Here is a 144,179-nt window from a genome sequence, read left to right as displayed (position 1 = left end):
GACTGGTAATGGTAGAAAATTTCATTTCAGGGATGACAAAAATCTTCTGGACGTAGAGAGTAGATGTGGTTGCATAACCTTGTGATTATACTAAAAATCACTGAATGATACCTGTTAAAAGGATCAATATTAGGCTACGTGTACTAGATCTTATGAAAGCTAACTTCATTCACACCTGACACACAAAATTATAGTCAATACATGCCTCAACTATTTTAAAAACAATGAAAAAATATTTTACTATAGCCATATTTTTATGAGTACTTCATGTGCACTTCGTGATTAATTTACAAAACACTTTCTAATCAAGTCTAAAATCACCTCTATCTTTGCCACCATTATCAGTACCACAACAAGTCTGTGTCCCTGGACCATGGCAGGTTGGTTATTCAGTTTTAAGATACTTGTGTGAGGGGCGACTGGGTGGCTCAGTGGGTTAAGCCTCTGCCTTTGGCTCAGGTCCTGATCCCAGGGTCCTGGGATCCAGCCCCACATCAGGCTCTCTGCTCAGCGGGGAGCCTGCTGCCTCCTCTCTCTGACTGCCTATCTGCCTACATGTAATCTCTGTCTGTCAAATAAACAATTAAAATCTTTAAAAAAAAAAAGATACCTGTATGAAACAAAAAGAAAACATAGCAAAAACTAATTCCTTGTTATGATAAGGAATTAACTAGACAAATGAATCAGAAACTAAAGTGCTAATTGGTATTCTGAAGAAGACAGATTAACATTTCTGGTAGAAATTCCAAACCTTTTGCACCCAAGTGGAGCCATGACTACTGTTTGCCATTAAAAAGGAGGCAACAGGCCGCCTGGGTGACTCAGTGGGATAAAGCTTCTACCTTAGGATCGGGCCATGATCTCTGAGTCCTGGGATCCAACTTCCCCTAACACCACCTGCTTCTCTGCCTACAAGTGATTTCTGTCTGTCAAATAAATAAATAAAATCTTAAAAAAAAAAAAAAAAAAGTACACTAAAATGATATATAACACGCTGAAGTCCTGGCTGTTAAACTGTTCTCTATGACCCTCCAAGTTCTTTAACTTGGTTCACGGATACTCCAGCTGAGTACACTAAGGCTGTAGGAATACTGATCTACTGGATGCCTCCCCAAAGCCACCTGCTGAAGTCTTACACCATAATGTATTCGGATTTTGAGACAGTTCCTTTAGAAGGTGCTAGCTCTGAGTATGGAGCACTTATGAATGGGATTAACGACCTTATAAATAAGATCTATAGGTTCTCTTGCTACATGGGCCATGTGAGAATATGGTAGAATAGTCATCCTCAACCTGGGAAGAGTCTCACAAGAACCCTACGATGTGGTCACTCTGATCACCAATTTCCTGCCTCCAGAACTGTCAGAAAGAAACATATTTGTTAAAAAGTAAACGCAGCCCATGCAATTCTATTGTACCATTGCAAAGCAATGAAGGAACCAAGTTATCATTAATGGAGAGACACAGGTAAATTTCACGCAAACTAAAATTTCGACATTTGACTCCTCATGAGTAAGATAAAAAGTTTTGTTGTGTTCAAACACTTAAATTGCCTTGCTGAAAAACATGGTTTCCCTGAAATATTGTATAAGGAAACTATGGACGTTTCAAAATTCACCCAAACAACCAGCATGAAGCTTTTAAGTTCAAGAATAAGAAAAAAATGTACATTTAAACATATGAAACATTTCTGACCCTGTCAAACGTTCTGAAATAACTTCTGAAGATGTTTTCTACATAAACGAGGGAAGCCAAAGTTGGACTTAATGGTGACAAGAAGGGGAAAATGGTGAAATCTTATTGAAATAGAATATTTCTTTCTCAATATTTATTTCTATAAAAACAAAATAAGTAGGGACGCCTGGGTGTCTCAATTATTTGAGCACCTGCCGTTAAGGAAGGTCATGATAACCACAATAGGATCTCTGTTCCTGCTTCTCTCTCAAATAAATAAAATCTTTAAAAAATATATAAGAAACGGGGTGTCTGCTTGGCTCAATCAGTTGAGCATCAGGCTCTCAGTTTCAGATCAGGTGATGATCTCAGGGTTGACAATGGAGCCCCGCATCAGGCTTTGCTGTCTACCCCCACTGACTCTGTATCTGTCTCTGTATCTCTCTCCAATAAATAAATAAATTTGTAAAAAATATACTAAGTATGCTTAAAATCTTAAGAACCAATATTATTAAAAAATAAAAGTCAAATAGAAAACTACACCATCATTAATCCTAAATTATTCACACACAGAGAAAAAAAAAAAACAAAAAACCTAGGCAGGTAATATACAGAAAGGCATAACTAAGCATCACAATTTACCTTACAGATCTTCTTTGCTTTTGAGGTATGATTAGAAAGGAAGAAAAGCCTGGATTTGTAGACATAATAGTATGTAACAAAAAATGGGGTTTTGCTAGATTGGTGGAGGGACAGCACCCTAAGAAACCAAATACGAGCTTTGCATAACAATCAAGATATGTGGCTGATGCTCAATTGGAAAATTAGCAGGGAATACAGAAATATGAGGCCGAACTTAATCATGGACTAGAAGAGTATCACAGAAAAATAATCTAATTTATGTCCAGCAGATTCACATGGAGACTAGAGGAATGATAGACAAACAGCACTTGGAAATAAGAAAGGGAAGATCCAGTAGCGAGAGCCATAAAAATGAATTTGGAAACCATTTACATAGAAATGTCATTCAAAGTTATGAGCATAGGTGAGCTTTTTTAAAAAATCAAAATGCAGAGCTGAACATAGAACTACACGCAAGAAGCTAGACAGAAAAATGTCAGTCAGGAAGACAGACAAATACCAACAGGAAAAAAAGAAGATGAATCAAGAAAATAAGTCTCAAGGTAGCAAAGTACTAGGGAATTCATGTAAAAGGTAGTTTGAGTCTTAAGAGATACTAGTAGCATTTAAAAAAAAAAAAAAGAGGGAGAGAGAGATACTGCTAGCAATTAAATAGACATGCCTAGTCTTTCAATTTTCCTTTTAACAATAAAGTAGAAGAAAGGAGGGCCACCTGGGTGGCTCCGTGCATTAAAGCCTCTGCCTTTCGCTCAGGACATGGTCCCAGGGTCCTGGGATCAAGCCCCGTAACGGGCTCTCTGCTCCGAAAGCAGCCTGTTTCCTCCTCTCTCTGCCTGCCTCTCTACCTACTTGTCATCTCTGTCTGTCAAATAAATAAATAAAATCTTTAAAAAAAATTCTCCAGCATCGGGGCACCTGGGTGGCTCAGTCATTGGGCGTCTACCTTTGGCTCAAATAGTGGTCCCAGAGTCCTGGAATGGAGCCCCAAATGGGGCTCTCTGCTCAGAAGGGAGCCTGCTTCCTATTCCTTTCTCTGCCTGCATCTCTGCCTACTTGTGATCTCTGTCAAATAAATAAAAAAATTAAAAAAAAAAAAAGGAGAGGATAGGAGATTAAATACTATCAGTGTTCTAAGAATGAGAAAGTGCCAATACCAATCTGTCTTAAATAGAAGCTAAATTGTGGTTACATTTAGAGTTATGAAAAAAGGATAAACATTAATTCACAATATTTCAATAGCAAGTAGAAAGTCTGAAAGTGCATAAAGTCAGCCTGGGGGAATCACTTAAAATTTGAATTAATTTCGTAATATTAAATAGCATAAAGTAGGCATGCTCTTGTGATCTGGTACTATATACTACGTCATGCTTCTAACAAATGGTAACTTAACTAATAATAGATTTGAAAATGGCATCCTATCACACTACTTCAAGTTGGTTGCAAAATGTATATTCATAAAACAGAGAAAGCAGAGCCAAGTCATGTTTCTCAGGAAAGGATAAGTAGTTAATAACATTTTATCACTACTATATACTATTTATTACAGCATAGTATTAATAATAACAACAGCAGTCATTATAAGTGAAAAGTATGAAGAAGAGCAATGTATCTGGAAAAGCCAGTTAAAGCTGCTTATTAAGGAAAAAAAACATTCACATTAAATGAATGAAATTAGCTTTATGTATTTATTGTATTAAAATATTGTTTTCAAATGAAACTTAATAGAACGACTTCTCGTGTCTAATTTCTATCTTTCAGATTCTGTGACATTCCCGAACTTACGGGGACTGGTAGAGAAAGTATAAGGGACGTCCAATTCTAAGGAAGGTGAATTTACATTTAGTAAATGACCCTCTTTTTAACAGAGTACATTAATGAACCTTTGGACATACAAAGATATCCAAGAGCCAACAGGAAACAAAACTATATATTGTTCTGCCTAATAGAATAAGGAGAATGGGGTTAGTTGTATTCTTCTTAGATGTAGGTCCATGTTAAGATGAAATAAAGAAGCTTGGTACAACATGACCATAGACAAGTCAATATATTGAGGGAGGAAGCAAGAAGACAGAAGGATTCTACCTGAGAAGAATATAGAAGTTGAGATGATGATTGGCAGAGAATGGTACGGACATCTAGAAAGAAGGAAGCTTGATATTCAAATCTGAGTTATCATTGCAACAAAAAAAACTTACTGTTCATGACATGAAAACGTTCAGTTTGCAACTCATAAAATACATGTGTGTTTGTGTGTGTGTGTGTGAACACGCGTTAGGTTTCACATTTAAGTAAGCACAGCACTGAGAATACAGGACGTCCATGATAGGTAAAATGTGATCAAGATTGAAATGTCAGAAAAGCAAGGAAAAGTGTCAGAAGTGACCATGGACATGGAATTCTAAGTAATATTATGAAAGATATATTTCCTTTAAAGATTTGAAATTTACCTCCCAAAGAAAAAGAATTCTTGAAATATGAAAATACAACATGAGCGAATTGAAATGAGGGAACACCCAAATTCAAAGTTATTTGGTTTTGGGTGGTTTTTTTGAAAGTTTTTTTAAAAGATTTTATTTATGTATTTGTCAGAGTGAAAGAGAGCAAGCAAAAGCAGGGGGAGCAACCGGCAGAGGGAGAAGCCGGTTTCCCCAAGACCAAGGAGCCAGATGTAGGGCTCGATCCCACGACCATGGGATCATAACCTGAGTCAAAGGCAGATGCTTAACTGACTGAATTGCCCAAAAATCCCCTAGTGTTAGTTTCTGACCTGGATTTAGTCATAAAAAACAAAACGACTTTAACACATCTAAAGCTGTATACTAATAATTTGAACTATATAAACCCACACATACATACATGTATAAATATAGGTATATATCTAATTATATTAAAAAGAGCATGTTTTAAATCTTTGTTTACTCAATAGCATTGCATAGGCATGTTATAATTTAAAACTTAATTCTAAAGTATCATTATTAATAACTGTCTATTGTCCTCTATTATCAATTCACAGAATGTTCTAAGATGGACTCTAGTAATACACCATCACTACGCTGTTAATTCCATCGGTCAAAAGCATTTGTCCAATGCCAGCAAGATGCCAGATAATGCTAGACTTATGAGAGAAAGATTATCTCATTAACTTTACAAATCATAACAATGATTATCGACAAGATCATAAGTAAATCAATTCCAACTTTCACACCTATTAAAGACACTGTCTTAATCTTAAGTTCATCTTTGATTATTCTTCAGAAAATAAAACCACATACATAAGCTCCAAAATCCATGTTAAAGAAAAATGAACTAATAGGTTTTCTTCAAATATTTATTTGTTTGTTTGTTTATTTTTGCAAGAGAGTGAGAGAAAAGAAAAAGAGAAAGTACTTGCAATTGGGGGTGGGGAAGGGAAAGGGGAGGCAGGGCAGAAAGACGGGAAAAAAAGCCCAAGACGATTTCATTCTCAGCGCTGACTCCAAAGGAGGGCTCAAACTCAGGATACTGAGACCGAGATCAGAGCCAACATCACGAGTCGGGCACTTAAACAACTGAACTACACAGGTGCCTAATAAAAATCAAGTAACATTTAAAATTCAAACCCAACATATTGTGAAACAATGAACCACGAGAAAACAAAAATACTTACCACAAAAAAATTACCCAAAAGTGTCAACTTCTGAAAAATCTTGAATGAACTCAACATTCAGTCATTTCCCTGCAATGTTACAACACTACAGGATGCCTCAGTCAAAAGTACAAAGAACGAATGTGGGAAAATGTTGCCTTAGTAATAAATAGAAATAATTGATTTTGAGTGAAATGATAGAATGAAAATGGTTTGAGAGTTACTAGCTTTTACAGTAAAATTGAACGCTCATATATTAAAAAAGAACTGAAATCTTTATTACATAGAAACGTAAGTAATACCAACAAGCTAATGGATTCTCAGCAACAATAACCAAAATCTGCCACAGACTTAGATATGTGTGAGATAACTACAGAGTTTCTAAGTGACTGTTTCACTGAGGTCAGTATCTTATAAACAATACAGTATACTCTATTTAATTAGTAACAAAATAAATAATTTCTATAGAAATTTAAAGATAATACAAAATTTAAATATAGGGAGAGTTGTTAATCTCATTCCCAATCATATTATCTATAACTTAGGGCATTTCTAAATATAAAATTTTTTCTAACATTTCATAGTCATGTTATATATTTGGGAAAACTTCTGCTAAAACTTCAAATATTTACAAGTTTTTTATCATATACAAAAAAATGTAGTTCCTGCCTTCAACCCATTTGGAAACAACATACATACATTGTACATAATTTTAAGCAATATAATAATGAAGTATATAATTAATTTCTAAATTGTATAATAAAGATGTAAATGCACCACCTGTTCAGAAAACTCAAAGAACAACAACAAAAAAAAGATTCATAGAAAAGGTGAAACACACCTCCTGAAAGTGGTTTTCACATAGGCAGAATTTTGGCTCTAAACCTTGGAGCCCACACAAAAAAATGTAAGATACCTAAAATTACTATTGATTTCCCTGTGATATAAAGAGATAGTTGACCAGGATTTTGATCCAGAAAATGCCCTTGGTTGATTATACTCTATTGTTCTGCTTTTGTTGGACTCATGCTCTTCAAACTGTCTATCTCCTAGAACTGACTGCACTTGTTCCTTCCCCATTTATATCCACAGCTCAAGGCTCAATTTCTAAAATGAAAAACCTCATGAACCTTTTCGGGCTCCTATTGTCTGTTCCCACTAATACCAAATGGAAGATATAAACATGCATTCTGTGCCACAATGAACGTTATCATTTTATTGAAAGCAAGAAGATGTGTAGATAAAGCAACAATGTTTTGCAATTTTCTTTTTACGATTTTATTTCTTTATTTGACAGAGAGAGAGAGAGAGAGAGAGAGATCACAAGTAGGCAGAAAGGCAGGCAAAGAGAGGTGGGGGTTGGGAAAGCAGGCACCCCACTGAGCAGTGAGCCAGATGTGGCACTCAATCCCAGAATGCTGAGATCATGACCTGAACCGAAGGCAGAGGCTTATCCAACTAAGCCTCACAGGTAGCTCCGCAATTAAAAAAAAAAAAAAAAAGATTTTATTTATTTATTTGACAGAGAGCAAAAGCAGGGGGAATTGCAGAGGGAGAGGGAGAAGGCGGCTCCCCACTGAGCAGGGGGCTCAATGCAGGACTCAATCCCAGGACCCTGAATCGTGACCTGAGCCAGAAGGCAGACACATAACCCACTGAGCTGCCAAGGCACCCCAGTCTGTCACATTTTAAGAATTTAGTGGCGCCTGGGTGGCTGAGTGGGTTAAGCCTCGGTAAACAGCTCAGGTGACGATCTCAGGGTCCTGGGATATATCCCCACATCTGGCTCTCTGCTTAGTGGGGAGCCACCTTCCCCTGCTTTCTCTGCCTACTTGTGATCTATCAAATAAATAAATAAAAATATAAAGAAAAAAATATCAAAGAACTTAAACCATGGTACATATACCCTTAGGGGAATATAAAAACTTTTGAAACAATCTGTACTAAAGTAGAGATATTTAAGATAATTTCAGGTCTTCAATTTTTGTATAAATTCTTTCGCATAGTTATTTGAGCACATTTGAAATCTGCAGATTTTTTTCCCCTGCTCTCTACTCACAGCCCTATTAGTCTATTTCATCAAAGGGGAAAAAAAAAAAAAAAGGCAACAAAACTTTTTAGGCATCAGTAATTTACAATAGATTGCCACAAGATTGAAATATCTGTGGTGTAGCAAAGACAATTTCACATTATGTTAATGAATTGATAAAATGAATGACTAATGTTTGAGTAATAACTTTGTGTAATTTAGATAATTTCTAACACTTTGCTTTTAACAAAATTGAAGGAAAACTAATTGAATTGTCAGCTGACAAATTAAAAATAATTTTCATTGAAAAATTAGTCTGTGATTTTGGCATGTAACTCAAAACAAGTGGAAAGCATTAACAGACATCACTATAACAAAATTCTCTCGAGTTATAGCTAATTGAATGAAAACAAGTTTCTTCATGCTAATATATTCTAAGAATGAAACAAAAAATTTTAAAACGTGATAAGTAAATCCTGTGTATGAAAGCAAAGCGTAGGAAAATAGGTCAATAATATTATAATATTGTATAGTGAAAGATTTTAACTACACTTATCATGGTGAGTGTTCAGTAATGTACAGAATTCTCAAATCCCTATGATAGGTGCCTGAAAATAAAACAATACTGTATGGCACTTACACACTTCATTTTTTAAAATGGTAAAACCTGTCTCCTTTCTGTGGAAGACACATTTCACCTTCAAATCTTGAAAACAAGTTGCAAAAACAGATCCTTTCATTTTGACTTTTTAATGAGCGGATAAAATATTGATTGACTTCAGTTGTTTTGGTCAGCTGTGTACTAAAATATAAAGAGAGCACATTCCAATAGAAAAAAACTCAAAACCCTGCACGTTATAAACATACAGAAAAAATTAAATTTATATATCTTACCAGAGAAAATGTAAGAGGTGACCAACATATTTTTTAAAGCACTAAGTCATATAAACTAAGATAAAATATTGTAGGAAGTAATAAAATAAAAAATACTGACTTGAAAGAGAATAAGGAAAGATGCAAATATTCCATACAGAACAAGTAGAGGCACTCTATCTAAGAAAGGTCTCTTTGGCATACTGATTATTTTAAGTTGTTTATTTTTAAGAGACTACATGCACAAGAATGAGAAGTTATCTTTGTAAGAGATACTTACATAGACGAGGAAAATCTTCATTTTTAAGAGCGCCTAACTCACTGTCCCTGAGGACGGATGAGTTCATTTTAGGAAACTCATTCCAGTGGTAAGGCAAAACATAAATCTGCATAACGAGCTTACCCTTTCTTTCTTTTTTTTTTTTTTTTAAAGATTTTTTTATATATTTGACAGAGAGAGAGAGAGAAATCACAGGAAGAGAGGCAGGCAGAGAGAGGGGGGAGCAGGCTCCCCGCTGAGCAGAGAGCCTGATGTGGGGCTCGATCCCAGGAACCTGGGATCATGACCTGAGCAGGAAGCAGAGGCATTAACCCACTTAGCCACCGAGGTGCTCAGAACTTACCATTTTTCATTGTGTTTTTCCTATTAAAATCCCATAAGTGGCTACCAATCCAAAAAATCCTTTGCCGTGAGCTAAAAATATTTAATGAAATATCTTTGACAACTGAGGAGTTATTTGTATTTCCTTGTCTCACCATATATCTAGAAGTAAATATATTATTAATCTTTTCTTTCATTTACTCCTTTTAATCTATCTCATATAACTTTAATACTTAGATTAATCAAGAGAAATTCAAAGAATGGATTAGATAATTTACTCCCCAAAACTTCCAAGTGTTAATAATGTATTTTTAAATTCTTCATATACTTTTTAAATAGATGATGGTAGGAATACAATCACTTTGACTAGATTCAATTGGAAACTTATAAAAGTGGAACACAACTGTTTTTTAAATATCAATATTTACACTATATCAAATCACTTCCTGTGCAACTATTTAATATTATGATGAATACTTCCTAGATTACACTATGTAAACTCCCATTGCCCACTCAGATCCATTTCCTACTCTCTTCCGCCCCCTTCTACATAGACACATCTTACCAAATAAACACTACATTCACGACAAAGCCCTTCATTTGCACGGCATAAAAAAGTAATCCACATACACACACGCATGTACACACACGCATGTCCCCCCCTAATATACTGATGCTGACTTAAGAGCAAAAAAAAAAACACTGAAATACTATTTCGTGACCTTAAATTGGTCATCACCTCATTTTTTTAAACGTAATATCGAGCTATGATAAATACATAGAAAAACTGCAGATCAGACACTACCAGCGGGGTTGTAATTTACTAACTATACCAAAAAGATAATCTGAAAAAAATGAATCAACAGCTTAAAAATATCCATTCAAGGGGTGCCTGGGTGATTCAGTAGGTTAAGAATCTAACTTTGGCTCAGGTCCTAGTCTCAGGGTCCTAGAAAGGAGCCCATGTATCAGGTATTGTGCGCAGTGTGGAGTCTGCCTCTGCTTCTGCCTCTCCCTCTGCCCCTGTGGACTCTCAAATAAATACATAAAATCTTTAAAAATATATATCTATTCAAGTTGAACCATAAATTGTACATCTGAGTTTTAGCCTAAGGAAATCATCATGAAAAATAAAGTGTTTCACTATACGTATTTTTATCAAAATTAGATATAAAATATAAGAAATGATCTAAATATTAATAATCAGAAATTAAGATAGTACCTCCAAATAGGGAAGTACTATGTAGTTACACAGTAGACCAAACAACATGTAGAGACGATGCCAGTTGCGTAGAATGTGTTCACATGTAACCCACATAGGTATCTACATAAAAAATAACCTAGAATGAAAATCATCAAGACATTAATAATATGTAATTCGAACTTAATTTCTACTTGATTCCTTTTGTTTAAATACATTATGTTTCTTCTGCTTTTAGTATACAATACTTATTGATTAAGAAATTTTAAAATTATACAGGTGCCTCAGTGGCTCCTTCAGTTGAGTGAGCAACGCTTGATTTGGACTCAAGTCTCGATCTCAGGGTCCGATGATCAAGGCTGCTATGTGACTCCGGAGTCTGATTGTCTCTCTACCTCCTTACCCCTCAAACAAATAAATAAAAATATTTTTTAAAAAGAGATATTTTAAAGGCACGTACTTTAAACTTCCATCCAAATAAATTAATAAAAACACTTACATGAGAAAATGCTACAGCAAGTTACTTTAAAATGTAAATATTTTTAGTCACTAGGCTGTTAATATTATGCATCATTTCTTATGATTTTATTGTCATGTATTTGTATTTTGTAAAATTACCATGTGTTATTTAGCAATTTAAAATATTACAAAGTAGGGGTGTTTGAGTGGCTCCGTCATTAAATGCCTGCCTTGGGCTCAGGTCATGATTCCAGGGTCCTGGGATGAAGCAGGCATCAATCACGCTCCCTGCTCTACAGGAATCGTGCTTCTCCCTCTCCCACTTCCCATGCTTGTGTTCCCTCACAAGCTGTCACTCTCGCTGTCCAATAAATAAAATAAAATCTTAAAAAAAAAAACTTTCTTCATCCAAATCCTACTCACGTTTATTAGCTACATAATCATGGGTAAGTTATTTAACTTCTTTTCCACTCAGATTACCTATTTGTCAAATGGAGATAAAAATAGTAGCAACCTCTTAATAAAGTCAAAAGAATTAGAATCAATAATTTCTCAGTAAATATTAGCTAATAATAATGGCTTTTGTAGCAAAGAAATACAGAATAATATTTCCAAGCACAGATTTGAATTTTCATGATCTGTTTGTTCCAGGATAAATAAAATCATTATATTTCTCATCAGTAAAGTGGGTTGAAGAAAATTTTCCCTCATTTGGTTATTATAAAAATTAAATAATGTACATATACAGGGTCTTACAAACCATATACTTTAAATAAATATATTTATAGGTCTAAATTCAGAATCTATTCTCTAAGTGGCTTTCACCAATTGGAATGAATAGTATAAGAACACAGAAAAAGAGCAGAATAAAGTCAGGTTAGTTATTACCCTGGTTCCCCTAACATGAGCTTTTAATCTATGCTAGCTGTATCTCTCAGAAGAAAATCATGGTTTTTCATGCAGGAAGCTTTATATGCATTCTCAGAATTAGGGATGATAACCATGTCAACTTCTCATGATAACCATGTCAAATTCTCGCATGATCTCTAGCGATTCTCATATACTCCGACCTCACAATGGTAAACCACCCCTTTATATGTAAATGCTGCTCAAATTATTATAATATGAATTTTCCATCAGTTTCCTTTGAGGTCCCGAATGACCCAGAGATCATCCTGTGGCATATCATGAATGCATATATTGTTATTAGCTGATAATTTGAAGATTTCATATTAATAGTCACATTTAAGCATTTAAGAGGACTTGAAAATCATTTTGTTAGTACTTGCCCTAAATGAGAAAAACTAACAAGAGATGCACATGCATCCCCAAACAGAATCAGTTGAGGTTGGTGAAGTGATGGAGGGTGTGGACAGCTTGAAGTCCACAGGACAATGATCCCATGGCGTTGAGGATTTCACAAGACTCTTGGTGAGACCTTCCATAGGAAAACATCCCCACCACAAGGATGACTGCTCATACCAGGACTAGACCTTATGAGAGCCCCGGCTTTCTGAGGAATAAGACATTTCAAGATGCTCCATTATGGAAATGAGGAAAAGCAGTTTGATTTTATATATCCTAGTTTCCTACAATTTTACTCACCTTTTGTGGGAACTCTTTTTTAGTTATTTTCATCCCTGTTGAAATAACATCAGAGTATGGAGTTTAAGTGGCTTCCTTAACATGTGATCCAAAAGTTCAAGTATAGGGGCACCTCAATGGCTCAGTGGTTTAAAAACCTCTGCCTTCAGCTCGGTCAGGATCCCAGGGTACTGGGATTGAGGCCCGCATGGGGCTCTCTGCTCAGCGGGGAGACTGCTTACCCGCCTCCCCCTGCCACCTGAATCTATGCCTATTTGTGATCTCTCTCTCTCTGTCAAATAAATAAATTTAAAAATAAATAAATAAATAAATAAATAAAAGTTCACTTATACTCAGAGCTATTTTCAAGGAAAACCTCTCGCCTTGTGGTATACAAAGAGAGCTTCCTTCACAATCAGGATTTTTAGACCCTGATGAGTTCATTAGAGACTTAATAAAATACAGTATATAAAATGTTTGGGTGGCAAACTTCTGCATATAGTGTTTAAGCTCCCCAAATACATTTAATTGATTTCTCATTCTGTATAACATTCCGAGAATTTAATAATTGCAATATTCTGTGCTGGCAAGTAGCCTTAATGCTGGATAAAATACCTCATATCCACTAAGACTCCTAATGGAGGTAAAAGCCATGATCAACCAGCTTTTGTGCTTTTTTGTGTGTGATTTTCCCTGATTGATGCATTTCTGGACTTGACTAAAACCCAGGAATTGATGTAAGTAGATGTCTAACTAAGGAAAATTCGACAGAAAAGTGTTCATGCCAGGAAACATGAATGAGAAAAAGTATGTGAGGAGACCATTTAAAAGGCAGAATTAAAGGAAAGGAAAAAGTTAAAGTCCTTTGAATTTTGAGCACATGGAATTAATATTCATGAGATATACTTTCGGCAAATTCCCTCTTATAACAACTGCCAACTGGAATCATAAATGCGATCCTAAGCCTAAACAAAGAACAGTACAGTGTATGATTCAGAGCATTGAACCCACAGTTCATGCTATTCTCTTTAATGAATGATTCGTGAGGACCATATTAAAAATGATTATAATAAGGTACAGTTAAAAGTACTTTTACAGAAAATTCTACTTCTGCATAACTTTTTTTTTTTCCTTTTAAGATAACTGGATACCTCCAAAGTCATTAAACAAGCACAAAAGTACCAACTACTATGACTTAGAATTCTTAAGCACACAAATGATGCCTTTACTTGATATTTAGTAGACAAATTTTTTACTAACTTTCAAGGGGAAAACTATATATTTCTATAAATATATGTTGGATTTCATTATCTGAATGCTTCACTGGTTCCATGACACTTCTTAACTGTAATTAAACTGTGTCCCAAATCATACTACACCTGGAAATTGAACTATTCATGCTGTAAATTGAAATCCTCAAAGTGAATCCTTTATAAATAATACACATTAACATAAAAAACTATCTAAATTAAATGAGGTCATTTCTATTTCTCAAAGGAAGTTTGAATTGCAACTCCATCAACTCCAATAAGACAGATCAGAATATGCAAATGGCAAGATAAACTTCAATCTTATGGAAATTATAATCCAACTCCATAAAGTGAAATAGTCCTGCACAATTACTGCTTACCAAGTGTTAAAGGGATAAAGGACTATAAAAGATATACAGATGGTATCCTCCCTCCCTTTGCATATCAAAACTCTGAGGACAGACTAAATCAGGGAATATACAATTCTATAACAGCTCCTGCCCAATACCGACAAACACATATGCAAAGAAACAAAGGCTAACAATACTAACAAAAGATAAAGTTGAGAAAGTATACTACATCATATCAAAAACAGAATGAAAAAATCTAAGATATGGACCTACGAGGAAAGGAAACTGAAAAGGATTACAAAAATCCCACATTCACAATCACACCACCAACCTGGGCACCCATACAGCTGGGCCAGCCCTGAAAAAACATTAATTGCAATAAAATAAGAAAGGAGAGAGAGAGGGGGTTGCACCAACATGAAATATTGAGCTAACATGGAAACCCTACCCAAAGGAAGAAACATATAACAGTGGGGGAAAATACTTATATTGAAAAATTAGCACCTGAGTATGAAAAAGAAAGGACAATTCTAGGTAAGGAAAATAGGTAGAAGGGAGAAAAGCAGCAATTAAATCCTAAACAGAAGCTTTCATAGCCAGAAAGTTGACAACCAGTTCAAAGTTCCAAGGATCTAGGGCTGTAATAAGTACTGGGTGAGGGATAAAACACCACCAAAGGATGGTGGCCTGAAGATGAGAACATTGTGTCACCATGCTCTGAGTCAAGTCAAACTACAAAAGCTCCAGTCATTGCTATGAGGAGAAAAACTCAAATTTTGACTGATTGGGATTCAGGGTGGGGACAAAGTATCCGATTAAAAAATCAAACTCCTCATGTATGTACTACCCAAGTGTTGAATCTAAATTTTAAATACACAAGTAATAGGGGTAACAAGGAGCAAGAAATTAACATAAATTGTGTTTAATTTTTAAATTTTTAAGTAATGTCTACACCCAGCGTGGGGCTTAAACTCATGACCCCAAGCTCAATACTTGCATGCTGTACCTAGTAAGCCAGCCAGGTGCCCTGACATGAATTGGTTTAAAAATAGAGAAACTAGGGATCCTATGTGGCTCAGTGGGTTAAACATCTGACTCTTGATCTCGGCTCAGATCTTGATCTCAGGGTCAATGAGCTCATATACCACACTGGGCCCCATGCTGAGCATGGAACCTACTTAAAAACTAAAAAATAATTTTTAATTTAAGAAATGGAGAACCTGTTAGGGCTCTGGGCTGAAACAAATGTAAAACTTCTCTAATAACAACAATGCTATGACTAAGGGCACAGGGAACCTCAATGCATCCCATTCCAAACAAAGAAAATGAAACATCAGCTCTGACTAAAACAATGAGAAACCAAGTGAAGAAAATATTAGGAAAGACGTTATCAGTAAAAGCACGGAAAAAAAGGATCGGTACCTCCAAGAATTTCAAATAAAACAATCTGAGATAAACCAAAAATGATCTATGTTTAAAGTAATTAAATAAAGAATGGAAACCAAAATATTAGCAATAAACCAATCAGTTTGAAAAATGACCATGGAGAATTCTACAAATCATAAAAAGCCACTGCAAATGAAAACGTCATGAACAGGTTGAACAACAAATGATACAGAGGTTGGGAAATAATCTATAATCTGAAAGGTTAATGACAGAAAATATCCAAAATAAAACAAACACATAGAAAAGAAAATGCGGTGAATTATTAGAAACAATGTAAAAGAAAAAATAGTTGAAAAGAAAATGGTTATGGATTTTCCCAAATTGAACAATATAGTCAAAGTGCACGGAGATGACCGAGCATGAGGAATGAATATAATTGGAGACCTAGACATTAAAGGAACGGAGAGACACTAATTTTGCTACTTGTGGACCCTTCTTGGAAAAAGTACAAAAGAATACAATTCAGCAAGAAAACAAATATGAGGCAGAAAGGAGGAGTACACAACACAAGGCAACAGTAAACAAAGATGAGATTGCAAAAGAGGAGTGATGTAAATACAATCCACTACAAACAAGTAGTACACACATTAGTGACTAAATAGAGTTAAAAATAAAGTGAAGCAGGGTGGCTCAGTGGGTTAAGCCGCTGCCTTCTGCTCAGGTCATGATCTCACGGTCCTGGGATCGAGGCCCGCATCCGGCTCTCTGCTCGGCAGGGAGCCTGCTTCCTCCTCTCTCTCTGCCTGCCTCTCTGCCTGCTTGTGATCTCTCTCTCTCTCTCTGTCAAATAAATAAATAAAATCTTTAAAAAAATAAATAAATAAAAATAAAGTGAAGCTAAAATATCAAGTAGTTGATATATGGGCAATGGGAGGTGGGGATTAGAGTGGACATAATATAAACTCATTAATTTTTGTAAGATTTTATTTAATTACTTGAGACGGAGAATGAGGGAGAACAAGAACATGGGGAAGAGGGAGAGAGAAGCAGACTCCAGGCTGAGTAGGGAGCCTGAGGACTGGCTCCAACCCAGGACCCCGGAATCATAAACGGAGCCAAAGGCGGGATTTTAACCAGCGGAGCCACCCAGGTGCCCCAAATCATTCAACTTATTAGGAGGAGGTAGAGCACCTGAGTGGCTGAGTCAGTTTAGTATCTGCCTATATATATATTCATATACTTAGCAACTGGTTGGGACTAAAGAGAAAAAGTATGGGATACTCCTCCCAAGAATGGTGAAAAACATGTCATTTTCCTATGTAACATCTAAGAGAGATTTAGCAAATGCTATTATAAAAATTGTAAGCCATGGGACGCCGGAGTGGCTCAGTGGGTTAAAGACTCTACCTTCGGCTCAGGTCATGATCCCAGGGTCCTGGGATCAGGCCCCGTATCAGGCTCTCTGCTTAGCAGGGATCCTGCTTCCCCTTCTCTCTGCCAACTTGTGATCTCTGTCTGTCAAATAAATAAATAAAATCTTCTTTAAAAGAATTTAAAAAAAAAAGAAATAAGTAAAAATCATAAGCCAAAACATGGAGCTACAAAGGCCCAAACTGTATAGATATGTATATATAATCTCAGAATGGTCCCAAATATTAAGAATGACTTCTATAGTAGGCCTTGAATTAGCCAGATGGTTCAATTTGCATTAGTCCTTGTTGGGTTTATGTTTGATGATAAGGTCCATAATAAGTTTGTTTCTCCATCCACAGCAAAAAAAAAAAAAAACCTCATGTGTTCTATCCTCTTAGATGATATACCTCTTCATGATGACAATTACTATACGGAACTCAGGAACTGCTTGATTTAACCATATTATCTCATTTATGTATTCAATAAGCACTTCAGGTATCAACTACTATATTAAGAAATTCTTCTTGTTCATTTTTTGTTTCCATAATCCTTCTCAGTTCCATCATTGCTTACAGTTTCATTATATATTTCTCTTGCAGTCTATTCAAGGACAAAGAACCTGTCCTCATTTTATAGGGCTCCTGACATCACAGTATAGAGGACCAAAAGCAGCAGCATGACATCTTAGACAACAGTTACCATACTAGGAGAAATCTATCTCACTGACTGGAAATCACAAAATAAATATAAACTCATCAGAGAAGACAATATGACACATAATAATTGTATATTTTTTCAAATAATAATAATACTGTTTATTAATTCATCCCTTTTCCTTTTATCCCCAAATTCTCTACATGTTCACAACGTCGGCAACTTTTCCTCTGTCCCGTCATTCTGAACAAGATTAGAAAAGTCCAATATGTAAAATACCAATTTCACATCCAGAACATTTACATAATTGATACCTGGAACAGTTGGCTGAAAAAACATGGACTCCAAACTAAAATTTGATAAATAAACAAAACACTGCGTTATTCCTAGGGAAATCAGCAGAAATGTTATGACAGGCTCTTCCAAAGAGGCTAAGTGTTTAATTCAAATAAGAATGTGAAATTCCTGAGGTAATTAATTAGCAGAGCAAGCAATGAAATTTGCAAGGATTTCAAAGCAAGGTCATCTTTAATTTATATATCTCAATAAAGAGGGACCCAGCAAAAATCCCACTACCAACAGATCTCTGGCTAATACTTCTTGTCAGTGCATAGTTACAGCCACCGGTATAGCCTGATGCAGTTCGACAGCAGATACGGACATAATGGACATGTTTAACCCCTATAGATCTCAAGCCTACTAGGTATGATGATCAGGGTTAACTGCTGTAGAACACAATGACAATTACGCCAGAATATATTCTACACCAATATGCCAAGAGGTACTTGTCAAACTGGTCCTTACTATCCATTAGATTGAAGACTAAAGACAATCTGAGATGATGCTCATCCATCCTAATACGCCAAAGACCTCACATATGGGGTATAAGTGAGTAAATTACTACCCAAGCTTCGGGCCTGCCAAACAATGCATTTCCTTAACATTTTAAAGGCTCAAGATGAGGACAAACAAAACATGATTAACAATACTTTGCAAACTTCCCTAAGAGGTGAATCAATAATCTCAGTTATCCTTCTTCCAACTCTGAGACTAAGCACTCCACTGAGAGGGAGGTATTTTTAGGGCCTACCTTGGAATTTTGACAGCCCTGAGGATTTCATTTGGCACAAAACCACAGAGACCCTCCAGAAATGACAAAAATCCTCCTACATTATATCAAAAGGAAAAATATTATTTTAGAACAGTACTTTGAGCATAGGACGTTCATTCACCAAGAATAACCCAGGGCCAAATTTATGTCCTATTATTTGCCAGAGAGTTTTTAATATCCTTGTTATTCATAGACAAAAATTAGAAATGTAAATGAAGTTGTGGGTTCACTTCCTTGTCCCAAACACTAACAAAGGGGCAAGGCAGGCTCTAAAAAAAAATTAGGGGATGAAACACAGACTTTCACTTTCTCTGCTTCTATTTTCAGCTCACTGCTCTGTCAGCAAGGGGCAAAAAACGACCACCTCCAAAGACTAGTGCCCCAGGATTAAACCAGGTCCAAGAGAACTAGAGGCAAACTGAAGCATTAACAGGAAGGAAATGATCATAGAATAATGAGAGTCAAAAAGATACGAAAGGGGGCGGGGAGTGGGACGTTGGGGGAACGAGGTGGTGAGCATTGGGGAGGGCGCTTACTGAATGGAGCACTGAGTGTGGTGAAAAAAACAATGAATACTGTTACGCTGAAAAGAAATTTAATAAATAAATAAATAAGTTATGAAAGTCAGAAAAAGAACTCTCAAGGTTTATTTATCTTCCTCTGGAGGTCTTACCTTACCATATACCCTCCACGATAATGACACTGGTTAACACCTTATTATCAGTTGGTACATGTGGACTGACACAGAGAAACTAAAAAGAGTATACATTAAAAGAAAGAAAAATGCTATTTCTTGTGTGCATACCAAATATGATACCCGGTTAAACTTTAGCTTATTTTGAGGAATTTCTACAGACGCACTCATTTATTTAACACATATTGATTAGCTTCTAAGATCTAGGTGCTGTTATAGGCGTTGGCAATAATAGCATTAAAAAAAAAAAAAAAAAACCCAATCCATGCAAAGTGAAGATTTCACTGCGGTTGAGAGAGATAGACCATAAAAATAAACCTGAATACAGATAAATTATGCAGTATGTTACAAGGAGCTAATGATTACATGGAAAAACAAAATACATGTAAAGGGAATTAAGAGAGTGGAGAACATATTGCTTATGATTATAAATGGGTAAAAAAGGTAGTCCTTATTGAGATAGATTCCGTTAGACTGTGAACAGTATTTCTAAACCATGAATTCCCAAAAAAAAGAGCACAATGTTGACAACATAGTCAATGAACAATCAACAATCCTTGAATTGATAAAAATAATCATTCCTAATATTTGATTTATCTCATTTGATCCTAACCAGAACCTGAAAAGGTAGGTACAATTTTCCTTTCATAGGATATAAGTGACATGTAACAAAGCTGAGTAAGTATTCACCATTACGTTAATAAACCCTAATCCAGATGATGAAACTGAGATGCAGATGAGAAAAATCATTTGCCAAAAGCCACTGAGATAGTGAAGTGGCAGAACCAGGATTAAATCCTGGTAAAGTAGTTCCAATACCCAGCTAATAAACCACTGTACATATACTACATGTTTATAAACAAATTAGTGGTAAGAATGGAAAAACAGATTAAGATAGCTTCAGGGTTTGTCAACTTCAAAGTTAATGGATTTATAGTCAGAGAAAGGGCCACAGCCATTTTAATGGAATGATGAAAAATCCATTTCAGTTTGGCAAGGAGAAGAGTAGCAAAACATAGAGAGTGAAAGTTCGATAAGAGATTTACCACAACAGTATCAATTCAAATATAATTCTGCTGGAGAGGGTAGGAGGCTCAGAGGGTCAGGCCTCTGCACTCCCCTCAGGTCCTAATTCTCAGGGTCCTAATTCAAGTCCCACATCTGGCTCTCTGCTCAGCAGGGAGCCTGCTTCCTCCTCTCTCTCTCTCTTTCTCTCTCTCTTTGCCTGCCTCTCTGCCTACTTGCAATCTGTGTCAAATAAATTAATAAAATCTGGGGTGCCTGGGTGGCTCAGTGGGTTAAGCCGTTGCCTTCGGCTCAGGTCATGATCTCAGGGTCCTGGGATCGAGTCCCGCATCGGGCTCTCTGCTCGGCAGGGAGCCTGCTTCCCTCTCTATCTCTCTCTCTCTGCCTGCCTCTCCATCTACTTGTGATTTCTCTCTATCAAATAAATAAATAAAATCTTTTTAAAAAATTAATTAATTAATAAAATCTTTTTTTAAAGAGGTTTAAAAAAAAAAAAAAGAAATAGAATTCTGCAATCATTTTCAAAGCACCAAACAAAGAGTCAGATAGAAATGGATAATCAATTGCTGGATTTTAGCGACAATGAAATAGATACATGATATCACTGTACCTGCTGAATATTTGAAGCATGCACCCATGTCTGTCCATATACTTGGGCAGCAGCTGGCCCTTACCATGGATCGGGCAGACAATCATAAAAAAAGAATAAATTCAATGTCTTGGCTCTCCAGACATCCGTGGGCTTTGTGCTTGTAAATGAACAGCAGAGTTACCTTCATAAATACATAGTACCCAGCAATAAATGCACATGCATGTGACATATACACAGCGGGGTGACAATAATCACAGGTTGCATTTGCAGATTGCAGGCGTTCTTAAAAGAGTCCATCCGAGTTAAATATGTTACCTTAAAAAAACAAAAACCAAAACAACAACAAAACAAAACAAAAACCCAAATGTTGTCCAATATGGGGAATGGGGTGAGTGTGCAGAACATGAGCCTATCTACTTTCACATTAAGCAAATCATAACCACCTAAATTTTCATATGCATTCGGCGTCTCCATGGCATTTCAATTGACCACAACAATCCCTCAATGGTTAAAATAATTTTAAAATTCATTTGGCCTCAGTTACTAGGTACTTTCACATACTGCCCTAGAAATTGTTTTTGCTATCCCATTTTATAATCGAGAAAGGAGAAGACCAGAGAATTAAGGCATTTCGCCTAGGAACACAAAGGAGCCCACTGTCATACTAGGCCTTAAACACACGGTTTTTAATTCCCAGTCGAGTTCTCTTTCAATTACAACAATGATCGCCACCTGTGTACAAATATAAATATTTTACTTTAAGTATTTTTTCCACCTTCAGTGAGGTTTAGCTGACAAATAAAATTGTAATATATATAAAGTGTACAATGTGCTGATTTGACATATGTATACATTGTAAAAGAATGCGCACCACCACCAAGTTAATTCATCAAAAAGTTACCCTGTTTTTTTGTGCTTCAGAATGCTTAATACCTCTCTTAGCAAATATCAGGTATGCAATACAGTATTATAAATGATAACCACAATGCCATAGATTACATCTTTAAAAGTTCCTGATTTTATATGAAAATTTTTTACCCTTTTACCAACCTCTCCAATTTCCCAACCCAATCATCGTTCACAAATTCCAACCCACTTTGAGTTTGACCATTTTATTTTTTTACAAAACATGCAAGTGGAATAATATAGTGTGACTGTGATCAGGACATGTATGATCTACCCTCTCAGTAACTTTCAAGTATGGACTATATATATAACTATAGTCACCCTGCTGTATATTAGACACTGAGAACTTACTCATATTGTGATTGCAAGGCTGTAGACTTTAACCAAAATCTCTGCACACACACACACACACACACACACACACACACACACACACACCACTACCACCAGTCTGCACGCCAAGGACTATGCCATTCTACTCAATATTTCCATGGGTTTGCCGTTTTTTTATGTCACATATAAGTGGGCCGATACATCATTTGTCTTCCTTTCTCTGACATATTTCCCTAAGCATTATCTAAGCATTATACAATAAACGTCTACAGATGTGGAAAATAAGATGATTTTCTGTTTGTAAGTGAAAGTTATTTTGTTGTATCTGTGGGAGCGGGTAGAGTGCATGCGTGCGTGCGTGTCTGTGAGTGTGTATGTGTGTATCTCACATGTTCCTTACCTATTCTTTTATAGAAGGAAACATACAGTGATTCCATGTATTGGCTAATATGAATAATGGCACAATGAATATAGTGTGATTTTCTATTCAAGATAAATATTTCATATATTCAAATATATAACCATTAGTGGGATAACTGACTTTATTTTTGGAGGAACCTCTATACTGCTTTCCATAGTGACTGTAGAAATCAATAGTCCCAACTATAGTGGAAGAGAGTTCCCTTTTCTCCACACCTTTGCCAATAATTGTTATTGCTTGTCTTTTTGACATTAGCCATTCTAACAGGTATGAGTTGATATCTCACTGGGGTTTTGACGTGCATCTTCCAAATGATGACTGATGTTCTTTATTTACCTACTGAACATTTTACCATCATCTGTGGAAATAATCTCTATTTAATTTTTGTGTCCTTTATTTGATGGGATTACTTCTAGGGATTTTTTTTTTCTTGTTTAATTATAGAAGTTCCTTGCCTATAATGCATGTTAAGCACGTAACAAATGTATGGTTTGCAAATATATTTATATTCTATATTTTATTTATTATTATTTCTTTTTGTACTGAATTGTTTTACTTTGATGCATTCCGTATTATTTCGTGTCATATTTAAAAAACTGTTCCCAAGATCAAAGTCAAGAAATTTTCTCCCATTTCTTCTTCTAGGATTTTTACGGTTTCAAGATGAACACATGAATCTTTAATATATGTCAAATAAATTTTTGTAAGTAGTATAAGACAACAGTCTACTTTAATTATTTTGCAAGTGAATATTTCATTTTCCCAAAAGCAATTACTAGGGAAATTATCCTTTTCCCAATGAGTATTGTGTGTTCCCTTGTCAATTATTATTTAACTTTTTAATGTATGAGTTTATATTTTTTGCTCTCAATTCTCTTCAGCCATACTAAGTTTACATTCTTTTGCCATTACCACACTATATCGATAACTACAGATTCGAAAGATAGTTTGAATTCAGGAAGTGTGATGAATCCAGCTTTGTTCAAAATAAAAAGGAAACTTATCTATCAGGGCTTACTTGAAGAGCTCTGTAAAGGAGATAATGTTTGAACTGACGTTTCCATAACGATTTTTTTTTAAAAACTTTTATACATACTTTTTTTTTTAAAGATTTTATTTATTTATTTGACAGAGATCATAAGTAGGCAGAGAGGCAGGCAGAGAGAGGAGGAGGAAGCAGGCTCCCTGCTGAGCAGAGAGCCCAATGCAGGGCTCGATCCCAGGACCCTGGGATCATGACCAGAGCCAAAGGCAGAGGCTTTAACCCACTGAGCCACCCAGGTGCCCCTCTCCATAATGATTTGATGATATTTAAGAAAGGGCATTTCAAACAAAACAAAAATATGTACACAGGGAACAAAGATCATAGAAGTTAAGGTAGTTACAGAAAATTTTTACTATTACAGTAAAAGTAAGGAGTAGAGGGAAAGAGGGAAATGGGAAATTAGAGATATTATACAGCAATAGTTTGCCAAATTTCTAGTATCAGAAGGCCTTATTTTTTTTTTAAAGATTTATTTATTTGAGAGAGAAAGAGAAACAGAGAGAGTTCATGTTGGGGGAGGGAAGGTAGAGACAGTCTTAAGCAGACCCAGATGGAGGGCTCGATCTCAGGAACCGAGATCAGGACGAGAGCCGAAACCTTCAGTGAGCCCCTTAACTGACTGTGCCATCCAGGCACCCCATTTTTAAAATTCCAAAACCCTTTTCTTTATATGAGCTATAGTTATTGGCACATATTGTATTAAAATTATAACAAGAAACTTGACAGACTCTAAAATCCTGTAATACCTAAGCACATTTTCTGTTGGCTTGCAAAATGATGATGTAATCACATATTACATATATTCTATAAAACTTCACTGTAAGATTTTGAAATAATAAATATGGAAAAGATACTCCTCATTAAGAGAAAAGTTGACAGTTCAAGGAGATGCGGTGAATGGTAACAGCACAATAGCATAAAGGTTAGTTAACGGGCTATGTTAGGATTATAAAAACAATTTCAACATGGTGCCTTCAACTATAATCACATTGAATAATATCCAAGATTCCATGTGCCATGGAATAATATCCCAAGATTTAGCCCAATCCATCCCTACAAGACATTGCTCAGTGGATATATTATGACTAATCTGAATACTAGGACATGAAGGTCAGTTAGAATTCATGCACAAAACATTCCATGAGAACCTCTTACATGTCAGTCATTACATTAAGGGTTGAGTAACCACAAGTAAATTTCAAAAACAAAATTATGCGATCTCATGAAACGGGCATTGTACTGAGGATAAAAGATACTTACAATTAATCAAAATGCAGAAAATACCGGAATGTGATAACTGCACACAGTCCCATAAGCATGTAAATTAAACTTCATTTTTGCCTTTCCTTATAGAACAAATTCATTTTCACTATGAGAGCAAAAGGATACATAGAAGAATCTAGACCATTGAGAGTCTATGCTTAGTGTACCTGGTTACAGAACAGAGGAATTGAGTTCATATATATGAGCAAATCTTAGTTGAGCATATTACTACTGAATTTCTTACAGTCAAACAACATTTTAACTCCAGCATTCCATCTAAAAAATAAGTTTCTTTGATTACAAGGAATACATTGTAAGAGACTATGAAAATATATTGAAAAAAACAACCCATCCTAAAAACTGAAGTTACAATTATAAGGTCATACCTTACGGAAAACAGATCAAGAGTAGCATTTTCACTCAGTAACTACAGAGGAAACAAACCGATAATGTACGCATAAATGGAGTACATTGAAGACAGCACATATTCTATATAATAAACAATCCAAAGGGTAAAACAAACCAAACTTAGATCACACACATAAGAACAGCCACTTTCATTCCAAAGAGATGCTTTGAAGTAAAATGCTTAGGAATGATGACCAATGACACAGCAATATCAACACAGACATATTTGACTAGTTATTTGAACATTTACCGCAAGATCCCTAATGTGAAATACAGGACTAAGGACATATGCTGAATGTCCTGGTACCAGTCTATATGCAATTTGCTTTTCCTTAATAAGTATTTGCCAGAAATGCAATGAATGGAAAAATATATACAGTTATGCCTCTGAAACATAAGGACTTCCATAAAGAATTACTGAATTTAAAATTTTAACCTGCTTCCATGAATAAAGGAGGTTGGTCTATTTGAGATGGTTTAAATCACCAGAGGAATAAAAAACTACATTATTTTTATGTAACATTTTAAATTTAAAAACAATTAGCGATCAGGGCTTGATAATTGACTTACAGCCATTCTTCAAAATCCAGGTGAGGTTAAAATCACATAATACCAAGAATAATATATAAAGTACTGTAATTAGCAATTTTTAAAAGATTTTATTTATTTGGCAGAGAGACACAGAGAAAGAAGGAACACAAGGATTGGAAGAAGAGGGGGAGTAGCAGACGTTCCGCTGAGCAGGGAGCCAGAAGTGGGGCTCAATCCCAGGATGCTGGGATCATAAAATGAGACTAAGGCAGCCGCTTAAGGACTGAGCCATCCAGGATCCCGTGCACTTAGCATTTTAGATATCATACCATTTAATCTTTACAACATTAGGAAGGAAGCATGATGGTAATAGATTACAACCGATACTTTTTTTTTTTAAAGATTTTATTTATTTACTTGAGAGAGAGACAGTGAGAGAGAGCACATGAGCGAGGAGAAGGTCAGAGATTGAAGCAGACTCCCCATGGAGCTGGGAGCCAGATGCGGGACTCAATCCCGGGACTCCAGAATCATGACCTGAGCTGAAGGCAGTCGTCCAACCAACTGAGCCACCCAGGCGCCCACCGATACTTTTTAAAATATTCCTTAAAAACTGAGTTTCCAAAGATATACTGATTTACAAACTATCTGAGCACCTGCCACAAGTTCTGTGTTAAGAAATCTATTATAATTGGGGGTGCCTAGGTGGCTAAGTCAGTTGAGCATCTGCCTTCTGCCAGAGTCATGATCCCCGGGCAATGGGACCAAGTCCCACATCAGGCTCCCTTCAACTGTGGGAAGCCTATTTCTCCATCTCCCTCCGCCTATTAATCTACTTTCCTGTGCTCTATCTCTGTCCCATAAATAAATAAAATACTGAAAGAAAAAGAAAGAAAGAAAGAAAGAAGGAAAGAAAGAAAGAAAAGTAAAGTAAAGAGAAAAGAAAGAGAAATCTATTATAGTTGATATCTGCAGTTTCTGCCTAATCTGGACTTATCTTTTGACAACAGCACTTCTACTGACATATAGAGGACTACTATTTTTCACTCTCTGACCACGAAGCTCTGGGACTGACAGCACTCCAGCCTTAGTCCCAGGCACAAGCAAGTAACCGAGTCCTGGCTAACTGACACACTCCATTTATGTAGTCTCAGAGACGGGTTCAGGGGTAGACAGCTGGCCCAACGAGAGTCAATTACAGGAAATTATATGAAAATTTTGACAATCACAACTCTTTTTTGCAAAAACTGCTAACTCTGAAATTATAAGCAATGAGGGCTAGAACCAAAACCACAAGGAGAATGTCATCTGGAAAATGAAGTCATCCAAAAGTGGGACAGTCACTAAATTGGGGTGGGGAACTGGCAGAATAGAAGAGCAGAGATGCTAGACTTCCTCATTTGAAATTCTAGATCACACTATGCCTGAACCCAATAATGCCATTGGATTTCTCACATAAAAACAAGCAATAAATTCCCTTTTAACCTAGATATTTCTGAACTTGGTTTCTTTAGCTGAAGTGAAATGACTCCTAAAGGATTAAAGCTACTTCAGGTATAAAGCTATCAAATAACAGTGAGCAGAACAGACCCAAAATAACTGGCTTTAAAATGTTTCTTTTACCCATTTTGCAATAATGTCTCCCGAACGTACATACCAATAGGTATCGCTTTAATGACTAGTAAACTCCAAAAAATATCCTTGTATTATACCTCAAAAGACTTAAAATACTACTATTGTTGAGCTGAGTATATGTTACTGATGTTTAAAGAATTCATGAAGAGAAAAGTTTGAGAAAGCGAAAATATTTCCAAGAAACACAGGTAATATACAGAACAGGTGACAAACACAAGGACTAGAAGATACAGAATAATAGAGTAGTACAAATACTGAGCATGGAAATCCTTTAAACAGAATCGAATGGAAAAAGAGCCACCAGTGAGCACCCCAAAATTCAAACCCACAACTACACATATACTGATATTCACTATCATATGCCATGCAATGTGAAATTAATACCATCGTACAATGTCTAAGTCAAGTGATGCTATTTTCTGTAAAATTTTCCCTGAAATCAATGTGCTTCTGTTATTGCTCTGCCACAAGTCCCACTTGTCACCCATTTTCTTGGAAATGAAACTATTACCATCAATTCTCAAGAATAAGTTATAATTGTGCACTAGCTCTTATTAGCCTCTTTTTATAGTCCATTATACATCCTCCATTTTTCCGTTTTTTTTTTTTTTATTAAAAGAAATAATTTCCATCACTTGGGAGTTTATAAAGCAATAAACTGTTCGTGATTACTCAGCACTTTTACAGAAAACCATTTCCTGGTAATTACGTGGTATTCAAAAAGAAGTAAGTGAAACTATCGCCATTACACGAAATTTAACTTGAAACACTCATTTCCCTCTGTATTTTGTTAAAATCTGAATTATTATGGAAGTTCAGTAAGAAACACTTAGCTGACTGTTATCTCCATCAATTAATTAGTCCCTTAGTCTTAAAACTACACTTACTGGAAAGAAAAGCTATAGCTGAATTTAAGAAGGAAAAGCACCAGACATTTGCGAACAGCTAAAAGAAACAGATTTTAGTAATCCTTAAATCGCAGTGGAATTTTGCGTCTGTTTTCTCAGTGTGGCATCTTCTTTTCCAGACTGTCACATGCCTTACTCCTTTAATTCATTCAAGCCTCTGATAAAACAGTACTTCCTCATTAGGACCTTCATGGACTTCCTTGACTGAAATAGATTTCATCACTATTTATCTTCGAACTGGTCTTAGTTTCTTTCTTAACACTAATCATTAACAGATCTTCTATTATTATTTCATTAATTTGGCATGAGGGTGGCAGGGAATGTGTCATCCTCAACACCCACCACACCCTAACCTGACAAATAGGAACTACTAAATAAATATGTATTGAATAAAGACACAAATTCTGGTACCTCCTTTATGGATTATTGAGCTTCATAACTACTACTAATCCTTTCCTCTCTTCGCTTAGTATTAGAATCCCTATTTTGAGACTTACATAAAGGAACTAAAGAAAAATAAAGTAACCCTTTACCAGGACTGAACTAGGAATTTTTAAAAACACAAACGCAAAATGCCAAGAAAGATTTTCAAATACCTCATCTCAATAGACATCATGTGAGTGAACACTTTTATGACTTGTAATTTTTCATGTAGCATATAACTGAAGCTCTTTGGGGAGTGTTATTAAAATTCCTAGTGTCCTTGAATACAAGAGAAAATGGACAGTCATATGTACTAGTGTGAAGTACATAAACAAAGTGATCTTTCTTGAAGGCAGTTCGGCAATAGGTATCAAAACGTTAAGTGCAAACTCTCTGATATATTACCGGTATTATTTTAGAAGTTTTCCAGAGGAAATTTCTTTTTATTTGTTAAAAGATCACACGATATGGAGGTTGCTTCCAGTATTTATTTATAACAGTAAAAAATAAATAAATAAAGAGAGAGAGAGAGAGAGAAACTACCTGAATATCAGAAACCAAGGACTGCTTAGAAAAAGCTATGATATATTACTGAAAACATTTTATACAACCATAAAAGATTATATCTGTAAACAACATTAAAGGTCAGGAAAAGATGGTCACAGTATAAATTGTAAAATATGTTATTTGACAATATTTACAGGATGATTTAATCTTTAAATATTTCTTACGTTGTGCAATAATACAGTATAATATGAATTAATATAATAATATATATTCATGCAATAGAATACTCATTTCTCAGTTTTTACCAATGTATGTAACACATTAATTTGGTTTTTCTTGGGTTTTTTTTTTTGAACATTAATTTAAAAACTACCACTATGCTTGAACTATTATTTCTATTTTTTTCCAAGATGTTACTTATTTCAGTGAAAACAAGAAAACATGGAGGGTGGGGACAGACAGCAGAGGGAGAGGGAGAAGCAGAATGGTGATTCTGGAGTGAGCTAGGAGCCTAAAGCGGCGGATAATTCCCAAGACACTGAGAATTACACATTTGCCTGTATTTTAATTTATAAAAACTGCTATTTTATATCATTAAAAATCTTCTCTCTGAAAAACAACTATAAGTGTTGGTTACAAACACTTGTGTTTTCATGAATAGAAAAGAATAAAAAGGAATCCTCACAGGCCTTAGGAAAGAGGTATTAAGAGAGCACTGAAGTCCCAGAAACTGTGAAAGACCAAGATTCCTGTGGATCCTTACCCAGGTTTGAGGGCTATTCAAGGCAGCCATCAGGGAACACAATGCAAAGTGCTCAAAGGCAGTCTGGTAAGTGATTCCTGAACAAAGCCAAGACTGCAAAGTATTATATCTCCTGCAAAAAAGTTGAAGTAGAGGAAAAATCCCGTCCCAGAGAAACCCACAGTAAGGACACCTTGCTATCTCTATCTTGACGCAGGACAGCTAGAAAAGCATCTCCCCTGACAATCTAACAACAAAGATCTCTGAATGAGATACGCTCTGAATTTCGACTATCTCTTGCCTGAAAATCCATGAATTGAAAACTTCATGTAAACTGAGGAAGTCTCAGGTGGCCGTGAGGCTCAGCGGGGTAGCGTCCAGAGCCGATGGCCAAGGAAGAATTCTTGACACATATTTGGTCCAAAATGGTGGTTTATTAAAGAACGTGGACTGGGAGGACAGGCTGGAAGAGTCACTGCCCAGGGGGTTGTGAGGAGTGGACCATTATATACTTGTAAGTTGGGAGGAGGTCAGGGATGGTGTCTCTAAGTCTCTACGGAATTTTCCAAGCAAGGGTTCCAGGACCTTTTGAGGGGCAAGCTGTTGTTGTGAAAAAGGTTATTCATTTCCACTAACAAAACCTTCTCTGAGACCCTTTAGATGTGTATCAGTGGGCCATATGCTTGGAAATTATTGTCAGTATGTATTTTGGATGGTTTAGAAATAAAAGAAGTTTTCAAAGTAATTGGTAAAGTAGACATACAGGATCCTGCTTGGGGGTACGGGGTCCGACAGGCTAGAATTACCCTTAGCCCTTAGCAAAGCCTTAAGGTGGAGAGTCCCTAGAGGAGAGTCACTCTGCCTGTTTCAAGGGCTTGTCGGCAGGTAAGGAAATTTAATAATTTTACTTCTGCCTCTGTTTCCCACATCATTAACTGTACTAGATTAACAGAAAGCCCACATGTTTGATAAAAGCCAAACAAAGTCTTCTCTGGAGGAAAGCTCCTTGAACACAGGTGTCTGCAAATTCCCAACACACTTTCATTTAACATAACATAGACTCACAACCAAAAAATTATAAAAACACAAGAAAGCAATACACTAGGATCAAAAGCCAGGATGCATAGACAAACTGCACAAATCGCACAAACACTGAAAAATCAGAGTTCACAAACAGGCTTATCAGATACATAGAATAATGTTAACTTTTTAAATGGAGAGCAAGAGTATTAGGGAAAACAAAAGACTTTTTAAATGACAAGAAATAGGGGCCCATGGGTGATGTAGTCAGTTAAATAGCTGCCCTTGGCTCAGGTCATGATTTCAGGGTCCTTGGATCCCAGTGCTGAGTCAGTCACTGCTTGGGGTGGGGGGAAGGGAGACGTCTGCCTCTCTGTCACCCTATGCCCCTACCCTCTATCTATGCTCTCTGTCCCTCCTCAAATAAATAAATAAAGTCTTTAAAAAATAAAATAAAATCACCTGAAAGAATTAAATAGAATATATAAAGATGATAATAATTTATGTGTTTTTTTTTTTTAAGATTTTATTTATTTATTTGACAGAGAGAAATCACAAGTAGATGGAGAGGCAGGCAGAGAGAGAGAGGGAAGCAGGCTCCCTGCTGAGGAGAGAGCCCGATATGGGACTCGATCCCAGGACCCTGAGATCATGACCTGAGCCGAAGGCAGAGGCTTTAACCCACTGAGCCACCCAGGCGTCCCTAATTTATGTTTTTTAAATGAAATCTATCAAAAGTATAAAAACAAAAAAGAGACAGATGAAGAGAAAATCAGCAAACTAGAAAATAAGTGAATATGGAAGGTTAAAAAACATCAAAGAGAGAATAGAGATATTGGATTTATATCTATTGTATTCAAGAAAGGAAAAAGAATCAGGGAGAAGCAATATTCAGATACAATAGTTTGAACATTCTACAACTGCTAACTAAATATATCATCAGATATAGAAAGAAAAATTAATTCCAAACAGGAAGAAGAAACGTACATATATACCATAATTTATCAAAGTGAAACTGCAGAAGAACTAAGACAATTAAAAAAAAATAAAATAAACCTGAAAAGCAACAAGAAAGAACAGATAGGATGTACTTACAATTTCAAAATGAGATGGACCATAGACAATATAACAATAATAATAAAAGCTAGAAAATAGTATAGTAACTTAAAAGGGCTGAGCTGAGGTAAGCATTAGCCAAGACCCATGTATCCAGAAAACCAACTTCAAACAGACAAGTCAAACATTTCTAGACAAACCAACTTGAGAGGGCTCAAAATCAACACAGATGTACCAAAGAAAAGATTACAGAAGATAATCCAGTTTAAAAAAAAAAACAAAGATCCTAAAAGTGAGTCAAAAAATACTCATGTTTATACTGAACCAATGAATTATGGAAACAGACAAACATGGATTCATCCCAAACAAAAGTACGTGTACAAAGAGAAAGTAAGCATTGTAGATAATTAGAACCCAGGTAAATCAACCTAAAAGAGAAAATTCATTACAAAAGCAGGAAGAAATAAAAAATATCACAACAAGGGCATGACATTATAAAATGAACAGAGTGAAGTCATCCCGACCTATTAAGGATTATTCATCCAATGCTCAGCATTTTGTTAGACTGTGTTCTCTTTTTATAGATAATAACATCCAAGACTACCAATGTTCAAATGTGTTTGGTGAGTCATTTCACGGGGAAAGGAGATATTTTGGACTGAGAAAGCCTTACTTTTTTCCTGAGTGGACCCGTAACAAGTGACCCACATTTCTGAGGGATATGACCAGTGTGAATGAGAGCTTCAGTGTCCAGTTGGACAACAAATTTAAACTAACAGACCATTCTCTTAAAAGGAATGCTCTTTCACTCCGAAGGGACTGTAAATTGGTGTGGCCACTGTGAACAATAATGAGGTATCTCAAAAAAATGAAAAATAGAAATACCATATGATTCAGGAATTCTACTACTGGGAAAGGAAAACTCATCGGGAAGACATAGACACCTCTATGTTGAGTGCAGCACTGACTGATAGCCAAGATACAGAAACAGCCTAAGTATCCATCCTGGGAGGAAGAGATAGAGAAGCTGTGGTAAACATAAAGAGGGGAATGTTATTTCTACATAAAAGAAAAACTCTGATCTTGCCATTTGCGACAACCTGGATGGACCTACAGTGTATAATGCTAAGTGAAATAAATCAGAAAGAAAAAGACAAATATCATGTGATTAAACTTAAGGGGGATGGGGTAACTGGGTGATAGACATTAAGGAGGGCACATGATGTAAGGAGCGCAGGGTATTCTAGAAGACTGATGAAATAGGACCTCTACCTTTGAAACTAATAATACGTTATAAATTAATTACTTGAATATAAATTTTTAAAAATATATAAAAAATTGCATTATTTTAAAAAATAAATTACAGAAAAAAAAAATTCTATGGGGAGTCAAAGAGCAAAACAAGCAAAACCCAGAGTTGAACCCATAAATACAAAACTGAGGGTTGTACACGTGCAGGTGGCGGGTGTGAAACAGTGAAAAGAATGGATGAGTGGAAGTAGGATATAAAGTCCTCCGGTTATGAAATTAACAAATCATGGGGCTAAAGGTACACCATGGGGAATACAGTCAAAGGTATTATAATAGGATTGTATGGTAACAGGTGGCAGCAACCTTTACTGAATGCATAGCATGACACGGAGACTTACTGAATCACTATTTTACACATATGAAATTAAGGTATCATTGTGTGTCAAATATACAGTAAATTTTTAAAAGATAAACTACAAATAAACAACTGAGCATTCTGAGAATGAATGGATTAAATCGGTAAAATTCCAAGAGCTCTGCTATATTTTCAGATAGTGTTTAGCATAGAGAATGCATTCCACTCCAGCCTGCTAACTGAAAAGACCTGATACACATTGAACACTATTCCATCAGACAAATACTACCAACAAAAAAGCAAGCACGTATAAGAAATATTTTTCTGCATCCGCAGATAATGAGATGGCTCAATTAATTCAATCACTTCCAAAGGCCAAGCAACCCCGTATTGCAAGGAAACAGATCAGTAATTGTCAATAAGTGTAGACAACTTATGACCCAATTAACTGCATACAAGGAAAATGAGAAGCTTGGGACATATTAAAAATGGAGAGGTCAGAGGAAGCTACTCTTAAGGAAATCTCCAAGGAAACAGGGACATTGTTAGGTTCACAAAGCAGGGAGCACTCTAGTCGTATATCATGTACAGACTTCAATTGGCTGACTTAAACCCACATGGAAAGCTAAAGATTTCTTACCTAATCACTAAAGAATAGGATGGGAGGGGGTGGGGTAAGGTGAAAAAAAGTAAAACAAAAGAGTGATATTCAACATTCCCATTTCCTGAAGCACCTGTTCTTCCCTGTCTGAATGGAGAATACTACAAATGAGTACATGAGAATATTAAAGTGCCATATTTTGTAAATGATTTTCCAGGCATAATTTTATTCCCCATATTCTCCATTTTATTCCCCATATTTTAAAGATAGGGAAACGAAGGGAAAAAAAGAAAGCAATGGTCTGGAAGCAGATGATTCTTCTGAGTTATGCTCACAAGATCAAAGGCAGCCAAACTACGTATCAATGACTATGACATTCACCTCACTTCCCCTAAACAAGTAGGCATTTTATCTCTCACATCACAACAAGAAGGGTGAATACATTACAGTAACATATGCTGAAGAGGGAACACACTCACATAACTTTTATTACAGTATATTCTTATAATTATTGCATTATTATTAATTGTTCTTCATCTATTATACCTAATTTTTTTTAAGATTATTTATTTATTTGACAGAGAAAGAGCGCAAGTGAGCACAAAAGTAGGGAAAGAGAGAAGGAGAAGCAGACTCCCCACCGAGCAGGAAGCCCAACGGGAGCTCAACCCCAGAATCATGACCTGGGCCGAAGGCTGACGCCCAAATGACTGAGCCACCAGGCAACCCTTGACCTAATCTATAAATTAAACCTTTTTACAGTTATTTCTATATAGGGAAAAACAGTATATATAGGGTTTGGTACTATCACTAGTTTCAGACATCCACTGAGGGGTCCTGGTATATACCCCAAGGATCAAGAGGCACACAGAAAACCATATTAGCAACTGGGACTCAAAACTACAAACTATGCATTTCACCTTTGGGTAAAAATCAAGATGAGAAAATTCCCTCAGGATTCATTAAGTGATGAAGGAACCAGTTCAGTTAACCAACTTCCCCCTCCGACTATACTTTCTGTCTTTTATTGGGTCCAACATTTTTTATGACACTTTTTTAATGACTTTTTGGAGAGTACAGGCCCACTGTATTATAGAATATTCCACATTCTAGATTTCTCTGCTTCTTTGCAGTATTATTTGACATACAACTTCATTTCTGCCACATTAAGTCTTAGGCACTCGATTAGCTAAAGATGGAACATTTAGGGACAAAAATATTTCAGAAGTGGTTTTCTGTAACTCATTTTGGCTGCATCAAAGCATCAAGGCACAAAATCTCTATTTATACCACTATTAATGATAGGAAGTTTAATCATGTTATTACTTACTGATCACCAAATCTCTACTTTATAAGGTTATGCTTTTTGCTTTAAAATTCAGTTAATGGCGGTATAAAATTTTAAGTTATCTTTGGCATAAAACGTTGACACCATAAAAATTTTTCCCAAAAATCCTTTCCCCTTTGGTTTTAGCAGTCAGTGGCAATATTTACTTAAATGAATTATTACAATGGCGGTTACAAAGTACTGCTTTTAAACTCTATCCTTCCTTTATGAGTTGACATTCTTCCCTTCCCTTTGTTATTTCCCTGAGAATGCTTTTAAGACTGGGGAAAAAAAAAAAAAGTATCTTTACGTTGATGAGAAATATCCGACTGAGTTGAGAAAAGTGATCTAGGAGGAAGAGGAAACAATATTTGGAAAAATGTTCCTGAATAAGTAAGTCGGCATTTACTGCACAGTCCGGAAGATGGTCTGTAATAGAAGCAAGAACAATTTTTTCAATAGGAACAAAGGAAAAGATCGGTTAAGTTTGCATAAGTGGATGGACGCACTGTTAACAGATCATACTTAATTATGTACATTTTAGAAAACAAGGTTATCAGTGGAATGTTAGATTAGGGAAATAAGACTTTTGAGGTCACTTGAGATGAATAATCATGAAATTAAAATGAGACCAGCTGAAATGGTTGTGTTTTTCTCCAGCCATTTTCAGCAGCATAGGTATTCATATGGAGTTGGGTAAGAGTTGGATTTAATTAGGACTATACTTCTATCAAGTAAGTACAACAAAATGAGAAAGAACTGAACATACAGAGGCACCTGGGGGCTCAGTGGGTTAAAGCCTCTGCTTTCTGCTCAGGTTGTGATCCCAGGGTCCTGGGATGGAGACAAGCATTGGGCTCTCTGCTCCACAGGGATTCTGCTTACCCCCTCCCCTGACTGCTTGTCATCTCTGTCAAGTAAATAAATAAAATCTTTTAATAAAAAAATTTGAATTGAATTGGATTGCAGTTCAGGAATAAATAATAATTATCCACACAATTTAAACAGTGTCAATAGTAAAGGACAGATGGAGAGATGAACAGTAAAATGGTGGTAGGATTAATGAAGCACAGGTCCTGGTGAGTTAGAATACTGCTGGAGTTAGGCTTCTAGAGAACATGAGCCAGAAAGGGAGAAGTTAGTACTCCGAAAGTGGGATGTTAAAAGCAGGATTACTAATGCGTTGCTGTAGCTGTTAATAACAAGGTGTAGAGTATCACCGAGGAAGTGAGTGATGTAGGTTGGAAGTCAGATGTTTAGAAAAGAGCATATCAAAGAAATAAATGTTAATGGTATTAAAAGGAACATCTTTACTAATAATGAAAAAAACCCTCTGATACGAGGAGCATTGGAAGGTGTGATAGGGAGCCAGGAACTGAAATCGTCAAAGAGTGGGGAAATGGACAAAAAAGGAAGATATCAAGAAGGTAAGGTCGAATGACTGACGAGTCCATGCAGGGCAGTTTTGAGAGAGGGAAGAAAAGGACTGTGATGAGCACTGAGGAAAAAGCAGGACATCTACCCCACGTCTAGGCTTAGTCATATGAAGAATGTAAGAAAGTAAACAGCCAGGACATGAAATGAATGGAACAAAAGCACATCTCTGGAGAGAGATCAAGCTTTTAATAAGAGTGAAAAAAGAATAGGGCTCTCAGAGAAGAAACTGAAGGGGAAGTCGATTTTGCTGATGACTTAGCATGAAATCTAGACGACTCAGACAACATTAGCATGGGAGGGCCAGAATATAGGATCAAAATGACCATGTGGAAGGGTATGCAGACTAGAGTTGTAGGGACAAGGGGTAACTGGCCATCTAGGGATGGCTAAAAGACTGAACGAAAGCACATAATTAGATCAGTGTCAGTGTTCTCAACGTAGGTAATGGAGGAGCAGTGGCACAGAGACAAAGTAAGCTAGGAGTGTTTGCCTTGAAGGAGAAGAAAAACAGGTTTCTTAACAGAAATGTGCTGTATTTATGGCCGTACAACTGACTGTTGCTCAGGAAGGTATCAAGTTCCACAAAGCAAAAGACTTACACAGTAGGCATCTAGGCTCCCTATTGACTCCACAGAAAATAGAACTTTATAGAAGACAGGAAATGAATAGTCTTACCTCAATCATTAAAGGTTCCTTTTTAATTTTAACCCATATAGATTAAAGGAAGAGCTGACCAACTCCAAGTACACAGGGCTCATCTTGACTATAGCAAAGATTCTAGGCTCCAAGTGGTTTATTGAGCATGGAGGGTTTCTCTAAATTCCAAACTGCTGGTTAATGATTTCAAGTCCTACACATTTCTAAACTTCTAACAATCAAAGAAAACCGATGTTCAATACAAGATATAAAATTGTTTCCCTACTGGAACTTTCAATTTAAGCAATCCAATCATAATTTAGTACCATGTCTATAGAAGCAAAGAAAAGAGGTCCTTTTTTATTATCCAAGATACCACATCTTAGTTCAGAGCTACCTTTTTGAATATGTAAGCTGGTTCACATTAGATTACGAGGGGACCGATACTGACTTTGAAAACACTAGGTAATTCTGATGAATTTCCAACTCTCAAATTGAAAAGTCATATCATCCCTAGGACTGAAAGACCCAAGTGTTTTCTATTGGCTTATAATGAAAATTTGGCAAAAATATCCATTTCAACTTAGAAAAAGGAGCCTTTTTATATTATTGCAATTATCAAGAATTCAAATTATAATAAATAAAATTATGTCCAAAGAAGGACATACAAGTGACATACAAATTGATTCATTTGGAATATTTTTCATAAACAATTATAAAACTTACAATTTTATGACTAGACAAAGCAGAAGCATGATGACTTTACAATAAGATGAGGGGCATTCTGGACTGGACCTCAACATTAGCAAAGTGATTCTGTGCTTTTGCACCATTCCCTACTTAATCTCCTTGTCTACTAAATTATGTTTTTAAAAATCTTAAAAACACACTGAGTTAATAGTATTTTGAGAACTCAGAATGAACAGTTCCTTAGCTGGTTGTTATAAGGACCATACGCCCAACTATAACTGAGCTCTCTAAGACTGTTTTAGTAACTGATGTTGACAGTCAACCAAAAACCATTTACTGAGCATTTACTATAAAAGAAGTAACCTACTGAGGGAGGTGGAGTCAAAAGAGATTTAAGATAGCACCTACTGCTACAATTACAAGACATGTTAGAGGTGATGAGGACAAACACATACCAAGTCAAAAACTAGTAAGGCAATGAGTGTATACTACTTTTGAAATGACAGGCACAGACAGGAAGTTTGTTAGTTGGTAAGGAGAAGCCAAGATTAGTGAGGTATAGGGTACTCAGAGGAGACGTCCTGAAGGTGATGAAAACAGTGTAATCATCTTTTTTTTATTTTTTCTTAAAGATTTTTTTAATCTTTTTCAAAGATTATTTTAAAGATTTTTTTTCTTAAAGATTTTATTTTATTTCCTTGACAGAGAGAGCGAGCGAAAGCAAATACAAGCAGGGGGAGTGGGAGAGGGAGAAGTAGGCCTCCCACTAAGCAGGGCGCCAGATGCAGGGCCCTATCTCAGGACCCAGGGAGATCCCAGGACCCTAGGATAATGACCTGAGCGAAAGGGAGACACTTAAGGACTGAGCCACCCAGGCAATCTGATACCAGTGTAAACTTTAAGAGTTAAGTATGATTCATGGAAGCAAAAGGGAGGGTGTAATGATAGACTAAGAGGGGAAGAGCCAATAGAAAAATCACAGAGGCAAAATATGTTGGGCATTATTGAGGCACAAAAAATATCAATACAACTAACATTAGAAGAACTTTGGTAATTCATTTATAGGAAAAATCGTTAAGTGCAAATGATGCTTTCCTTTGTAAATTTCCAAGGTCTCAGTTAAAAGAGTGATTCTAGTTGAAAATCAGTAGCTTTCATGAACCAAAGCTCAATAGAAGAAGAGTACCATCTATAAGCTTTCCATGGAGGCCTATAATAAATTTAGGGATACTCCTAGGATATTTTGTTTATGACAGTTTATCACATGACATAGACTTACCATGAATTTCAATTTTTTCATTGAATTTTCTCATTCTGCTTATTAGCACCCAATTATATCAATCTCTAGCAATTACTATATTTAAATTATAATCATTAATTTAAAATTTCAATTAAGTCAAACGGGCATTTCATCAGGATTCTGAACTAGGGCAATTTGACTCTTCATCTATAAAGTAAAGGAATTATAATTTTACCATGTTTTTGTTTTAAACAAAGATTTTATTTATTTATTTGACATACAGAGATCACAAACAGGCAGAAAAGCAGACATAGAGATTGGGGAACAGAGAGCCAGATGTGAGGCTCAATCCCAGGACCCTGAGATCACAACCCGAGCTGAAGGCAGAGGCTTTAACCCACTGAGCCACCCAAGCACGACCTTCCATGGTTTTTAAATAATTTTTAAATCAATAGAATATCTGTTACAATAATAAATTATTCAAAAACATAACAAAAAGATAAAAGCACATCTGAATTACCTCAATCATGGGCAAGGGCTTTAGAACACTATTATATAAATTCCCATTACAATGGGTCCAAGACATTTTTTCAGAATAATGAGGTTTCAGGGAACACAACTGGAAACCACAGTCCTGGATGCTCTGTAAGGGCCCTTGCAGTTCTAAATTCCTCACATTCTAAGGAAATATCTTCAAAAGATTATCTCAGTGTACATCGATATGTGATATATATGTTGACAACAATCTTTGGACTAGAATCTAGCTCCTAACCTATAAAGAGTTGGGCAAAATGATTACACATAGACTGCCAGGCTTCCTCAGGAATTATACAAAGGGAGGGCTGCACAGGAGAAGAAGTCTTTGACAGTGATCACCTTCCTTTTAGGCATCTTTGAATCTAGCAGCCCGGAGCATGGGATCCTCCCCTCACTTCTCTTGTCATCCCAACAAAGATGGCTCTCTGGAGCCTACCTACCCTAAAAGAACAATCCATCTCCATATTTTTCTTGACGTGAAAATAACCATGTCCAAGACCATGTTTACTCTAAGAATTAATGCCAATTAGACAAAAGTTCGTGTTGCCTAATTAACACTTGCTTAATATGAAAATGGAGGTTACTGATGAGTGAATGCCTCACTCCCTTCAACAAATCTTTATACACTAAATACATACAATATTGAGATTGTGAGAATTTTGAGAACTATTATATTCAGTGGAGAAAATGGTTTTGGAGAGTTAGTTCATTGAACATCCCACAAAACACAGTAAGTAGGCAGCAATCTGCATTTCTTGTGCATTGAGGACCCTGTTTAATAACTAAAATGATCGTAAATTCTGGCAAAAATTGTAAAACATAGGGGCGCCTTGGTGGCTCAGTGGGTTAAGCCTCTGCCTTCGGCTCGGGTCATGATCTCAGGGTCCTATGATCGATCCCTGCATCAGGCTCTCTGCTCAGCGGGGAGCCTACTTCCCCCTCTCTCTCTGCCTGCCTCTCTGACTCCTTGTGATCTCTCTGTCATATAAATAAAATCATTTTTTAAAAATCATAAAAAATTTTTAAAAAATTTTGACACCTGCATTGGTCTTGGTTGTTTTTATTGTCCATATTTATCTTTGAAAATTCATGCACATGGAGGCATGTTATCACCCATAGACCTTTATAACCTACTGAGCCACCCAGGCGCCCCCACCCATAGACCTTTTTAATCAAGAAGTTTACACAAACCCCTCAGTGACTATTTCAGAAATCTACTTATCATTCACAAAATACTTCTGTATAAGATCCATGTAATGTGTGGATGGTAGGCCTATAGTGTAGAAAGGGCACAGAACTTCCCAATAAGGAGATGATGCCAAAATGGTTTATAATGAAGAATCCAATAAATCTAGATCAGATGATGAACAACTCTTCTAAAACATACATACTTTTCTATTATTATCTGGCTTAGAGTAAATTTAGGAATCATACTCATTCCTTATACATACAGTCTAAATGAGGCTGGACCAGGATGATCCAGAAACCTGGTTATGAAAGGAAAGAATCTTCAATCTTCCCTTGTGGTAGGCATAATCTACACAGAGATGGCTTAGATATTTATAATAACTAGAATTTCCATTTCCTCCTGGCTCACAGTCGTTGGTGGAGATGGGTATAATTCATTAGCATTTTTTCATCAAACCTCCTGTACATTTACAAGTGCGAAGTATACATTTTAACTAACAACATCATTCTTTTGGGAGTTAATCATTATATTATTCGGTAAGCCAGTGTCCTAGATTATTACTGGTTGTGTTAAAGCAATTTCGTTCAAAACTTGCTACTGAGGTCATCTTCATAAGGAAATTAATTTATCAAAGTATCACATCCACAAGCACTGTGTCCTTTCACAGAAACCACAATACAGCGAAGACAACATAATAGCTACTCCAATACCCAGGGCAGCTTCTGAAAGAGAACCAAACAAAGCCCAAGGGAGACTTGAAAAACATTTTCAAACCAGGTCCAAGAAAGCATGGCTTTATATTAAACAATATCACAAGCACCTTCGGTATTATTAATTTTGAAAACACTGCCATCTCGCAAATGAAGTGTTTTCTTAGAAATGATTAGACATCAATATAAGTTTTATACTCATGCTGGTTCTGAGAACACTGCCAAAATGCCATTTCCTCGGAAATATTTAATAACAGAAAAATGGCCCCGAAAACACATGCACAGTACTGCTGTTTCTGTGTTCAATTTCATACCAAATGAATTTAGGAAATGTGTCACAAGTAGGGCAATCAAATGTTACTGCTGAAAAACAAGATGGAAGAAAAGAAAGAGAAAAATAGACAAGTACCTGACCACTCTGGTGGAATAGGGTTTTGAATATGGAATATGTAAATCTTGTCAAAGACTTGTTGGCATCCTCCAGAATAGTCTTATGGATCAGCTGCCTTGCCAGTGACCTAGGCAAGCTGTTAGACACCGTAGGACACTGTTGCACAGCATGTCTACAGGAATGAACAAAAGGCTTTCTAAAGTAGCAAACTTCTAAGTAAGAGCAGTAAGAGCTAAGAATGCTTTGTCTTTATACAGCCAAATAAGCTTATCCAGGGGCAAAAGTAGAGTTACTGCCCACAACAAAGTTCACACTCACGCACCCACACAGTCACTCACTCACTCATGTGCAGATTTTAAAAATGCCAGGTACCAAGTCATCAGCCTGATTTATTTCTATCACGCTATGTGGCCAGAAACAGAAAATGTAGCAGAGATGGCCTACAAAATATAAGAGAGATTTCACAGACACGAAAACCAATCTTCAGAGGGTACCTATCCATAATTTTGCAAGGAATTCCCATGTTGTAGGGTTTTTTTTTTTTTTTTGGTGGTGGGGGGGGGGGTATATGGGCAAGAGATGCTTAGTATTTAATATGGGAAACAAATTTATAGAGAATAATACACATACCCAGGAGATAAAAGTTACTATTGCATGTCCCCCGCCCCCCACCCCGCTCCAACGGCAAATGATGGTGTTAACTTTAGTCAAGGAAAATTTTCAGTGATGGATCCCTTGCACATCTGTGGTTCCCCTACTTTTGATTCCTTCTGACTCTGATGTTACCTTATCTAAATCTTCCAGATCCATAGGAAATAATAAAGAAATGTTGGGGTTTGGAGTCGAGGGCCAAGAAGGTATTCTTAAGACATCTTCGGTGCAAAAAATGGTTTTTTAAAGCATGAGGACAGAATCTGTGTACAGAAAAGGCTGCACTGGAGTTCTGATTGGAGACTTATTATATACTTTCAAGTTGGGAAGGGGTTAAGAATAGCATAAGTCTCTAAAATACTTTGGAAGCATGGCCTCCAGAACCATTGGGGGCTAGCTATTTTTAGGAAAAGGTTACATATTCTTAATTAGTAAAACCCTAATCATGAAACCCTTTAGATGTGTATCAGTGACCCATGTTCTTGGAGTATGATTACTAACATGTACCTCAGGGCGGGAGGAGAGATAAAGGCAGTATCCAAAGGAATTCCTGTATGTTAAAGAAGACTTACAGAATGCTGAGGGGTTAGGATCATGTTAAGATTGCCTTTTGCCCTTAGCAAAGTATTAACATCGAGGTAGCTTAGTTTCCAGAGGAAGGTCCCTCTATCCATTTCCTTACTATAGGCAGTAAGGAAATGTAATTTTTTTCTTTTGCTTTTGTTTTCCACATCAGGGACTTCGACGAGTCCTACCTAATCCACATTTCATTCATTCCAGCTCATAAGTATTAAGTGACTCATTGCAGGGTGGGAGAGAGCCACCAACGGTGGTGGACCCCAATCGGTCGGATGGAGTCCAGTAACGAGGACAGTGAAAGAACTCACGCAAGGCGGACCAAAATGAGATAGTAGTTTCCTGAATACTGTAAGGGAGGAGGGAGTAACAGCAAAGGAGAGACAGTCTGCAACAAGGAGGTAGGGACCAGAGTTATGAGACAGAGGGAAGGAGTATGGGAACACCCAGAATGTTCCCTTTTTTAGTAATCTTGGAAACTGTGCCTGGTTCTAATTGGTCAGTTAGTTTCGATAGGTATTTCAAAGTGATTCACTTTAATGAGCCTGCTTGCATTCAACTCAGGGGTCACTGTGGGCTCTTTAGCCAGGCTCTGGTTTCCAGTGCTCAAGACTGCTGCCTGAAAGTTGTCTCTACAATAAGGATAAAAGCTTTGTACAAACTGGAACAAAATACAGAAATAATATATCACATTTTACTAAAGTGTTCTCTGTTTCCACTGTGATTTTTGCGTCTCTATTCAAATAGACCTCATGGTCCTTGAGGACAAGAACAAATTCTTACATTGTAACATGCCTAACTGTGCTGTTTAGTAAAAACTCACCAAATAGTTTTGAATTGATTAACATAGAGGAATTCACAACTCCAACATGTAAGGTCAAACTATACAAGCAGGGGAACACAAAAGCCAAAATGGGAATAATAGTGAACTAAAGTTAGTTTGTAATTGGAATATGGAATATTTAAAGAGAATCTAAAGACAATTTAAAGACAAATCTTGGGGTACCTGGGTGGCTAAATGGTAAAGCTTGTGCCTTCAGCTCAGGTCAAGATCCCGGGGACTTGGGAAAGAGCCCCGCATCGGGCTCTCTCCCTGCTGGGGGGGGGGGGGGGAGCCCGCTTCCCTTCCTCTTTCTCTGCCTGCCTCTCTGCCTACTTCTGATCTCTGTCTGTCAAATAAATAAATAAAGTCTTTAAAAAAATAAAATAAAATAAAGACAAATCTTTAAGTCTTATTGCCACTAGGTTATTTGGTCTAGCCCATGGTATTCAGGCAGGTGGGTATTGCTGGGAAAAAACATGCTATACCTTTCAAGATTCTTCTGGCTCACTTAAGATTTTAAATGGACATGAAACAGATTAACAGGAGAAAAATGAAACAACTGTTGAATAATACATATACTTCCAGTGAATATGGGGAAGCCACAGGAAAACTGTTACATACCTCAGAATGGCCAAAACCATCACGTTAAATAATATCTTCAGCTAAAGACAAAAGAAAATGTTGAGATGCAGCATTATTTATGGGAGGTTAGCAGGAAAGGCAAAGTAAACAAGAGTATGGTTGTCATGCGGATGGAAATTGTTGCATTTTCCAAACACTCTTAAAGGTTATACACATAAATGTTTCTTAGAAAGCGTAAATTGTCCTTCATTTTCAGAACTTCTCCTAGAATTGAATTTTTTTAAAATAACCAACTTAAAATTATCAAGAGGCCAAAGAGGCAAATCTTGGGGTGGCAAAAATTAACTCACCTTCAGTAGTTAATTTCATCTCTTATTGAAGAACACAGAGAAATAAACAACCATATTTTACCTAAAATGGCTATTCCAATACATTCACCCTACAATTAGTTGAACCTCCCATCTTTTTAAGAATGAAATCCTATATAATGATTTATACTATCTCAAACACACAGTGATGCTTCTGATTACTTCTTCATTTAAATTCAGTTTGGTACGACGCTGCCACAGGGATTGTGAATTGGTTCAGATGAGTGCTTCCGAAGAGAACAAGCTTATTCTCTTCTCTTTATGTACAACCTCTTCTTTCCAGGAGTACGGGTCAAGTGCTGAACACATCCACAAAGAAAACGAAACTCACAATAAATCCTCTCAATCTTGGTGTATACTGTCTGTATACAAAGCGCAATGAAGTATTAACATAAAATTCAATTATCTTATACTTCATGCCATGAAAAACACTTTTTAATCTGTTCTAATTATGGACTGGGGCAAAACCAGGAATCGGATGGTTAGACCCACGTTGACTCCTCAAAATGGACTCTTCAGTTCCAGGGCTAGGGGAACATCAACAGTACATCACAACAGAAGCTAAATCATTAATGGCAAGCATTTAATCCTCATGGTCCCAGATATATTTTATAAAAATCAGTTCAGTAAGTAAAAACTTCTGTCCTTTATCCATCTTTGGAACATGGCTCAACACCTACAAACAGAGAGAGACAAATCATTGTCTTTGTTTAGTCTTGCCTTTGAAAATGCTACAAATTAATTAGAAATTAGAAACTTAAAAAGTACTTAGCATGTTCCAACCCTAATGCCTGAAGTGTGATGACTGAATAATACAAAACATAGGTTCTGATTCCTTTCAATTATGTTCATTGAATACAAGTTTATTAAGTTCTTGCATATATACCCAGCAGTGGGTTATACACATAGGTAATCAAAATAAGAAAACACTGCCTTTAACAACAACAATATCCAAATATTGTAAAGGAAAGGATGATTTCTGCACAGAACAATTACAGAACTAATGTATTCCTAAGATCTGGATCCAAGCACAGAATCTCCTACTTCTTGAAAAAGAGCACAGAGGTAATTTTCAAATACTTTATGGTACTGTCATTGACAAAGCGATATTCATTCCAAATTTAATTGTATTCATGAACTCAATCATTTCATGAATTTGAAGGATAAGAAAATAGCAATTATATTGGGGCGCCTGGGTGGCTCACTGGGTTAAAGCCTCTGCCTTCGGCTCAGGTCATGATCCCAGGGTCCTGGGATCGAGCCCCGCATCGGGCTGTCCGCTCCGCGGAGAGCCTGCTTCCTCCTCTCTCTCTTTCTACCGGCCTCTCTGCCTACTTGTGATCTCTGTCTGTCAAATAAATAAATAAAATCTTTAAAAAAAAAAAAAAAGAAAATAGCAATTATAGCTTGAAAGATGCATTCCAAGATGCAGTCCACTATTGCAGTCAGTCCAGATATAACACCATTGTTCTATCATTCTCAAAATCATGTTTTCAGCACCTTCCTTCAAGATATCAAGATGAACCAGGCTATATAAATATATGAAAACGGTCATCCTCTTAACACTCAAAGAACTGGGTGTTCCTGGGTGGCTCAGGTCAAGTTCCCAGCCAGGGTCCTGGAATCAAGCCTGAGTCAGAGTCTGCCTCTCCTTCTGTCCCTCCCCATTTCTCATGCTTTCTCTCTCTCTCTCTCTCAAATAAATAAATAAAATATTTTAAAATAATTAAATACTCAAAGATGACAATTAAACAAAAATTTAGGTGCCATTTTTGCTAAGGAAACTGTCAATGACATTCTAAAATCGTACTACAAGGCTGAAGGGGTAAAGTATGGGGAGGTTTCCTACAACACTAATGGTTTAAAAATAAAATGGAATAATCTTCCCAAAGAGTTATTTTAAAAATAACTTACACGAACATTTGCTACATGTACATACTCCAATAATGATTTCATCACTTAATTCAGCAATTAATTATTATTGAGACAGTATGTCATTCTCTTCTACTTTAGGGGAAATAGGAGTTCTAAATTTCCCACATCTCAATGAGGTCAAATGTGGCCATATATCTAGTTTAGCCCAATGAAAATGTGAGCATCTATGTCTCACTTCAAGGCAAAAGCATTTTAGAGCCAGTAACCTATTTTCTATACCCTTACTCCCTGCCAATGTGATCATAAGACCACATCCTAAGAGATCAGTTTCAGAAAGTGATGGCACCTCAGTAATTTTGGGTCTCTACTTAACAATCAGAACTCTTCTGTCAACTTGCAATGTAGTTATGGTGTGACCAAGAAATAAAACATTGTAGCTTTCAGCTACATCTATTTCCCAGTGTTTCTTATTGCAATGTAAACTAATCTTTTTTATACAAGGATAAACTACTACATGAGTTCCAAGTATAAGTGTGCATAAATAGAAATTTTAAAATAATACCAGAAAACTGGCAATAACATAAAAGCCCCACAATGTAGGAGTTTAAGATTATGTATAATTAATACTATATAGCCATGAAAAGTAATGGTGTATACATAAATTTATTGATGAGGAAAAATACTTATGATAACACAGAGTGAATAAAACAAGTTATAATAAACACATATAGTATAGTATCCACTTTTCATCACAGATACACACACACACGCGCACATGCACACACACACCTCACATATACACACCAAAATGTTTACCATTGCTTTTCTCTGTCTGATAACGTTACCATGATTTTTTACCTCTTTCTGATTGCCTGAGTTGTCTAAAAAAGGCATGCATTACTTGAGTAAGAAAAACATAATAAAAATTAATTTTAAAAATAAGCCAGGGTATAACTATCAGTTATACCAGTGACAAGTCCTAGAGACCTACTAAACAATATCATGCCAACAGTTAACAATGCTGTATTGTATACTTAAAATTTACTAAGGGGCTAGATCTCATATTAGAGTTCTTAACCCCCCAAAATCATAACATTTACATAGAGGACAAGAAGATCATTTGGAGGTGATAGAGGGTTTATGGCATACATTGTGGTCATGGTTTTATAGATATATAATGTCCCCAAACTTGTCAAGTTGTATGTATTAAATAGGTGTGTCAAAAATAAATAGAAAAGGGGCACCTGGGTGGCTCAGTGGATTAAAGCCTCTGTGGTCAACCCAGGTCCTGATCCCAGGACCAGGGAATCTAACCCCACATCAGGCTTTCTGCTCAGCAGGGAGCCTGCTTCCCTTCCTCTCTCTGTGCCTGCCTCTCTGCCTACTTGTGATCTCTGTCTGTCAAATAAATAAAATCTTTTTTAAAAAATAAATAAATAGAAAAAACAATCAAGAAAAACGTCAGCCAGATCAAAAATTATTCAAAGGCCTCAGTGATGTGAATTTATTATACGCAAGTAAGCTTTTTTTTTTCGCTTCTGACTAAAAATTGTATCTTCCCTTAGTTTATACAAAGATACAAAGAATTTTTTCAAAAGCCACCTCAGATAACATGGATCTCCAGCCTAAAGCAGATCAGTCTGATTTATTTCTTTTCACTTTCCTGGCAGATGGGCAGCTGTTCCTTTGCTCAAAAACCTCCTACTACAAAAGTAGGAGAGTCAAACCAAGACCCTGAAGGGTGATTTTTAATCATTTATGGTGAGCTATGGGGAGAAAGAGAGGTTATTGGTATGCAATTCAGGGAGGCACTTAACCTTCCCTTTCAAATTCATTTTGGTCTGACCACTTCAAGTTTCACACCCTAGCTGCAATTTGAAAGGGAATTCTAATAGAACAGGTATATATATATTTTTTAGAACAGGTATATTTTAACAAGCATAAAGAATTCCTACTACTTACGAGAGTTATATCATGGAACACCCATTTTAAGATGACAATGTAGGCTTTCTCCTATTGCCACAATGCGTCACTACTGACTCTCATAAAGGGGAGGAATTCCACGTTCAGGATATTATATATAATCTGAGGCGATGTGTGCTGCTGGGCACTTGACTGGATGTTTTTATTTGCCACTGTTGCCCTACACCAGCCGGCTCAATTTAAAAAAAAAAAAAAAAAAAAAAGTGCCAAAACACACACACACACTATAAAGAGGCACACATACTGCAAATGAATATACGAAACAAAGGCCATAGGTGGAAATAATCAGTTTTAAGCAGAAACAAAACAAACAAAAAATTCACCTAAATTTCCCGAAGCCTATTTTCAAAGGGAAGGGCAGCAGGAGAGAGAGAATCTCAAGCAGGTTCCATTCCCAGCACAGAGCCCAACCCAGGCCTGATCTCCCAAACCTGAGATAATGACCTGAATGAAATCGACAAAGGGACCCTAACACCACTGAGTCACCCAGGCGGCCATAAATTTCCCATATTTAAACATCAGGCCAGAAACTCAGATAGATAAGGTTTAAGGGGAAGTCATAACAGTCGTTAATTCAACAAGCATTTATAAAGTCTCTAAAATGTCTGGCATTATGCAAGTTTGCCAGGAAACAGTGAAAAAACAAAGGAGACCGATCCCACTCCTCCTGGGACTTACAAGAGATTTTACAAAGATGATAATAGCTTCAAACAAAAAATATATACAAAGTGGGATGGGTCTTTGGTGATAGATACTTTGTAAGGACCAGATTAGAAATGTATGACCATCGCTTAGTTGGGACGCTAGACAATGAGTTGTTGAAGAACGAAGAGAATCAGAATTATAAAGTTATTGCAGTATTTAAGGCAATAAATAAGGAAGGCATAATATTAAAAAGCAGTAAAAGTGAGGATGGGGGGTATGGGGGGTGGGAAAGAGACACAGAGCACGGGTTTCTTTTTTTTTTTAAGATTTTATTTATTTATTTATTTATTTGACATATAAAGATTGCAAGTAGGCAGAGAGGCAGGCAGAGAAAGAGGAGGCAGCAGGCTCCCCACTGAGCAGAGAGCCCGATGCAGGACCCTGGGATCATGACCTGAGCCGAAGGCAGAGGCTTTAACCCACTGAGCCACCCAGGCGCCCCCCAGAGCACGGATTTCAATGTAACTTGGAGATCATTTGCATAAAAAGGATTTGGCTGGCAAAAAGCTAGCATGTAACACATGTGTCCTATAACACACATGACAGCAGGTACGGGGGCGGGGGCTGGAAGGCAAGGGGTTATAAAGGAAAAGGGAAAAGATAATGACTTCAACATATATTTATACTAGCTCATCAACCATGAATCTAAAAGTTGAGACATTCACTTGTCCTCTTCCAAATTTACCATCTTCACATCACATTATTTCCTTTCCAGTGTTTAGCATATTTGGTAACTTTCCTATTTTATTGAGCCAGAGACATGTCTAATTGCAGTACGTAGAAATATTTTATGTGTAAATAAAGAAAAACTGCTTCCTCATTACAGTGATTCTAAGACACATCTCAATTACACAGACGATTTCAAAATGTGATGGGAAAGGGGGATTTCAGAATCCATGAAATGAATTATTTTTTAATATATTTGTTTTCTTTTTTCTTTTTTTAATTTTATTTATTTCACACACAGAGATCACAAACAGGCAGAGAGACACAGGGCGGGCGGGGGTGGGGGGCAAGCTCCCCGCTGAGCAGAGAGGCCAATATAGGGCTCTGTCCCAGGACCCTGGGATCAGGACCTGAGCCGAAGGCAGAGGCTGTAGCCCACTAAGCCACGTAGGCACCCCTATATATTTGTTTTCTTATTTAACTGGTTATTACAGTCAACTAAAAATTAAGCTTCATGAAGAAATAGACAACATGTCTTTAGTCCATCACTGGATTCCTAGCATTTGGCACAGGGAACTGGCCGAATAGTATCTGTACACTATTTCTTACTTTTTTTTTTTTTAATTTGACAGACAGAGATCACAAGTAGGCAGAGAGGCAGGCAGAGAGAGAGGAGGAAGCAGGCTCCCTGCTGAGCAGAGAGCCGGATGCGGGACTCGATCCCAGGAACCTGAGATCATGACCCAAGCCGAAGGCAGCAGCTTAACCCACTGAGCAACCCAGGCGCCCCTATTTCTTACTTTTGAAGAAGGAAGGGCAGGGAGGGTGGGGGTAGAAAGGTGGGAGAGAAGAACAAGAAAACAGAGGATGCTCTCGGATTTCAGGCAGGTCTATTTCAATATAGTCTATTGAATCAATCTGAAGGACAGGCACGATCAAGCAATTTTCATGGAGAAACACGGGATGTTGTGGGGAATGTACCTGAAAAGGAAACAATCATAACTAAATCATCCCATCCTGAAAAAAATGAACCAAAGAGAGTAAGGTCAGGAAGATTTAAACAAGTTTTACAATGCAGGAGAGTACGTGCCCAGTCCTTGAGATAAGGGAGAACACGGTAATTTTGAAGAGGTGAGAGAAGCCATTGTAGCGAGAGTAGAGCTTGTTTGTAAAGTAACCTTGTCCCTCTCTTCTGCAAACCTCCCCTCCTCGTTTCCGAGCAGCCTGTTTCCTGTACCACTCTGAAAATGACTGCGGAGGCCGGCATGGCACACAAAATTTCAGTTCAAAAGCAGCCAGATCCAAAATTGCCTTATAACGCCCCCCAGCCCATTCCTCTGGGCTTGCAGTTTTTGAAGGCTATAGCTCGCTGCCTGCTCCTTGGCCCAGCAGGGCAATAGAATTTTTGTTCTTCCTTATCCCAAATTCTGTCTTCACCTTCGATTTTGGCTCTGAAGCAATACCGCATTTAGTAAGTCAAATGGTAACGCTGTTTACCTTTTGAAGTAATCAAGGGGTCAGATTTTCAGTTTCACTTACACCATCAAACACTTTTGTGTTTGCCTCTGTAGGACAACTGGAGGCTAGTAAAGGATTCTTAGCAGTAGAATTCGATATATGTTTTTGAAGCTTTGGTTACTCTATGGAGAATGGGTTGCAAGAAGACAAAAATGGATAAAGAAAAATTCATTACAGGTTTAGTATAACCAACAGAAAACAGGATGGCTAGGACTAGATTAGGTAGCCGCCGTGGCCCCGAGGACGCAAGGGATGCGAAAGATCCTTGGCAGTACAATTAACCTGATGTCATCATTCATTAGCTATTAGGAACCAGAGAGAGGAAGGTGTGAATGATGGCTCACAGGTTTGCAATTATTGCTGGTCTTGGCCGGCGCAATTTCAATAGTAGGAGAGAAAGTCAGATTAGCAGGCTCACTAAAGAACTATTAGAGTACCCGCCACGTGCTAGGCACATAGGATACACGGCAATGGAGAGAACAGATGAAAATCCCCAAGCTCAAACAAGGTATAATTTAGCAGGAGAAAGGTAGAGGGGGGGAAAAGAAAGTCAAATCAATCAATCAATAAATCATACTGTATTTCAGGGAGTAATAATTGCTTAAGACAAAAATAAAGCAGAGTAAAGCTTATCTAGGAAGGCATGACAACAAATATTTAAAGCACCTTTTGAGTGCACCCATACTCTTCTAGGTGCTTTACATCGATTTACTCTTGAGGTAGGAACAATTTTTATCCCTACTTTACAAATGCGGAACTTGAAGGGAGAGGGTTTTGTGTCTCTTTTCCTGAGTAGCATAGCCAAAGTCACAGAGTTGGTAATTAAAATGATCGAAATCTAAACTAAGATACCAGTCTTCAAAGTTTCAGCTTCTAGTATTATACTGTATGGGAAAAGAGACAGAATATTATCTATATGAAAACGCAGTGCCAAGGGAAGTGTTTGTTTTTTACCTGAGCTATTTAAGTAGGTTTAGGAGTTAAGACAAGAAGGTAGTTGAGAGTGACATGCTTCCTAAGCATAATATCGTACTTGTCTCCTAATATTTGAGTACATAGGACTGACTAAAGGACAGCCAAACGCTGGCACACTGGGTATCTTTTTGGTCAACTACCCTGGATTATTAGATAAAAATTATCTGACTCCTTCAGAAATCCAAAGGGGGGGAATACACATAAAAATATAAGAAAGAAGAGAAAATTTAAGAAAAAGTCTGAAAGTGGTATCTGAACAGGAGAGGCAAAGCGGAGTTTCAGTGCGGTGCCCCAAAGGAAAACAATGGGCACAGAGCTCCCTTCTCCTTCATGATTTTTTTCTGGATACCTCTTACAGGTGCCTCCCCTCTCTTAGCCAATATTACAAGTAAGCCTACATGTTACCGAGATAATTCTTAATTCCCATGAGCTCAGGCCAACTGCTTGATTCAGCCCAATAATGTTGAAAACTCCTTCCCTTTATATATTGATCTGGATGTACACTGGGGGCAAAGGTGAACGGGTGTGGTCAGGTTAGAGCCAAACAACCACAAGAACGCAAGAAAAGTAAAATTCTAAAATGACAGCATTGAACTACATTCAGCATCACATTCTGCCTGCAGCAAGCGAAGTTCTACTAGACGCCACTCACAACTAGGCATCTGCACCACCAAGCAAGAGGAAAATGCTGAGTCACGATTGTGCCCTTTTTACTCCCTCAAAGCTCCACCTACCATCTGCATGGGAACACGTTCTATAAAAACTCTGAGGATATTAGTACTCCCTATTTTTGTTCTTGACCTGACATGAGTCAGCCTCCTGGCACCAAAGGAACACGCTGCAAAGCTGTCTCCCTATTTAAATTAATCACATGAAGATTGGAAAACTAAAAAAAGAGTTTGGAAGTTGAGTTTTATTGATGACGCGTGGGTCATCGTCACCTAACATCACCTAAGGACTGCTAGAGGCTGATTCGCTTGCTCATAGGCTGGCTTCTGTGTCCTTATCAACCTCGGGCTCAGGGGTGTTGATCTCTTGGAATAAAGTCCTAGGAAGGGGCACACGCGAGCTGTGCCTCTCCACCATGTCGGCTTTCTTCCATCACAAAGCAAGGTTCAATCACAATGATGAAGCGGGTTCAGGGTTCCAAACTCTATTACGATTCACCACGTGATAAAACGTGGCTTCTTACACAGCACACGGGGCAGGACAGAAGACAAGCCACACAACATTTGAGATAACAGAAGAGTGCAGGAAGTGAACGAACCAAACACGACGGTCTGTGGGCACGCAGATAAGATAAGGCCTCGGTGTGGTTGGGGTCAGCTGCTGGCATTTACTGCTTCTTACGTTCGAGCAGTGAAGGAACTCGGCTCTCTCTGGAGGTAGATTAAGCAGAGCCTTCAGCGGCAGTTACCTTTTTTAAGTGGTCAGATAGAGGGGTCAGGTCTGAAGTGTCTGATGGTTTGCTGCCCAAATCCATCCCTTTTTAAAAGGATTTAATCAGTTGGGGGGTCTCTAGAGATCTCCCCTGGTTCTGCTCGTGATCAGTTCTGGGGTATGTGCGGACACTGGTCTCAGGGATATCTGCCAGCTGCACTACCTTACCTGCTTCTATCATTGCTTGACACAAGCCCCTGATTGGCATGAGAGACTCCATTTTGCGCTCTGCAGGTCTGAAAGGCTCCCTTCTGCTGGGAAGCCATATTACTCTCTAACAAAGACATTAAGAATCGTAAACCCTACAAATACTAGAGCATATTTTTAAGTAGAGAGGACGCTGAGATCAGGACCTCAGGTGACACCAAGAGTCAAACGCTTAATCAACCGAGCAGCAAAGGTGCCCCTAGAGCGTATTTTTATAAAGCAGTTTTTCCCCTCTTCTCTTCTCCCCTCAACATTGGGCTGAAACCTAAAACAAAAACATATAGGTTCTGATTTTCTGTTTTCTGGTGATATAAGGAGTGAATAGTGATTTTTTTTTCCACTATGTATACAGACCATACACACAAACACATACACACACGTGAATACAAAAAAAAAGTGAAAATTTAGCAACAGGTGTGAAGCTGACACCCAAGAACAACAGACTGAGCACAGGGAGGTGAGGTGCCTCAAAGTCAAAGAAAATATTGGGCACAGAACTCTGTGTGTGTGTGCGTGCGCGTGTGCATGTGTGTGTCTGTGTACACATGTGTGTGAATCTAGGTAAATAGCCAAACTTCTTTTAGAATACCGAGGTTCACGTTCACAGCATAATGAGCCTGAACAAAGGTTTGGTTTGTGACACAGGAGACGAAATGTTGACTCTCTTTCTATCTAAGAAAGCAGCTCCCAAAAAGCCTAAAATTTCAGCAGGGCTAGTGTCATGGAGAAGCCAATAGGAAAAGCAAAGTGAAGATATCATAAAGGTCTAGGAGCCTCCTTTTTTGTGAGAATAACTTTTCCGATTGCAAAAGGAGTTTGTTCACAACATGCCCAACCTTACCTGTGCGCTGACCCTTGGATAAAGCAAACTAAAAACATTTCAGTTACAGACTAAAAGGATCAATCTAATCAGTCAAAAATTCCCTGTCATTATATTGTATTTGCCTACATGTCTTGCCTTTATGACCACAATGCTATTAAAATCCATTGAAAAACATATATAAATACATCAAGAAGCATTTTCATTTTATTCCAATGACAGGGGAGCTAAAAACTCATTAAAAAATAAATATTTCTAATACTTCAAACAAGCATATAATTACAACATTAGATTACTAAATTCCTTGTTCCTAAAATGTAGCTGCACTGAGTTCTTTTCACATGCAAAAAATAAGACATGCACAAGCTAACAAAACAGCTCATTTTGGCTGTGCTGGATATGTAAGAAAATGATCAGACAGGAAAGAAAAATTCAAGTGTAGCTGTCATACAAAATAAGAAAAACCAGAGGATATGGAAACTGGCATTTTCCCTAAAGCAAGCACCATTATTAATATTACATAACAAAAACAGGATGTGGTGAGTGTAATGCTTTTAATAATGAGAGAAACCCAAGGTCAAAGCTAATGTCATCACAGACTCAAACATGAGACATCTGCCCAATGCTCTTAGATAGAATTCCTTTGTTGTCGATTCACTCTGGATGTCTTTTCAAGATTAAAAGCCAAATGGAACACAATCAACTATCCACCTACAATTTAAAAATACAAGAACTAAGTGTCTTAGGACTCTACGTGGACGGTAAGAGGAAGGGAAAGTCAAGGAGTGAGAGCATTATGTCCTTTTTATTCTCACATAATGGACCAACAGTATCCCTAAAGGAGCCAGATATTTGGGCTTCTAAATCTTCCTCTAGACTCCTAACAGCAGACTAACAATACACTTCACAGAGACAGAATTATACTAAAAGCAAGACTGCAAACACAGTTTGGAAACATAAAATAAAAATAATGAAAATTCTGAAAGTGTTTTGTTTTCTTTTCACTCAGACCTCAGATCTGTCTTCTCTAGGTTGTATCCACACTGTTGTATTTCACATTGCATATTTTTCCCTATAACTTAAAGGTAAGTGGAATTTTGTAAGTGAAATCATGAAAAGGGAAAAGAGAACGACGATCATAAATTCACTAATTTCTGACCACTTCTCAGGCAAATCATGTTGCTTCTCTGCATTCCCAAATTTGTTAACTACAAATTTCTTAAAATGACACCTTTATAAGATAAATAACCTTTTACAAGGAAGGACTAGCAAAAGCAGTAAATTAATACTAGAAGCAATAAGTACAAGCTGTGAGAGAACAAATAAAAAGTACCTGTCTGCTCCCTGAAAACAGAAACATGACATAATACTAAAAATGAAGGGACAAACTCTGGAAGTAGTGAGTCCCCTGTCACTAGAAACATCCAAGGATAGGCATACTTTTTCTTTTTTTAAAGATATTATTTATTTATTTATCAGACAGAGGTCACAAGTAGGCAGAGAGGCAGGCAGAGAGAGAGAGAGAAGAGGAAACAGGCTCTCTGCTTGGCAGAGAGCCTCATGCAGGGCTCTATCCGAGGCTCCCGGGATCATGACCTGAGCTGAAGGCAGAGACTTCACCCACTGAGTCACCCAGGTGCCCCACACTTAGAAGGAATTTAATAAGGCAATTCACTCACTGCAGGTTGGAGGTAGTAACTTTTAAGGCCCTTTCAAACTTTATGATTCTTTGATTTTATGAAGGCTAGTATAAATTATTTTCTAAAGTGATTAATTTTATTGCAAAGCAAATCCCAATTAAATTTACAAATCTGCCTTTTCTTAAGTTGGGTCTATTTTAAGATGGCAGACACAACAGTATCTGATGTCTTTATTCTTCTGTTTTATAAGATAGATAGGAAGATATACATTTGATTAAATAGAGAGTTATCGTTTTAAAATGCATTCTCTTCAGAATCAAAATCAAAATGAAAATAAGCAATGAGAAGGCACGTGGTATACTAAGGTTCAGGGAACCAATTGAGGAGGAGTTTGCGAACAAGAAGACTCAAATATAAAAATCTTAAAATATTTAAACAAATAGAGAACCACCAGAATTCATTCATTTTTTTTTAAGATTTTATTTATGCATTTGAGAGAGAGAGGGAGGGAGACAGAGCACAAGCAGGGGGAGATGCAGAGGGAGAAGCAGACTCCTTGCTGAGCTTGGAGCCTAATGTGGGACCCCATCCCAGGACCCTGTAATCATGACCTGCGCTGAAGGCAGACAGTCAACCCACTTAGACACCCAGGCCCCTGAGAAACCCCAGAATTGCAAAAGGAAAAAAGGAAAGGAAGGGAGAAATGATGGTTGGGGCAAGCGGAAAAAGAAAGAAAATCAAACAACCCACCCTGGTTTCTCAAACTTTTAAACGTGTCTAAATCAGATTATCCAAAAAAATTAACAAAAATGCCCTGGTGTCTTTCACACTGAAACAACAGAATTTGCTTGAAAAAAGCCTTGAATACTTGCCTATCTCTTAAATAGCATTCAAAAACCTACTGTGCCAAGACATTCAAACCTTAGCTGTCAAGGAGAAGATATTTATCACTGAACATTAAGATTTCATATCCTTTGATCGAAATGCATTCACAACAAAGAATCGCTAATTGCCCTTTCAAGAAAGAACTAAGCTTAAGATAGCTAACATCTGACTCCTTTCTTATGCTTCAAGTATTATTGATTAGAAATACAAAAAATCAAAATCTCATTAATATACATTTTGCTTGTGATCATTGCTAAATACAATAAAATTGTTTTTCATATAAAAATAAGCATGTTCCAAGTACTGTGATTAAGCAAAAAAGGGGAAAAATTAATTTTGAAAGGACCTGCTTTTGGGCACCCCACAAAGCAATCTGACGGGCAAATGATTATTTAATTTTAGGAATCCTACAATAAAGATAATATCTTCTATTACTCATGGCACGATTTTTCTTTCCTAGTCTCTTTGTCTCAAAGACACAAGAGGAAAATAAAACACTGTATATATTTCTAAAGCAATCAAAAGGTTAATCAGACCTAATTTCAAGCTGTACCCTAGCAAGAAAATCAATCAATATTTGTATGAGTCCCATATTCTCTTTCAACACTGGAAGGCAGGACTTCTCCCTAGGACCACCGCAGCAGATACTGATACAGATGCTGAAAATGGTGGTGTTTTTGGGTTTTGGTTGTTGTTTTAATTTTTAAGAACATTTACTTAGAACAACAGCAAAAAGAATATATAGAAATTTTCCCCAAAACTAAATAGCTGTTAGCATTACGAAAATCACAGAAAAAAGCACGCTATTCATTCTCTCTGTTAGGTGTGGCTGATGATCAACAACAATTGCAGAGGCAGCTGGCAGCTTTTCTCTGAACCACCAAATCCAGCTTAAAATCATAATGCCAACTTCTCCATGCAAATTGTGTAACAATGGAGGTAATACATGATTAAGACTTATGTTCTCCTTGCTTTTTTCCTGTATAATAATATGCTTTCAGGCCCTTACCACTTCATGCTTGAATTTCCCTAGTCACTTCCTAACAAATGCCAGCATATTCATTCTCTCCAGTCTCCAGAATCTGGAAAGCATGCAGATGCCCATCGAGAACAGAATGGATAAATTACAGTATATTCACACAATGGAATGCTAAATAGCTAAAAGAATGAAAAAACTACAAGTAAAAACAAAAATATGGATGATGCTTAGAAACATGATATTAAGTAAAAGGAAGAGTCCATAGTGAATGATAGCACTGGAATAAAATTAAAAAATCGACAAAAAGCAACTCAGTTGTCCATGACAAGACAGTAGTTTCTACTTTTTCTGTTTTAAAAGATTTTATTTTTAAGCGATCTCTACAACACGACCTTCATGGGGTTTGAACTCACAACCCTGAGATCTAGAGCCCTAGGCTCTACACAATGAGCAAGCCAGGCACTGTTAGTGTCTGGTATGAATACAGAAAGTAGGCAATGGCATTGGAAGAAACATGAACAACCAAGAAATCCTATCACATTCTTTCTTCCTTGGGCTACCTCCACAGGTTAACCATTCATATTGAAAATGATCAGAGAGAAAGAAAGGAAAAGATAGGGCATCCCATGGTTTCTTTTCAATCCTTACTCATAAAGAAGCTCATGGTCCACAGTCTTGATAGAATATGTATTGATCAAGAAATAAATAGTTGATAAAAAATTAAAAATCAAAAATCAAAAAAAAAGAAATAAAAAGTTGAGTTAGTTTTGTGAAAGTATTAGCTGTTCTGGAAAGAGTGAAATACATACGCATGCATCAGCAACAAAATCTGAATTTGCATTTGGCATTGAACAAGGATAAGTGGTAAAATCCATGTTAATAACTTAAGGTTTCCATTTATCTTTACTTAGATTGTATTAAAAAAAAAAAACATAATGAGATAGAGACAGAGAGGGAAAGAAACAGGGAGTCTGATAGACACAAGTAACAAAGAAAGGGAAAAGTTTTATTTTAGTACTTTTTAATGGCACTAATTTCTTGTATTTTGAACAAGAGGTCCCACATATTCATTCTGTAATGGATCCCTCAAAATAATCAGCTAGACTTTATCGATAATACAATCCCTGAGGAAGACCCACAGAAATAATGCAAGTTATAAGTAAAGTCTCCGCTCTCTTTTCCTAATACCAAAATGTTCCCTTCCACATACCAGATCACTGCAAAGAGGCCATTACTCATGAGTACTGCTTATAGATTGTGAATGTGGCAGCTTATTCTCCCTTTTGATAAAATTCCGATAGAGCTAAATACATTTCGATGATGAATAAACATAACTAATAATAACTTCCTTCCAGGGAAAACATAAGAAACTGAAGAATACTTTCCTTTCAAGATGTCTATGGTGCTGGTATGAACAAATAACCACAGTAGACATACAACATTTAGCTTTCCTCTGTAACAAGTAAAACTCGTGAATTACCCCAGGCTAAAGAAAAGTTAAAAATACTTCTTATTGGAGACATAAAGTGCTGAAGGGTTGGTAGGATCATGCATCTTATACCATATTTGTCAACTGACTTATTTCATTACCCAAAAAAGCAACCCAGAGAAGAGAGCAATACAAAAGAAATCTAGTTTGTACCTCCTCCACACATTGCTTATTAGACAAACCATAGACTATTCGAGGTAGAAAGCAACCACACAACCATGTAATTCACGCTTCTGATTTTGGACAGAGTAATGATGGACCACAGAAGGGAAATAACTAAAAATGGAATATAATGATTGAAATGTGCCATAAAGGTCTTGTTACACCTTGTTACACACCTCCCCTAATTGTTACCTAATTCTCCATCAGATATTGGAACTCACACTGCAAAAATCCTTCCAGGTGCCTCGCTGACTCAGGAAGTTGAGCATACAACTCAGGGTCCTAAGTTTAAGCAGCATATGGGCATAGAGTTTACTTAAAAAAAAAAAAAATACTCCCAGGTACTTAAAAATCTTAGTTATGGGAAGCTCCTTGAGAGGGATATTTATTTCCGTTTTTAAAACAACTTTTGCATATTAAATAAAAATCTCTATTTCCTTAGCTTCTATCAACTGGTCCTAGCTTTTTTATCTTGAGACCACTTACTATAAGTTACATGTTGAAATCCATCTATCATTTCCGAATTGAATCTTCCTGTACTCTAAACCAAATAACCCCAATTATCCCAGAATATCAAATCTAAAATCATATAAACTACTCACTGTCAAATAATGAGAATTCAATTTCTTCATTTCTTTTATGGTTCTCAATGATTCTATCATCCCATGACTTTAAATCACGATGGTTAAAAACAAGTAATCAACTAGAATTTACCTAATCAAGCAAACTTAGTTTTCCGCCTAAGCAGAAACTATGTAAAAGCCCCTATAAAACTCAAATTGATAGAGAAAATCTGTACTCTAATATGGCTGATGAAACCAGCAAGGAAATTCCAGCCCTGTCTCAAAGCCCTTCTGGGTTCCTTCCTACCCCTTTCCTGCGCCCAACAAAAGTACCAAGTATGCCCAAGTACAAGGGTATAAATCCCCCTCTCTGCTTGTGCTCAGGGCTCAGACCTTTGGAGAACAACCTCCTCTGAGACTGCTGGTGTTAAATAAAATCTTTTAAAAAAAATTATTTATTTGACAGACAGAGATCACAAGGAGGCAGAGAGGCAGGCAGGGAGAGAGGAGGAAGCAGGCTCCCTGCCAAGCAGAGAAACCGTTGTGGGGCTCGATTCCAGGACCATGGGATCATGACCTGAGCCAAAGGCAGAGGCTTTAACCCACTGAGCCACCCAGGCGCGCCCTGCTGGTGTTAATTAAATAAAACCCCGATCTACCAAAGTCTCCAAGTGTCGCTTGGTTCTTCCGCCAGGATCCAGTCCTGGTTCTGCAACAGACTGAGACAAACTACCACACATCCGTACATCCCATTCCTTCATCTCATTGAAATCACTCATATTCCCAAAACCAGATATTGCCAAAGGCTTCCTGGGCCACTAAGCTTCTCTTGGGATACTGCTTAACCTATTTAAACAACTCAGTACCTGCATCGTTTTGCATCAAGATACCATAACAGGATAAAAGAAACCCAAGCTACCTCCAGATGATAGATGAATGTGAAAACCAGAAAATCCAGAAATTGGTGCGAAGTAGGAGAAAGGATCCAAGGGAAGACTGACTTCATTAACTGGCACGTGCAGAACCACACACAGTCTAAATTTGCCACCCGTTATCAGTATTGTTTTCTAGGATATATTCATTAACATCACAACAGACATTTGTAGAGTACTATATACTAGGCACATTGCTAGCAAAATAAATTCAAAATTCCTCACATCTCCTCTCTAATGGGATTGATGTTTTCCTCATTTTACTGATGAGTAAACTAATGCTCAGAAAGATTAACTTGCCCAAGGTCATACACCCAATAGGGACACAACCAATATTTACGAGTTTCCAGAGTCCAGGATTTTACCAGAACCCACACTCCTACATAACGGCTTCCTTGAAAGTCTGACTGTGTAAAACCTCAGGGAAGGGGAATGAAAGGAAATAGTGTGAATTCTTTAGGGAAACTAGCAGAATGAGGACTGCAAACCTGGATTCTGACTCCACTATACATCAGTATGGGACAGGGCTTCAGCAAAGAAGAAGAAACTGAGAGCTCAGGAAGTGAGACATATCAAAAGTGAAGCAACAGCCTTAGCAAAATGGCAAAGCTAAGCTTGAACCTGTCTGTGACACCCGGAGTAGATATAGATTCTTAGAGTTTCCTTTGCTGGTTTTTAACTTAGAACAGTGCATGGCACATAGTAACGGGTGTAAGGGCACAAAGTAGGCCTACCTGCTGAATGATTAAATTATAAACACGCTCTTACAACTCGTGAATATTTCAAAGCAATGGAAGAGATAAGTCAAACCTAGGGAATGATCTGATGGACAACACTAATTCCAGGAAAGCTTCGAGAAACTGACCCCTTGAGAACAATAATAAAACGCTAGGCACAACTTATATGAGCTGTTATCTGAGAATAGCCGTTTTCACAACTAAGCACTCCAAACTTGTCCTCTGGGAAGGAGTTACTTTTCTCTGTTCCTTTTTAAAGAAGAATGCCTTATCAATTGCAAAATAGGAGTAGCCACAAATCCAGTGGTATCACATCACATTCAATGGAAAGAAGGAGCCTGCACAGCTAAAGCAAGGCTTCTGGGTGCAGAATTCCTCACTGATTTCTTAGAACTCAGCAAAGAATATTTACTGACATCAAAACACTAAGTGCAAATAATATGTAGAGAAAGTAATACTACTTGAAATAAACTACACTCTATTTGAGTGAGTAGGAACTTTTTTTTTTAAAGTAGGAACTTTAATTTGCCACCAAGCTTCTTCACATTCTCATTAATTCCTCCGGGTTAATGACTGGCACTGGGCTGCCTTGTCATTTATTTTCATTCACTTTACAGCGATGCTTTTAACAGATATTAAATAAGATCGAGCCAAGATGACTGTTACATTATCATGCAAATACCATAAAATATCAATTAATTGGAATCCAACCAACAGACCTTTCAATTAAGCTGCTTCCCCCCTGTGTTCGCATTTTAGTAGAAAGATGATGATCACAAGACAAGCTTGTGTCACATGTTTATTAAACAACATCTAGGGCAATAAGCCCAAGTCCAGGAACAGCCCTCGGGTCAATACAGATCTAGATTCAGACCAATCTCTAACTTGTAAATTGAGTAGCGCCCCCTTGCCTTCAGTTTTCCTCTCTCTGGTTTCCTGTACCCTACTTCTGACTGTCAGAAGGAAAACAGTAGGGGCATGTGGGTGGCTCAGTGGGTTGGGCATCTGCCTTCTGCTGGGGTCATGATCTCTGGGATCTGGGATAGAGCCCCTTCTCAGCGTAGGGTCAGCTTCTCACTTCCTCTGCCCCTCCCCACGACTCATTCTCTCTCTCTCAAAATCTTTAAAAAAAAAAAAATAGCCCAACATAATGTCACAAGGCCTATGTCACTCAACTCCCTTCATCTCATCACATGGGCATTTTATCATCCCAAATCCCCATGACAATAAAATATGTTGAAAGAGTCTGACCACATTCGAATAATTTGCATTGCAGTGTATTGTTATAATTGTTCTATTTTATTATTGTTGATAATCTTACTCTAATTTATAAATTAAACTTTATCATTGGTATGTATGTATGTATATATATAGAAAAAAAATGTAGTATATATGGCTTCAGCACGACCTGCCCTTGAAAGGATACACTGAAGGTCTTAGAATATATCCCTCAAGACTAAGCGGGCCCTTCTATACTGGACCATGATCACGGATTTCCACCATGCTATCCTGAAGACCCGAACTAGCATCTGAGTTAGAAAATGACAGGAGACTCTAAAATCCTGGGTCCTGGAATGGAGGAAAAAGAAACGCCAAACACCTGAACTAGGAAACAATATCGGGTCGTACTACATTTGATAGACAGGCATAAAGAGATCTAAAACCCACAATTTCTATAAGGAAGGAGAGTTAGGGCAGTGCAAAGTAACAAAAATTCCAACATGCTGGGTATTCAATGAAGCATTAGGCCAAAGAGGCAGTCAGGTAGAACAATGGAGATCCAAAAGCACAGGCTGGGTTTTAGGAAGTAAAACAATTCAGTTATATGGGGGTGATTTTACAGATTCATCAATTAAAATTATACACACACACACACACATATACATATAGCACATACCTTCACAAAGCAAAAACTCAAGAGAAATAGGGCAGGATCCCACTGTTCATAGAGGCTTTACAGCCAGTCCATAAAAGGATTCACATTCCATTTTGATTATATAGCTCTGCTGATGGTCAATTCTGGATCAACCTGGTTGGGCTATGTACTTGCCCGGTTTACTAATCTGAAGATTGCTGTGAAGCTCTTTTGTAGATGTAATTAATATCTCCAATCAGTGGACTATAAGTGGCACAGATTATCACTGACAAGGTAGGTAGGTTTTCTCTAATCATTAAAAGGCCTTAAGAGCCAAAATTGTGGTTTCCTAAATAAGAAGAAATTCTGTCCACAGGACTTCAGTATCAACTCCTGCCTGAGTGTCAACCTTGCCGGTCTGTTCTACAAATTTCATATTTGCCATCCTCTCCAATCTAATGAGACAAATCCTTAATAGAAAATTAATGAATTAATTGATATCTTCATCTCCTATTGGTTCTGTTTTAAGGCAAAGGATGAATGATACACAACATTCATGTGACCTTAAACAACTTATTTAACCACTCTGAGCCTCAGTTACCTCATGTATGAATTGGAGGTAATAGCAACCTCGTAGAGATGTTGGGATTACTAAAACAATGGTCAAATACCTTGTAAACTATCTTCCATGCAGTGTCAGTAAATGCTAGATTTGTTATTCCTTTTTCCTTTTTTAAAGATTTGATTCATTTGCCAGAGAGAGAGAGCACACACAGGCAAGGGATGGAGCAGAGGCAGAAGGAGAAGCAGGCGCCCCGATGAGCAGGGAGCAGGATGCAGGATTTGAACCTGAAATCTGCGATCAGGAGCTGAGCCGCAGGCACACACTTCACCGACTAAGCCACCCAGGTGAGCCACTAGGTTCCTTATTCTGGAGATAGACCTGATAGCATAATTTTTACCTTATGCTTGTTCTGACTTTGGATAACTTCCTAATTCATCCAGGTATTTCAGAGAAGAACTATTTATTCTACATATGTGGAAATCCATAGAATGATTGTAGAAATGGTACAAATGGAAATGGAAGAAAAAAACCTGTGGCTTCTGGTACATAAACCAGAAGGCACACACAGAGATTAGGATGGAAGACCCAGGTTAACTTCCCTAACCTCAGATAAATACATGTGGATCCACAAGCAAATACACACATATATAAAAATACTCAATATACTGGATCCTTAAGTGAAAAACCAATCAATAATGAAAATGCTATTAAAGTACTAGAAAAATGTTTATAAGCTGGAGGTAAATGTTTAAGATGTTGTTGTAAAATAATTCACACACACACAAAAACCATAAGGTTAGAAAAGTGACAAATTTGATAATAACAAAATATAAAACTTGTATGGAAAAAATTACTAAGCCAAAATTAAAAGCAAGTAACTGACTAAGAGAAAACACTTGCAATGGATTAAATGAACCAAGAATCATCAAAAGACTCCTACAAATCCATATATTAAAAAAAAAAAAAAGAAAAGTAGGTAAATAATTTGCACATGCAATTTATCTAAACAGAAACACAAATGATGAAAAAAGATGTGAGAAATAGTCAACTCATTACTTATCAGGGAAGTACAAATCAGAAATATCAGCTATTACTTATCACTTTATTTGCAAAAACAAAAAGTTGACTCTAATTAAGGTTTGGTTAAGTTTTGGGGGAAAATGCCACAACGAGTTTTGGAGGATAATTTGCTTATACATTGTTGTTAAGATTGCTTGTATCCAAAGATACAGTTAAGTTCAATCTTCTCCATTTCCCTGGAAGAAATACTTGGACCTGTACATAAGTGCCATATACAAAATTGTTCATGGTAGCCCTATTTTTCTTTAACAGTGACAATTTGGAAACAAGCTAAATATTAATGAATAAGATGACAGGTAAGAATAAAAATAATTATGTGATCATACATGTAGGCATCTCCTGGTGTCTGTGCATGCGTTGCATACGGACACACACACACACACACACACACACATCCCCAATAGGAACATACATAATACATGAGTATGCCTGGCAAAATTTTGGAACAATAAAAAACAAATGCATGGAAGTAGTTCATTATGAGACGAAAGACTGGACTGTAGTAGGGGCTATGGATCAATGAGGACTTTGGTCCAATGTATAATGTCCTCATTTTAAAAAAGAAGAATGTAATTACGATATTACTTAAAACTAGGTCACCTCGTGGTTCAGCTGATTAAGCATCTGCCTTCAGCTCAGGTCATGGTCCAGGAGTCCTGGGATGGAGCCCCACGTCGGGCTCTATAATCCTTATGGAGTCTGCTTCTCACTCTCCCTCTCCCCCACCCCCGGCTCATTCTCTCTCTCTCTCTCTCTCTCTCTCTCTCTCTCTCTCACACACACACACACACACACACTCTCTCTCTCAAATAAATAAATAAAAATCTTTTTAAAAAAGAAAGCTATTACTTAAAATTAGAAGGAAAAGAAACCCTGAAGTTCTGGAATAACAAGACATAAAATATTGCAGACTTAACCTTGCCATAAAATAATTCTCTTTATTCATGTGCACCAACTACTTGGTCTTACGCAGCTATGTTGACTCACATCATATAACAAGTCCCTTCACTGAGACAACAATTGCTTCCTTGGGCTCACAGGCACTAAACTACATCCAGAAATGAAACTAGTCTGGGATCAGACCTATGTGAAATGAAAGCCCATCCAAACTTGCCGACTATCCGAAGTCCTCCATGTTCTAATGGGCGGCAGGGAGGAAGGCCAAAACAAACAAGAGAAAAAGGTCAAAACATGCATATTTAGAGAGCTCACACTTCTCTGCTTGTGACACTGGGCACATCTGGCCTTTCGTCAATGATTTCAATAGGGACTTTTCCATTTAAAAAGTGAAAACTTGTAAATAGCAAAATCTCCTGCCTCTCCATCAGTGAGTTAGCTAGAACCTGCTACTCTGTGGCCAAAGCCCAAATATACATAACTTTTTTTTTTTTTAATTGAATGGCCTTTGGAGTTTCTCTCCAGAATTTTAACTGGTGTGCGCACACACACGGGCGTCGCGGGTTGCATCCAAAACAGGGAAGTTACAACAATGGTAAAATGACTAGAACGTTCATCATAAAAGAGACAATTACATTTAATGCAGATTTCATTTTGCACCAAAGGAGCCATTTCATGGTTATTTAAGGCAAGTAAACTGCAACAGTGCCACAAACTGTTAGGGAAGATCTTCGAGGGAGGGGCTCTTACCACAGACCAGTCCAAGAGCTGATTGATCTAAGGGAGCTTATTGATCCAAGAGTTGCACCAGGCAACAGGGGACTCTTCAACACTCCCCCTGTCCTCAGAGCCACTGTGAGAAGCCATTGTCAAGGATCTAGCCTTGCGAGAGAAAAGTGTTGAGCCCAAATGGGCAAGATTGGTAACAGAGTTCTACTATGGCCTCTGTATAATCTTCTGAGATGCTGGTTGGTGGACACAAAGATCTAAGTCTCTCTCAGTCAACCAAGACAAAACAAGGGTAATGAGCAAGTTTCCTTGTTCATTGAACCTGCCACATACCAATGGGGAGCAATCTGCCTGTACTTTGATCTCTCTCTGCTCCACAGGGAGGGGCTGGTTGCACTTCTCACCTGCAGAAGCTAGCAAAAGCAACACAATAGTAGAATATTTAAGTACACGTCTTAGCTCTACCACTAGATTATGAATTATAAATGTCATAGAAATGATTTTTTAAAGCTACCAATTTCGAGCACTTACTGTGTCAGGCCACCACCACTCTACATACAGTCTTGATTTTACATTGTAAACCTCATAGCACGATATAAAGCAAGGATTATTTAGCCATTTTCTAGACAGAGAAAGCGATGCATACAGACTTTAAGCAAATTGCTCGCACGGTCACCCATCTAGGAGTAAAAGAGCCAGGGTTTGAATGTGGGTTTGGTACATTCCAAAGACAGCTCTGGCTGCACACATACTACAACACCCTTTTCTAGATCAAATGGAAAAGCAGGGCTGGGAAAGAGATTGACAGAGGGAGCCCACAGGATTTTGCTTGATATCAGACCTTCATTAAGGATCTCCCACCATACACAGCACCATTATTTATACATAGAAAGGACTCAATAAAAATTTTCAGAATTAATAAATTAAATGTACATTGAACCTTAGAGAAAAATGAAACAAAAGGCTTTCAGTATGCTATTCCACTCAGAAATAACCCATTTTTAATTCATCCTCAATGTACCATTACTTCCTAAAGGACAATTGCCCAAGCATGATAGAAGACTGGACCTCATCACTTAATAGAAGCAGGATGAGCCCCAAACAAAACTGTTAGATTAAAATAAAATCAATTACTGGATGTGGCATTTTATGACACCAAATGAAAATCCCACCTGTGCTATGCTTTTAGTTTTTGTTTTGAAAACTATTGCTAATTTTATTTTTTTAAGGATTTTATTTATTTGATATAGAGAGACGGTGAGAGAGGGAACACAAGCAGGGGGAGTGGCAGAGGGAGAAGGAGGCTTCCTGCTGAGCACGGACAACCGCACACAACTCCAAGCTCAATCCCAGAACCCTGGGATAATGACCTGAGCCAAAGGTTGTCGGTTAACGACTCAGCCACCCAGGCACCCCAACTATAGCTAATTTTAAATATTAAACCATATCTTCTCGTTGCTCTGAAACCCCTTTAAAAACCTTTGCCTGGGTGGCTCAGTGGGTTGGGCCACTGCCTTCGGCTCAGGTCATGATCTCAGGGTCCTGGGATCGAGTCCCGCATCGGGCTCTCTGCTCAGCAGGGAGTCTGCTTTCTCCTCTCTCTCTCTCTGCCTGCCACTCTGCCTACTTGTGATCTCTCTCTCTCTCTGTCAAATAAATAAATAAATAAATAAATAAAATCTTAAAAAAAAACCTTTGGCTAAAAGAAATTGAACTAATGGAGAACAATATGTGTGACATATGAAAAAGAGAAATATAATCAGATAAATCCCCTAGGTGGCAAAGTACAATGATTCAGCCACTTTGTAAAACAGTTTGGCAATTTCGTACACAAAAGCATACTTGGATATTACCCACAGAGTATGCTCCTAGGTATCGTCTTTTAGGATTTTATTTAGTTGAGGGGCACCTGAGTGGCTCAGCCACTTAAGTGACTGCCTTCAGCTCTGGTCATGGTCCCAGGGTCCTGGGACCAGGCCCAGCATCTAACTCCCTGCTCAGTGGGGAGCCTTCTCCTCCCTTGCCCTGTTCATGCTCTTTCTCTCACTCACTAACTCTCTTTCAAATAAATAACTAAAATCTCTTAAAAAAAATTTTTTTTAATTTCTTTGAGACACAGAAGGCAAGAGAGATCAAGATCCCAGGGAGGGGCAGAGGCAGAGGGAGAAGCAGGGTCCCCTCTCCAGGACCTTGGGATCATGACTTGAGCTGAAAGCAGACACTTAACCAACTGAGCCACCCAGGCGCCCACTCCTACATGTTTAAGTCAATAAAATGAAACTTATAGTCTCAAAAAAACATGCAAGTGAGTATAAGCATTATTTTTAATCATCAAAATCTGGCGAAAACCAACTGACCTATCAATGAGTGCATAAATTTGTAGTACATAGTTTCATGCCATCTCAGTTTACTTAGCAATTAATGGAATGAACCTACAGATATGTAACAACATGGCTGAATGTCAAATTAATTAGGATAACTGAAAAAGGCCAAGGAAAAATGCTAAGCGTTGTATGATTCCATTTACATGACATGCTGGAGAAGGGAAAACAATAGTTGAGGAAAACAGATCAGTCAGAGGCTGGGAGGTAGGACTGATACAAGAAGGTATGGAAGAGTTGGGGAGACAGTGGAACCATACCCTATCTTTATTGGTATGCACTTGTCAAAACTCTCAAAACTGGGCCCTAGGGGCGCCTGAGTGGCTCAGTGGGTTAAGCCGCTGCCTTCGGCTCGGGTCATGATCTCAGGGTCCTGGGATCGAGTCCCACATCGGGCTCTCTGCTCAGCAGGGAGCCTGCTTCCTCCTCTCTCTCTGCCTGCCTCTCTGCCTACTTGTGATCTCTGTCTGTCAAATAAATAAATAAAATCTTTAAAAAAAAAAAAAAAAAACTGGGCACTAAATAGGCAGAACTGTACTGTGGGCAATTTCTACCTTAATTCTTTTAATTTTAAAAAAGCATCACTTAAAAAACTTGTAACTATTTGCATTTTTGCATTTCATTTTATTTCCAGGAGTAGGAGTTGTGGTTACAAATGTAGCTAATACAAAAGGTAAAAATTAAATGTAGTCATTTAATAGGTATGCTACCTGGGTCATAGTATAAGGAAATATGGTTTCATTCCAAAAATTAAGAAGGAAAATATTCTAGAAAATCGAGGCTGATCTAACTTCTGAAAAAAAAGTATGTTTATATTTAATACACATGTAAGATATATTAATATGTATTATATTATTTAAGCTATAGGTGTATCTGAGTGTGTGTGTATATGTGTACTAAAGAAAATCTTAGTAACTTAAGATATAGAACATTACAATATAATTTTTGAAGTATCAGCTATGACTTATTATTTTTTCCATGAATACAGGCTAGTATAATGTGTTAATTAGAAAATATTTTTAAATTATTGTTTCAGTAACTGCCAAGAAATTGGATTAACGTTCAATATATTTTCTTGATTAAATGTTTTTATCCCAACAATGAAAAGGGCACATTTACGAAATAGTATCAAAAATATAGTTAATGGAGAAGTATGACTACAATTACTCTCTCGAAAATCAAATATCGTTTTGAAAAAAAGGAACTCCACAAACACTAGTTCTTTTTCTATTCCAGATTGCCACTTTTTTTTTTTTAAAGATTTTATTTATGTATTTGACCGACGGAGATCATGAGTAGGCAGAGACACAGGCCGGGGGTGGGGGGGGGGGGGAGAAGCAGGCTCCCTGTTCAGCAGAGAGCCCCATGTGGGGCTCGATCCCAGGACCCTGGGATCATGATCTGAGCCAAAGGCAAAGGCCTTAACCCACTGAGCCACCCAGGCACCCCTGCCACTCTCTTTTAATAGAATATCGACCACGGTTATCTGAGGGGCTGGGGAGAGGAACTGAAGCTGTATTTAGGAAAGGAAGACACTAAAAAGCATTTTTTTACTTATGACATGAATATAAACTAAGAAAATCCAAAGAAGTCAACCAAAAAATTACCAGAGGTAATAAATGAGTTCATCAGGGTTGTGAAGTAAATCCACAAAAATAAATTAAACGCTTCCCTATACACTCATAATACAGAAAATACAATGAATAACTCAAAGAAATGAGATAGCATTCACAACAGTTATTAGAAACATTAAATGTCTGCGCATTAATTTTGTGACACAAAAAAGCGAGAGCCCATATGAGTAAAAAGTGTAAAATTTAAATAAATGGAGAAATACACCTTTCTTATTGTTAGAAAGCCTGAATAAGGATGAGCATACACAAACATACAAATATATAATAAAACAGATGTCAGAATGATGACATCTTTCAACTAAATGAGGGACAGAGTATCCAGAAATAGATTCAAATTATTATTATGATTATTATAAGAACGAAAATTAGTGTAAAAAATATAAGTAATGTGCTAATGAAAAATAGATTCCTTAATGAATGTTGGACCATCTGGTTATGTATATGGTAAAATAAACAAGTAACTTAGACCCATGCCTTACAATACACATTTCCAACAAATTCCAGATACTAGTCAAGCTTATACAATAGTGTATGTTGTTCAATTATAAAGTTAAATTATATGATAAAAATTGCAAGTAATTGTCAGGAGGGGTCAGACAAATGAAACTAGTGTCTGAGAACAGAAGGCACTCACTACATTGGGACAAGGCATATAGCTGAAGAACCTTGGGGCGGGGAGGGGCACAGCACAGAATATGGATGGGATGGCAGTCCAGCCAATCAGTAAGCATTAGGGAAAGCTAGGGCAAGGGTAAGGTAATGGTTACCTGGTAGACAACTCAATAAGAGAAACATGGGGACAACTGGGTAGCTCATGTGGTTAAGAGTCTGCCTTTGGCTCAGGACATGGTCTCAAGGTCCTGGGATCAGGCATGGGCGTCCCTACTCAGCGGGGAGTCTCTTTCTCCCTCTCCCTCAACCAACCTCCCCCCATCATGCTAACTCACACTCTCTCTCTCTCTCTCCCTCTCTCTCCCTCTCCCCCTCCCGTCAAATAAATAAAAGCTTAAAAAATACAATTAAATAAAAATGTTTTTAAAAAGAAAAGGGAGCAGCAATGGAGCTAGGCAAGATTCTCAGTTGATGTCCCAGGCAGGTTGCGGCAGAAGGTTGCTAGTCTGGGACTTAACAATCAGAAGCCAAATTTCCTGAAAGACAGAAGTCGGAAATGCACAATCCTGATCATAGGAGAATCCGAATACCAGGCAGATTATCAAAGCAGAGGGCCTGTCCCAGAACTGCTGCACAAGGAACAAACACAATCCTGGGAAGGAAGCAGAAAACGGATTTATCCAGTTCAGGCTTAGCGTATAAGCAAAGGTTAAATGATTCCAACTGTGAGGATTTAAAGAGATTGGGGATAGTGAACCAGGGAGATCACTATGAAATGGCTTTTGAATTCCAGGTGTGGGAAGGGAGATCTATTTCTGACATTTAAGAAATAGAATACACTATTAAATACAAGATAAATGTATTCAAATGCCCTAAAAATAAAAAGGCTGTTGAGCTATAAAATGTAATAAAATGAACATCAAAAGGAAGCATTATAATGGAAAAAATTCATGAGAAAAATGTAACTGATAAAGGCTCCCTATCCGACTTGAATAAAATATCAATGCACATATATCAAGCTACTACAGAGATTCTATTTGATAACAAAGAAGATAAACAGGCAGTTTATGTAAAAAGAAATTGAAATAGGACATCATCATGTGGAAAAAGATAAAGCCTCAATAGCAATTAAATGAATACAAATTAAAATAAGCTACAAGTTCCACTGCTCATCTAGTAAACGAACATCAACACACATAGTTTATAAAGTCAGCCACTAAGGGGAATTTGGGGAAATGGCCATGCTTATACTTTGCTGCTGGATCTGTAAATGGATTCAGTTTTGACGAGGGTAATTTGCCTATATATGAAAAGAAAAAAGAAACCATTCATAATTTTTCTCCTAGTAATTCCATCAAAGGGAATATACCCCAAGGAAATAACCAAAGGGAAAAACTGATTTGTACTATGATTCTCATGGCACTGCTCAGCACAACTATAAAAATTAGGAAAGAGTCCAAATGCCCTTTCTTACTGATAATGGCAACAAATGGGTTTTCTAATAGGCTTTAAAAGTGACAGATGTGAGGAATTTGTTGTTCCAAATAATCGTATATGTGTTATTTGAAAAAAAATCAGAGCACAAAATAATAAGTACACAACAAAACACCCATGTTTATAGGTGCAAGACAATTTATAATTTTCTATTTCTTCTGTCAGCATTGGCAAGTTCTATTTTCCTAGGAATTTTTCCATAACATCCAAATTTTTAAATTACATTTCCTGGCATAAATTGATGTGTAACTTTTTTAATATTTAAAAATCTATTTTGTGGGGGGGGCGCAACTGGATGGCTCAATTGGAAGGACCTGCAGCCCTTCATTTTGGGTTGTTGGTTTTCATTCCACACTGGACACAGAGATTACTTGAAAATAAAAGGCCTTTTAAAAAGTAAATAAATAAAAACTTAACACAAAACAAAAATAAAAATGTAACACGATGTTCACCTTTCCATAGCTATACTGGTTATTGGTATTCTCCCTGGTTTTTTCCTTTGACAATGTTGGTAGAAGTTTCTGTATCTTATTAGTCTTTTCAAATAAATGTTGGCATTCTTGAGTTTCTCTACAATACGTTTGATTTCTGCTTCATTTCTGCCCTTACCCTTATTTTCTTTCTTCCATATTTCCTGAGTTTAATTTGCTACTCTTTTTCTACCTTCATAAAATAGATGATCACTTCATTGCTTTCCAGCCTTTTTTCTGATGTATTTGTGGCTACAAATATCCCTCTAACTAAAGCTATATCACATAAGTGTTGATATATATTTTCATTGTAATTAAATTCAAAATATTTTCTAATTCCCATATGCTTATTTTATGGACTCTTGGGCTGTACAGAAGTATACTGCAAATTTTGCTAATATATCATGAGATATTGGTCATGAGTTTGATGTTTATGTCCAGCTTGATTCCATTATGATCAAACAACATAGTTTATATAATTTGAATTCACTGAAATTTATTCAGACTTGCTTTACAGTACAGGTATTGATTGATTCAGAAAGCTATCCATATATAATTGTAAAGAATATACAGTCCTAAAAAAAAAAAAAAAAGAATATACAGACCTGAGGCCTGAGGCACCTGGGTGCCTAAGTCCGGTAACCGGCCGTCTTAGGCTTAGGTCATGATCCCACGGTCCTGGGATTGAGTCCTCCATCGGGGCCTCCGCTCACTAGAGAGCCTGCTTCTCTCTCTCCCTCTGCCTGCTGCTCCACTTGTGCTATCTCTCTATGTCAAATAAAAAAATAAATCTTTAAAAAGAAGAAAAAAACTCTCAAAAAAACAGATACCCAGATATATATTGTTGGCCAATGAACTGAGTGAATACTTCTACCATGGTCACTTACAAACTACCAGTACGAGATCACTGAATGAGGAAATAGAAACACATGAGTCTCACAAATCAGTATGGGCTCTCTCCAGTAAACCACTATATATATATATGTGTCTTAAAAGGTCAAATTATTAACTGTATGGTCCAATATTCTTTATCTTTCCTGTATTATTTGCTATGGATTGAATAACAACACATGTTGAAATCTAACACGCAATGTGATAGTATTAAAAAGCAGTAGCTTTGGGAGGTGACTCGGTTATGAGTATGGAGTCTTCATGAATTTTATTAGTGGTATTAAAAAGGAGAGCCCAAAGAAATCCCTAGTCCTCTTTTACCAAGTGAGGTTACAGCAACAAGATGCTGATCGATGAGGCTGTGGGCCCTGACCAAATGCCGAATATCCCAGTGCCCTAACATTTGCTTTCAAGGATGTTAAGAACTAAGTATTGTTTATACGCAACCCAGTTTATGGCATTTTCATATAGCATCCAAAATGCACACTAAGACATTTATTTATCTTCCTATTGTATTAATTATCAAGACAGGTTGTAAGACGTTTCACTATGATGTGGATTTACCAAATTTCCCTTGTATTTCTGTTAATTGTTGCTTTATATATTTTGAGGCTATGTTATTACTGGCATACAAATTTGGAATTATTTTATCTTCACACGTGGTTGACACTTTATTTTATTTATCTGGTTTACACTCTAGTAATTCTTCTCAACTTCAGTCCTACTTTGTTAATGAGGGAAAGGATCCTGGAAGAAGGCCAAGGTTGCTACATTTCCTAAAGACATATATACAACCAAGAACTGACATGACGATGTTTCTCATTGTCCTTAAATGCCTCAACAGATATTTACTTAAATGAAAATCACTTTCATAATGATCTGAACCAAGAACAGAGCTTTATCTTATATAAAATGCTCTTGCATGGCTTTAAAATATACTGAGTGTTCCCTAAAGAGGACTACATGTTCTGTTCATAACTGAAGTAAGATTGTTTAACAGTAAAGATAATGATGTCACCAATGGCAATACAGTCAGTGTACTTCAGTCATCAATATGACATACTATATGCTATGTTTATAGATGGTGTATTCAAAGTGGTTCCACATGGGGGTAGAAATGTTTATTTTATTAAAACTCCTAGTGTAGTAATACCTGAAAATCTACATCCTTAAATACATAATTTACAAAAAATTATTTTTCCGGGGCGTCTGGGTGGCTCAGTGGGTTAAGCCTCTGCCTTCCACTCAGATCAGGATCTCAGGGTTCTGGGATCGAGTCCCACATCTGGCTCTCTGTTTGGCAGGGAGACTGTTTCCTCCTCTCTCTCCCTCTCTCTGCTTGCATCTCTGCCTCTTGTGATCCCTCTCTGTCAAATAAATAAAATCTTAGAAAAAAAAAATTTATTTTTCCTTTATCCTTTCTATTACATTTAGGAATGCTTACATATTCCTAAGTATACAAAGGCTATATTATCTGGAGGTTTCATTATACCATGCTTAAAAGATAATTACAAAACAGTTGTCATAATTTAACGTACTTTCGGGATGTCTGGGTGGTTGGTTAAGTTGGTTAAGCGACTTCCTTTGGCTCAGGTCATGACCCCAGGGTCCTGGGATGGAGTCCTGCATCTGGCTCCTTGTTCAGCAGGGAGCCTGCTTCTCCCTCTGCTCGCCTTTCCCCCCACCCAGCTTGTGTTCTCTCTCAGTCTCTCACTAACAAATAAATAAATAAAATCTTTAAAAAATAAATGAATGAAGTACTTTAGCTGAATATGTGGGAGAAAGGGGACTGTTTGAATATAGGCATTTTTATAGACGTAGCATATAATTCTGAGGACAAATGGTTCTGAAATTTCTAAGAACTAAAATCTGAACCAAGATAATTGAATTCACAACAGAGATAGCAGATAACCAGTATAATTTTATTATTGAGTTGTAAACACCAAGGCATTTCTCATATCCGTGAAACTCAAACAAACTAGGTAATCAAGTATCAGTGGGCCAAGTCCAAGGATATTCCAGCCTTTTGAAAACATTCACAAGGTGAAATAAAGGTCAGGTGACTCCTCCAGGGCCAAAAGCTTCGTCTTTGGCTGACTACTCTGACAAGTCTTGCCATATAGGGATGAATAAAAAAATAGATATCCATTTATCTTACAACGAGCACCTCTCTTGTGCAGACATCTCTGATTATTCTAGCCCTTGAGATCATCTTCTGTAATGCAAAAAACCATTATAATCTATACCTGACAACCTAATCCTTTACTGCCCAAACAACATCATGTAAGTAACTCAAAGAACAGGCTCATAGAATCTGACTGCCCAGACAAAAAACTACTTATTATACTTCTTAAATCTGTGATGTTGGACAAGTTACTTAGCCTCCATACACCCTGATTTCCTGGTTTGGAAAGTGGGGACAATAAACCTCATCTATTTCATAGCAGTTGTTGCAAAACACAAGGAAATTATGCATAAAAGAGCCACTACTGTCTAGGTAGCACCAACCCAGGGACCACGACCACACCACAAACCTTGAACACTGAAAGCTTTCTAAGATGTGTCCTAAAGACATTTCCGCATACATCACTGAGGATCTATTATGTGACAAGCATTACACTAAATCTTTACAGATATAATAATGAATCCAACATATGTGACCCCTTCCCTCCTTACACTAGAAGAGAGAAACAAGAAAGCTAACCATTTGAACATAAGCTTAAAAGCTATATGATCAACGTGTAAAGAAATTAAGAAAAAAAATATTGCCCTAAATTCTAGAGGAGTTGAGAAAAGCAAATAGTCGCTAGGGGACCACTCTTCATGAAACAAATACTCATGGCGGTGGGAAGGTTGGACAGTGATGCCAACTCACATTTTCCACAAAGCTACAAGATGCCTGGAGGATCACAGGTTAGAGGGGCAGAGTTGAAAAGGCAGGTGAGCGTGAGGAAGGTGCCTAGCAAGATGAAACACTGTTGTACAGTTAGACACATCATTCTTCCCCACCTTTCTCCAAGTATTTCATAAACCTCCAAAATGTCACCAATTATTTGGTGTGAATACCATTTTGTAGAAAACGTGAAATGCAGAGAGTTTGGTTTTCTTGTTCAGCACTGAACAAAACCCAGGTAATTCTGGACCCCAAAATAGAGACAAGAGCCAACACAAAGAAGTAATGTGGGGAATTTATGAAGACCACGGGTAGGACAGTAAACTGGCCAATACTGTAAAAACGGGGATGTGAACCAAGTTTAAATTTCTGAGACAAAGCTGCCAGATAGGAGTGTAAAGAGCTATGGGAACAGAAAAGGAGGCAATATAAGTCCACCTGTACAAAAGAAGTATAAACAAAGGCTGGATAGAAGAATTGGTAATTGAGCTACACCTTGAGAAATGAATGGGAGTAATCAGACAAAGTTGCAGCAGAAGGACATTCTAAGCACAAAGAGCACTAGGTGAAGACTCAGAAACCCGAAACAACACCAACTGTTAGAGGAACTGTAAGTAGTTTAGTCTTGATGGAGCTTAAAATACAAGACAGAGTTCGTTGTTTTGTAAAGGAAGGGTGGAAAGTCAAGTGAGGGTCAAACCACACAGAGCTCTCTACACCAAAGGAAGAAAAACATGCTAATTGGCGTACCTGCACTGGCAATGAGAGAGTGCAAGCTAATGAAAACAAAGCATGCCTCCGCACCTGGACTAGTCGTCTGGGGAATGGGGAGCTCCGCCAACCTAAGTAGGTTCACCTGCAATTTAGAATTCGGACTGTCCGGCATAGCAGAATTTTGATCAGGATTACAAAAGATTAAAGGGCCCATGAATGTGGATTCTCAGAGTAGTTTAAAAACTCCATAACCTGGACCAGGGCGCAGGGTCCGTCCCGCCCTGCTTCTTCCATTTTTTAAACACAGTAATCGTTGAGCATTTTACATTCTTTCAGTCTCCCATGATCTTCCTTGGCAAAAACATCACATCGAACTGCAAAATTAAAGTCCAGAAACCCCTCTGTGAACCGGAGCACAGTTTTCAAAGTATCTCGTGGCAATTTTAGACTCAACGCCGCCCCCCCCCATTCCTATGACAATATGAGAACTCCCAAACATTAAGACTTTTCAGATCTTTAGGATTTACTTCTGGGATGAGAGCTTTAGGAATTGACAGCAGTTATCTCTCAGATTCTCTCCAATAGAGGTTAAAGATCACTGTAGCAAATCCATTTAAAACAAACACTAATATGTGTGTTCCCACACTGAACGAGGATCGCCATTTTTAAACCCTTATTGCTGTAGATATCTGTCCTATTATTACATTCGAAGATTTCTGAGAGCAACAGACCATGTCTTTATCATCTTTATAATCCACAGCAACTAACAAAGGACCTATCAGTCCTAATAAATATTGATTGATTTGTTGGTTGATTGATTAAATAAATGAATAAAAGTTTTGGTGAAGTAACTTCATCTGTATTTTAAAACCCACATAAACTTCTATGTAAACACGGTTCTTAAAATGCTTTGTTTTGAAAGAGATTGTAGCCCATTTAGAAAGCCATTTTGCTAATAAAAGAAGATTGGGTAACTACAAGGTATTTCAAAAGAGGAACTGATTCCAAAAGCAGATGTATTTGATTATGTGTGATGGTTGCTAAGGAAACAACTGAATGTAAATTTCATTTTACGTAAGACTCAGCTAAAATATTGATCAGAAGAAAGGGAAGAAGCTTAAACCAAGTAATACAGTGATGAGAAATTGCATTCTGCTTGAAAGAGAAAAAAAAGCTGATGCTTTATGTAATCAATCTCTCTATTTCAGCCATTGTGCACAGATATAGACAGGAAAGCCGGTGACAAGAAAGCAGAGAGGAAATGCCTTCTTGCACTTACTCCTTCCCAGCTTCTGTCTCAGGCCCCGAATCAAAGCTGGAGAAAAGGCAAAATTGCTAAATGCTACAAGCGTCATTCGTTCAGCCCTTAGGGAAGAAGCTTTCAAGTAAAATCTCACATTTTAAGGCCAATCTCGCAGGTCTTGAGGTGGGTGAGGCGCTGTAATATGTGTTCTTACAATACATGGCGCCTCTCCAGTCAACACACGCATTATACCGCATCATGATTTATTACTGCTCAGGCTTTTCCTCTTCATTATAAATTCTAGAAGAGGGTTCTCTCACGTAAGCCTCTATCCCTAGTACCTGGCCCAGCGACCCACTTCTCTTTTCAGGGTCTCAACCTTACAATTGCCCAATTGCACTCTACATACCAAACATGCTTGGAAACTGACTTACTACAATGGGGCACTCTCTCACACCTTAGGACCTTTTCACTTACCAAGCTCTCAACCTTGAGCTCCTAAGCCCCATCAGTCCCTGGCAAAAAAACTTTCTCATCTTTCACTTCTGTGCTTAGAAATCACTTCCTTCCAGACACTACCCCCACCCCAGCTTTCCAAGTCTGAGTTAGGGAACCCTCTAAAGTGTTCCAGGTTGACCCTGAGGATGCCCACGCGACTCGTCGAATTATAATGATTTCTTTCATGACCAGAAGTTCCTCATCTCATCCCCAGGACCTAGCACGGGGCCTACCGCCTCACATGAGCTTAATAAACAGTTGATGACTGCCTAAAAAACTGAATCCCTGCCATAGACAAAGGAATCTGACAGGTGTGGGGTGATCCAGGGATGCGTGAGCCACAATTCTCGCTCGCCTCAGGAAAGAAACAAACAAATACATAATTAACGCCAACACAAGGCAGATGTAATGAATGCTACAATTAAGGCAAACATGCACTCTGAAATTTCTAGAACCATCATGATTTCAAATAATCTATCACATTGTTCCTATAAGTATACTTGGAGTTGTCAAAGCATGTGTCCTGATTTTAGAGTTCAGCAAATGCATTTGCTGCATTTCTAACTATGAGGCAATGGAAGCCGGAAAAGAGGAGTTCTAAGGGAGACTTGTTAGAGGAACTGTGATTTGCATGGGGCTTTGAATGGGGAGAGTGAAAAGCAGAAATGAGTGGAGGGAAGCAGAATTTCAGGCAAAGGGAATCAGCCCAAGCAAAAGCCCTGAAGCAGAAAGGCACAGGGCAGTGCCAGGGTTAGGGTAATGAGTGAACCAGTATGACTAGAGGAGTGAAGAGGAGGTCCTCTTATGCCATTAGGAACATTAGAAATGGCAAAGGAATTACTAACCTTGCATTATTGGAAGCAGGTACTCATTCTCACAAGGGAGCTAAGTTGATGATCTACATAAGAAAGTTGCAGGGGCGTATAAGCTTGGTTCCAGGGAAGCCAGAGCCAAGAAAACTTCTTAGGGATAGAAAGCAATTTTACAGCTAAGAGGTGTTATTAAAAAGCCTAGGAGGGGGCGCCTGGGTGGCTCAGTGGGTTAAAGCCTCTGCTTTGGGCTGGGGTCGTGATCCCAGGGTCCTGGGATCAAGCCCCACATCAGGCTCTCTGCTCAGCAGGGAGCCTGCTCCCTCCTCTCTCTCTGCCTGCCTCTCTGCCTACTTGTGATCTCTGTCAAATAAATAAATAAAAATCCTTTAAAAAAAAAAAAAAAAGCCTAGCAGGCCAGAAAGATGGGAAAAACGATGTGCATATTTTTAAATTTACCTTAATAGTATTTCTCTAACGGGGATGTCAAACGCTTCATTAAAGAGGGGGGCTTTAAAGAGGATGGCTCATTGGGTTGAGCGTCCAACTCTTGATCTAACCTCAGGTCTTGGTCTCAGGGTCATGACTTTGAGCCCCACTTTGTGCTCCACGCTGGGCATGGAGCCTATTTACTCAAAAAACTCAAAAAACTCAAAAAATGATTTACTGGGCGGCCTAAGTGGCTCAGTGGGTTAAAGCCTCTGCCTTCAGCTCAGGTCATGATCTCAGGGTCCTGGGATGGAGCCCAGCATCGGAACCCAGCAACTGGCTCTCTGCTCAGCGGGGATCCTGCTTCCCTCTCTCTCTCTGCCTGCCTCTCTGCCTACTTGTGATCTCTGTCTGTCAAATAAATAAATAAAATCTTTTTTTTAAAAAAAATGATTTATTAAAGAAGCCTATTTAGGGGTGGAATCCAATTGAGTAAAAGAACATGTTAATCTCTTCTTCAGTAAACTTGCCTATAGAAAACATTTAACTGAATGCAGCCAAACTTTATGGGAGGGAATACTTGTGAGTCAATAATAATCTCCCAATACCTAAATTTATCTGAATAAACTGAGCATGCATATATATATCTGTATATATATGTAGTTTCTCTGCATGTATGTGTAGATTCACATCATCACACAAATTATGCCTTTAAGGTTAGGTAGCACATAAAATAACTGCTTAATTAACTGCTTCATTAAAATGAGATTGGGTAGACAACACCTAATTTCCTTGAATATCTGCTTTTGAATATGGCGCTGGTTACACTAAAATTTCATGCAGGTTACATCAAAGCAAAGAAAGCCATCAAATTCCCTCGCTTTACCATAGCCCAGCAGGTAGGGATATTTGAGAAAGGGACTTTTCGATCCTGCTGTTCAGTGCAAGAGCTGCACTCATGATTCTTCAGGGCCTGGAGAGACGGAACAGGGCAAGAAGGACAATGGCAAGACTCAGCAGCTCCTTTAGCGCTCCGGGTCAAGATGTTCCGACTGCCGTATCTTCTCTGGCTTAGTCTATGAATTAAGTTCTTCAAATAACCACAAAATCAAATATATGTTTAAAACTCCCCAAAGGCAAATAGGAATAGCTTTTCAATTATTGATACATTTAGAGTAGACCTTCACTGAGATTAAGGCCCAGTAACCACATATTTTACATTTTTCCATTAGGAACAAAGAAAATAGAACAGACAGGTTAAAGAACTTCCTAGGAGTACATATGATTGTGCACAGTACTCATTGCATATACCCAGTACGAATGGAACACACCTTGAGTCGAACAGTGCATAACATGACCAATTATATGACCACCATGTACAGACATGGTCATAGAGATAGCTAACTCCAGAACCGGAAAGGCAGTGTGATCTCACGGTTAAGCACAGTCTATGTTGAATAGGTTCAAATGCTATCACTACCCCTGGCTAGCTGTGTTACCTTATGCAAGTAGCCAAATGTCTGTAAACATCAGTTCACCCATATTAAAGACCCAAACAATGGCATTACAATTACCTACTAGGGATTGTTGTAATGGCAAACACTTAATAATGGCCTAGTAAGTATTAATGTCTTTATTGCTGTTGTCATTATTCTTACTAATCACACCAAGTCAGACAAGTTTCCCAAATTCCTTTCCAGATCTCTTATATCAGTAGGTAGAAATTCAACACAGACCAATGTATTTCCTAGCTATACAATGGTATTCAGAAGAATTTCACTCAGGACTCACACTAAGAATAAAAATAATTAACATGTAGAGTAGTTTTTTCAGGTCCAGTGATAAACACACTTTATCACACCTCATTCAAACTGCATAACAACCCCATCAAGGAAGTAGATTTATTATTACCGGTTTCCAAATGAGGAAAGCAAAGGTCAAAAGGAATAAATAAATAACCTTGTTAAGATCACTCAGCCAGTACATGGCGGCACCAGAATTCAAAACCAAGTCCATTTGACCCCAGAGGACACAACCCTGGTGACTGTGCTTCCCTACTCTGTAGGATGAGGACGTGGGACTCTCTTCCCGATTTCATTAAAGTGGGCCTTGGAACTGGCAATTCAGTCTAAAACTCACTTGCTCACCCAGCCAGCGCGCAGACCCAGCTCTGAAGATGTACAACAACCTGCTTCCTTTGCTATATTATTCCAGAACAAATGGAAAAATCTCAATCTGCAATGTTATACAAGGGCTACCATGAAGGGTAAATATTTCTAAGGCGCTCATTTCCTATTCCTCTCGGCTCTCTTCTAGTGCTCCTTTGCTGTTTAATGTTTTGAAAAATTAATAGTTTAATTTCCAGTGTTGATTTATTAAAACAACTCTGACAGGAACATCTTACCTGAGTATCTTTCAGCTCATCATTTACTGCATAGCAGGTAATGTTATGGCTGGGGGAAGAAAAGCCCAGGGAGAGCAGGAGAGAAAAACTTCCCTCTCTCCCCTTTAGAGGAAAAATTAGGGCCACAGTTCTGAGAAACGGAGAGCAAAAAGTAAATGCCATCTTACTTTTCATTTGACTCGGTGGCTTCTCCAGGGTCAACGTCAATCATAGCAAGTTTGAATGCCAACTTCAATGAAGAGTCTGATAAAATGTATATATTGCATGTATGTATACGCAAATGTCAGCTAAAATATCAATCTTAACATAAATGCTTGAAGCTTCTAATTATCGTGATCAACGGCTACTAATCATGGTCAAGATGATGAGAAGTTATAAGAAATATCTAGAAAAACTTTGATTAGAGGTATAATGTAAGGTTTTTCTAACATTTAAAGATTCTGCATGAGTTGCAATTATCACATGTGTCACTGATGAGTTACTTTTCCCATCAACGGTAAGCTTTGTCAGGTGAAGGCTCTACACACTGGGTTAGCTCCTTTCTCTAGGGCAGATGTTGGCATACTTCTTTCTGAAAGGATCAAATAGTAAATATATAGCCTTTGTGGGCCACATAGGCTTTGCAGCATCTACACCGCCCTGGCAGGGCACCAGGGCATCAGCCGTATATATAAAGGTATTGATGAGGGAGCAGGAGGCTGGCTGAGGACAAAGCAAAAGCTGGCACCTTGCAGCCCCTCTCCACCTGCTCCCCTTGGAAATCTGTGTAGCATTCCTCAGGCAGCCTTGACTGCCATAAACAAGAAACAAATAGTTAACTTGCAGAGATCACAATCCTGATCAGGAGTCTCCCTTAGTTTACAAATGTCCCAGAGATTTACAACAAAGTTGTTACCTTATCTATAGCACAATTTCCAGAGGCAAATAACTCAGTTCCTCAAACCTTAATGTCACCCTCCCGTCCATAACCAAAAAACTGAAGGAGGCTAAGCTAGAAGGAAATGTAAATATAGTTAAATCTCTTCTGAACCTAAATCTCACTAACAAAGATGCTTGATAGCAGGATTGTGACATCCCACCAGGAAAATCTCCCAACTATCTTGATGTTAATAGCTGGCCAAAAGACAACACAGAGTAAGTCCTGAGGCCTCCAGTATCCCTGCACCTAGTAGGCCCTCTTTATTAAGACAGCTCTTTTGAAACCTCCCCTTCCCCTCACCTTCTCCCAACCACAAAGTACATAACCTGCCATCTCTCACAACCCTGAGCAGCAGCTCTTCCTGCCCAGGGGTCCTGTCCCTGTGCTTTAATAAACCACCATTCTGAACCAAAGAATTCGTTCTCGGGGCACCTGGGTGGCTCAGTGGATTAAGCTGCTGCCTTCAGCTCAGGTCGTGATCTCAGTGTCCTGGGATCAGGCCCCTGCTTTAGGCTCTTTGCTCAGCGGGGAGCCTGCTTCTCTCTCTCTGCCTGACTCTCTGCCTACTTGTGATCTCTCTCTCTGTCAAATAAATAAATAAAATCTTTAAAAAAAAAAAAAAAGAATTCGTTCTCGGTCATCGGCTCCGGACCTCAGCCCACCGAACCTCACCTAGGTTCTAGAACTTCATCAGTATGAGCATGGTTGTGTTCCATGAAGACTATATTTGTGGACACTGAAATCTCTCTTCTGTACTCTTCACATTTCACAAAATATTATTCTTTGTTATTTCACCAGAGAAAAATGTGAAAACTATTCTTAGCTCACAGATGGTACAAAAAAGCCAGTAGACTGGATTCTGACTTTAATGAAAGACCCGAGGATCCCCTTACCCAAGAATTCAACACTGCCACAGGATGCAAACAGCAAGAGGTTCTTTATTGTAGTGTAGCGCGGGTGCCTGCGGGTGGTCAGCAGCTCCTGCTAGCTGAGCACACCAGGCTGAGGTGGTGCAAGATTTTTATAGACAGGTACAAACAAGTTCTGGGTGGAGCAGAGCTGATTGGTTGACAATTTGAACTTTTGAAAAAGGCATACTTGGTGTTAGCGGATTGGCTTTGGGAGACCCGCACGCAAAGAAAAAGGCGCGAAGAAAAAGGCGGGAAGGGGAAACAAAGAGGGGAAGTTAGACCTTGTTACTCAGCAGAAAAACATCTTGTCTACATGACTATGCGGCCCCCTGCCTACGTGACCAACGTGACTATATGACCCTCTGCCTATGTGGTCAGACATTAGGCCATATCTTACGAGAAAGCTATTTGCAGGGAGTGCCATATCCTGCTATGAAGCAGCTATTATGAAACTACCAACTATCATTGTGTTCTAAAGGCCAAGCAGTTACAGAAAAGCAAGAGAGTGGTTAATTACTTAATATCTGGGGGAAGGGTCTTTCAGGTTATTATTTCCAACTCCTAACCTGGGTGTGGACCAAGCCCATCCTAAAAGGATACAATGTGTATTTGAACGCTGCTATCTGTCCTGGAGAGTCAGAAATAGATAATGACAGCACTTGACAGGAAAACTAATCATCAGGGTCAACAGGTGTTATGTCTTGTGATATTCTAAGGCTCAGATTTGGGGAGGTACAAACCCCTACATGACTGCTTGAAATCTGAGATCGTAACTACGACAGTTCCTGATGAAAGGACAAGAAAATCTCTTGCAACTGGCAGGAGATTCATGTTAATAGATATCTTTCAGCTTCAAAGAAACACCATGAATAAATGTGTTTCAATCATTTCCTTTGTGTTTGATATATAATAGGAAATTGATCGAGAACAATCACCTTCACTTTCCTATTTCATCAGCAGCTGCACATCTTGGCATCCTTAATTTAGCTTCCTAAAACAAGGGCTTCCTCCCCCAAGGACTATTCAATAGCTGGTCTACTCCCTTGCTGTAATTGCATAGACATGAACATCAAAAATAACACATCTCTCTCCCTCTCTCACTCATGTAATCATTTGCCCATAATTCTGATTCATATTACTAAGAAAGCGGTGATATTCATGCCAACATAATGATTTCCAAACGAAAAAGACTGTGGCCAGTCTAACATACACTGAAGCACCATGAAACTAAAAATCCTATGTGCTTTCCTCACTGCTCTATGACAGAGACCTAGCACAGTGCCTAGAATATAGGAAGTTTGCAATAAGTCAGGCAATATCATCTGGGGGTTAAGTGTGTGTACCTCAGAGGTAGACATGGATTTGAAACCAGACTGAACTTGACCTTACGAATAACACAGGCTCACTGAGCCTCAATTTTCTCATCCAAAATTTGAGGATAATTATACTGAATTGATTTGTGTGTTATCTGTAAAATCACAGCCTGGCCACTGGCCTACAAGAAACATTAAAGACATACTAGCTGCAATACCTTTTCCTCTTCCTCGTCTTCTGCTCCTTCTTCATCATCTTCAGTATTGATTCCTCTCCAATCAGTGTGTCCCAACTTATTCACTGAGTCACAAGAACTTTGTTTCACCAAGAACGAGTGGATCTATGGATAGGGAGACAGTGCCTTCAGGCTGCCAAGGTTTCTCAATGGAGACAAAACCCAGGGTTTCCAGAATGATGATTCCTCACTGGTTCAGTAACAGTTATCAATCCTGGTTTGCCCAGAACTGAGGGGGTTTCCAGGCCTCCCCGTACTAAAACTAGAATGGACAAGATGGGATGGATCGGTCCTCGAACCATTAATTTTCCATTCCCTGTCATCCTAACATTACACTGCAACCCATTAAAAAAAAAAAAAAATCGATTTCCACAGGGGAGTGGGTGGATTTATAAGAGAGAAGAGGAGATGAGACTAAAAGCCTCTGGTGTGGGCAGGAAACATAATGCCTAACAGGAGTGTCTGTTTTCCCTCCTCTCTCAAACTGAAGATTTTAGCACTTCATACAATGGATAATCAACTGGCTCTGGCCCTGAAGCAGAATTGCTATTTACATTCAGCCCCCTCAAAAATGCTAATTGAAATTATTCACAGCTAAAGGAAGTTTGAAAACTCCTTTCATTATATACACAAAGCCTGGGAAGGTCGTTCTCTCCAGTTTATTGTCTGATGAGCTCTAGGGCCACAGAACAAGGAGCACCCAGGCCTTAAGCAGCTGGCCACTCTATTCATATGAAAATCAAACAGTAAGCCTTAGGGAGACCAGAATCCCTTCTCCAATGGGTTTCCACCACAGATCTGGAAAAACTGCCTAGGATGCACTCCTGCTGCAAACAGTACTTCCGGACTTGCTTTAGGACAGGGATGGCCACAGAGAGGGACTCATCTTTTTGAGAGAGAAATTACAGCTTTTCCTTCTGCGGGGCAGAAGTCCTCCAGAACTAACTATAGGCAACTGCTTTCAGGGGAACTGTGAGAACCTGTTGAAACCAAGTAACCCGGCATGTCACACACGAGCTTACACTAACAACAACACATTATATATCATTAATATATGATAAAGTATAGTAACAAGGATGATATTTTCTCACGGTTCACAACATGACAGGAATATTGCTAATGATAGCTCATTTAATCTTTTCAATAAACCTGTGTAGGATAGGGCATTATTATCCACAATTTACTGTGAAAACTCAGATTCTGAGAAGTAATCTGTCCAAACATCACACCTCTACTGAGAAGCTGAGCTTAAATACCTCATCTAAATTATACGTCTATAGAACCTACAATCATAATCAGAAAACAATAACAATTGCTCCGTTTCTTTTCATTAAAGATGATGGAGGGGAAGGAACATAATATAATCGCAGAGAAGCGGCAGAATGGGGCTGTCCTCATCGTCCGCCCTACCCCCGCCCCACCAGGCACCACTTAAAGGTCAAGATGGACATCAAGACAATCCATAGCCCAGAGGGTTAGCTAACAAGGTTTTATTTTCGGTGGCAATGCAAATAATTTTGCAGAAAAATCAAAGATACGCCAGGATTGGAATGGATTCTGTAAATCTTCTAAATCAACCTCACAGTTTATGCTTGAATCTCTGTATGACACGAATTGTCATTTAGTCTAAATCTGAACAATTCTGAGATTGGGAATGCACTAACATAAAAGATCATTTTTTTATTATGTCTGTGAGACAAATTATCTTTACACTTAAGGAAAATCTATGCCTTAGAGCTTTCATCACTGAACTAGATGTAACTGCTTCAGGACACACAGAGCCACTCAAATTTCTCTATCATGCCCCTCCTCACTCATATAAATTATACATTTACTATGTACCAAGCACGGTTTTAATTGCTTTGAATATTAAATTAATTCCCATAGCAATCCTATGAGGTAGATGCTGATTATAATACCCAATTTTACAAATGAGGTAACTGAAGCAAAAAGGACTAGTGAAAGTGAAGCAAGGAAACCTCATTGAAAACGGAGTCTGGAGGACAAAAGGAAGAGCTCTTGTGCCCTACAGCTCCTGGGAGTCCCTTACAGACACAAAAGGAAGAGATGTCCTTACATTCTCAAAAAAGAGGAGCGAATTTACAACCCCAGCAAGAGGAAATAAGACTTTCTCCTCACCCTAAAATGCCCTGACACTGAGAGACTGCCAGCATGACTTGGAACTCACAGATTTCTCCAATGAAACTGTTATAGATAGACAAAGCCCCTCCCATATCCCCCCCCCCCCCCGTTCCTCTGGAAGACTGGTTCCTCTTCTCCTTTGTTCTCTGGATGGGACCACAGCTTCTGTGATTCCTTAGTCTTCCAGAGCATCAATTCCTCTGCTATGCCAAAATAAATCCATTTTAAAGGTAAAAATATCCGGTTGCATTACTTTTAAGGTCAACAAACTTAAGTGGCTTGCTCCACGTCATGCGACTAATAAATTTAGACCTGACGCAAGCCTCTGCTCTTACCCATAGCATTTTGTTGACCCTCAAATATTTCTTAACCTAGAAATAAAATTGCTCCTTCTTAGATACATTTTTACAAGGTATACTTCTGATTCCTCTCATTATATTGGCTTGCTTTCTTGACGACAGCCCTGTTGATTCAGAACTAATTACTGCACTTTGGACGTGCTTTGATGGAGTCATGGGAGAAAGGAGACATCATCTCCAAGCTAAAGCTCTTCTGTTTACCTTTTCCCATCTACCCTCTGGCCTGCTGTGTAACACACAAAGCTGAGGTCTATATACATTAACTGTGTTTACAAACTCACTGGCTTTCAGTTGGTCTTGGCCTGTGGAAATCATTGGAAAGATAATGGAGGAGTAACTGGAGGGGGGGTATTTTATCCCCCTAGTACTCACCCCTGCTGGACCATAGAGTGGCATTTCAATTGCATTTCAATTGGTAAATACTCTCTCTAAGGCAACCTTTTGAAGTTTCAGGAACTTCTCTCAATCCTTCCCTCCTTCAGGTCTAGAAAAGGTATGGGTTCTGAAGTGGAGCACAATATACCACGCCCCAAAAATACCATCCTTAGTAGAGAAATTATTTCAGGCTGATTATTTTTAAGAAATAACAGATATAGGAAAAGCTCTGAAAACTGAATTGAAGTTACCCTCTAGTGAGAGACATTCACATTTGTGGGAAATGTCTCAATTTGTAAGAATGTCTACTTCAAGGTAACAGAAAGGCTGGGGGGTTATTCTGAACCTAGAAACTCTTACCCAAGGAGAAGGCAAGGATTTAAACATGCATAACAATCTTACCCTCCACTACTACGCCCATAACATAACATGAGACATGTTATCCCCACAAAGTACCAACATCTTTTGTCATTAGCAGATGTTTTATGAGGTGACAGCCTGGCCCATTTCAGGGAGTTACTCAGTTTTACCAGATCTCTCGCGTGTACACAAGAGATATGTACTGTGAAGTTTAACGAAGGAAACCTCATTTAAATTTAAAGAAATGAAAGAAAAAGTTTTCCTGCTTGGAGAACACGTTCCGCCAATGGCATATTTTCAAAGGCCAGAAAAAGTATAGTCACCCTTGTCCCACTGAAAAGGGTACAGATGCACTCTCCATCACCTGATGATTCCTGTTCTAAGTTTCACACGTAACATCTGGCTTCACTCAACACCAGAAGGTGTGGAGAATGCATCAATAATTTCACAGAGGGTTCTGATTTCTACATTCCAAATTTGCCAAATATTGTGTAAATGTGATATTCCAGCTCTGTATTCAAATAATTGGGCATTCTAAAAATATTTTACTCAAAATGAACAATATTAGCAAAAATAAAGCCAACTGTCTTCGGGGAAAAAAATAAAATAAAATGGAGACAGAAAACAAAAAAATAAAATAAAATAGAAACAGGGCAGGGGGGCTTGGTGGTTCAATCAGTTAAGCATCTGACTCCTAGTTTTGGCTCGGGTCATCACTTGCACTCAAGGTAGTAAGTATCAGCTTCAGAATTCTGTCTCCTTTGTCCCTTTATCGCTCTCTCTTGCTCCTGCTCTCTCTCTCTCTTTCATAAAATTTTTAAAAATAAAATAAAATAAAGATAGGAGGCAAGATGGGAGAGCTCTCATGTCCTACCACATACCCAAGACTACCTTGAATGCCCAATAGGAAAAATTTTACTTTGCTACTCCAGAAGGAGCGAAGAATTTCTCCATCCCAGCAACAAGATCAGCCAATAAGAAAATAACAAAATATGGCCAGGCATAAAGCACCACCACCATACACTCTCACTTCCCACCAATGAGGTTTGTTTGAAAGCATCCCTCCCAACTTCCTCCTTTTGTCCATAAAATAACATTGCTCTCCTTTGATATTCAAAGTTACCTGTGGTTTTCCAAACTTGCAAGTCAAAAATCACAATTCCTCTGCTATTTCAGAATAAAATATTTTTTATTTTTTATTTTATCATATTTTATCATTTTCCTGATAAAATAACTAGCTTTTTCACTTTTAAGGTTAATAACATTTCATAAACTTTGTGTCTGGTTTTCTTCACTTACTCTGTTTTTTTTCAGGGGACAAGGGGTGGCAACCAAGAATATACTTTTCCTGCCCCATACTTTTCTTGACCCGCAGTTCCCTATTATTACTAGCCATAACATACTTCATTATTTCTTGATCTTATCTATATTTGTCCCCATGTCTCGGTAAATACCCCTTAATTAAACTTCTCCAATTTGACTTCAAAGGATATCAACCATTTCCTGCCAGGTATTGTAATGATTCAACCTCATTCCCTCTCCATTTTATGCTTGATTTAATCCAACCTAAATTTGAATTAGCTTGCTGAGGCTATTGTACAGGAGACTGATCCAAGCCTCACATAAGAGATTAAAACATATACCTTGAGGGTTTTCTCCAGCCCTGAAAAGCAATAATGCTATGGCTTAAAATTTGTTCTTAAACATTCAGCAGAGAACCCATTAATTCTCCGAGTCTGGTGTACACTGAGACTAAAATGAGTAAGCAAAAATCAATAAAACACAATGCAGCTGAACCCTGCATTATTACATGATTTTGGACATACATAGGCCAAATTAGCCCCTTTGAAATGTCAAAACATTGTACATTAAAAGTCCCTTAAGAGAATTTGCCTTAACAATAGTATTATAAAAGGGCTACACTAAAAAAGAAAAAAAAAATCAACATCCAAAAAAACAAATGGGTAAAATTTTACTGCAAAAACTACTTCTGGGCAGTCTGTATTTGTAGTTACAGGTTCTGAAACACTAGAATCTAATGATCTGTTACTAAAAGTGAAGTGTGGAGACGGTATTGATTTAGGTTTAGTTACTTAGAAACAATATCGATCCTTAAGAGATACATTTCAACATTTTGCATTCAGGGCATAAAGTAGTTCCATCCAATTGATTAATAGACACTGTATATCATTTTTGTTTTTAATGAGATCTTTTTCTCCTGGCCAGGGGAGTAGTACCCCAGTGAAAGATTAAAAGTGGATTTTACAGCTGAAAAGTTAACATAAATGAGTTCCCATTCCATCTTGTAAGAAAGCAAGGGGGCGGGAGGAGCTGGAATACAAGGCAGATTCATTTTTAGAAAATGGTGAAAGGTTGCTAAGACCGGGTAAGACCCAGGGGAAGTAGCTATGTCTCTGTTCCCCAAGCAATCATACTCGTTTCCATGCACATTTTGAAATCAGAGATGGAGCGATTCGAATTATGCCTCCCAAACTCTCCTTGAGTGTACAACAGAAAAGACTGGAAGCATTATGAGAATTTCAAGGTTTGTACTTTAGACAATTGTCCAGTGGGGGTTAGCGTCCACTTTACCTCAGTTATAATATTTATGGTTACTCTGTAACATTGCTAACTGAAAATGAGATTCTGCGTCACTTTTAAGTTAACTGAAACACAGGGAATGAGCACACGTTCCCAAACCTTGGAAGAAATCATAGAGCCAGATAGGAGGGACAAAGGGGCAAACAAACATGAAAAGGCGCTGCCATGGAATGGAAATACCAGGCTTAGGATCCCAGCGCAGCCCTGGCTCGGGGTGTGACTGTACACGTGTTTGCCAGAACGCTCAGCACATCAACCTAAAAAACAGTGATAAAAACTCAATTTCACATGAACGCTCTGAGAAGTCAGTGAGATAATGTTTGTCAAAGAGGATAGGAAACCAATCATCACATAGGACTTGTTTCAATAAACGACAGAATCATTTCATAAAAAGAAAGATTTGTTTTTACGTCATGTCATCTAGTTAGAGCAATAAACCACATGTCTTGGAATGAAATGGAGAACTAGAGGAGGAAAAATGGACAGAAGGGTCACAAGGAATATCTCAGGTCTCCCGACTCAGTATTTTGATGAGAAATAATCCACTCCATAAATCATTTCTCCATATCTTACGGATCTGTACTCAGAGATAGGCAACTGGTAATTTCAATTGGTTTCAATAAAATGCAAAAGTAAATCTGTAAATCCTTGACTCAGGTATCAAGGATGTCTAATTATCTGCCGATCTTGGATTCATTATGCCACTGGTATCCTCAAGTGAGAACAGCTAAGAGGAAATTTGCTCTTTTGTTTCTGCACTTAGCTCAGGCTGCTAATGAAGAATTTTCAGAGGCTATGCAGGGTTTATTTGGTATTTGTTAGCATCCTTGCAATTTATAAAGTGGCTTACAGTTTTCCAAGTGATTTGACATACATCTGAGTTTCCTAATGAGTACTGCAAGGACTTACAGATTTGGTTGTTGCTAGACTATTTGAGTCTACAGAGAAACATTTGCACAAGCTGTCTCCCAACCGCACAGGCACACACACAAACTATAACACGTGAGCAAAAATAGACATTTATTTTCAACGCACACATCTTGGGGTCATTCAGAGCAGATAGCACACTCATTGATGACCTTAAATCTAAAGTCTAACTTAAGAATGGCCATAGAGCAGGAACAACAGAGCACCAAAAATGACACAAGGCCACAGAAGCCTCTCTTGTTCCCACAGATGCCTGCAGTTATTAGAAGTGTTTTTTTTTTTTTTTTAAAGATTTTATTTATTTTAGAAGTGTTAACAGTACTCTGAATTCAGGAAGATACATGCAATAAACCTCATAACACGAGCAAACGAAGATTGAGGCTTTCAAAACACTCAGGAGAAGGTCAGGTTAAGGGAGGAAGTATACCTCTTCCCTCCCTACCCAACTGTAGGAACTTTAGGAATACACTAAGCCAATCTTCACTGCCCTTTTCCTCGTGTACCTTTTGCTGCTGATAGAAATCATTCCCATTCCCAGACTTTTCTATGGCTTTCATTTCTTTTAAGATACATTTTATTCACACAGCAACCAAATTCCCAAGGAATCAGAGATCGGATCACAATTCCTTTGGCAACAGAATCAGCTCTGAACAGGGCATGGGTGAAGGTAAATTGGATCTCCGTGTTCTCTGTCAGCAACTATCCTAAGAGCCCACAGCTCTCCTGCACCCACCGACACACAGGTCTGCTCCTGTAGCTCGGAAAAGCCTTCCCTTTCCTTACTGAAACATCTCTCACACTCCAACTCCTCACTCTCCAAAGAGATAACAGAAAAACTTAATTCATTTGTGCTAAATGACGCCAGTGGACAGTGAAGAGGAAACATATCCTGCAATCACAGGTATTTTTCACAGGAGTTTCTTTCTGGTATGCACTATGCCTTGGGCACAGCCAAAGACCTCTAATAATAGGAAATGAAGCTGCTTGTGGCAGATCTGTGGGAGAAGCACTTTGGGTCACATCTTCAAACACCTCTGAACGCTTTGGCACTCATTAGTAGAGTTAGTAACTGAAGACAGTGCGATATGGCACTGGTGTTTAAGCGCTGGCATTCCCCGTGGACCGTGTCTTCAAATACTAACTTCCCTGCCGCCTTCTGCAGTATCAGTCCCTCAAAATCACACTCCCTCCGGTGGAAATGAGACCAAAACAAAAACTGAAGACAGAGAACTAACCTTCTTGCTGAGGAAAATAATTCAGTCCAGTGAAACAGATGCGTTCTCATTTATATCTTTAATGTGACAAGTTCCTTTGGACCTAGGATTTTCAGAAGGCTTGATGTGGGTAGAAACATTTACTATATCTTTAATGACAATGGGGAGTTTGTGAATGCAGGAAAAAAAGGACATTTCAGACAATGAATAGGAAAAAACCCAGTGTGTTGAGAAAAAAGCAAGAAATTTGATGATACTGGAGGATGCCTGACACCTAGTAAGAACTCGGACTTTTTGTATCATTGTGATAGAAGATATGTAACATAAATCTCATCACTTTTTAGGATTTTATTTATTTATTTGACAGAAAGAGAGAGCTGGGAGCCAGTTGCGGGGCTGGATCCCAGGACCCGGGGATCATAACCAGAGCCAAAGGCAGCCACTTAACAACTGAGCCACCCAGGTGCCCCAAATTTTAAAATGTTAACCATGTTTAAGTGGAAAGTTAAGTGGCATAAGGACATTCCAATTATTTTTTTTTAAGATTTTATTTATTTATTTGACAGGCAGAGATCACATGTAGGCAGAGAGGCAGGCAGAGAGAGAGAGAGAAGGACATTCCCATTATTATGCAGTGACCAATACCCACAGATTTTTTCCTGAAAGAATGAATGAATATAACGAGACTGAATAGAAACACAAAAGCCACATGAAGGAGCATGTCCTATATATGTACTCTGTACGTGGTGGGAAAACACTGATGGGGTTCAGGGTAAGCATCCCCAGAAGGTACTACTTTGGCATATGCATTATTTCAATGTAAAGAAAATTAAGGCCAAATAGACTCAAGAAGAGCTTTTTAGGGCGCCTGGGTGGCTCAGTGGGTTAAGCCTCTGCCTTCGGCTCAGGTCATGATCTCAGGGTCCTGGAATCGAGTCCCGCATTCGGGCACTCTGCTCAGCAGGGAGCCTGCTTCCGCACCTCTCTCTCTGTCTGCATCTCAGCCTACTTTTGATCTCTGTTTGACAAATAAATAAATAAAATCTTTAAGAAAAAAAAAAAAAAGAAGAGCTTTTTAGCTTCCCTTTAACAGCCTACAAAATTTAGAGAGTGCTATTACCAAAAAATAACTTTTTTAAAATACTTCAGGACATTTCCAAAAGGAATGACAAATATTTATTTACAAGTTACTCATCCAGTCTCCTCCTACGTATACTTGTCTTCCTCCATTTTGAAGCACGACCTCCTACCCTCTTCCCCTTAAAGCTCAGGACTTCACACAAGCCTCATTTACCTGTCAGTGGGTCTCATATCTTTGATAGTCCCCTACACAGAAAACTAATTTTGTTCTTCTCCTAACCTGTCCTGTTACTCTGATCATTACACCGGCCAAAAAACCAAAAGGCGGAGCAGGAAAAAATTTACCATATCCAACAACATTTGCGGGTGGGGGGGGGGAGGGAGGGAAGCGTGAAAGAAAGAAAAAATAAAAAATTATCGGAGAGACAAAATTTATAATCACTCAACCCAGATTACGCATTATGAGAGTTTAAAAAATAACAACCATTGTTGACTTATTTTTAAAAATTGCCCGCCAACACAACCTTCAGCAACCAACACCTCTATCAATCAGCAGCCACTGACATCAATGCAAGACTGCCAGCAATGAGATGATGACTCACTAAAAGCTCAGATGACAGTGAATTTTTAGCAATGAAGCCTTTTTTCATTGAGGTACCTCCTTTTTTTTTCTCCCAGACATAATGCTACTGCACACATAATAGACTACAATATAATATAAAAATAACTCTCTTGTGCACTAGGAAACCAGAAAGTTCATTTCACATACTTTATTGAGAAATTCATTTTATTGTGGCAGTATGGAACGGAACCTGCGAACTCTCAGAGTTATGCCTCTATTATTAAACACCAAGATTGGATGCTTATCTGATCTCTCCAATGGTATGCTGTGATGATGTATTTACTAGAACCTGCTGCTCTCAAAAAGCAGTTCAAAGTTTTCTAGGGGTTCGATCTTAAATTACTTCACCAAAGATTTAACAAGGAGGCTTCAGACAACCTTCCTGCTTAAAGCACTTCAATATGTGTATGTTGTAATCAACAAACTGACCGACAAAGGTATTTGCAATCATTTTACCTAAAAAAGCGCCAATAGTTCTTTGATCATAGAAATTCCTGTTGTACTTGCGATGTGATTTGAGAAACCAGAATATTTTTTTTTAAGATTTTATTTATTTATTTGACAGAGAGAGATCACAAGTAGGCAGAGAGGCAGGCAGAGAGAGAGGAGGAAGCAGGCTCCCCGCTGAGCAGAGAGCCCGATTCGATACTCGATTCCAGGACCCTGAGATCAAGACCTGAACCGAAGGCAGCGGCTTAACCCACTGAGCCAACCAGGCGCCCCAGAATATTTATTAATAAAGAAATTTCCACATTCCAAGCACAAAACTGACAACTGGGATTTTGCCACAGAATAGGTACAATCTCCTCTTAATGAGTAAATGTAAGCTCCATGGAAATTGATCAGTGTGATATGAGCAAAATGAATTCAACAAGTCTGAAACGAGTGTGTATCTGGTGAGCAAAGATACAAGCCGAATTTCAGGTTCTCAAGTGCAACTGCACAGCGGGGTCACCTGGGAAATTTAATACATGACTAATCACTGCACCCCACCCCTAGAGATTCTGATAGAATCTGCTGGGTAGGGCGCAGTGATTTTTATAAACTCCCTAGGCCATTCTAACATATAGCCAAGGTTGAAAACCACTTTATAATAGAATTTTTAGAAATGATACATAGGTACCTACAGAGAACAATACACGGTAGTTTATCAAAAAATCTGTTCCAAGATGAAAAGACACCAAAACATAGAGTCCTGAAAACTACCACTTAGTTTCTCAAATAGGACAGAAAAATGATGGAGACAGTATTCTAGCTCTGCTACTCAAGACGGACTGAAAAGCAGAAAGAATGGCACTAAAAAGACAAGTGGAGAAGCTATTATAAAAGAAAAAAAGTTAAATAATATCCCACTACTTATATAATGAATTTAAATCCTCTTAGCATAGTATTACCAACTGTATTACATTCCCAGTCTATATCTTTAAACTGGTCTCTTACACTGCCTACGGAGGCAAGCTATAGGCTACCCCAGTGTTCCCCAAGAGGGGACTGATAAGCTAACAGGTGTTCTGTATAGAAAAGGGTGCCATGTTCACAAAAGGTCAAGAAAGCCAATTTTTGAGAAACTGAAGAGGCTTTTTCTTTTTTATTTTAAACAGCAAGATTTCTTGGAATCCTTAATAACCGCCTCTTTTACAACCCACGCTTTAGAATCTAGATTTTCTAACTGGACCACATTCTAAAATGCCTCTCTCCTTAGCAATATTCTTCAATTCTAATTTATTTATAAAGAAAAGGTAAAGAATTATGGCGCTATGATCCAGGCTGCTTCATTTTCTTTTATTTAAATGGGTAACATAAAGCTCCAGAGACAGTGTAAAATAATGAGACCTGTATGCTCTTAAGATACTGTGAATTTTGTGAGCACCTGGGTGGCTCAGTCAGTAAAGCCTCTGCCTTTGGCTCAGGTTCTGATCCCAGGGTCCTGGGATAGAGCCCCAAATATGGAATCTCTGCTCAGCAGGGAGCCTGCTTCCCTGTCTCCCTCAGTGATCTCTCTTGCTCTTGCTCTCTCTCAAACAAACAAATAAAATCTGTAAGAAAAAACAGATACTAAAACTTTTCTGTTCTAACACCTATTAATACATCATGAACTTGCACTGAAAACCACCTCCACATGACGCCCCTGAAAACACACACAGAAACCAGAGTAAAACAGTGCATGGAAACATACACAGTATTTTAAAAAACCAGACCAAATCATGTCTTGCTTGAAGAGGCAGGAGCTGCCTGACAGTTAAAGGGATACACCCATGTCTAGCTCTAAATATTCCATGCGAAGGTAGGTCCTGGCAGCAACCTGGTTCTAAAACAGGATTTTCAGAACTTTTTGCCTAGATCCGTTTTGGTTTGGTCTCCCCTCATCCCCCAGAATGGAGTTGGCATTCAAAGTTTCACCCCAGAGACGATTTAGCTTTTTTTTTTTTTTTTTTTTTTAAAGATTTTATTTATTTATTTGACAGAGAGAGATCACAAGCAGGCAGAGAGGCAGGCAGAGAGAGAGGAGGAAGCAGGCTCCCTGCTGAGCAGAGAGCCCGATGTGCGACTCGATCCCAGGACCCTGAGATCATGACCTGAGCCGAAGGCAGCGGCTTAACCCACTGAGCCACCCAGGCGCCCCACGATTTAGCTTTTTAAATGTTGAGGTAGAAAATGCCAAATTGACCCCGTAACAGATGTCTCCAGGGGCAGGAGCTTGAGAGAGGTGAGCCTAGGTCAGTGTTGTTAAAGGCAGGATGGACTCTGAGCTCTCTGCCAGAGACCCAAAGGGACAACACACTGTCTCTCCTTCCAAGAGTGAGTTCATATGGCGTATTCTCTTGTTAGGTTTCTTCAGAGTACTCGTGTCAATTACAAGACCACCTACTTCTTTGTAAAATTTCTGCCTGAAATCATCCATCCCTATGTCGATTTGTCTATCGATCTACAGATAACCATCAGGGGTCTAGGAAGTGCCAAACAGGAGGTACAGGAACCAGAAGATGAAAGTTTCAGTCGTGGCTGTCCTTCTACTTAGCTGTTAAACTTCCCACAAGCCTCTATCCCCTTTGAGGCCTTAGTTTCTCTGGCTCTCAAAGCAACGGTCATTCCCAACCTATTTCTGTAATGCAGTTGTTATGGGGAACAAGGGGGATGATAAACATGAAAGCCTATTGGAAACAGACTACAAACTTTTGTGTGCCAAGTTCAAATTAATCTCCCATAGACTATAAGTGGAAAGGATCAGAGATCCACTACAAGTAGATTTAAAAAAAAAAAAAAAAAAAGAGGGGGCCTGGGTAGCTCAGTCGGTTAAGCATCTAACTCTTGATCTGGCTCAGGTCATGATGTCAGGGCTGTGAAATCAAGGGTCATGCTGGGCTCCCAGCTAGGAGAGAAAAGAAAACGAACAAAAACAAAAAAAGAACAGGGGATTTATTTTATGATTGTAGAACATTCTCTGATATGACCCAGAATGTCAAAAGAAAACTAGCTCCTCTGTCTCCCTCTCGCTCTCTTCTCTAGACCACATGGTCTGTCATTGCCATTTCTCTCTATTTCTAACTGATTAGATTCCTGCCTGTTCAATTTCGGCATGTTCGTGACTCCAAACTCTGACTCATTCTTTGTAATCCCAAATCCACAGTTGCTGGAGAACCTGACATTCATCCAAAACTTGTCATTGACAGCGAGGAGGTCAGGATTGTGGGAGAAATCGGGCAGCATGTTCCTTCTCAGTAATCAAGTTCACTAAGATGATAAAGGTGATGGTGAGGAAAATGCTTGGCACTTTACTGCAGAGTGTGATGAGCATAAAATTACATAAATAACCTATCACCACATTAGTGTCTCATTAAAAAGAGAATTACTCTTCCCAAAATCTCAAAAAAGTTGTCTACGTGCAACAAGCAGAGACAGAAGCCTCGGTATCTTAGACAGGGGACAGGCATGGCGCTTTCCCATACCTAAATATAACTAGGACTAAGAGGAAAAGCTTAAACATTACCAATGCCTTTGTATTTCACTGGTTTTTCTAATTCATGGTTTAAAAGGGAGAAAAGGGGTCTCTGTGATCCATATACCTTACCAGCACCAACTGCTAATGAAAAACCAATAGAGTTACTTACATGGTGGAAAAATTAGTCTCTACCACTTAAGGGTCTTCTAACTGGTCTAAGAATTAAATTAACAGAAGGTAAATTCACAGAAGGAAATAAAAATTAACTGCATATTTAAGGTGAATCCACATAAAGCGGAGACAGGCAGAATGAGGTATATGTCATCGAAAACAAAGGAAAGGCAGGAAGGGTATGGGATTTCAAAAGGAAGGAAAGTAGTTAACAGGAAAATGAAAAAGAATAAATGATGGGTAAACAAGTATTTGTTATGCCACAGACAAACACTGGGACAACTTTGCTAAGTTGATCCCTGTCAACTAACGAAAACTCATATTCATGAGCCACCCAGGCATCCCTCCATGAATATTCTTTCCAGGAGATAGGAGGAAGGTCTTTTTGACTTTCTTTGCTTTTGATTGTTTGTGGCTAGAAATAAGCTACATGCAAATCTTGGAATGATTAGTTATGAACCTCAACATTACTAAAGACGATGCTTTTGGATGTTTGTAAAAATTAACTTAATTGGGAATTTATGCTTTTACATCTCACTCTGTAAAATGAATAAAATATACTGACGTGATTTCTAATGCATCGTTTTTAAGCTTTAAATGTTTATCTGAAAACAGGTGAATGAATTTCCCAAAGAACCAATCCGTTTGAAAATGGGTCAGCCCGCTTCAGCTGAGCTTTGCTAATAAACAAACACCTGTTCTCCTTTATCAACCAGAACAAACCGAGTTTCACCCCTTTGGACAAAATCAGTATTATGATGAATAAACCTAGAATCCCAGTAAATCTTCCCAGTAGAAATATTTGAAGGTCCTATGAAAAACATAGAATGTGGAGTGACATTTCTCAAGAATTCAAAATTGATCATCCTCTTTGATACATAAAGAGGAGGAAAGGAGAAAATATGCCCAAATATTATAAATCATGTGCAATGGGCCGAGGCTGTAACATCCTAACGCTGATTACCCTTGCCGAAGCCACAGAAGGGCCACAGAGCAGCTCTGCTGTTTACATGGTGAGGCGACTCCTTACATAGGTAAGCCTGACATCTCCGTAACCAGCAAGTCTACCTATCCACTGCATAACATGAAATTCAAGAGATGAGTTATGAGAGTAATTCTGAGAACTGGCAAGAAATAGCCCCATGGCTATACGGTGGCATTTGAGTCCAATTTTCATTTACTATATATCTCTTCACTGAATCCAGATTACCTAACTTTTAAAACATCTGTCCATGTGAAAAGATTACACAGGAGCCCAAGGGAGAAACAGCTTAATAATCTGTTCTGAGGTTCTTATTTTTCCTATCTCACTTTCCAGGACACCCATGAAGTATGAATCTCCTCAGAGAGAACAAGACTGTAAGATTCAAACATAAAATATAGCCTTCATACAAAACTTGCCCATTTACCTACCAATCTCCCTTTCTTTCATGGCTTAGCTCCTTCCAAATCAGAGGAATGAGTTGGGTTCCCTTGTTACAGTGAAACAAAATGCTTTCTCCCATGTGGAACACAGTTGTATATTCAAAAGATATTTATCGAACACAGTAGATGTCATGCACTATAGCTAGACATGGAAATCTGAACTGTTTCCAGAGAAAAACTCACAGGTCGTGTGTATACATTCAGCATATAAAAGAAGCTCACGATTCTTGAGAAGACAAATCCAGCTTCAGATGACAACTCTAGTGTACTGTATGAAGGAGGGGGTGTGCACGAGTTGGGGGAAAGAGTAACACGAAAAAAGCAATTTTATAGGCAAGAAACATTAGCTAAACTAACAATAAGCAGTAATACATGCTAACATGTTTACAACCTACAGAAAAGACTACATAGGAAAGCAATTCTCAACTATGTGTATGTCTCAGAATGACCTAAAAATTTGACTACCATGTAGATTATCTGGCCCCAACCAACGAAGTTCGTAATTTAGAAAATCGTTGGTAGGTCCTAGTGAGGCACATATTATTATCAATCCTTCTGAATGGTTCAGATGTCTTCCGTTAAGCTGTTGCTGCTTGTATCCCATTGTAAAAAACATATAATACAAACATATTGACCCATGAGTTTCTAGTCCTCCATTAACAAATGTCAACTTAGTAGATAAGTTGATGCTTGTGTAGAATTTTCCTTAGGATGAAAGGACGAAGAAGACTGGAACTTGAGGTAATACTGGGGTAGGAAAAGGACAACAGGGGGACCTCAGTCAATGCAGGGGTAGGCTGAGGCCATTGTGAACAGAATGACAGTGGTGATGACAAGAGATGCAAGGAGAGAGAAATGGGAAAAAGCAGTAGAGAACGGAAATTCTGCTTGACGTCCTTCATATCCAGCATGCCCCACAAGCAACAAAATCAGCATCAGGGAAGGACAGCCACACAGCCCACAAGTCAACCTTGGCATTATCTACGCTGCCATCTCTCTTAGTCGTATGCTATGTACTGGGGCAGCACTGGCACGAAATAAAAGATATGGAAGACAGCCGTGACACCATCAGAAACTATCCATGAATGTTCCCAGCAGGATGGTGCCACAGAAAGAGCCATGGACCGGGGTCAATGGACCCTGACTCTAAAACAGGCTCACCGCAGATTTCCTTCACCTCTTGGAGGCTCCTTTTTAGCTCCTTCAGATAGAATCTAGAAGCTCAGTCCTAGCAGGCAGAACAACTGAGGAAGCCAAGGGCTTAAGCAAGGAAGATGAGACCTAAGGAGCCAAACCATTTAAAAACAGAAGAGCCTTCTCTGCCACTCAGCGAGGGGACTGACTTCCGTTTCAAAATTTAAAATGGAAAAGAAAAAAAAAGGAAAAAGACACAGGCAGGTTATTTAATGCGGCATGTAACACAAGAAGTGCAGCCAAACTCATCAACGTTGAGCCGTTAGAGAGAAGTATGCAAAAATCACATCGCCAATAAAGTTCTGTACAGAAGCCTACAACAGCAAAAATGCAAACTAGAGAAAAAAGGAAGACAGAGAGCGGCCCCTGAGGGGGAAACTTCCAGGCCTAGACCCGTGCCCAAACGGGAGGAAAGGGTGCAGATTCTGGCCATATGGACAGTTGCGCTCTGGGCAAAAGCCTGAAATTGCTAATTAAATAATGTGTGCACTTCAGCAACCCAGTTGCTCCTATTACTGAATCGCTGGGGTTCCTCTGGGCTTCCATGCCCTGCCCAAGTATTCATTGTCCTCCTGCTCCCTATCCCTTTGCTTCCCAAGAAGCCCTCTGGCTGTAACACCTGCTCCCTGGTAGGCGACTGCAGATCAGAATCAGAGAAACGGACATCTCGAACCAGGGAAAATGTACATGCTTTTCAAAACAGCTTCAGAACAAAATCCTAATAGGCAGAAAGTTCATGCTCTGTAGACATTTGGTGAGGAGAGAGTTGATGCAAGGTCTGGCTGCCGGAAATTCTGTGGTCTCAAGTCTCCCCAGGTTTCTGTACTTTCATCTTTCCTACTTGCCCCGCCCAACTACTCTTGCCTCCAAACAAGGAACCAGTCTCTTCATTGCCTCCCCTCCTTCTATCAACATTTGTTCCCACGAAAGAAACTGCATTGTCATTACTACTACCTCCAATAGGGTACAGTATCATTTTCATTTCCCAATGGTGAGTGAATTTCAAGGCCTCTCTCAAGTCCATGAGAATGGACAGAATTTGCCATCTCCTAATAAAGAGATTTCTGGATTTATAGAGCAATTGAGTGAGTTAGGGTAGGGTGTATCTTTGAACCCTTCTCAGGAACCGTGATGTCCGAGTCTCAACCTCAAACTAGGACTGATTTCAAATACAGACCTGGAATGTCAGGTTCATGGTAATATGGCATGAATGTTCGAATCAGTAAAAGAACTATACTCTACATCACTTGGCAAATTTCTTCTTTTCATGTAATTTTCAAATCATGGATAGATCTGATCAATGAAATAATGACCTGTCAAGCTGATAGTGATATGCGAAGCACGTTGAAGGGGTAGAACAGAGAAAATATTTTTCCAGAGTGATTCCTGATTATATCAGGCATTTTCAAAAAGGAATTTCGTGATACCCTCATGGACAAGATGAAGAAATGCAGGCTCCAGATAATAATAAGGTGACGCACAACCTTAATTGATTAACACTGACCATTCGCTCATTTTCAATCTGGGAGGAGGTCTATAGCAATATACAGTGTCCTAGCCCTTCACCTAATCCTGTGCAGTATGGTAATCAGTAACTGAGTAAAGACATACACAACCTGGAGGTCAAATTCTAGGTGCACAAGTGGCTTGAACGAATACCTAGCACATGGCTTAAAAGAATACAAGAAGTAATACTAGAACAGAAAAAAAGTAGCAAACCTCTATTCCAAAAACCAAATAGAGGCACAAAACAGCTATGACAAGTTAGCAATGTTTTCTCATTTTCCATTAACAACAAATTCACCTAAGTCAATGATGTGTCATGTTTCCTCAAACCACCAGTGTGTAAATGCTTAATAGAAATGCAGTTATCAGAAACTACAAATAGGGTGCCCACAAATAGGGTGCATTAGGGAACTGATCAAAAAAATAGAGTGCCCCTTCTTCATAAGATTCACTTTTTATGAATATTCTCATCTAGAGGCAGCATTGCCTTGAGGGAGCATATGGAAATATGTGGGAGTTGTCAGAGTGACCAGGGAGAGCTACCAGCATCCACTGGGTAGGGGCTGGAGATCCTTAACCACTTGCAATGTGCGAGACATTCCTACAAGGATGCAGAACTTCCCTATCTAAAATGTAGGGGCGCCTGGGTGGCTCAGTGGATTAAGCCACTGCCTTCGGCTCAGGTCATGATCTCAGTGTCCTGGGATCGAGCCCTGCATCGGGCTCTCTGCTCAGCAGAGAGCCTGCTTCCCCCTCTGTCTCTGCCTGGCTCTCTGCCTACTTGTGATCTCTCTCTCTGTCAAATAAAATAAATAAAATCTTTAAAAAAAAAAAAAAAGACTCATTCTGTTAAAATTTAAAAAAAAATAAAAATAAAAATAAAATGTAAACAGCATACATCTGCAACAAAAACCTGTTATGAAATTAACCCAAGAGACTAGGATTGGACAGACTCAAGTAAGCATGTCACAAGAAACCCAACTGAAGTGACCAAGAATATCTCACCTACAGAAGAAAAGGGGACTCAGTAATAATAAGTCTCACAATATATGAATTTCTGGTTGACGTGATTGCCAAAGGTCTCATAAGTGAATATGAAAGAGACTGGCAAGGAACTGAAGAGCTGAAGACAGTTTATTTGCATGGTGGGTGGGTCAGAATGTAGAACTGGGAACATGCCAAATACGTCTGCTAGGTCTCACTGCCAGCTTGTATTGTGTAACAAAATTGCAAAGCTATCATAAAGATTAAACAAAATAATGAAAATGATGGCCTTAGGCCATGTCCATCATATCATGATAATTCAATAAATGCTAGCAGCCAGAATTCTGAGGCTATAGAGTTTGTATGGAGTCTAGACTCAGATTACATATCTATTAAACAAGCAGCAGTGTCCAAGGTGGTTTGGCAGGTGGACAGCCTGTGTTTCAACTCTGCCTCCGTTATATTCAAGTTATGACCTAAACCAAGTTGTAGGACAAATCTGGACCTTAGTGTCTATAATGTGCAAACAGTAATAATACCGGTACTTTCATAGGGCTGCTGTGATGGGTAAATCATTATGTATTACCTTTTTTTATTATTATTTTAAGATTATTTATTTATTTATTTGAGAGAGAGATAGTGAGAGAGAGCATGAGTGAGGAGAAGGTCAGAGGGAGAAGCAGACTCCCCAAGGAGCTGGGAGCCCAATGTGGAACTGGATCCTGGGACTCCGGGATCATGACCTGAGCCGAAGGCAGTCATCCAACCAACTGAGCCACCCAGGCGTCCCGGTAAATCATTATGTAAATCATACTTTCCGAAGTAGATGAAGTATGGGGAACACCATATAAGTACGTTCTGCAGTTTCTGCTGCGAGTGACCTTGACACTCTTAAACAAGTTACTTAAAATGGCATCTAGTTCCTTCTCTGTAGAAGGATTTTTGTGAGTATTAAGGAAAGTATCATATTGAAAGCTCCTCGAATTACACCTGCTGGGCATCAGACAAGTGGGGAGAATATCAACTATCGTCATTATTAGTGATGAAAGGCACCAGGTTCACCAAGCGAATCAATCCGTCCACCATTCCAGCAAAAAGAGAGTTAATAAGAGATAGCAGTTTTCCTGGACATTATCTGTAAATAATAAGAATTTATGGAAGTAAGGCTCAGGCATCAGGAGTTTTCAAAAATGTCCAAGCTGATTCTAATATGGTGCCAGGGTTGAAGACCACCGCCATGGGCATCGTACTGCCCCAAACTCTTTAATCAAGTCACACAGAGAGCAAGGCAACACAGATGACCCACGAAGCTTGTTCCAAAAGGAGCAGAACGCAGGGGAACATGGAGAAGAAAACTGGATACACCTAATCAGCAAGCTTTTCAAGATGAATCTTTCCTTCTTTGATCTGAGAAGCATTCCAGAGTCAACAGAAATTCAGAAGACAGTACAGTCACAGTAGCAGCCATAAACATAAGACAACTCTGGTGTTTCATATGTATATTTACTTTGAATCTGTGTTGATGTTGCTTTCTCTTTCATGTGATACCTGCATTTTAAAACGGCCACCTGGCAAAACTGCCTTGCCAAGGAGAGGCATGGTGTTTACCCCAGGAAGCTATATTCAGGTTGGCAGGAGACGACCTCCCTGAGGTAGGCAGCTCTCCAAGGTACGCCCCCATGATCCCCACTTCCTGGCAGTCCTGCCCTTTCATAATCTCCTCCCCTGGAAACTAGCTTTTAATGAACCCCCGAGAGTCACCTCTATGATTAGATTACAAAAGACTATGATTTTGATCTTTGCCAGCCACGTTTTGAGCTGCCTATGGAGAAGCGATGAATCAAGGAATGAAAAGATACCCCAGGCCCATAGTCGGCAAGGGAACTGAGGCCTGCTGACGGTCCTGTGCTCTTGGAAGCAGATCATCCCCCCAGGACAGCCTGACTAGCAGATTTAGCGAAGCTGTGGGCAGATGCTTGACCGACAGGAACACTGAGAAAATAAATGCGTGTTGTGTTCAGTCCCTACGTTTTGGAAAAATTTGTCATGTAATAGATAACTAAGACAGTATTATACTCATATTATACTTATATGCAATTTAATGTTGCTACTGCTATTCTCATTAGAACTACTACTCATAATAATTGCTACTATCTGTGGAGCCCTTCCATTTTCGAAGCCTTTTGTTAAACACTTAACACATAAGGTCTTCCTAAATCCTTCCAGCAATCACAGAAGGTAGATACCGTTACTATAACATACATTCCAACATTTCCCAGCTCAAGAACATTAGGCACCAAAACTGAAATGGAAATAACTCACACAACATCAAAGAGCTAGGTAGTAGCAGAAGCATGATTCTGACTCAAACAGTCGTGATCCAAAGCTTCTGATATGCATTCAGAGAGTCTAAGGTTTGAGTTTCAATCTCAGTTCTGCAATTACTCGTGCTTGGAAATGGGATAACTCATTTCAATTCAATGAACCTTGGTTTCCTTATCTGTCCAACAGGGACACTTGCAGAGCCAAAGCTCCAGATTTCTTCTAAGGATCAAATACAATCTGGGATCTAGACCTACGTGACTGAACCTCATCTGGTAATCTGATGCCGTTGTTAAAGGCCCTCCACTAGCATTTGTAGAACCTGGAACAAGAACACAAATAGAGACTCTATATATTTTAAGAATACAAATCCAAAATTTTAAATTTTAAAACAGTAAAATGAAATGTTCTCTCCACCTGCCTTGAAAAGTACCATTCATAAAAACATTGAGGGCCAGGTTCATAATCTGAATTCTCAGATACCCCGGGGTTCTGCACCAGAATATATGAACAGAGAGACCGCCACCCCAGCTTCATGGCCTGCCTCCTCTTCCCCACTCCAAGAATGGTCCTACAGAATGAAGGATCACATTCACAAGCATGCAGTCATTCCAGCCCATAAATCCACAATCTGATTATACTAGGGTTGCCAGCTACAGCAAATACAAGTCCAACATTTTTATCTGGCAAGCCTAGACTATCTACTCCCTTTCATGCAGTTTCCCTTCGGCCAAGGGGCACGCAAACTGGTAGCGTGACGTCCTCCCCTTGTGGAAAAGAGCGGCCAAAGGCAGGCCAGCATAGAACCCTTTCAAGCATAGAGCTTAGGGCAGAAGTACAGCTTCCCCAGAAATCAGATTGACCAGGCCCTAAGTAATTAAATGAGCTTTACTTCAGGGTCACCGTTCTAACCTCCATTATCTCTTCGGCACCGCTTTAGCTCACACAAGTGCACAAAGAGAGCTTCTACCTTCACAGGTGCCTACATCCAATGCTTGCAACTGAAGCCTCGCACAGAAACACTAACATAAAGCTTGTCCACAGAGCTTTATTTATTTGTATCATCTCTAGAAGTCACAGCTCAAATCTCTCCTCCTTTCCCCGATCCCACTCATGAGTCCTCACCCTCGGAATTACTGCCCAACATTTCTGGACAGCAGTGAAGGAAGGGGAAAAACTTAGCGGTCAGGGAAGGTGTGTTTGTATGTGCATCCAAAAAAAAATCAACTCGGGCCAGCAGACCAGGGAAAATCCAAAAACAAAAGGATGGAGTGGACCAAAGCAGCAAAGCCATAATTAGAAGTCTCACATCAAGGAATGGGATTAATTTTGCTCAACAATCATCTCGAAAAAGCCTACGCATCAGAGACTTACTCAATGTAAAAAAGTAAAGGCACAAATAGAATGAGCAACATTTTCACCCTATTGCTTTAAGTGTTATATTTATAATCTGTTCATCTATAGAAATGATGATTCGAAAGTTAAGGGAGGCCACACACCACATTTCCATATTCATAGCAAACCCAGAGATAAAGAAAAGTCAAGTCAAGGACATCCGTCCTGGCACTGAAATTACATCAATCTCTTAGGAAGATGACATACAAGCCAGTCAAACAGACAGACTTGGTCAAAATGTGTCTCAAAGAGGTTGATGGAGGTTTGACATCATAGCATAGCTCTGAAAAGTAGAAGTAATTTCCCAGGAAGACAGAAAATGACTTGACGGTTTGGGGTGATTGCAACTTTCAGGAGGCAATAGCAGTGGAATGTAGCTGCCAAAAATGCTAATGACATCTTAGGCTGTTTAATAAATATGAATAAAAATAAGTTTTATTTTTTATGAGGCACGTATATAAGTTACTTAGCTAAGTGCTTTCTATGTACATTATATTGTTAACTCCTCACAACAGCCAAGCAAATGCTATTACTATTCCCATTTGACAGAATAGGAAATGGAAGCCCAGAGAGTTTAAATACCGGGTTTCCCAGAACAGAATAAGAAATCCACCTAGATATCTCAAACACTGATGAGATCACTCCCGATTCAGGACCTGCCACATCTGAAGGGAAAGCGATGACCTGGCCAGGGGAAGAAGAGCAAGGCTATGAGGAAACCTTAAACCATGTCTAGTGTAGGAAAAGTTCAAGAAGCTAAACGGAAACACCAGCGTGGCACAGTTAGTTAATCCTCCAACTCTTGGTTTCTGCTCATATTGAGATCCCAGGGTTGTGAGACCGAGCCCCGTGTGGGGCTCCATGCTCAGCAAGGAGTCTGCTTGAGATCCTCTCTCCCTCATCACCCTGGCCTGCTCATGCTCTCTCTCTCAATATCTAAATAAATAAGTCTTAAAAAAAAAAAAAGAAGAAGAAGAAGCCAAACATATTTCATATTTTTAAGAAAAAGGTTCAGGAGGGTACAAGATCCATAAACCCAGAGATTATGTACCTTTTAAATGCCCATATTTCCCGAATTTGTAGCACAACTCCTAAAACATAGTAGGTTATCAATAAATATTTATTGACTAATTGGATGAGTAAATGGAGGGAAAGATGAATGACTTACGAACTGCCTTAAGAAGTATAAAGTGTAGGGGCGCCTGAGTGGCTCAGTGGGTTAAGCTGCTGCCTTCAGCTCAGGTCATGATCTCAGGGTCCTGGGATCGAGTCCCACATCGGGCTCTCTGCTCAGCAGGGAGCCTGCTTCCTCCTCTCTCTCTCTGCTTGCCTCTCTGCCTACTTGTGATTTCTGTCTGTCAAATAAATAAATAAAATCTTTAAAAAAAATAAAAAAAAAAGAAGTATAAAGTGTAAACACGTAGAAGAGATATTCTTTTTTTTTTTATATTTTAGTTATTTATTTGACAAACAGAGATCACAAGCAGGCAGAGAGGCAGGCAGAGAGAGAGGAGGAAGCAGGCTCCCCGCTGAGCAGAGAGCTGGATACGGGGCTCGATCCCAGGGCACTGGGATCATAACCTAAGCCAAAGGCAGAGGCTTTAACCCACTGAGCCACCCAGGTGCCCCTAGAAGAGATATTCTAATTTTCTATTTGATCATGAAGACAGAAGTTACAGTGTGGTAGATACTAACTATAAATAAGAAAGAAACCTCTAAACGTCCAGCAAGATGGGGTTGTCCTGAAAAGCCACAAATTTCTCCCTAGAGAAATTATTCTTTTTTTTTTTTTAATTGCCAATCAGTTGATAAGACAGTGGGGTGTTTTCGTATGCCTTTTACAAGTAAGGAGTAGAACAGAAAGGTTTGCTATTTTCCTAAAGGTAATCAGGTTGACAATTTAGATATAAGCCATCATCCTTTCCTTTGAGTTTAAAGGACAACGTTGATGTTGCATATCAAAAGTCAGGAGCTTTGGGGCGCCTGGGTGGCTCAGTGGGTTAAGCTGCTGCCTTCAGCTCAGGTCATGATCTCAGGGTCCTGGGATCGAGCCCCGCATTGGGCTCTCTGCTCAGCGGGAAGCCTGCTTCCTTCTCTCTGCCTGCTGGTGATCTCTGTCTGTCAAATAAATAAATAAAATCTTTAAAAAAAAAAAAAAGTCAGGAGCTTCCAACTGTGACTTGAATTTTACTACTCCAGCTCTATCTTTAAGCCTTACTAACATGTCTATAGATTTGCTGATGAATAAATCGTTGATACGTAAGAGATACGAACAGATCCTTGCCATATGAGGAAGTATACTCACCCTCTTCAGTTGCTCGGAATTTAACACTCACGATCAGATTAAATGGAGTACTGCCCAGGTCATACAAGTGTGTTTTACCGTAAAGGAGATAGTCTTATCCGACTAAGAATGCTAATAGTTAAATTATAGATAATGTTTTGGGTCTATGGTGAGGTATGTATGGTTGATCCTCAATATTCAAAAATTCCAGATTCCCAAAACTGCCTACTCCCTAAAATCAATCTGTAATGCCCAAATCAGTACTCATAGAGTTTCACAGTAACTCGCAGATGGGCACATGTGCACAGTGGTGAAAGATGTCCATGTTCCCAGTTGAAACAGAACAAGTAAATACCTTTTCATTCTATTTACTGCCACCATTTTAACATTTTTGAGTTTTTTTCTTGGTGACTTCACGATTTTCAGGGATGCTCCAGCATAATGCTGAAGGGCTATCTGGCGTTTCTAAGCGCAAGAGGCAGTGCTGTGTCTTATAGAGAAAATAATGTGTTAGATACACGTCATTCAGGCTCAGTTATACTTAGTGCTATTGGATGTGAGTTCAGTATTAATGAATAAGCAATATATACTAAACAAGGCATCCTTAAACAAAACACATATAAAGCAAGTTATGCATTGATTGATTAACAAATTGGCTCACAAGAACCTGACCTACCCTACCTTAGTGTTCTTTATACTAGGAGTAATTAGAAACAACTGCATATACTTCAAGAATTTCCTACTCTTATCTAAGATGAAATTTGTGCTCAACACCTACCATCTCATCCTGGCTTCCAGGAGATAAGTGCGCATACTCACAAGCCTCTGGGTAACAGCATGAGAGACAGGGAACAGAGACACTTAAACAGAGACTCCCAAGGGCTCAAGCTCAGCCCCAAGACGAAGTATCTGTAATTCTGAAAATATGCTGAAACTACGGGTCCAGCAAGTCCAAGGCCTTCCTTGGGCTTCTCATCAATCCCAAACAGCCAGCAATCGAGGTAAGGATGACCTACCTGTGGCCTAGTTGAGAGGCTCTCTTCTTCCTGCCCAGGCTCATGCTAGAGAGTAGACTGCCTCTGAAAAATCTTTCAAGAGATTTCTACTGGTGTTGAGAAACCAGACATTCCTGTCTAGAGCTTTGCAGTGGGACACAACGTGCAGACTTTAGGATTGGACCACAGTCAGTTTGACAGCGAACCTCACGGCAACATACTCCCAGCCTGAGCGAAGGATGAATGGAAAGGGCAGGGGGGACACGCGGGGTCTCAGAAGGCTCCTTCCCGACAGAGAAAACAGTCAGAGCGAGGGGCTGCCGAAGTGCTTCCCCACTGATAAAGTCAGTGAAATGGCCACTGCCTCGAGGAGGAAAGAACCCCCCCCCCCACAGCTGGGAAACAAAACTCCAGCCTACCTAGCAGGATATCCAAACTAAGAGCAATTAGCCAGCGAGCGACTGAAAGGTTCAGCTCGCAGTACTTGCCACAAACACATGCCGCCCACTACCAAGAGAAGTTTCTAAAGAAATGAGGTGTTGTGGGTTTTTTTCCCTCATGGGAAAAAGAGCACTTGACAAAAGGCACTAAAATACTCAGAATAAAACCTCAAGTTGGAGCTGTCAAAGGCATCAGGATAAAAAGCACAGCAAACACATGCCCGAAGCTGCGGCACTTCAAGCCAGACCACACTGCCACCTACTGAACAAGAACGCCCTCCTCCTTGGCCTTGTCTGTCCTAAATGCTTTAGGGAGATTTCATTCTGCAAAACGCGACCATTCTGTCTGTCCCCTTTCTCTGGGCGCTGTGGCACCAGGACAGGAAGCCCCCCTCTGTGAGGCAGCAACACCGTCGTTTGGAGCGCCCACCCACCAGAGGGAACTTGGAAGTCATTGGATGGAACGCGGTGCCATTAGACACTGACTCATTTGTTCCATGACAGAAGTTGGTGGATGCAGAGTCCAAATGAATGTGAGGAGATGCACACCACACAGAAAACAACCGCATCACAAGGCAACTGCAGGGAAGAAAGTGCTGACAAGCGTTTGAAGTAAGGCGCCCATAACCATGAATCACGCAGCCTAACAGCTGGGTACCAAATGATTTGTAAATCTAGAAGATTCAGAAATAACTTTGCAGAAACAATCCACATGAGATCCAATTCCTAGCCCACGTTCCCTGGACTGAGGCCACTGAAAAGCACCCGTGGGGCTGGGATGAACTGCTTCCCACACTGTTTATTGCTTTCGAGCACCTAGAGTTAGTGCTCCAGATTCAAGCCCGAAATCCCAAATTATAGGAAAGCCCAGGACAAAAATGGGATGCCCAGGCTGAAAGATCACTATTGCCACTTTCATGTAAGGTTACTCTAAATTAGTAAAGATCATTTCTCGACTCAAGACAGAAGCAAGAGGAAGGGTGAATGAAAAATAAAATGGGAAAGGAATAAGAAAAAAGGAATAACAGGGACTACTACTTTAGTTTAATCTATGTTACGTGCTCGATACTTCTGTAAGCATTTTAACATTTCACTATCTATAATCCTCTCAACAATACAAATGCTTTTAATGAAGAGGAGACTGAGCATCCAAACACCAAAAGTACTTGCCCAAGATCGTAGAGATAATGAGACACAGAAGCTGGACTGTAAAGAGTTTTTAGAAACTAAGAAAAGAAAGGAAAGAAACGTAGTTCCAAGTGCTTCCTATTGTCAGATTAGCAAGAAGTATTTTCCCCACCAAATTTAGACAGAGTAGAGTAGCCAGTTGAAGTATGATCCATCTTGCCAGGCATGGAACTGGTGTGGATATGTCTAGGAAAGGCAAAACCAAACCCATGAGAAGTCATTTTCCTCTATTCCACTCTAACTGCATGATTCCCGCTTTTAGAGAGAGAGTAATACTTTCAAATCATGAGAACCTGTGCATCAGGAGAACAGTCTTATGCCCCAAGATTGATAATCACAAGTCAGGGACTAGCAGCCCAAAGAACTGTGACGAACCTTTAACTTCTCGCTCAAAACATTACGACTGTATGATGAAAACTCAGAAAACATCTGAAACTTTTCACCTATCGTCTGAGATTCATAATAATTTTGGAAATGGATGAACCAAATTCAAAAACATGGCCAAGAACCATACTAGGAACTGGCCTCTCGCAAACGTTCCCTAGTGCCGAAGAACCAGCAAAGCATTTGAATCATGTCCAAGTACACATCAACCTAAGATGCTACAGCCAGAAAGGAACTGAGACATCACCAAGTCTAATGTCCTTATATGACAAACAAATGACTAGGATTGAGAGACAGAAATTTCCAATCTAACGTCTTCCCTTTATCATTCATTCAAGAGTTTCAGAGTTCTGTTTTGCTTTGGGGGTAGCACTGAACAAATTTTACAACAATAAGTTATGCTTCTGTGGCATACTGATTATTTTAAGCTGTTTGTTTTTACAAAACACAAGACACAGATGAAGCTCTGAAAAACTGAATAGAGGTTACCCTTTACCAAGAGACATTTAATTTATAAGAAAATTCTTCATTTAGGAGTTTCTACCTCCCTGAACCATGAAGAGGGGGATGACTCAATCTGTGGCAACTCCTCAATGGAAAAGGAAAGGATTTAAATCTCCCTAACAACCACATTCTCTTTCACTGTGCTTTGCCCGATAACCTCCCATAACTGTCTCCACTGGCTCCCTACTCCATGTCATCTTTCGTCCATAGGTGGAAATGGTATTTCAGGTGATGCCTTTACTGGTTTCCAAAAGTTACTAAGCTTTTCTGGATCTCTCCCAGGTATACAGGAGGTATACATGTTACTAAAGAACTTATTTGCTTTTCTCGTATTAATCTGTTTTTTTTTTAATTAAAGATTTTATTTATTATTTATTTGACAGACAGATCACAAGTAGGCAGAGAGGCAGGCAGGGGGGTGGGGTGCGGGGAAAGAGCAGGCTCCCTGCTGAGCAGAGAACCAGATGTGGGACTCAATCCCAGGACCCTGAGATCCTGACCTGAGCTGAAGGCAGAGGCTTAACCCACTGAGCTACCCAGGCGCCCCTCATATTAATGTCTCTTAAACCAATTTGATTACCAGGTGAACCAAAGAAGCTAAAAGAGAAGGGAAAATTGTTCCAACCCCACATCACGTTCTGTGAAATGCCAACAAAGTGCGAGACAGTCTTTGCCCTCTAAAGGTTTCTGATAGAGCTCTACTTGTAGGTCCTTTTAAAAAGATCCTTATAAAACATCAAAATATTTGGTGGAGCTGCCCAGGATTCCGATTTTACTTACAGTGTTCACTGATTATGAAGAACAAAACAATGACCACAAGCTGGTATACAAAACATTTGTATTTAAGGCCTGTACATGAATCTGAAAAATGGTATGAATGTCCAGAAATCATTTGTTCGAATACTGGATACTTCTTCCTAAGTACACTTGGGCAATACCTCATAGTGCAGGTGACAAGGGGGGAACCACTGTTGCAGAGGAAAACCCTGCAGACACTAGCTATATCCAGCTTTATACTCTGACAGAACTAGATGTGACCTACATACTAAGTTTTAATACCCTGTAGGAGTGGTACGTGGGTGGATCAGTGGATTAAATCCTTAGTCTTCGGCTCAGGTCCTGGGATCAAGCCCTGTATGGGGCCCTCTGCTTAGCAGGGAGAATGCTTCCTCCTCTCTCTATCTGCCTACCTCTCTGCCTACTTGTGATTTCTCTCTCTCTTTCTCTCTCTCTGTCAAATAAAAAAATAAATAAATAAATCTTAATGCCTTGTAGGAATAGTTATCTACCCCCAACACATTCCTTTCCCCACTCACTAAATACCTTTAGTTTCCTCAGCCATATTCCACCCTTTTAAATTTCTAAACAAACAAACAAAAGCAAATTTTGCAACAAACGAAGCAGATATTATTTCACAAGCAATACTGCTCTAATGCAAAGCTCTCAGGAAATAATCACATATGCCCTTACATAATATGTTCCTTATACCTACCTAGTAGTATTAATAGTAAAAGGTATTATTGAAGGTGGATGAAAAAAAGATTACTTCTAGTTGAGAGGAACTAAAGAGCACTCTGGGCAGATTGTGCCAGCAGGTTGGGAGGGATAAAGCACAGAAATTGAACCCAGAGCATAAAATATGGGATGGAGGAGAATGGTATGGAACGACCCAAGTGTCCAATAACAGATGAATAGTTAAAGAAGATGTGGTGTATACACACACACACACACACAGAGACACCACCTACACACACACACACACACACAATAGAATGTTACTCATCAATAAAAGAAGATGATGAGCTATTACCATCGGCGACAACATAGGATTGATGGAGAGGGTATGCTATAAAATAAGCCAGACAGAAAGAAGAAAAGTATCTTGTGATTCTATATGGAATTAAATAATGAGTTAGATAGGTAAGTGACCAGAAAACAGAAACAGATCCATAAAATAGAGAGAGCAGAAAAAGGGTTGCCGGAGAGGAGGGGGGTTGGGATGATGGACAAAATGGGTGAAGGATACAACCTTCCAGATAAGGAATGAATCAGTAACGGAGATAAAAGGTAAAAAACAGAGACTATAATCAATGGTATTATAATAGCACTGTATGGTGACAGATGGTAGCAATATTTGCGGTTAGAACAATGTAACAGACTTGTTGAATCATTATAATGTACACTTGAAACTAATGTGCTATTTTGCGTCAAATGCAACGCAGTAAAGGATTTTCGGTTAAAAAAAAAATAATCAAAAGTTCCCCCAAAACAAAGCAAATGAACAAACAAGAATAGTCCATAAAAACAAAGACCAAACTGGTGGTTATCAGAGGCTTGGGGGAATGGGTCAAATAGGTGAAGGGGGTTAAGAAGTATATACTTCCAGTTATAAACCAAGGAAGTTCCAGGGACGAAAATTACAGCATAGAGAGCATAGTCAATAAAATTATAATAACCATGTATGGTGCCAGATACTAACTAGACTTACTGTGGTGAACGTCTTGTAATATATATAAATGTTGAATCATTAAGTTGGACAACTGAAGCTAATATAATATTGTATGTCAACTATGCATCAATTACAAAATATCTCCTTGAATTATCTCATACGACAGATTATCACAAGAGTACATCATGGAGTGCTAAGTCTTCTGGTATGCAAATTAACTGGCAGGGGAGCTAGGAAAAGAAACAACATCTCTTTTCATGCCAGACTACTTTGAGAAAGCTTCCTGGAGGAGTGGGATAGAAACTGGACCTTATAGTATAGACCGGTTTGAAGGTAAGAAAGCAATGTCCCAGAGCTAGAGGAAATCATTGAGAAAGTGAGCACTGGGAGGGAAGGGAAAAACAATGAACAAGTCAGCTTGGATTAAGCAATGGGTAGATCTCTGGAGTCTTAAGAAAGAACATTAGAAAGATGCGGTGATAAAAGTTCATGGAAGGCTTTCAAATCAGATAAAAGACGTCATTTAATTTTTTTTAAAAGATTTTATTTATTTATTTGACAGAGAGAGAGATCACAAGTAGGCAGAGCGGCAGGCAGAGAGAGGAGGAAGCAGGCTCCGTGCTGAGCAGAGAGCCCGATATGGGACTCGATCCCAGGATCCTGAGATCATGACCTGAGCCGAAGGCAGCAGCTTAATCCACTGAGCCACCCAGGCGCCCAAGACGTCATTTAATTTTTGTGGTCACTGGGAATCTCTACGTGTTAAGAAGGTGAATGACACAGTGAAAAGGGTATAGTGGTCTACAGCTTTGCTCTCCGTGCATGGACTTCAAATTTAAGAAGATTTTATTTGTTTATTTGACTCGATCCCAAGACCCTGAGATCATGACCCAAGCCGAAGGCAGAGGCTTAACCACTGAGCCACCCAGGTGCCCCTGGACTTCAAATTTAAAATGGAACTTTTTCCATCTTATCACATATGAGGCCACAGACAAAATATATAAGCTCTCTGAGCCACAGGTTTTATAATATCTAAAAAGTGCACAGTAATATATTCATCAGGTTTCATGAGAATCAAAGGACAATCTACATAAAGTGGGTGAGTACATTGCCTACCACAAACAACATGATGAGTACTAACAATTTCTATTAAAAACCATCCTCGTCTTTACCAACAACAAAATCACAAAAAATGGAAAGTAATTAGGGAGTTGAGGCAGTAATCTAGAACTATTATTTAGGCCTAGAAAAAGGCAAAAACCAGGTCATTTGCTGAGGTCACAGAAAGGATGGAAACAAACATTTCCAAGGAGAGATTCAATAGGATTTGGGGACAGATAACATAGGAAAGGTGAAGGAAAAAGGAGTGTGAGAGAAAATTCCAGGGCCAAAGAACCTTGGATGATAGAATACACACAAACAACAAGAATGAAGAAGGAAAGTAGAAAGAGGACGTTGTTTGGGTGACAGAAAAAAGTAATTTCTCTTGTACAATACTAATTTTGAGGTAACTGAAATATACCCAAGTGATTATACCCCGCCCATCTTGATAACATCATACTAAGGCCCTAAGACAGGATTGGGAAGGTAGATTTGGAAAGAAACTACATTGACATCATAGTTAAAAACAAACAGAAGCCAAACTTGCCAAGAGAACAAATATTAAAGAAGGAGAATAGTGGGTAAAGAAAAACAGAGAAACAAGCAAAATTATGGAATAAGGCAGAGGGAAAGTGTGCAGAACATTAGGGAGAGAGAAGCAACACCTCCCTTTAAGAATAGTTACACTATTCTTAATAGGATTCAAATTAATCATAGAAGTAAATGCCCAAGTTAATGCCAGAATGGTCTTTTAAAAAGATAGGCTTATCCGTCTGCAATAATTTATACTTCCCTAGCAATCTAAAACGGAATTATCACTTAATACATTCATTTATTCCAAAAACATCTACCAGAGTTCTACAAAGAATGACACTAAGTGATTCAGGAAAAACAATAAAATATACAAAGTCTGTCCCCAGCGGGGAGCATGGGTTTTAGAAGATACATTAACACATATATTTACAAATATTTAAATCATAATACCAGAGTAAATTAACAATTTGAGACAATAGTTGTCAAAGGATAATATGCTACTATGATCCAGATAACTGTTAATAGTTCAGAAAAGAAACAAAGTTGTTCGAGAGTAATCAAGAAAGGCTTCCCAGAGGATATGAACTTCAACTGGGATATTGACACATGGTTTTTCAAATATTGCAACAAAACTCTGTTACTGTAAACTCTTAACCTTTGCCATCAACTATATCTAAAAAGCTCTGTCCTGGATATTCATCACCTGTGCATCTATAGAACCAGAAGCCTTTCTAAATTGCTGTTCCTAGAACTTTCTCAGTAATGGTCAGTATCAACCTTGCCTTCTGTTCTCAACTCCATGGAATAGGACTCCTCCTGGGGAGTTTAGTACCTCCAATTAGAATCCTACAATCTTCATGAAGGCAAGGTACCAATCCTGGAAAACACGCTAGGAAGCAAATTTTCATAAATAGAAGATGGGTCTTGCCTTGTTCCAAGTATTTCCAGAGTTTCGTGTTTTTATACACAAGGTCAAGCTAGAAATCATTAAATGTCAAAGGGTGAGGAGGGAAATCAAATCATGAAGTAAGGACCTGCACTATATGAGGAGCCTAGCATTCGGGGAATGGAAACACATACTGCAAAAATTAAACAGTAATGTAATTTTCTTAGTCCTGATCCGCCAGCAGAACTGAGAAAGGGAGAAAAGAGGCAGAAAGAAAAGGTCTGGGTTCATTTGGCCTGAAGGAGTGCCGGCTTTGAATACACTTTCCTGGTAAAGTCTGATATTACAATGCAGGAAATGGCTTTTAAATTATACATGTGTCTCATTCTGTACAGCACAGAGACGCTGACTGGGTCTGAAGTATAAAGGAAAGGTGGCCATGTCCCCAAAAAGGCACTGCCCTTCGAGGAGATTATGAGGTTGCTGTCCTTTTGCAGTTCCCAAAGCCAACACACTGAAATTTCCTACGGCCATAACAGAAGGGCTGCTTTACCGAGAAACGAACAGCAGGAATATATGTGCTAAAAGAAAGCACTTTCCATTAAGGAAACAAAAAATGTGATTTCTTATTCTTTATAAGCGACGAATTGGAGCAATTATCAGACATGTAAAAGCATAATAACAAAAAATAATATGATTAAGAATAGATTGTGTAAAAGCAAAAGACCAAATGTTCCATAACAATTAGCCACATGGAACTCACGTGGGACAATCGTAGAACGTGAAATCAGGAGGTCGAGACACAGAAAGGAATAGGGAGACGCTTTATATCTTTGGGTAAATATCACAAACGGGAAAGTAGGTAAAGAAGGCCATTCCTTAGGGGCGCCTGGGTGGCTCAATGGGTTAAGCCGCTGCCTTCGGCTCAGGTCATGATCTCAGGGTCCTGGGATCGAGTCCCGCATCGGGCTCTCTGCTCGGCAGGGAGCCTGCTTCCTCCTCTCTCTCTCTGCCCACCTCTCTGCCTACTTGTGATCTCTGTCTGTCAAATAAATAAATAAAATCTTTAAAAAAAAATTAAAAACAAAAAAGAAGGCCATTCCTTAGGCAAACCAGCAGCACTGCAGAGTTTGGAAGGAAGCTATGCTAACAGAGAAGTCAGGTGGACTGAGAGAAAGGAAAGGTCATGGCAAAGACAGGATAAAAGAAAAGAAAAAGCCAAGTCAAAATTGTTGAAGGGCATCAGGAGAGTCAAAACCCTGGGTAGAGTTTCCTAAGTATTCTTATGAAACCCCCACTCCTCCTTCTGGCTTCTCTTTGGAGGTTTCTGGGACAGGCATTTCGTGACATCTAAAATAACACATAAAATATATATATATATATATATATATATATATATATATATATATATATCTGTTAATCTGTACTCGTGAAATATTTCTGATTTTAAACACTGGTCTTGCAGAGCCAATGTCCTAATCTTCATTTGCAAACTGAGATCGGTAGTGGGGATTTCAAACCAGATAACCAGGGCCAAAAGAACAAAATAAGAATAATACATGTTTCTCAAACCATGGACAAGGAATTGGTTGTTTCTGGGGAGCAGTGGGAGGTTCTACAATCCCATATTATAAATCTCTGTCTCTAACTCAGCCAATTGATGAATTTTAGCTTCTTTGCCCAAAGTCTCTTTCCATATCCAGACTATTAGAATCCTGTAGAATTCCTTCTGAAAGGTTAGAAAAGGCTTTAATATTTGAAAATTTGTCTTTCCTGGGATTTGTACATTATACAGCTGCCTGTCTTTCAATATCTGAGCATGAAAACAAGAGGTTAGGTTAAGTCAACTCCTTTATTCACAGAACAGGCAATTTTAGACAAACATCTACTTCGTTCACATTACTGTGAAGGAATATAAATAAAACTAAAAACAGAAACAGAATGGGAATAAGAAGCCTAACATCGGGATGCCCGGGGGCACTGTCAGTTAAGGATCAGACTCTTGGTTTCTCTTGGTTGTGGTCTCAGGGTCAAGGGATTTAGCCCCAAGTAGGGTTCAAATCTTAACGCTGAGTGGGCTTGAGGTTCTCTCTCCTTCTCCCTTTGCTCATGCCACTTGTACATGCTTTATCTCTATCAAATGAATAAATCTTTATTTTTTAAAAGGATGCAATGTGTAAATAAATATCTTTTTTAAAAAATGGGGTGACTGGGTGGCTCAGGGGGTTAAAGCCTCTGCCTTTGGCTCAGGTCCTGGTCCCAGTGTCCTGGGATGGAGCCCCAAGTTGGGCTCTCTGCTCAGCAGGGAGCCTGCTTCCTCCTCTCTCTCTGCCTACTTGTGATCTCTGTCTGTCAAATAAAGGAATAAAATCTTAACCAAAAAAATAGGATGTAATGTGTTATCATTCAGTAAGGGAGGGGGAAGCTCTTCCCATCTGAATTTGACCACCCAAAGCCTTTTCATCCTACAAGACCAACCTGAAAATTTCCCCAATCCAGATTGTGACAACAATGCAAAATGCAAATGATATAATTAGACCAGTCATTCTCAACCAGGGGTGGTGAAAGAGTGCTACACAGATGAGAAGCAGGGAAGAATCATCTCATGGAGCTTCTGGGGAAAGTGTTACGTGGGTAGTTTTAAAAACAGAAACTCTCAACTGTTAATTTCTTTGATGTGTTTTTAGTCAGACTAATTTACGTTGAAATTTAAAACAACAATAAAGCCATGACATTTTCATGTTTACCAAAGAGAAGCATGGGACAGAAAATAAAAATCTTTCCTTGCATAGACGAGACCATGTCTTAATTCCACATCTTATGAAGAAACTAGAATCATTGTTTTCTTACAACAGTTCAGATGCATCATTTTTTGACTAATACCATTTAGGAAAGAAAATCCTGCCATCAAATAACAGGTGACATAACTAACATGAAAGGAAGACTTCAGAAAGAATGCTAATATTGACTCTATCTCGAAATTTAATTCTATAAACTAGAAATCAGAGGGGAATTCACAATGGTCAGTCCAGACTCTAGAAAGACTATCCACGGAAAAAGTGATAAATGACTCCTCTGTTGTAGAACAGAGGCCTCAAAAAACTCTGGGCAATTTACTAAACCTTGTTCAAATGTTTAGTTTCCCCTCTTCTAAGCATGTGGCTAAAACTCCTGACCTTATTGTAGTTCCTAGTGCTTCCAAATGACCATTTCTATCGAAAGAGTTAGGACTGAAACTGATATATGCTGAATAGAAACCAGACCACTGTCATCTTAACAACCTTCAAGTTGCTTCATTGTTCCCTATGTTAGAGTCTCCATCACCCAAAGTAACAGAGTGAGGGTGATGGCAACAAAGAGCAGAAATCCCAATGGTCCAGAATGGATGTGTAGCATGGACAGCCAGGAAATAAACCGGAAATAGACTTCACGTTCGAAGCCTCTAAGATTTCAGAGTTCTTTGTTGATGCAGCATAACCTAGCTAATCCTGACGAATACAGCTTGGTTCACTATAACCAACAGAGTTTACATTGCTTAAATTGTTATGACCCACACTTCAAAGGTCAGAATTAAATAGCAGCTAGCAATTAAAATCTGCCAAAAATAAAATAATACAGAAAAACTACCTTGTATCTACTCACTGATGCTTGGAATAGAGAAAAGGAATGCCCCCCCCCCCAAAAAGGGTATATATGCCAGGAAATACAGTAGCTCAAATATAAAGCAAAGAGACACAAAATATGAAATACTTTCAGGTGGCAAAACAGACTCTCCTCATCCATTCCTATAATGGAAATCTATTAAATACAAAGGGAAATTTCTTGAGAAACTAAAAAGTAGACCAGATACAAGATGGCCCACTAAAAATAGACTATCTAATGACAGTAATGGGAATTTCTGAGAGGGGAAAATGAGAGGGAAAGAGAATTCGGTAAAGACACATACAGGGGTACTTTGGTGGCTCAGTGGATTAAAGCCTCTGCCTCCAGCTCAGGTCATGATCTCGGGGTCCTGGGATCGAGTCCCGCATCGGGATCCCTACTCAGTGGGGAGCCTGCGTCCTCCTCTACCTCTGTCTGCCTGCTGGAGATCTCTCTCTGGCAAATAAATACTTAAAAAATAAATAAAAAGACACATACATGAGTCATTTTAAAGCAAACACAGTAACACTTCTCATATGAATAGAACTTTATATTACATGAAGCTCCTCATGTATATTTCCTCACTTCAGGCTCACAATGAGATGAACAGGGCAGGGATTATTATCTACATTTCATTGGTAAAAATTACTAGGCCCAGATTCATTGCAAATTATTTAAGATAAAAAAACTAACACATGACAAAGGTGGGAATAGAGTCTATGTCTCTTAAACGGTAGTTCAATCTTTTCAGGTATCACATGTATTGCCAATAAAATCCATGCTGTCATTTACTCTATAGAAACCACTCTGCCAGAATTAAAATCATTATGTTAACTTCCTGAAATCACTTGTGATCTAAGTGTAAGCTTTATTTGATTAATCACCATCTGAGCAATAGGTGTAATAGCCAAGTTTATCCTCTGTTTGAAGATGAGACACTTACAACTCAGATTCTGTATATACTATACATTAAAAATGCCATCATGTTAATTCATTTCTCAACTGATGAGGAGTCTGGAAGTAAATTAGCATCGTGCTTTTTCAGATAAAACAAATGTTTCTGGGTTTTCTTTTCCCCCCCTCATTCGACAGATTACATGGAGTAAGCAGACACAGCATATACAAACAACTCTACTTAAGCAGGTATGAAAATAGGTAACCAAGAGTCCTACAAAATGGGGTTCTAGGGATAGAATTCCTAATTTTTCCTATACATATGCTCTTTGAAGGTGCATTATCGCACTATTGCTACCTAAATACTAGGAACATTAGAAACATACGTGGGCCTTCACTGCTACACCAGGGGTTAGGTACTACTCTGAGAGTTCCCTATTTTTTGCACGAAGTAAAAGTCTTTATTTACATACTGATTGCTACAGAAACTAGTTACATAAATTTATTGTTTTTATTTAGCAACAGAGACCATAAGTGGATGCAGGGGCAAAGGAAGAAGCACACTGCCCGCTGAGTGGGGAAGCCCACGGGGTGGGGGGAGGTGCCTGGGGGGGCAGAGATGTCAGGATCCAGACTTGAACCAAAGGCTTAACTGGCAGCCAACCAGGAGCCACTGGTTGCATAAATTTAAATGCATTCTAAGACAGTTCTCACATGAAGGAAGCACTGCTGACTTGACCAACCATTACATACAATTATCAGACACAGAGAAAGATAAAACAAGTCACACTGCACTCAGATGCATAAATAAAGTGTAGCTTATTCATTTATTCCATAACAGATTTGATAAAGTTCATAAACTCTCACCCACTAAAGAGAAAAATTCATCTAGCTTCTTCATTCATTTTACTCTAATAATTTAACCTCTTTAAGTTACACAGTCTCTTTATGTAAACTCAGTCTAAATCATGCACTCCATCCCCTCTCTCGTCCCCAAGATGGCACCTGGGCTTTATGAGAGGGCTTTTATCAATATAAGAGGTATTAACATAGGTCATTTCAATCTGTTTAATGTGAGACCTCAAAAGATCAAGAATTTAAAAAAAAGTACTCACTCGTACGCTTGTATTCCAAACGATGGCTCTTGAATAACCAATGCAAGAATTTCAAAGGAAGTGTCCAAATCATCTTTCACGACTCTTCGTGCGATATCCGCCTCTAGCATCACCAAGTTATGGTTAAAGATGGACTGCAAAATGCAGAGTAACCACCTCTTTCAGAAATACCATTGATATCTAATCATATTTCTCTTCCTTCTCCTCACAAGAGAAGGGAGTTGGTGGTTTCTTCTTTCTTACCTAAAGTCCTTTGAGAGTTCCTGAAGAAGGTTCAGAGAACTTCCTCTGTGTGCACTGCCATTTAAAAGGCCATTAGAACTTAGTGTCTCCTTGGAAATCTAAACAGGAAACGGCTGCAGCTGGCTAGCTGCTCCAAGAATAGAGTGAAGAGAAGAGAGGGCACTGAAACTGGCCTATAGTCTTAGAATCTGTCCACATACATGATACATCAGTATCTCTGAGATATCTAGTTCTTTCCTGTTGCTGCTATAAAAAATTACCATAGACTGAGGGGCCGAAACCAAAGTCAGAAGTCTAAAATGAGTTTTTTTATAGGTCAAAACAAGGTATTTGCAAAAGCTGGATCCATTGGAAGGCTCAAGGGGAGAATCCATTCTTTCCATTCCTGGTTGTACACATGGTGGATATCCCTTGGCTATGGCCACATCACCTGAAACTCTAGGACCACTGAGACAATACCTTCTCTGGCCTCCTATCTGCTTCTTCCCTATCATCAACCTAGTGATTATACAAAGGATAATCTCTTTATATCAAAAACGTTAATCACATCAGTAAACTCTCTTTTATCAAATAGGGTACCATATTCACATGTTCCAGAGATTCAGACATTGAAATCGCTGGGAAACTGTTACTCAACTTCCCACAGTCCAGAAGTGAGCTTCCTTAATCCTCCATCCCAAAAGGCCTTAAGGCCTAGAGCAATGGGGCCTTAGCAAAAAGTGAATGGAGGGTTATATTTTCGTTTTAATCAGAATTCAGAGTTGGTAGAGTGGGAGGGATTTCTTTAATAGCAACCCAGCTCCCTAGCTTAGAGGGAAGCCTGCTTCTCCTTCTACACTCCCACAGCTTGTGTTTCTGCTCTCGTTGTGTCTCTGTCAAATAAATAAATAAAATCTTTTAAAAAGAAAAATAATAATAGAAACCAAGAAGACAAAAACAAACTTGGTTAAGGAATCTCGAAGTAGGGATCATGAAATCACTCAGAAAAACAATTCAGGACTAAGGTTTAAACATCTCTCAAAGAGGTACATCAAAACCAAATCACAGCAAGCCCCTCCAGACGAAGTATTTTCTGATTCTTTAAGTATCACCCTTCTATCCAATTAGGACGAGATATACAATGAAAAGCAGAAATGAAAGTGAAAATATGTGCCCTTTTGTACTACACTTAATTTTGAAACTGACCATTCCCAGGAATGGAGAAAGTTTTAACTTCAAACCAAGATCAGAATGTTAACTATTACACACGACTTGACATTTCAATTACTAAAATGAGACAATTCTTGTGGCCAAAAGTGGCCAGGGCATTTTTAATAATCCCAGAACTCATAAGGGCTTCACTCAGTGGCTAGGGAAGAACCAAACCATCAAGCGGGTTCGGATAAGCACTGAGGGAGCTAGAAAGAATGAGTTCAATTCACTGACTTCCACTTTTCCCCTGTAACTGTCACATAAGCTTATAGCAGGAGGAAATGAGAGGGAAACAGAGTCATTCACAGATACTCCTAACCATCCTCTGACTATCTGATTCCTTGGGTCCCAGTGGCAACCTGTCTCATCCACCTGTTGACTGCTCACTCGGCTGGCATTCACTGATGAAGCCAGAGATTGGCAGAATTCTAAGCTGTTTCCTTATAGCATACTTGGGCCTAATGGTCCTTACTAAGAGGCTATTGTTAGTTGTTATGGTACTTGTTAGTACAATGGACACCCAGATGGTGGGCTTTAACATTTGGTCCTCACAATACTAGCCACCCCACAAGGCCATCAAGGTAACTGTTTAACTACCACCATGAAACCCACTCTGGCAAAGTCCCCAAGCATACTCTAAGACAACTTTATTTACTCCTCCAAGTAGGGGTCATAAAGGAAACTTCCAGTTCCCAAGGCATCAAGGAACAAAGAACAACCCTGGAGCAGGACTAGCTATATAATTTGGAGGACTACGTGCAAAATGCCAATGTGTAGCACTTTGTTCAAAAACTAAGACTTTCAAGGTGATGAGAATAGTCCATTGACTCAGATGCAGGACCCTGGGAACCAAAATTATTTCTGTCTAATCATCCTATGCCACCAACTTTACACTAGTGTGGTCTTTACCAAAACCAATAAGTGTAAGGCAATGCAATATCAGGGAAGAACAGGAGGAAGAAGGGAGTTAAAGACATCAGCTAAGTGTTCTGCAACTATTATCCCTATTTAAAAATATATCAGCTTTATATAGCACTTCATTATAGCTTTTGTGTTTGCAAAGTGCTTTTCTATCGATCACTTCATTTGTTCAGAGGTGACATCTTTGGGTAATAGGTAGGCACGAGGTTCATTTTGCATTCAAGTCTACAGAGGGCAAAGGATTCATCCAAGGACATACAGTTAAGAAAACAGAAGGATACAGAAGATCACTGGCCTGACTGCAAATGTAGTTTACTAAATTATATTCGTTTAGGTTCATCAACAGTCCTAAGAGTCTTAGTGTAAGAACTGGAAATTATGCCTATGTTTCCATCTTTCTACAACATACAACCCCTTTTCAGGCCCGCCATGGATGTGACTCGCTTCCTCTCCTATCACTACTCCTCCCCTTTGCAAGGGCATTCTACACACACCAGCCTCCTCCCCTCACACATGCACACAGTGTCCAGAAATCAAGTCAGAGACTTGGTTAGCTACAGTGCAACTCCAACTCAGCAGGAATACCAGACAGGACCAGATATATTTAAAAAATTAAAAAAATTAAAAAAAGATTAAGGCAACCCCTCTTGAATACTGGGACGAGATGTTGGATGAATAAAGAGGTAGAGAAAGATATTACTGATGAATAAAATACCCTTTCCACTGAAGAACCTGAGAATGTCCTGTGAGAAGCTTTCATTTGGGCTTTGTCAGGTTGTTCAAATGCGAATGTCTTAGCAGAGGGACAGGTTAAGCCATGAAGTTATTCAGATTCTACTATGAACATTTGCAATTCCTTACTAAAAACTGATTTTCTGTGGAAACAGAAAGCCTGTGGAATCTACAAACAGGCTGTGGAGAAAATTCTGAGAAACCAGAGGGCGGATGATATCTACTTCCCAATTATCCCAGTTGCCCTTGTTTCTCACATAAATACAACTGGACATTTGAAAAATGATAGCTCCAACTTCTGAACACTCAAAATTCTATACATAGCTTTGGACTCCTCAAAAACATAAATGCTGGGGAGCCCAGGTGGCTCAGTTGGTTAAAGAACAGCCTTGGCCTCAGGTCATGATCTCTGGATCCTGAAATCAAGCCCTGCACTGGGCTCCCAGCTCGGTGGGGAGCCGGTTTCCCCCTCTCTCTCTGCGGGCCTCTGCCTACTTGTGATCTCTCTCTCTGTCAAAAAAAATAAATATTTAGGGGCGCCTGGGTGGCTCAGTGGGTTAAAGCCTCTGCCTTCTGCTCAGGTCATGATCTCATGGTCCTGGGATCAAGCCACACACCAAGCTCTCTGCACAGCGGGGAGCCTGCTTCCCCACCTCTCTCTGCCTGCCTCTACCTAACTATGATCTCTCTCTGTCAAATACATGAATAAAATCTTTAAAAAAAATTAAAATGTAAATAAATGAATAAATATTTACAGCTTTTGTTGAACATTAGTCTTACCAATAATATATAGTTTATTAACACATATTTTCTATGTCCTATGTATTATATACTATACTAATAGAAAAATCTAAGCTAAAGAAAATAGCAATAAAAAAATCATAAAGAAAATACATTTACAATACTGTTTTTAAAAAATCAAAATACAAGTGGACCCACAAAGTTCAAACTCCTCTTATTCAAAGGACACTGCTTATCCGAAGTGATAGGAAGATAGAGATTTAAGAAATTAACCTCTCCTGCTGAAAGAATGTGTCTTAACATACTTTTTTCCTCACAATTAATTAATTCCCTTTTGTCTAAATGAAAAAGGATGCCTATAACCTTAATATCCTTAAGTCATTAGGGCAATTTCAAGGACTCTCTCTAGAAGTTCCATTCAGATGTACTCACATTTCTTAAAGGACATAAAACTCTGAAAAGGAATCCCACTTCCATAGAGATGGAAAAAATCAATACAGGTTCACAAAATATAAAGTCAAAATTACACATAAAAGGCTCTCTCCAGTACCAAGATATTTAGGATAAATATATACTTGACAAGAAAGCATTCAGATATTTCTCAAGTAATAGTTACAGTTTGCTCAGATGCTTGGAAAATTAAAACAGTATGGACCAAGAACGTAAAAATTCTGATTTACAATGCAGTATCATTGAATTAATAAAATCTTGATATCCTTAGTATTCCAGAAGACTCAACCAAAACGTGATCTACAACTAAAACAGGTGATGAAATTTTTTTAATGGCTGTAACATTTTAAACACTTTTCCCTAGAAAAGGAGAGCACAAAGCACATCAGTACAGAGCTCTTTGAAAAAGATGCTGAAAGGCTCTTTCATTTCTGTCTGGCAGCCATATTTGACTAAATACCACTCTAGACCTTGGTTTTTTAAACAACTACTACCTACACAATTCTTTTCCCCAGAAACAATTACCCTTTCTCCTCTCCTGGCACTAATCTCAAGTGTCTGCAGTATAGAGTTCAGGGATAAAAGCAATCCAACTCTGCAGGTAAATTCAGTATCTCGCCAGAAAGAGGCACCTAGGGACAAGCAGATAAGAGAAGTCAGTGTCCTTCTCTACAGCAGGAAGTCTTGTAAAGCCACAGATTTCAGAAAACTGCCTGAGCCACACAGTTCCATCCTTTGAGGCCATAGCCCAAGAGCACCTAGTACAAAAACAGACACATTCATCTTTCCCCGCAGTTACAGGCCAAACACCCCCGAAGAGGGACTGACTCATAATTACCAGTGTAACTTTAAAAAGGCAATTTGAGAGCTCAGAGGTAAGATGTTTGCCTTGGATGTTGAGGTCATGCATAATCAGAACGTTTCCTGCTCTATTCTCTATCCCCCCACTAGACCATCATCTCCCTGCCAACACGAACTAGATTTTATTCATTCTGTAAGATCTGACATCAAATAGGTAATCAGTAAATCGACTGATGATCATGAAGTCCAGCTTCCGTACTTTTTCATCTCATAGTTGATGGTTTCCCATCACACCCCTTCACCAAAGGTAAGAAAGACATGTTTACAGTAGCACAGTGTCCAGGGAACATCAGAGTACTTGCCATCACACTTTCATCTTTGCATCTGTGAATGAAGAGAAAGTTCTAAAAGACTAATGAGGTGGGTCACCTGGGCGGCTCAGTGGGTTAAGCCGCTACCTTCGGCTCAGGTCATGATCTCAGGGTCCTGGGATCGAACCCTGCATCGGGCTCTCTGCTCAGCATGGAGCCTGCTTCCCCCTCTCCTTCTGCCTGCCTCTCTGCCTAATTGTAATCTCTCTCTCTCTGTGAAATAAAAAATGAAACCTTTAAAAAAAAAAAAAAAAAAAAAAGCTCAGAGGAAAATGGGTGCACGGTGGTAAACATAGAGGCTAAGCCCTAGGGGCTCTAAGACCCAGGAAAAGCCCACAGAAACCACAGTGGAACGTGACTACAAGAGATTATTCAGGCTTGGGTCCCACACTAGACTCCCAGTACCAGAAGACGCTATAGGAGGGTAGGGGGCGTAGGAAAAAGGACCAATAAGCATTGAGACTGAATGTCCAACCACCTGACACATTGAATGCTCAGAGCAGACTAAATTTGACTTAGAGGAAATACATAAAATGTGTCCCGCAAAACGGAGTTGAGGAAATTAAATTCAGGCTCACTACACTATCGTGCCTACTTTCTCCATGCCTGCCAGAGAGTCAGACCCATGGAGTGCATAAAAGGTAGAGGCCCCAAACCCAGAGGAATTGCCTAAGTCACCTCATGTGTCCTTGGCAAATTCACAGGAAAAAATACTGAGCTCCAAAAAGCAATCCCTTCAGGCAGGTGCAGTCAACATGAGGAACACGCAGGGACAAGATGGGTCCTTCTTAAGCTTCACCAGTGCGCCTTGTGCTTTAGGGCGATCAAATTAACGCATGTTTGACAATGTACACCAATGAAGTCCCAAGCTTCCAGCACAGCCTGATTAGTATTAACAACAAACCAAGGGAAAGAAGGATTAACAGATAAACTATTCAGTCACCATAATATGTATTAAATAGGTTCGGCGGTGACTAAGCCCTAACTTATGTGGTTCCATGCAGGTAATACCCATCACCCTCCCTCTGGTGATCTCCATCTTTCAAACCGTAGTTCTGGACAAACCTTCTCTGTGAATTCTGAATTACTATATATGAGGACATCCCATCCAGTTAAAGCCTTGCATAAAAAGAGTATTCGAAAGGGGCACCTGTCTGGCTCATTCAGCAGAACAAGCTCTCTTGATCTCAGGGGTGTAAGTTCCAGGCCCCATGTTGAGTGTAGAGATTAGTTAAATAAAAATAGTATTTAAAAGAACCTCACTACACTACAAATAACTACTTCAGCCATGGTAAATATGACTTGCTAACTTAAAACAAAGCTCCATACTCAGAAGGACCGGAGCGTATACTTTGTTTGTATCACCATAATCAGTGGCTATTAAAACTATGGATTTCATGAATAAGTAAAACCTCCGCAGAAAGACTCAGGATCTGAAAAAAGGTTCCAAAATTTGTTATTTGACCAAATAAGGGCATTTGGAAAAGAAATACCAGATTCCTGTTTTGTACAAAGGGAAATAAGGACAATCTTTCCCCAAAACAACTGGGAAACCTGGCATAAGTACTTGAAAAGTCATCTCGGACCTGGAGAACAAAAAGGATGGTCAAAACGTGTAGAACAAAGATACAAAAGGAGAAGAAAAACAAGACAGGGGAACGGACCTTTTGTTCTGGAACATGCAGTTTATAAGCTGAGAAACCGAAGAGTAAATCTGAAAATCTAAAGAGGTTGTGGGACAAAAACTGAAGTACAGAGTCTCCTGTGAACAAGGGAGTACATGTTGGCCAATGCTTTAGGTTGGGGTCACAAAGGTTTATATCCTAGAAATAAGGATGAATTATAAATAGACCAACTCACTCAGGAACAATGCCTAGAAGTCACTGAAACCGGATTAAGATCGTCCAGTACTTTAAGTCCCAATGGCCATGTGTTAACTAAAAAGAGTGGGGACTGGCGGTGGGGTGCTTATGGAGGACACTGTCATATCAGAGGTCAAATGCTTTGTACAGATTTTATGTACACTATCCATCACTAAATCAGAGAACCATGCATACACCAGGAGACAAGATAAAAATGATATAAAATAAGTCCCGCATCGGGCTCTCTGCTCAGCAGGGAGCCTGCTTCCCTCTCTCCCTCTCTCTGCCTGCCTCTCCGTCTACTTGTGATTTCTCTCTGTCAAATAAATAAATAAAATCTTTTAAAAAAAAAAGATATAAAATCAAAGGAATCATCATAATATAAAATTAATGGAGATATCAGACATGGATTTTTTTTAATAATCACAGTGACTGTATGTACTGAAATAAGAGAAAAATACCAAGAATGTATGGAGGAAACTAGAAAATAAAAGTTCTAAAGGTAAAAATATAGTAACCATAATTACGAATTCGTTTGATGAATTAAATAGTAAATTAAAAATATATCTGAAAAGAAATTCATTGAACTAGAAAATAGGTCATTGAAAAATAGGCTGAAAGAACCCTAAAGAGACAAGAGGGGGAAAAAATAAGTCTCAAGAGGGGAAGAGAAAAAAAAAAAAAACAGAGAAACAGAATTGGAGGAGAAAATCACTGCACTTATTTTAAAACTAGAGAAGGACATCAATTAAATGAGTCAAAATGCTGTATAAACTTGAAACAGTTAATGTAAATTAATTGTATATAAACTCGGGGCACCTGGGTGGCTCAGTGGGTTAAGGCATCCACCTTCAGCTCAGGTCATGATCCCAGGGTCCTGGGATCCAACCCCAAATCCTGCTCTCTGCTCAGCAGGGAGCCTGCTTCCTCCTCTCTCTCTCTCTCTCTCTCTACCTGACTCTCAGCCTACTTGTGATCTCTATCCGTCAAATAAATAAAATCTTTTTAAGTAAAGAAATAGATATATAGATAATATATAACATACAGAATTCTATATATCTATAAATTTATATAAATATAAATATATTTAAAACCACACACAGACACATCATAATAAAACTGATGAATTCAAAACTACTAAATTGTATACTTCAAAATGGTTTAAAAAAAACTTTATTTCAAGAAGTTAAAAAAAAGAATGAAAATAGACGATGTTCAAAGAATTAATAATTTCACTTGGGCTTACCTCAACAGAAACAACAGAATCCACAAGAAAAGTGAATGGTAATCTCAAAACACCAAAAGAAAATAACTACAAACAAAAACCAAAATAATTTCTCACATTCCAGACTCACACTGAGAGAAATAGTAAAAGGGTGCTCTTCGGGAAGAAAAAAAAAAAACAATTCCAGATACAGAGAAATACAGTAAGAAAGGAGGAGACTGGATACCATAAATGTCGGGGGTAAACCCAGAAAAATACTGAGTATACACAACAGCAAAGATAATACTATCTTGTAGAGTTTACATATTTCTGAATTGTAAAATACACCATTACGGGTGACTGGATGGCTCAGTTCAGTTAATAGTCTGCTTTCAGCTCAGGTCATGATCCAGGGTCCCTGGGATCCAGCCTGGAGACAGGCTCCCTGCTGGGCAGGAAGCCTGCTTCTCCCTCTCTCCCTACTTGTGTTCCCACTCACACTGTGTGTTTGGGTGTGTGTGTGTGTGTGTGTGTGTGTGTCTCAATCTCTGCCAAATAAATAAATAAATAATCTTTAAAAGAAAAAAGTACTCTTGGGGTCCCTGGGTGGCTCAGTGGGTTCAAGCCTTTGCCTTCATCTCAGGTCATGATCCTGGAACCCTGGGATCCAGCCCCAAATTTGGCTCTCTGCTCAGTGGGGAGCCTGCTTCTTCCTCTCTCTCTGCTTGCCTTTCTGCCTACTTGTGATCTCTCTCTGTTCCAAATAAATAAATAAAATCTTAAAAAAAAAAAAAACCAACTCTCTATTCCTCTCCCTCAAATAAATAAATCTTAATGAATGAATGAATGAATGAATGAATAACAGGGAGATAATGTATAAGATCAAGGCTATAGTTAACCCTGCTGAATGGTATATTTCAAAGCCCTTAAAAGAGTAGATCTGAAAAGTTCTAGTCACAAAAAAATAAATATTTCTTTTCTTTTTCTTTTCTCTGTATATATATGAGATAATGGATGTTTACTAAACTTGTGGTAACAATTTCACAATATATATGTAAGACAAGTCATTATGCTGTACACCTTAAACTTCTATCTGTTTATCAATAAAACTAGGGGAAAAAATTGAAACCACACATACAAAATGAAACAAATTCACAACCATGGTAGGAGATTTTAACACAATTATCCATTTACTGATAGCTAAGAAAATAAAATACAGAAGATATAAATAAAACTATTAACAAATTACACCTAAATGGCACATATAAAGCAATGCAACAAAATGAAAAGAATCATTTGCAAGTCTACAAAATTATTAAAAAAACACCCATAAAGCTTTAATTTACATAGAGCATGTTCTCTGCCCACAATGGAATTAATCGAGAAAGTAACAAAATATGGGGGGCCTAATTGGCTCAATTGGTTGAGTATCTGACTCTTGGTTTTAGCTCAGGTCACAGTTTCTAGGTTCTAGTGCATTCAGCCACTTAAGGAATCTCTTCCTCTACCTCTGTTTCTCCCCAACTCCCTCTCTCAAACAGATGGGTAGGTAGGTACATAAAACTATAACAAAATGTAACCTTAAAAATCTTTACATGTTTTGAAACTACACTATACAATTCAAAATGACCATGGGGCAAAAAAGAAATCACAATGAAATCTTTAAAATATTTTCAAATAAATAATCATATAAATAGGCTTTATTAAAACCTGAGGTTTAGAGAAAAATTTATAATCTTAAATGCATAACTTAGGGGAAAAAGAAAGCTAAAAAATCAATGATAGAGATAAAGAGTTACCAAACTATGTCCCACAGGCCAGTTATCTGCTTTTGTAATAATCTGGTGAAAATACAGGCGCGCTAACTTGTTTAACTATTGCCTATGGGTGCTTTTGAGATACAACAGAAGAAATGAGTAATTGTGAAAAAGACTGTATTGGTCACAGGCCTACAATAACCACTACCTGGAGCTTTAAAAAGAAGGTGATTTAATCTAGTCATTTCTCTCAAGAAGTTAAAAAAAATAAATAAATAAACCACAAACATATTAAACAATGAAAAAATGTAGCTGAAATTGAAGGGAAGCGAAATACACAACTCTAAAATATGTCATTTTAGCATGTGCATTATTTGGGGCTGAAAGCAATCTGAACCAAGTTTTTCAGTGTAATTGCCTAGATAGAGGTTTTGCCCCAGAAGTAGAGCTATTACCAGAGATAACTTTAATCTGATTGATCTGTATGTAAAGACAAATCTGTAATGACTATATATATGTACTTCTTATGCTCCTGTGAATTACACGCCCCCCAATTCCTGACTGCCACTGGATATCATATTTTTATAAGGCTCCCTTATGTACAAAATTAAATTTGCATTTCTTCTGTTAAATCTCTTATTTCAATTTAATTATTATATGGGCCAAAGAACCTAGAAGGGTAGAGGAAAACTTTTTTCCTAACCTACAAAATAGACAACTTCCTACCTAATCTTAAAACTATTAAAGGAATTAAATTATAATTTTATTCAAACAAACAAAACTCCAGGCTCAGGAAACATTCCTGGAGAGTTTTACCAAACATTGAATGATTCATAAATATATTGCCCATCTTGAACTCTTGAACAGCTTACATTTAAAAAGAGGGAGCTCTTTTCCTCCGTGGCTGCGTGAAGCTCTGCCACCAGCATAAACAACACAGTAATGGTCTGCACCAGGAAATTCATGACTAACTAACTACTTCAGCAGAAACAGATGGTCATTAGTGTTCTACAGCCAAGAAAAGTGACAATACCTAAGACAGAAATTTGGGAGAAACTAGTCAAGATGTACAAGACCACATTGGGTATCATCTTTCTATCTGGATTCAGAACCAATTTTAGTGGTGGCAAGTCAACTGCGTTTAACATTCTTTGGATAATGCTGGGGCCCCTGGGTAGCTCAGCTGGTTTGGCGGAAGTAAAGAGTGAAAACTTACCCAATTATGTAATGAAATCAGCATACTTTCAACACTAATACCTGACTAAAAACGAAAACTGTGAAAAAGGATGACTCTATACCGGTATCATTCAGAACAAATATAAACAAATGCAACAATCTAAACAAAAGGTTACAAACAGTGGCGCTTGTGTGGCTTAGTAGGTAATCAACCACCTCCGGGTCCAGTCTAGGTCTCAGGGTCCCTGATCTGGGGGAAGCCTGTTGCTCTATCTCCCACTGGCCCTGCTATGTTCCCTCTCTCCCTGTGTCTCTGGTCAAGTCAATAAATAAAAACTTAAAAAAAAAAAAAAAAAAAAAAACTTACAACCTGAATCCCATATTCTGTAAAAATGGCGGTGGCAAGTTTACTCTTAGAAGATCGTTTAACATTGATTTTAGAAAATTATTTACCACATTAATCGAATAAAAGTTAAATAAAAAACATATTAGGAAAATGTAAGGAAAGCATTTGATAATATCCACTATGAAATTTTAATAAAAACTCTTGGTAAATTAGGAATAGAAGTAAAATTTCTTAATTTCATAAATGGCATCCAGAAGAAAGTCATATGTCATTGTGAAACAGTGGGCATTTGGTTTCTAAACTTAAATTCAGATGAATATTTCACTCTCACCAATTCTGTTCAATACTGTTCCAGAGGTCCTAAGGAGTGTGGTGATATGGGAGAAATAAACTAAAGCATAAATATTAGAAAGAAACATAAATTAAAATTTTCATAGAGGATACAACTATATATGTAGAAAATCCTAAGGAACAAACAAAAAACCTTGAAATACTATCAGTAAAATTATTGATTATTTTAAAAGGGCAATAAACAACAAACAATTGTATTTTAGACAAAGAAGCAAATTGGGAAAGAAAATTTATATTATTTATAAATAATGTCAGCATAATAATACTAAAGAATAAATGTAACAAAAGTATGTAAAATCTCTATATCAAAATTCAAATATATTGATGACAGAAATTAAAGAATACATGAAGAGATTGAGAGATCTATTACGTTCATGGTTTCAAAGACATCAAAATATCAGTGCTACAGATTCAAAGGTAAAAGACTTAAATCTTTTTTTTTTTTTTAAGACTTTATTTAATTATTTGACACCGAGAGAGAGATCACAAGCAGGCAGAAAGGCAGGCAGAGAGAGAGGGGGAAGCAGGCTCCCATGTAGGACTCAATCCCAGAACCCTGAGACCATGACCTGAGCCAAAGGCAGAGGCTTAACACACTGAGCCACCCAGGCACCCCAGAAGACTTACTCTAGTTAGAGATACAACTTTAAACACATGTGGGTTTTATAACAATAGACAAATCAAAAGACAGAAAGGAAAGCCCAGAATTAGACCCACACATCTATGGTGAATTGATTTTTCAAAAATGTACCAAAGCAACTTACTTAGGGTAAAGAAAGGCTTTTCAACAAATAGTAATTACAGGACAATTCTATTTTTAACATAAACCCTTCACCAAATAGTACTTGAACAACAGGACATCTATAGCCAACCAACCTCTCCCCAAAGAGAAACTAAACATAAATACTACCCCCTTCACAAAAATTAATTCAAACTCCATCACAGACCTAAATGCAAAATACAGAACTATAAAATCAGTGCTATAGAACATAGTTGAAATCTAGATAACCTTGACTGTGGTGATGGCTGTTTAAATAGAACACTGAAGGAACACTCCATGAAAGAAATAATTGATAAGCTGATTTCAGTAATATTAAAAACTTCTGCTCTGTGAAAGACAATGTCTAGTGAATGAGGGGACAAGCCACAGACTGGGAGAAAATATTTGCCAAAGACCTATCTGATAACGAACTGCTATTCAAAATATTTCAAAATCTCCTAAAACTCACCAATGAGAAAACAATCTGATTAAAAACTGCCCAAAGACATTCCACCAAAGAAAATATGCAGTTGGCAAATAAGCACAGGAACAGATGCTCAAAGTCATATGCCATTGAGGAATTATAAATTTAAACACTGAGATTTCAACACACACTGATTAGAATGGTCAGGATCTGGAACGTTGAAAACACCAAATGTTGGCAAAGAAGCAGAGCACCATGAATTCTCATTCACTGCTGATAGCAACACAAAATGATATGCCCACATCATAACATGGTTTGCAGTTTCTTACAAAACTAAACATACAATATGATCTATCCATCATGGGCATTCCTTGGTTTTTGTTCAAAGGAATTGAAAACTTAGGTCCACAGAAAACAATGCATAAGGATGTTAATAGCAGTTTTGTTCATAAGTGACAAAATAAAGAAGCAATTAAGATATCCTTCAGGAGGAGAATGAATAAATAAAATGTGGTACATCCAGACAATGAAATATTACTCAACACCAAAAATAAACTAGCTATTACACTATGAATAGACCTGGAGGAAACTTAAATGCATGTTACTAAGTGAAAAAAGTCTATCTGAAAAGGGATCTGCACTATAATTCCAACTATATATGACATTTTAAAGATGACAAAACTTTGAACACAGTAGAAAGGTCAGTGGTTTCCAGGAGAGGGATGAGACAGTGAGGATTCTACAGAGATTTTTGGCACAGTGAATCCATTCAGTTTATTTAAAATAGCAGATTGGTGTCATTCTAGATTTATCAAAATTCAAAGAATATACAACTCCAAGAATGAAATCTAACGTAAACTATGTATCTGGGGTAATAATTTATCAATGTAGGTTCATCAGTTCTAACAAATACGCACCCCCCCCACTGGTGTAGGATGTTTTTGCCTGTGAGGGGGCAGGGGGTACTTCTCACTCACTTTTGCTGTGAAACTAAACCTGCTTGAAAAAATAAATTAATAGCTGTTAAATCTGGTGGGGGGAGGGGAGCTTGCCTGAACAGGACCCTGTAGACAAAATGTGGAGTGTGACAGGAGTGGGAGGGGCAGTCAGGGGAACAAGTAGTACTTTCTGCTCAATTTCTCTGTGAATCTGAAACTTCTCTCAGAAAAAAACAATTAAACAAACAAACAAAAAAAAGAACCAAGAAAAAAAGGGAGGGGGGGAGAAAAGAAAACAAAAACAAAAACGAAAACAAAGGGGCGCCTGGTTGGCTCAGTGTATTAAGTCTCAGCTCATGATCCCAGGGTCCTGGGATGGAGCCCAGCATCAGGCTCTCTGCTCAGCGGGGGAGGCTGCTTCTCTTCCTCTCTCTGCCTACTTGTGATCTCTGTCAAATAAATAAATAAAATCTTAAAAAACAAAGTAAAAAAAAAAAAAAAAAAAAAAAAAAAAAAGAGGGACGCCTGGGTGGCTCAGTTGGTTGGACGACTGCCTTCAGCTCAGGTCATGATCCTGGAGTCCCGGGATCGAGTCCCGCATCAGACTCCCAGCTCCATGGGGAGTCTGCTTCTCTCTCTGACCTTCTCCTCGTTCATGCTCTCTCTCACTGTCTCTCTCTCAAGTAAACAAATAAAATCTTAAAAAAAAAAAAAAAAGAAAAGAAAGAAAGAAAGAAAAACAGACTCTTAAATAAGAAGTACTGGTTGCCACAGGGAAGGTGGGGTAAAAGATGAGAGAAGTAGTTGAAGGAAATCAGTCATATTGTAGACCTGAAAAAACACTACATTTTAATTAAAATCAAATTTTTAAAATTCTAGAAAATATTGAAATTGAAAGAAAATGAACATTGATTTCTGCATCAGCGTATATACAAAATTTAACTTTGATGATGGATAATAGACCTAAGCATGAAAGCTAAAATTATAAAGCTTTTAGAATTAAGCATAGGCATTTAATATCTTCATTACCTTGGGTAGACAAATTTTCATAGATGGAACACAGAAATACTAAATGTTGCAGAACTATTGATGAGTTATTCTTTATTAAAATTAACCTATGAAAATATACCATTAAATGAATAAAGAGAAAAGCCACAGAATGTTTTCAATATATATATCTAATAAAAGACTTGTATCTAGAACATAGAACTCCAACCTACAATTTCTTTTTTGAAGATTTTATTCACTTATTTGAGAAAGAGAGAGAGAGCTCACACAGCAAGGGGTGCCGGGGGCGAGGGGGACAGGCTCCCACTGAGCAGAGAACAAGATGCAGGGATGCATCCCAGGAGCCTGGGATCATGACCTGAGCAGAAGGCAGACTCTTAATCAAGGAAGCCACCAAGGCACCCCCACAATTTCAAAAAGATAAATGATCTACTAAAAATTAGCCAAAGAATAAGACACTTCACAAAAGAAGGTATGTGACTGGCCAGTGAGCACAGGACAAGAAACTCAACACCATTAATTATCAGAGAAATGCAGATTAAAATCAAAAGGAGAGAAAACTTGACAGCCATCAAAATGATTAAAACAAAAAGACTAGCACTAAATGTCAGTGAGGCTGCTGAGATCCTTAAGGAAAAGACATGAACTTTAACCCACCGCTTTACCCCTAGTGATTACTATTGTACTTCTGAATAGGACAGTATTAAATAACTATTCAGTGGATACAAGGATTGGTGAGTAGGAGGCAGAAAACGAGGCAGGAGAGAGTAGCAGAGAAGAATGAACAGCAGGAGATGAGGAGAAAATGGAGGGCAAATTAATCAGAATCAAATAGTTTCTTATTTAAGTAAAACTCTTCCAGTCTTTAAACTGAATATTTTAAATGCAAAATACATCTTTAAAATCACATGAATATTAAATCAATCCCTCTTTAACAAAATCCAAAATTTTTCAAAAAATACCAAAAAGAAAAAAAACTGCAAAATGTCCTGTTATACAACCAACTTAGCAGGATATGAAATGCAAAAAAAATTACCCATTCCATAAAGAACCAAGACCGACAAAAGAGCTGAATTACCAGTTCGGACCTGCTCCAAAAATGCATCAGCATACCTCCCTATTTTGATAGGTTCTTCGTATGAAATTTTTGCTTATTAAACATGTTCAGACATCATTATTAATACTCAAGGCCCATGTAAATTCAATTCTGTGTTTACCCAATGCTCCTTGATTGGGTCCTGTTATACATTTAAGTTCCGAATCACACAGGATTCAGTTTAGTTCTAAATACATTTGAGTTACAATTTTGTATTTTCTAGACAATTCCAATTTTCTGAATATAATACATACATTCGTAACAGAAAAGCATGCCGTTCATCTCATTAAATCTTATCTATGTTGAAGGAGATCAGGTTTGTTATCTTGTAACCCCACTGACCTTTCAGCAATCAAATTCTATGGATTTTCTTCAAATTTCCAGCACTGGATGCATTCCTCTTTTATCCATAAGTGAGGTCTGGAACTAATCTTATGAGTTACAAGTCTCAGATATAAGCCACGAACACCCATATACCCTGTGTATCCATTATAT

The sequence above is a fragment of the Mustela lutreola genome, chromosome X, assembly GCF_030435805.1.
Source record: "Mustela lutreola isolate mMusLut2 chromosome X, mMusLut2.pri, whole genome shotgun sequence".
Lineage (NCBI taxonomy): Eukaryota > Metazoa > Chordata > Mammalia > Carnivora > Mustelidae > Mustela > Mustela lutreola.
This window is presented reverse-complemented; position numbering follows the sequence as displayed.